Genomic DNA, 123302 nt, shown 5'->3' with positions numbered 1-123302 from the left:
GTGAATGGGTGTATAAGAGACATTAACTTGAAGAACTTTGTAGAAAGGCGCTTTATGAAGTTCAGTCCATTTCCTTGTATTAGTTTACGGGCAGATCTGCCCGAACCAATATGGCGGCGCCGTTTACGTACGATTCAGCGCTCAATGCGGCGTCTATGTATATATGTCTATGGATGAACCCACCAGCAGCATGTGCCTAATCCTGAAAAATTATTTATATAAAGAATTAGCCTGCAATTACACTACATTTCTCTTCCTTACTTCTGGTGTCTACTTTCAAAATAATGGTACAACTGTCTGATGTTATTATTTTATTTTGAAGAAATTTAGTCCAGTATTGTGTCTGCTTTGATTACATTCCCCATTTCCAGTTCTCCTTAGATTCACAACATCTCCAGATATTCAGTTAGCTGTAGTAAAATCAGCAGTAAACAAATGGCTGCTTGTCGTACCTGATAAATGGGATAATAGTAAGAGCAGCGATGAGAACATGGATCAGTTTAAAGAAATAAACAGTGAAAACTAAAAAAACTTGACTGGCCAGAAGAAGATTAGATGTGAAAGTCTTACCTGTAGTCCTGATAGCTTTCTTCTAATCTCTCCATCTGATGTTGCATGTTTTTAAAGGTTGACAAACTTCATATCAGACTGATAAAAGTCTGCCAAAACAAATGTTTTTCTTTGTTTCACAATTGATACACAACCTGTTTCACAGCAAAACAGAGTGAATATAGAAACAGAATGACTTCCCATAAGAACACTAGCGCCAGAGACTGGAAGTCAGGATATCTCAGTATTATTTTTCATTTCAACCCTGTTTCCAAAAAGGTTGGGGCGCTGTGTAAAATGTAAATAGAAACAAAATGAGATCAGGTTCAGAGTTATGTTTACCATTTTCTAATCTGACATTTGGACCCTACTACTATGTGGCCATGCTGTTTTTTCTAATCACAGCTGGAGCCTCACAGTCTCAAACACGTGCAAACAGATTCATGCATATTCCTCGACAGAGACTGTTTTGTTGAAATGATTTACAAATGTATATTTTATGTAAATAGATTTTTCTATAATCACTTATCTATGAGACGAATATAATTTTATTTAACCTTTTTCAAATTGATCTTTGGATTGATTTATTAAATTAACTTTATTTATTGTGTTTATGTATCCCTCTACATGGCTTCAGGTTATGGAAGACCAAGGGTGTCATGAGAATGTTTGCTCTTCATTAGAACCATTAGAATACTTTTCCTTGACCTCAATGGAAAAAATTATGAGGTCAAGGAAAGATATGAAGGAGACTTCACTTAGGATGATAAGTCAGTTGGTATTTTCTTCTTTTGACCATTTGGTACATCCACAGACAAACTTTAAAAAGTTCTAACCTTGTGGTTTCCCCCTCAGGTCCTACTGCAACATAAAAAAAAACCTAATTTGCGTCACTGCTGATGTTGTGAAACTAAACACAGGTCACAGGTTGATTTGCGTATCAACATTTGATTGGAATAACATAATGTGGGTTGAATGTTGCATTTATTTAAACATTATTATTGGTAGAAACACAGATTTTTGTTTAGTTTTACGCAGCTGAAGTAAACCATTGTGAACAGCCTTAAAAGAATCCATGAATAAAGGAAACAATCTATATTTGCACAAACAAATTTATTTGGCCATAATTGTAGACATATTCACAGAGATTCTGTTGTGTTTGACTTACAAATGGAAACAAAGTTTTGCACCTTCCATTAGTGGCCGTAAAAAATACAGTAGACATATTTACAGAAATTCTTGATGACTTTGACTTCAGAAAATACAGTGCTGTTTGTGTAGCTTTTTTTTTATTTATTTAATTTTTTTTACAAACACTGACATAACACTTTCAATATACTAATATTACAAGCATGGAAACAGCTACCCTTCCAAGACTTATGTTAAAAGGCAGATCAACTTGACCGTAAAAATGTATCATAAAACATAAATATGAACAAAGCCAGAAACTAGACCAAAGTAATTACAGGGGTTAAAGTTTAGTGATATTACAGAGCATCAAGCTGCACACTCAAACTTTCAACCTTTAAACTTTTCGAATTATCGAAGTCATGATGCAGTTTCCAGAACACGCCATCACAGTGGTCATATTTATATATATGACCACTGTGGCTGTTCTTGTGCACATTGTAAAGGGGAGATCTGTGGTTATGTTTCTATAATGTTACAGTTCTGGTTTAAGACTCATTCTCAGTTTTCATCATGCAACACATCAACGTGGATCTCGTAGTACACTGGTTACTGAAGGACTTCATTAACAGCTGTGTCAGGCTGCGTCAGAGGAAACTCCAGCTTCTCACACTCCGTCAGCTTCAGGGTTAAGTGCTGGGCGATCTCATTAGGATCGGTGTACAGTGCAGCGGGAACATTCTAAAGGAGAACGTTTAAATGACAATAAATTCAGTACATCGCAGAAAACTTACCATATTAATAATACATAAAATCAATTTCTGTAGTTGTGCTTTGTAGCACTTGTGTTACATGTCACAGCTCACCTTCAGTTCTGCTATTTTGCTTTCCCTCGTGCTGAACTCTCGTAGCATGTAATCCTTTCCAGCCTGGAATCAAACAAACAGATCATTACTCATCGCAGCCTTTACCATGGTGTGGATTAACATTTTAATACTATGGTTTGTTCACTATTAAAAAACATGCATCGCACTTTGTCCTAGCTAGAGGAAACCAACTTGCCTCGTGATACAGTCGTGTGTCATTTATTCTAATCAGCACTCCGTCCACTCGCAGGAAGAAACGCAGCAACAAGAAAAAACTGGTGGGCATCACCCTCTGCATCATCAACGAGACAAAGGGCGACGCGTTCAGAATATTGCAACATTATATAATGACAGACGCTGCCTCAGTAAAATAGTTACTGACTGCTCAAGGGAACTTTGTCTTACTCTTAAAATCTGTAAATCTTTACGTGAACACAGCACTTACAATTTTGACATTGATCATTGAGACTCCGTGGTCATGCAGCTCGTCCTCAAACAGCAGCACCTCATCAAAGAACATGATCTGTTCCCGAGCTTTCAGCTTCTCCAGGTCAATACGTTCTTCTGTCTTAGTCACCTTCAGAGAAACAATAGATTTGAATAAAACACATACGGAAAGCTGGTGATGATTCTGCGCTCCATTCCATTACTGAAAATAACTCACCTTCATCTGAATACCGTCTCCTATCAGAGTCCCTCTATAGTCTGTGGTGTATGTCCAGTCATATGGTCTCACCACCTCTTTGGAGTGTTCAGAGTCAAGTCTGGAAGAAGATCACAGATTCATGTTAACAATGCAGATGACATTCTCTAGGGATAGCTATGGTAGCCATGCTGTGAGCATTGAACTTTTAAAAAAATGTCAACAGTATCACCAGCAATGCAACCCCAGAGCATCACACCTCCTCCTCCATGCTTGAAGGTGGGAACCACACATGCAGATACCATCCATTCACCTTCTCTGTGTCTCACAAAGACACAGTGGTTGGAACAAAAATACTCAAAATTTTCTTTTCTCTTTACTTAGTTGAACACCTCTGAACTGATTTATCATGTATGTATATTTTTCTTATCTCATCTGTGTAATGGGAATGGTTCACTGGTAAGAGATCGATTAACAAGGCACAAAACCACTCATTACCTGGTGACAATCACACAAAGCACATCTGTTAACTGAAAATCATCCAGGTGATGACCTCACGAAGCTGACCGAGAATACAAAAAGTGTGCAAGGCTGTCATCAAAGAAAATGGTTAATACTTTGAAGAATCTAAAAAAAAAAGATAAAAATAAAATTCATCATAAGTTTTGAAGTCTTCAGCGTTAATCTGCAATATATAAAGAAATACAAGTGAATGAGAAATGTGTCCAAACTTTTGACAGGTACTTCTACATCTGTCATGTCATGTATCTGTAATGTCGTCACCCAAGACCTACCAAGGACAATGATGGTGCACTTCAACACCTCGATCATTAAGTCCATCCTCACCATCACCATCTGGTATGCTACAGCCTCTAAGGTCTCTACACCATCGGCCTCAATGTGCTACATTGAAGCACATCTTCTTTTGATAGAATCTGGATTCATTTAAAATGTTCTGCATACTTGTGAACTTGGTCGGCCAGTAATTTTGATAGTTTCAATATATAAAATATTCATTAAATAAACAATCCTCCAGTTGTGGTCTTGTGTAACACACTGTGATGCTTGTCTTGCCTGCTCTCCTGCCATTCCTGAGCACAGGCCACCTTGACGGCATCTTCCATGTTGTTGACTCTCTTAAGGGCATCGATGGCATTAAATTCGATGCCGTAGCCGTCTGTGTGTTGGATGCACAGGACATTGTCCCCAAACAGCATCTCTGGAAGGGAGGGCATGTTCATCTCCTCTGCTAACCTGGAAAGACAAACAGCAAACAGTTGCTTACTGGTGACAGCAAATCAAGCAAAAACTTCTGTATGTGGTTGGTTTTGTCTTAAATTGGTGAGTGTTTGCATCATTTGAGTCTTTTTCCACACAAGATGAGCAAATTTTGTGCAGTCTACATCAGTCAAGATGTATCTGCTGATATTTATACTTCTGTATTAAGTTTACTATTCAAAGAACCCTCAATAACTCAAAGCGGTATGCAACTGTAGCTTCATCACTCTTTTAGCTTATGGATATTATATGCAGTGTATAATTTAAGCATTAATATTATCTGAAGAAAACAGAGAAATAGAGTTTCATATGTTCTGCACCACCAACTGAATGCATGTAGGTTCTTGTGGTAATGGGACACAGCTCAACAGGTTTGCATATGACATATTCCTCAGCTAAATATAGTCAGGAAAATAATTAGTGAAGAAAATAATTACTCTGCCCAAAGCTGGTTAGGTGTGCATTATAAAATTAAAATGTCGATCTACCCAGGTTAAAAGAAAGTTTGTCACATTGCTTCCAAGTACACCCCTTTGGGCATGTGTTATTTTTGTTCTAATTTTAATCAAATATGAATTTTTAATGTTTTGCATATTCACATTTCGTTTCTATACAGCGTGTCAACATTTTTGGAAACAGGGTTGTAAAAAAACAAATGTTTCTCTGACAGACACAGTACAGTGTTTCCCTGATATTTATTCTGCAGTGACAGACCACCACTACAGAATTATGAGTGCTGCTAATATTTCACATTATCATTATTATCAATGGGATACTAATGATTTTCACTCGCCCACTGTCTTAAAACAAAGTGACTGTTCATGCCAGTGAAGTGGAGCAGTAAGTTATCCTGTCAACAATTCTATTTATCTATCTTACTTAAGTAATTAAGTAAATTAGGTGCAACTCTCTCTCTCGTTTTGGGCTGCATCATCTAAGCCAAATGAATTAATGTGGAGAGCATGAAAATAACTAAATGACTCTTTTTCCAGATCTAGGACCCCAGTGGACTTTATTTATTCTTAACCTGCTCTAGCTTTTCCAATATTTTGCACATTTATATAGTAATAATACAAATTAGAAAAATATAAAAATACATACAGTCTTCCACAAACTTCCACAAAAACCCTGAAATTTTAATCCTCTCTGTCACGGCAGTACCATGTTTTTTAACTCCACAACTGTAATCAGAGCATCTTATACACACTTGTGACTAGAATTAAAAATGTTGTTGTCATAGCTAAAAGCTTAACGCACCACAGGGGGGCCAACAAGAATAAGTTAGAAGACAACTGCACATCTGCTACCCACTACAAGAGGAACATCTCACCGTTCAATGTCTTTAGATTTCATGATGTGATTTCTGGCAGCAGTCACTTTCCATGGTCCAAAGGTGAAGTCCTGCTTACTGCTCTTGAAACCATGCGACATCATCGTAGACAGGGTGGTTAACATCAGCTGCAAAGGAGAGCATCAGGAGACTAAAGATTGGACCGACAGACCCAGAAGAACATTTCATCCTCCGGACTACTATGCTTTGTTAATCATTTAAAATATTCTGGTGAACCTTTGCACATTACCTGGCAAATATGTGCACATTCCTGCACAAAACTGGCTAATACCATAATGCCTTATTAATAACATTTTGAGGATGCTTTGCACTACAGAGGACGGCGAGCTTGAATGCCTCCGTGTGTCAAAGCAGCTGCACAGTCAGCAACACCAAACTAATGCAGAGAAGTGCAGGAGATGAACGAATCAGAAACAAACTGGTACAATGAGAAAACAGACGACTGGACGGGACCCCATGTCCCTTCTTATGTGCATCAGCATATTTTAGGTGGTCGGTGTACACTGTCTATGAAAATAAAAAGGTTTGCAGTTCTCCAGCCAGCACCAGCACCCTCCCACGAGCCAGGAGGGTGGCCAAAATGCATGTCTAGTGATGTGATCATATTAGATTTGATAGAATATAATCAAAGTACTATAGCTGATTAGGAAATAAGAGAGAAAAAAATACACTAATATAAGTGATCTATCCACCTGACTACACACACACACACACACACACACACACACACACACACACACACACACACACAATGTGTTAACGTTAGCTGGTTAGCTTGGTTACACCAGCATCCATTCACGTTAAGGCTGTCCAAACGTCTCCAGTGAATTAGTCAGGATAGAAACAGCTGCTTATTTTCCCCACATACAGTCTGTCTGGTCAAATAACTACCAAAAGCAGCTCGACATGTCTAGTTTCTGCAGCATGTGTTGACGCTGGCAGACATAGTAGTAAACTCCTCTCGTGTGATCACATGAATGAACTGCTTTCGCCTTCGCTCCGCCACATTTCTATTGGCCGCCTGGATGCTTAAACATAAAAACACAGCGAAACATAGAAGTCAGTCCAACTGTGCGTTGTGACGGACTTTAACAGAAAGAAAACATCTGTTTACCTTAGTGTTGTTGTGACCCGCTACCTGCCTGTCATGGAAGCTACTTGAGTGCGCCGGTGAAAACAGTCCCGTTAAAAGCTTGCTTACGCTCGAGCTATGGTTCCGCTATTTGTTCACGTGACAGTTTCCCGGGGTTACCGGAGCGAGAGGCTGTGGAACGATTGTCAAGACAACCGATAAAGTACATCAGTGTGTAGTGACGTCATGAAGAAGCAAGGTTTTTTTTTATAATTAACATGCGCTCACGCTCTCTCTGTAGTCTGCATCACGCCTGAATAAATAAATATTAATTAATTAATTGTTTTTTTTTTTATAATTCTTAGTTGTGGTTCAGACCATAGACATATATACATAGACGCCGCATTGAGCGCTGAATCGTTCGGGGACCTAAGCACACTAGACTTTTCGACCGGAGGCGGAGGCCTCGACTCTAAGGGGAGAAGGGGACTTGAGCAGGTTTTTCTCTCGCTCTGTGGTCTCTGAAGTAAATATTGGACTCGTTTTACACACAAGTCGCATGTCTCCTGAACATGTTGGCGCTAATATTTAGTTTCGTTTGGTTTTTTTCAGACGGACTCGTCAGGCAGAAAACAAACTTGTCCGTGACCTGTCTCAGTCTCAGCAGCAGCTGCAGGAAAATATTCTCGCGAGATCTGGCAAAACATAGCTCTTCTCTGTGTTGGTGCTGAATCGTCTGTCTGGTTTCACCCGATGTTATCTAAAACAACTTAATAGAGTAACTTTCTGAACCGTCTCTGATACAACACGAACTGTTCCGTCACACACACGGCGTTCACAAAACGAGAAGAAGGTGGCGAGGAGACCACGCCCACTTAGGGGACAGGAAACGTATTTTTTATTTTTTTTGAATCATATGTCAGTATATCACTGGCGGACCCTGTAGTGTGTTATCTTCTGTTCGAGAGGATCTTTGACCCTTTAGATAAACAAGCTTGCAACGCAGCCGAGGTGACAATAAATAAACAAATAAGAAGAGCCGAGAGGCTGACCAATCAGATATCCCCGTCCCTGACAGCTGGCCAATCACAGAGCGCGCATCGGACTGAAAACTATTCAACATGGAGGCAACAGTTGAAAAGCTCGAAGCGATGGTAAGCAGTGTGAAAGTATTGTATTTTTACGCGTTTTCCTTTTTCTCAGACTGCTCCTGTCATTATTGAACGACTCCAGAGACAGTCTGCGGCTCATGTGTTATCCTTGAGTTATTCATACGGCATTGCCTATCGCAGTGGGAGCAGTCAGGTCTTCGTATCAGCACACAATTCAAATTCCTTTGCGCCATCGAGAGGGCGTCTCTGCGTAACGTTACTGCTGCAACACCAAATATCATCCAGCAAACTGTTACCATGAGAGCAGCGGCCACTGCCTCAGCATGAGACCAGTTCAGACGTAGTGTTTCTAAAAACGGCCTCTGTCTGTCGACACACATTGCTGCAGTTGCGTTTTTCCAAAGCATTTCCGGTAAATGGCATCATAAGATGCGAGCAGCACAGCTAGCCACAGGCTGACATGCAGCTTCTCCTAAAGGAAACAAACGTTATCCCGGACATGTCTGCTTCACACATCTGAATGAAGGCTCATATTCCTTTGTAACAGCGGAGACGTGCTTTGAGAGAATTTATGAATGCTGTAAAATGCCAACAGGGAATGTGAGTGGACAGATGATAAAGAGGGTTCAATAAACAGGTGCAATGTTTGAGTTTCTGATGTGCAAAATATGGTCAGATCATCTTCCAGATTGTAATCATCAGAGCACTGAAATGCTGAGATCAGCGTATTTTGCTGAAGAACGATTGTCTTGGTTAAGCATTCATTTTTTTGAACTTACAAAATTGTCCTGCAAGCAGTAAAATCTAACCTGCCAGCTTATTTTGAGTGTGTGTGGTGCTGAAACAGATGTCTACAAAACGATACCTACAAAACCATTTCCTCCTTTTGAATTTTGCTTATAAACTAAATCAGTGTTTTATTTTAGATCAATTTATATCTTTTCTGTTTATAATCAGTTCAGCAGAGCTGTGGGGGATATATATATATATATATATATATATATATATATATATTACATATAGATATAGATATAGATATATATAAGGGTCGTATATGTACAGGACATACAGAGTATTGAAATTTCGCTTCCCTCTTATCCCGTGCAAACAGCATAAACATGACATATAAAATATAAGTAAAAGATGTAAAAAAAAATATACAAATCTAAAAATATATACAAACTGAAGAATCCGTGTGGCAATATGGCACAGTGTAAAGTAAACAGAATTATCAGTATAAATTACAGTGCAAAGTATGGCAAAAAACTTGCCATACTTTGCACTGCACAGCCAACTCTGACATATTTCTTTTTTTGATTCTGTGAGAGTTGGCTGTGCAGTGCAAAGTATTGCAAGTTTTTTCAAGTTCAGTATATATACTGTGTGACTATACGACCATTAAAAAGTGAATTAATACTTGAAAGTATACTTGTAAGTGCTGATGCCAATAGAAATCCTAATAAACACAATAAAATGCTCACTATATCACAAGTCCAGCCTTTGGCTAAGCTAGTCCACTGTCTGTCCAGTGCCCTTTGACCCTGCGTGAAAAAGGCGTGCATCGTTAAAAAAAAAGGGCATTGACCACAAATAGTTACAAGTGAAGGAAATGCTTCAGCTGTTGGCAGATGCTCTGACTTCATTGCACTACTGTATCAGACAGCTAGCAGTGCAATAGTATTGTCAAAGCATCTGAAAACTGCATAGACCAGGTGCACTGACTACTTTATCGAGTCAAGTGGACATGATAGGTGGACCGTGGCGTGGTCTGACGGGGGTCGGTGAGACTGCACAGGTTGTGGTTCGATTTCCAGCTACTCCAGTCTGCATGTCCAAGTGTCTTCTTGGGCAAGATACTAAACCCCACAAGGCTGTGCCAGCAGTGTGTGAATGTGTACGAATGGTTGGTATAAATGTGAATTACATTGTTTATTTTGCTTGTTCAGAACAGCTTTAAACAATAATTGATAGATTACTATCTAATTGCTCATACTAAGTCATACTTAGTTGGTACAGGATTTCCTAAAAATGAGCCTCATTAAGAAGTAGGTAGGGCTTAACAGCTATTCTCCTTTAATGCATCAGACTTCTGGTAATCTTTAAGCAGATACTTCCTGATTTTTAGCAATCATTTTGCCAGTTTTAGGCTGTTTTATTAGACTGTCTTTGTACAGCTGCTTGTGACGTGATGTAAAACCTCTCTAGAAAAAAAACGAGACCTACTGAGCAGAAGAAAGCAAGGCATGTGTGGCAATGTACTATCAAAGTGTAAAGCTGAGAGTGTTTTTGCAGTTCCTGAAGTCGGAGGCAGACCTGGAATACATCGAGAAGCGGCTGAAGCTGGACTTCATCAACAGCACTGCAGAGAATGGATGTCCCGCTGAGGTAGTAACTCTACACATTTTCACACAGCTAAAGACAGGACCAATTTAACACCATCTGCAGTCTACATGACATTCAGTAGCTACTGTAGTTCAGATGTAGTCTATTATATTATAGTCCAGTATATTACTTTTATTGTTAAGTGCAAAAAATGAAAGCACAAATCATTGTTTGTATAACTGGTCTCCTAATTAATACAGCTGGAAAGATTATACTACTGATACTTCTGATTGCCCTTGAAAGATTTCATCATTCCCAATATTGGAAATTCTATATTTTCTACCTTCTATTTAAGTGAGATCATTTGAGCCTAGTTTTGCAGCAGAGTCCTGTTGCAACTAAAGCCGGATGCTTTATTGTTGAGTCTGTACAGGCTAATGATTGACCCTGTGCCTGCAGGAGAACCCGGCAGTGATGCTGGAGACCCTGAGGTCCATCAAGGCCAAACACACAGCGCTGTGCGCTCAGGTGACGGAGATCGCAGCCGCACAGAAAGAGTCCATGGACTCCATCAGGAACAACCTCGGCAGTGTCATGGGGCTGATCCAACACTTCCAGGAGACTACTGACGTGGAGGTACACTCACAAACCGTACACTCGCTGCTTAAACACCACCTTATGTACTCATATTATATGCTGAGGAAATCACTGTGGGAGTATTCTAAAGCTTTTGAATGTCAGACAGTTGTTTGGTCGACTTTCACTGCAATTATAATGCCCCCCAGACCTGGACATGAACCTTTTTCATACATGCACATGCAACGATTAGACAATTTTACATGTCTGGGTCATATTTCAGTCAGCACAGCAACATTCTGTACGAGGTCAGACCAAAGGATGATTTCTCAGAGGTGGCGACAGCCCCTCAACTTTCTTTTGCTTTGGTCAGTTTACTGTAAACACACAAACCAATTAAAAGTGCAGTTCCAGCAGAAGCAAATAGCTTCCAATGGGGAAAAAATAAATACCCAAAGCATGTACATGTACATTGTGCTTAGAATGACTTTAAACGTTGCACTTAAACACATGACAGAACTTTTACCAAAAAAAATTGTAATTAGGATTTCAACACCAGCGTTCTACAGGCATTCTTCATGTTCATGCTCTGTCTTTGTTGACGTGCTGCAGGTTCAGCCACCGACAGAGTCAGTGCAAGAGTCCGCAGAGCTCCTGGGTTCAGCTTGCATTAAGACCACATCAGAGGTAAGACCCAATCAGCAGCCAGGAACCTTTTATGTTCATTGCTAGACCTTTGCTACACTTCCTTGACTGCCTCACAACAAAAGCCCCCCAGTGGATCAAAGATGGCAAGCTCAAATTCACAGTATGTCTTTGGTAGGCAACAACTTCACAGCTCAGCAGATCTGAGTCCAACAAGGGTACTATTTGTAAGACAAAGGCCACATCAGGAATGTAGGAGTGAAACTAGATCACCAGAGCTGCAGAACTACAGCAAACTACTAACCACTAACAACCTTGGTTTACTGAGGGAAGGTTCACTGAGCAGGCATGCTCTGTCCCGAGAATGCTCAAACATTTTCACTGCAGTTACCAGAAAAAGTGAAGTGGTATCTCTAAGAGAGAGTGGAATATATCACAATCTGCCCACCAGTAAACAATCAGGTGTCAATTCCTGATACTGATACTCAATATGCTAGTTAGAAATGAAATAAATAAATATTGTTACATAGTACATAGAATGCTTCAAATAGCTTCCACTGATCTGTGATCAGCTGCTGTTGTTGGTAGCTAAACCTGTTTTCTTGTTCTTTTTTAGGTGTCTTCTGCGGTTGCAGATTCTTGCCAACAGCAGCCATCGAGTGAGTCTGTTATAGTGCCAAATTATGACAAGTTACATGATGACACACGTCATTTAGACTGTACTTTGTATAGTATTTACAGATTCTGTTTAACTCCATTACTGACGTCTCCATCCGTGTGTCCACAGGCTGCGAGTATGAGGAGCTGAGTGAAGCGACGTTTGAGGGGGTTCCTCTCAGCATACGCTCCAACGTTAAGCTGGATGACCTCAATGTGTTCTACCAGCAGCTGCAGCAGCACTTCAGCAAAGACAGGTTGGAGATGAACTGCAAGAAGCCTGATTTCACACTGTTATACACACAGTTATAAAAGGATTTCATTAGACTCTTATTTGCCTGATGCAACTTGGAACCAGGTTAGAAATGTTGAACAGGACTGATGTTCATGCTTGATGCTCATGTATGCATTTGAGTCCATCTGATTACTGTCAACATGAACAGGGACCCTACTGCATCATTTGATTTAAAGTATTAAAATGATAAGCTATTACATCAGAAGGAATGTTTCTTCTTGTCCTCTGCAGTGGCTCCCTTAGTGCACAGAAGATGAAGCAGTTGAAGATGAAGGTGAGCAATGCCAAGCTCAAGGTCCTGCAGCACCTCTCTTTAGTCAAGATGGACAAGAAAGGCAACATTCGTCTCGCGATGTGAGGTGGATCAACAGCTGGGGAGACTGCTGACGGTTGACTGTGGGTTCTGCTCTACCACCTGTTCCACATGACCTGGAATATGGAAGGTGAACTTACTGAAGGACCAGACTGGAGAGGCTCTGGGGCCATGGTCAGACACATGACATAAGTCAAATTTTCAGTCCGGATGTTGTTGTTTACTGTTGCAGTTTAAATCCACAAGCGATGCATATTTGAACACTATAGGTCATATTTGTCTTATTTATATGTATCTTAACCTTCTGTACCACCTGCCATCTCAATGTGCTTTCGGTAAGGTTCAGTACACACTTGGCAAAGATACAAGGAGAAGATTGATCACCATATTGTTTTTCTAATAAAACTGGATACTCTGGGACATTAAGTCATCTGAAGAGTAACTTAACAGCAGGCTGGAAATCTGAGTGCTGCTGCCCTCTCTAGTTCAAAGTTTCAAGCCGGTTTCACCTCTGACTCTGTTGAATCTAACAACAATACCCAACAGTCACATCACATAGTTCTGTCACAGTAAACAAAAATGATCAGGGTGTGTCAAGTTACTCTTTTACTAGATAAATGATCAAAGTGTGGACCGAAAACGACTGTCATTTGTCTGCCACAGCCCGACTTTGCCCACATTCAAGCTCACATTATTTACTTACTCTTCAAATAGATCTATCCCAAGGAATAAGAAATCATACTTCTATTTTAAACACGGGTATCGGCACAAATTTTCATAAGCCAGCCATAGGTACGTGTTTACTGCGAGTATATTTTCACACAAGTGACGGTTTAGTAACTCTACAACAAATTATTCAAACTGTTTGACTTGATAAATGCATGGACGTCTGGTGCTGTCAATTCTTGATAAATATCTATACAAATTATATTTTGTGTAGTATTTTGGTACTACACAGCTGTTCAGTTGGCGTCGATCAGTCAATGTGCTAGTCAGTTCGATATTGTTAATGGGCATTGACTAATGTAGTTTCTAACAATATTGATTGTTCATGTCCGTATGTTCAGAATGTTCTCGACATGAGACGATAAATGTTGAAGAAGCATTTACCTCTTAAAGAAAGCTCCATGGCTGTCAGAGGAAAGCAAAGTTCTCTAAATGGAGGGATGGACTGCCTGCTTTAAAATCAGATGGTGTCTTTGTATTTCATCCTGAAACAGCACAATGTAAAAATAAAATTGTTTGTGTTTTGTTTGTTCTCATTAAGGCCGTATTCTTCATTATGGTTTTAAAATGAAACAATGACTCGACTGGACTTTTAGCCTGGGTTCTGCCTGCTGCACACAAAATGATCTGTGTACATCAGAATGACTTCAGGACATGTTTAAATAAATGATCTAATAATTCAAATGATTACAGCTCTGACGTTAATCATTAATTCACAGCTTAATTAAAATACAGGAGCTATAATTATTCACCACCTTGTGTAATGACCATGTACAAAAACAACTGCTCTGTTTTCAGTGGTGGCCAGTCATCACTCGAGTGGACTCTGGATGGGATTTTAATTCAAGTCAGTTCAAAACCAGTTCATTGAGTTAGATGTGTCAAACTCAAGGCCTGTGTGTTTTTTTTTTAGAAACAATTACAGTTGGTGGATTACAATCTGCAACATCACTACTAAGTCCTACACACTTTGACCTTTAAAACCGACCCTACTAATACTTTAATTAAGAACGCTCTGTAGACTGAACAAAATTATAAGTTGTGTGCTAATAGAAGTGGAAATAGGAGGGAAACCTGGGTGCTTTCAAAAAGTCCTTGAGTCTTGGCATACAGTCTTTACAGCACAATATAGAAAACAAAGGCAATAACCTGATATAGTTTGATTATTTGATTTATCTAAGTCACACTGCTAAACCCATATTAGCCTTTTCTAACCATTGGGATGCATTTTAACATCCTTTAATGGGAGCTAACACGTTACCCTTTCCAGGCATTTCCAGTTGTATTATGACAGGTAACGTAAGATGGAGGAGGTAAGAGCACCAACCAGGCAGCAGAGGGAGTATTGAGAGTGTAGCATCATCCACTTTGTATACTGTGAGCTGCTGTAACACGTGTGAGATGAATGAAGTCTGTCTTAGCTAGTCTTAGCTTGTGTATTGACATTTTAAATGGTCTTTTTATTTGGCTAGATCATTTTTACATTATGGAGAAAAGACCCTTCTCTTGTGGTACCCTTTAAAAGGTTACAAGCAGTGTTACAATGTTCATAAATATTGCTACTTATACTGCTAGCAGTATATCTTAATATGCAAGCCAACCCGCCACCCGATGTGTCAATGCAAACATTTTTTCCACAATAACGTGTTACATGACAAGAAAACACTGAAAATGAAAGAAATTCAAAAGCACGTATGCATCTCTGCACATCTGAGTAAATACAGCAGTACTGAGATGGTGCAGTGTGTGCTCATTTTGACTTTTTATCCAAATGTTTAGGATAATAAATATCCTCACACATGTACATGAGAAGTTGAAGAACTCAAAGTTTATGAAAATGAAGTTTGTGTGTTAAATTCAAAAAGGCACCCAAACAGCTGAGTATCTGAAAAATAACCAGAAAGGCGAACAAACCTGAACAATTCTTCAAACATTTTTTTTTTTTTTTTGCTCAGCTTGGAAAGAAACACAAGATTTGCCACACATGTTTGGTTTGGCAGGATACCTTTCCCGTGGTATCTTTACTCTCTTTTATATATTTAATGTTGCACCAACAGTATTTACCCAATGCCTCTGATGGCATCTTTGTAACAAGGGAATATATTTATAAAAAGGTAACAACTATTCAACTCAAACTGACTGGTTTACCATGTACACTTCAGTTTCAAGAGTACAAAGCAGAGGTCAGACAGTCTTTGAGATGAACAGCGACCTCAGAAGTGACCAGACAATTATCAAACGAGCAAATTTACAATCTTAAATATCATCACTTGGGGCCAGATTTACAAAACCGTCTGAAGATAAATACTTTATATTAAGAGAATCCAATAAGCTTGAAATACATCCATCTAAAACAACATACAGGTATTAATGTATATCTCCTATATCCTCCTCCTACTTCATTCATGAGATAAAGAAAGTAATCCACTAACATCAATGATGGTAACCTAAGCTCTGATATTTCGGAGTGTGTCTGGTGTCTGTATGCACACACCGACAGGAGTGATGTAACAAACATTTCAAATCAGACTTTACAGTATTTTATGCTTTAGTGTTCTTGTACATTGTGTTACTTTTATTCTCAGAACACCTTTGTGAATACGGTCCCTGCTGTTCAAATGTTCAGAAATAAATTTACTTGTTGATTCTTCTTGAGTCTGAGGCACCAGTTGATGGTACATTTGACGTGTGTATGCAAGTGTAGGGGTAGGAAGGGGTTAATATATAATAGGGTGGATGAAAAATGTTTAGCTAACGGACTTCAGCTTGGTCCACGGGTTTGTGCCGCGCACCTCCAGGGGTGGATTGTTGTAAAAGATGTGGTTGCACAATTCCTCCAGTTGGGGTTCAGGATCTGTGGTGGCGAACTGAGCAGCATCTTCGATTTCTTTCCTAACTTCCACATCAATCTCCTGCAACACAGGTCAGAAAAAGTATAAGTGTGTTTGTTGAGAGCCCAGCTCAACTCACCACAGCACAAATACAAGACCAATTTTTCGGTCTTGTCTCAGTTTCAGATAAAGAGGACTCTGCATTTTAGTTCAAGACCAGTCAAGACCACAACTCTGTGGATATCACTTAATTGCGTGTACATTGATTTATTTGAGAAATACCTTGAGCTCCTCCACGCTGGCCATGTTGTTGCTGAGCATGCGATCCTTCAGCAAGGAGATGGGGTCACTCTTACCACGGACCTCCTGGATCTCTTCACGTGTACGGTAGCTAAAAAGGGAGAGATTGGTGCAGGGATTTACTAATAATTTGTTTTTCTTATGGATTTGAAATTTCTGATCACCAGTTCTACATTATTTCACTATAAACGTGGAGGAAACTGATTTGAAACTGACAGCCATATTAGTGTCTGTATTTAGTCAATTGGTCTGGGTGTTGTAAAGCCACTACAGCAAGAGTGCATGAAGACTACTGTGGGACTGCAGCATAAGAGGATGAGGAGGAGAATATGTGAACATGAGGTTATTAATTTAGAAAAATGACTAATAAATCAATTAAAAAGAGCTTTAAAGACAATCAAGAAAATAGTTACAGTATCTGTAGTAAGTATAGTAAACTTATGCAGTGAATGTGTAAAAATTGTAACAAAAGGTCAGGATGAAGATGTACCTGACGCCAGGATCACTCATACTGTGTCCGTGATAGCGGTAGGTCTGCAGCTCCATGAGAATGGGGCCCTGTTGAAACATTGGCCAAATATAATTTAGCTGAGGAAATGACAGCCACATTTTTTGCTTCATATAATTCAGTGCCTTTAACTCACCTTCCCAGATCGGCAGTGTTCAGCAGCAAACCTGGTTGCTTCCCGAACACACAGAACATCCATCCCATCCACCTGGACACAAAAACAACATCCCAGAGTTCAACGTATGTGTGCATTTATGAATGATTGTACGGTCTCATCAGTGGAAGTAACACAGTTTTTGCTACAGTAAGGGCGTAATATGGCTTTAATAATTGACGTGAGAACTGTACCCGCAAACCGGGAATGAAGTCTCCTCTCTTGTAGTAGTCGGTGCTGGCAGCAGCTCGCTCCACTGACGTTCCCATGCCGTACCTGTTGTTCTCACAGACAAAGATGGCGGGCAGCTTCCAAAGCGCTGCCATGTTGTACGTTTCAAAAATCTGACCCTGTGAAATACACACAGCACACAAAGCTCAGCTACAGGACGTCTGAGACAAAAGTAGAGAAGCAGACTGCTGAACTTATCCAACAATATGTTGCTGGATTTGAACCTCAGTGTTTTCTGTACCATACCTGGTTGGCAGCACCGTCACCATAGAGAGAGACACACAGCTCATTGTTGCCCATATACTTGCAGGCCAGAGCCACACCAGCACCAAGGGGAACCTGTGGACAAGTAAGAGAGATGCCTTAGGTCACATTCTACCAATCTTAATGTACAACGCATTTAAAAAACACGACAAGAAGCAGCTTTATGAAGCACAGAGTCTCATGTGGATACAGAGATCACACATTTTCCACTGGGTTCGTCAGCTGAAGGGTTGTATCTTTCCAATGAGGTTGTAGCTGTTAACATTAGGCAGAGGTAGCACGCTCTCTGTGGAAAGACCAGTGATCCCTGCCAATGTGAGGAGAGGGAGACGAGGATGCAGAGCTGAGTCTAAGCGGCAGGAGCGGAACGGAAAAGCCATTTGTACTGTCTGTTATTGGGGAATGTAAAAATCTCTCCCTAATTAGATGGAGGCACTGACGGCACTAACCAGCCTACAGAGGGAGTATAGAGAGTGTAGCATCACAGCAACATGGCTGAATTAACTCACTTCGGACTTGCTGCTAACTCTGGCCGGCTTTCAACTCGTGAGAGTGGACAGCTGAAGACAGACAGGAAAGGAAACGTCTGTGGACCATAGGCCGGTGTCAAAAATGAGTCGCTGCAGGAAGGACTCAGCCTTTTGGACGTGGGGAGCTCATGCTACCAGCCACCAGGACGCCCTTATTAAATTATTTATTTATGAGTCATTTTCTTATCCACCTTGTATACTGTGAGCTGCAGTAACAAGTGCATTTCCTTGGTGTGGGATCAATGAAGTCTGTCTTATCTTATGTAGATTTGTGTTTACACTAAACCCAACATGTGACAGCACGTGCCAATCTCTCTATCAAGCCTTTCTAAAACAACTAAAAAGAATTCATACACCATGTAGTATGACGAAAAAAACGACTGATTCATTGACCAGGTTTTAAAATTACAGCAGACTGTATCCTGACTATCAGACTTTGGTGATATACCTGAGCTCCGACAATTCCATTTCCTCCATAGAAGTTCTTACAGTACATGTGCATAGAGCCTCCTTTGCCTTTTGCAATACCTCCTCTTCTGCCTGTAAAAAAAAAAAACGTGAGGATTAGAGAGCTAAGGTGAAATAAAAACAAGAAAAATCTATAATGATTGAAAATGATCGACTAGACTCACCAGTGAGCTCAGCCATGATCTCCTTCACGGTCCCTCCTCTGGTGTAAGTGTAGCCGTGAGCGCGGTATGCGGTGATCAGGTGGTCTGACAGATTAATTGCTGCTTCAATACCAACTGCACAGGCCTCCTACAGGGAGAAAACAAACAAGCTTGAGATGAAGTCAAACATTTTTTATGTTTACCTATCAGTAGTAGTGATATTCTTCCTGCAGAATTTGAGTGCACTCCACCTGTCCATCATACAAGTGGCAGAATCCTCGAATGATCTTCTGCTTATACAGCTGATCTGCCTTCAGCTCCATACGCCTCATGGTCTGCATGGTGCGGTAGTACTGCAGACCCTCCTCACGGGTCATGACCACCTCAGTGGCCGGGGCCTCGTCCAGCTTGTGGGTGTCACATTTCTAGGAAGAAAGAATATACCCACAATAACACACACTGTACATGACATACATACATACATCGATCAGCTTGGCAGAAGCTCACCTTTATTTCAAACGAAGCCTGTGCTGTGAAGTCAGCATACGTGCGCGCTGACATGACCGCTGCAACTCCCTGCCATGGGAGAGGAGGAGGTTTAAAAACTCAGCTCAACTGCATTTATTTATATAGCATCTTTCATGCAGAGATGCAACCCAAAGTGCTTCACAGAGCAGAATAAAGACAACACCGAACAGTTCTTTAGGCAACAGAACAGTTGCATAAAAGCTAAAAAAAATACAACAAAAATAAAAAGCATAAATCTACAACAATAAAACAAAGAAAAAGTCAATTAAAAACTAGCTGCATAAAAATGGAAAACCAAAATAACAGACAAAAACGGCAACAATAAAAGAAAGTAAATGTTGATAGGCACAGGAGATGAAAACTAAAACAAGGAATGATCAGGACCTAGAAACTCAGCAGTGAACGGCGAGGGACCTTAAGTAAAAACCAGGCTAAAAAGAGAAGTCTTAAAGGTTCAGTGTGTAGAATTTAGTTGCATCTAGTGGTGTAATCGCTGCATTGCAATCTCCTCACATCACCCTCACCTTCCTGGTATAAAAGAGAAACAACACTTGAAAGGCCCTGTCCAGAGTCAGTATTTAGTTTGTCTGTTCTGGGCTACTGTAGAAACATGCTGTTTCAACATGGCGGCCTCCATGAAAGAGGACCCCCCCTCCCACTGTAGATAAAAAAAAAAAAAGGATAATTTTTCAAGTAACAAATCGACACCTTCTTAAAATAATCGCCTAAGTCATTTTTTTCAGATTTTTCAGGAAACACAAAAAACCGAACCATTTATTAAATATACAATATTTACAAACAATTTTATTCAAAACAACTATAACAACAGATGCTTAACTGAGGATATAGGCAATTTTACCAGAGGTGGCCAGCATCATGAGGAGATGATTTAGGCAAAAAATTGTAAAAAAGTGACTTAGGCGATTATTTTAAGAGGGTGACGAAATATAAAAAGTTTTTTATTTATTTATTTGTTTTCATTTACATGCATAAAAAAAAACATATTGATTATATTCCATGTCTGCCTTATTCTGAAAATTGTACACACTGTACCTTTAAGTTTCTTTTAACCCGTACAGAAATAAAACAGGTTTTTAATTCTGATACAATTTGAAATGTTTCTAACGGAAAGCCAAAATGGCACCTGAGCTTCAGTGTTAAAACCAAAACAGTGCTGATTTTTAAAAATATATATATAAACATGCTATCCGGGCCTAAAAATGTGCTACTATTCTGTCAGATATAATGTTTGAGTGGCCAACAGAGCAGACATGAAGTGACAGACAGTCTTCACTATATAAAGCTCAGGTATGTTTTACAGGAGCGAGTCAGAGCAGTCATGAACACTGTGCAGACTTTAGCTGTGTTAGCTGTAATAGCTGTGTCTCGGCCTCACAAGGTCAGCACAGCGCTGACAGTCTCTGTGTGTGTGTGTGTGTGTGTGTGTGTGTGTGTGCGTGTGTGTGTGTGTGTGTGTGTTAGAAGAAGACCGAGCGCACGTTCACATTAGTGTACTTACATTTCTCTGGACGCCGGCTCTCACCACATTAGAGATATTGGACAGCATCTTTCCTGAGCTAGCTCACTCACAGCACGGCACGGCACGGCACGGCACCGTCCTTCAGTCAGCCTCCGTCCTTCCGGTTCCCTCCGCGCGCTCTTCGTCTTCGCTGGCGTCAGTAACGGCAGCACGCGCGCTGCTGCTGCCGCCCCGTGACAGTTTGTTGCCACTACCTGTCCTCCATGAAAGATTTCCATTCATATTTTCATCTTTTTTACACACAGATGCTGTCATATTTATCCTATCCAGTGGTTAAATTGGCTTTTGTAAGGAGGAGGTCAATATCTCTCTGTATTTACCTCGCACCATGGGTTTAAATGTAAATGTACTTTATTTATACAGCCCTTTACAACAGTCCTTTCGGTGTACCAAAGTGCTTTACAGTAGATAATAAATAACGAGAACAATAGGTAAAAAACAAACAAAATAAAAACAATAAAAACAATAAAATAACACATATTTTTTAAATTTATAAGCTACTTATTTATATCTCACATCAATTCACATATTGGGTAACTTATTTACCCTACATTTCACCATCAATCTACATTGCAATTTGTGAAACGTATTCACAATATAAACCATCAATTCACATATTAACAATACTTATTTACATCCCATCAATTTACACTATAATTTGCATGACTTATTTACATCTCACACAATAGATCTACATCGAATCATCAAATCAGTTGTTTGCTAAACGTTCTTACATGTCACAACATCAAAATATAAACAGTCGCCAGTCGTTACAATTCATTTAACAACTTTCCAAATAGGACTTACAAGCGGATTCAATAATGAAGCTCTGGCACAGCGCTCTGGAAACAGCGATGAGTGAACAGACTGATGTAGTCTACTGATATTTGACATGGTAAAAGAAGGGGCGGTCCAAACTAATGATTAAAAAAAAAGTCGTGTAATGGTAACTACGCCCAGGATCATTCTAAAAACCGAAGCAGAGGGAGCCGAGGTGAGGAGGCGGAGCTGAGCTCCGCCTCAATTTAATCTCTGACCCTATCACACCATGTCTGCAGCTGAGTTATCAAACAGATGTAATGCTTAACTTGTCGTAACAGACTTCTGAAACGTGTATTATACAACGTGTTCAAATGAAAGTCTCACAAAAATATGAAAAAATAAAAATGTTGCTGTGCCAAAAAAGGTGAACATGAAGATATCCTCAGCTGTAACACTGTGTTCTGTGTCCCTTCAGTTTATGTTATGTTATTAGGAATTGATCTCTATAACTAATTTCCCCACTCATGGCAACTGTACTAAGGACTGTACTCTTTTTTTAGCTCACTCATTCAAATTAAATTATACTTAAAAGTCATATGTTGGGCGCTTTGATTGTCAGGTAGGTGCCTTTATAGATGGCTTGTCTGAGCGCCCAGAATACACTGTCCATTTACTTTTTATGTGATCATTTATTGTTTTAACATGTTGTCATAACGTGATCGTTCATTGTTAGAAGGATCAGATGTCTACTTGAATGAACATCTGACATAAAAAGACTGCAGACATTTCCATAAAGGCATAAAGACCCTGACATCTGTGGTCCTTTGGCAGACTGGTGTTGATCCATTGGTGTCCTGTATTTAGGATTTGTGCACAGTTAGGAAACATCGCTGCGGATCCATCACACTTCTCCCCACTTGGAGGCGCTACAGAACGCTGTACACCAAAACAAACAGGTTCTTCCCACAGGCCATCACTGTGAATAACAATTAAAACCAGACACAGTGTCAGGAAGACTCCCTGTGCAATAACCTGCAAATCATAAATGATGTTTTCTGACTGTTTACACGCTGTTGTTGTTCTTTAAATATGTGAATATCACAATGTTCAGCATCCTTTGCACTCTGCACCACTGCCCCATCACATGTAGGATTTATATGCGTTTGTCTTTATGAGTTTGTGTACAAGTATAGCATTCATTTCATTTTATTGTACTCTCATATCTGTGGCATTAATAAAGGGGTTGGTGCAAGCTAGATTTGACTCCGCATTGATTGTGCGTGCTGTCCCTTTGTTTCATCGCATCCAAACCAGCATTAAAGACATGTGACGTGCGGTTTGGACCCGGTGGCACCGCACAAAGGAAATCTCCATCTGCCGGTAATGTGTTAATAGCCTGTGTGTGTGTCGGGACGGGGCTTTACGCTGCGACGCACTGTGCGGTCGATCGATAGGAAATTCGATTGTGCGCGCATCATCATCATCATCATCACCACCACCATCACCGCTCCTTCTCCCAGCATCTCCTCTCCTTTCTATCCACATAACAGCCTCCTGTCCTGACCACCACCTCCCTTTGCCTTCGTGATGACCTCCATGCAGTCGAGTTGACCGGTGCCTGGTTGTTGTTGTTTTTTCTTGGCCAGCTGTGGCTGCGCTTCTCCTCTGCTGCTGTGGAGGGTAAAGGGATAATACCTGAGCTGCATCGGGATCACTGCGGAGTGTTTTCGGTCACGGCGCGTTCATACGGCTATCATGGCGAAAACAGTCCCATCATCCAGCGTTATAACAGGTAAGCTTGGTGTAACGTTTGTTCTGGGCTGCTATCATCACGCCGTCGGCCTCTGTTGTTCTGTTTGAGATTTCAAGCTGACTCATGACTGACGCAACTGACATTTTCACTGCTCCGTGCACCGATGATCCCGCTTCACTTCATTGCTGCGTTTGTGCTGGTTGTTTTCACTCGATGCAGATCTATAGACTCACATGTGATTTACATTTTCTCATAAGGAACATCAGCATTACAGGCGTGATATCACTTCAGTCGGATAAAGGGGTTCAGATGGGTGGAAGGGGGACTGGGTTGACTGGCCCATGGATCACACTGTATAAATGATGAGATTAAATGTGATGACTTTGTGGGTTGAAGGCTGGGTCGGTGTTTACAGCATGATGAAGATGTATTGTACTCTATTTGCCCTCCACGCCCTGTAACGGGAAATCACCCTACAGGTCAATAATGACTCTATATTGAAGAAAAAAAGACTTGTCACTGTAGTTCACTGCTCCAAAGAAGGCAATGTGACTACTGGAGACATTAGTTATGCTGGAACTTTCAAAGCTTTGACACATTATGTACTATTTTCAGCCATAATGCCTGGACAGTGGTTAGTGGTATTGCACTGAAAACCGTAAAGTCTAATGTAAATACACCCCAGGTCATTAGAGGTAGACTACTACACTTGTGGCCACTGAAGAAATCAATCAAATGTTCTCATGGAAAGTGCTAAATGTCACAAGTTAAACATGTTACTTTACAAGTACAGCAATGTGTTCATTTAGGTCCTTTAAGCATAAAAGTTTAGGTCAAGTGAACAAAGTGAAGTGCAGGCAGCTCTCCTGTCTGACTCCAGGCATCACATCACGTTTACACAATAAAAGCCCTGACTGGAAAGAGACTAATTCACTTGATTAAGTGAAGTTGGCAGTTTAGTTTACAATACACACATCGATCAAGTTGAATTTGTGTTGAATTACATTTTTTTAAGCATCCATCCACTTGAGATTTAGTTGTAGTTACTAAAATCAACTCTCCATATTACACACTAGGTTTATCTAATGATTATGTATTTAATTGGTCTATTTCACCAGTTTTCACCAACTATAACTCATAACAAGTTATACAAACACAATGATCAGGCATCACATTTTGAGTGTTTATCCAACACACAAACACTGAGACTCTATAGTTTCTTGCCTGTGTACTGGCACAGTTCTCCGCTCACACCTTTTGCAGCCATTGCGATTTTGTAATATCGATGTGAGAATATGAGCTCGCTGTTCAGATCAATTCTCTGTGCACTATTGTATTTGTTTTGTGCGCCAGGTGAAAAGATGGCAGCACCAACCTTCACTCTACTTCCTGACAAGAGATCTCCGACAAATGGTCATAGCTCTCCGGCCAGAAATGGAAAAACTAGTGAGTAATCATCTCTGGTTCCTGGCATGTAATGCACACTTTCCACTTTCCTTCCAAGTCATTTCATCAGGATGGAAATTACTAACACACTGACGTGAATTTGTGGAGAATTACTAGAGGAACATTATAGAATGCATATTATGAATGTGTAGGCCTGTGCATGTTAGGATGAATGAATAGAAAGAATGTGTTTTAGGGCTGTTATCAGTGAACGCAAGAGCTGCTTACAACAGCAACCCGAGCTCAGCATCAACAATCAAAAGATGCATTCAGCAAGTGTGGAGTGGACTATTAAATCAAAGACAGTTTCCTCCCTTCTCCTGCATAGTGCTGCAGTTTGCCCTTGGCATGGGGCTACATGGTATTTTGCAACGCAACGCATTTAACACAGAGCTGAGGAAATGTTCCCATCTGCTGGTAACAAAGCAGCACTGCAGGTCAGCACTGGCGAGCTGATGTCATTCCTCTTTAGACAAAGCTGCGTGTGCTCTTTGTCCTTCTGATATGATCATCACAGCTCCATGAAAGAAGGAGCCGCACATAAATGGACACACTTGGTAGCTCATGTCAAAAACAAGCATGCAGGAAAACAAAGTAACACTCTGTGTTTGCTTTGTTTACTTTCTATTAAATAGCTTTTCCTCTCTGCTTTGATGTGGCTGCACTGTCACTCATATTTTTCTTATATTTCAGTTGTGGAGAACTACATGAAGACGGATGACAGGATGCGATTAGCCAAAGAGAGACGTGAGGAGAGGGAGAGAAGTCTGGGTAGGTGATGTCCTGCGGGGACAGTTTTATTTATTTATTTATTTAGTCTCTCTACAGTTAAATTGGTTATGGAAAGGCTTTTCTAGCCAGTAGAAGATTAAATTTGAGTTCACTGGACCGTTGATGTGATGGGCTAAGTCACTTCAGAGGAATAGTCTACAAAAGTAGGTCGAACACTCGCAGTTAATCTTGCAGCTCCTGCTAACAAGGATTTCTCTTTTCACGACATTCACATTCACCACCAACACATACAACCTCATGTTATAATGTCAGATTTTGTGTAAGAAAAATAAACACTACTATATATCCTGAAGTCTACATGACCATGTGGATAGTAAAACACCACCAGCAAAACTTCGGCCCATTAACTTGTAATTATTCTTTCATGGAAGCTGTAGCAGAAATGCTCTTGTCTCCTACAGCGGCCAGGGAGCAGCTGATCAGGGAGAAGGAGCACAGAGCTCGGCTACAGTACGAACGCACAGTGGAGGAGCGCTGGAGGCGGCTGGAGGAGCAGAGGCAGAAAGAAGAGCTCCGCAGAGCTGCCGTGGAGGAGAAGAGGAGGCAGCAGCTTGAGGAGGAGAGGGTCAGCTGATCGAATAAAAAGAAATTACAATCCGTCTAAAGAGAATGCACTATTCTAATGTGTTATGTGTGCAAGATACAAAACTAGTGATACATAAACTTCATATACATAAATATGTGACTTATTCTTGGTAGTGTATAAAAGAATTAGAAATATGCAAAGCCAGAAATGAATGACAGTGTTCAAATACAGGTTGTCTCTGCTGTGTTGTGTTCAGGAGAGGCTGGAGGCCCTGATGAAACGTTCTCTGGAGCGAAGCCTTCAGCTGGAGCAGAGGACCAAACGCTGGGGCAGAGGCTGCCCTACAGGACCAGGTAGAGACTTGTGGTTTATACTTATCTATCTACATATAGATATAAATAGAGATTGTTTTTGTATACAAGAGGCATGGATGACAGAAAGATTAAATAGAAAAATAAAAGTGAGAAGCAGAATATTGATAGAATTGTGCTTTGTTGCTGAGAATTGCATCTTGCTGTATTTCTGTAAAACACCATGACACAGTATGCCTTTGTGTGTATGCTATAAGTTTGTTTGTGTGTGTGTGTGTGTGTGTGTGTATGTGTGTGTGTGTGTGTGTGTGTGTGTGTGTGTGTGTGTGTGAGAGAGAGAGAGAGAGAGAGAGAGAGAGAGAGAGAGAGAGAGAGTGTGTGTGTGTGTGTGTGTGTGTGTGTGTGTGTGTGTGGTTTTGTGTGTGTAAAGCTGAGCTGTTCTCTTGATCTGATCATTGCAGTGAGCCTGGCTTCTGAAGTACGCATGAGCAGAGACAGGATAGAGTTGCACATCTGCATCTGCGCATTCTGTGTTGATTGAAATAATGTGAAAATAACACAGAAATCATCTGCACATTTCTGTCATCACAGCCAGAAATGTTCCAATCGAAATCTCGATCTGATCTAGATCTATCTAGATTTAGATCAGATCAAAAAAAAAAAAAGAACAGTTTAGGTCACAACATCCCTGCTGGTATAACTCTGGGTCTCTACAGGTGGATGAGGAATTTCTCAGACAAACTGTTCATAATGCTCTGCTCTGCTCTGCTCTGCTCTGCTCCGCCCGCTGCCTGTAGGTGACAGTGAGAATGTCCCACTCCCTTTCTCTGCTGCCTCCACCTTTTCCCATGGCATTTCCTCCCCCCTTCCTGCTGTCAGCGAATCTGGTAAAGTTAAGCCCCCCCTCGAGCTTCCCAATGTAACTCCCCTCCTGTTCATCTAACAGTTTTTTGTTTGCTTTTGGCCAGGCTGAAGCTTCAACTAAAACTAAAAGCAAATGTCTTCTCCCTGTGATGCATGCGTGTTAAGCTGCCCTGTTGCTGAACCTTTAGTGATGCCCTGTAGTCTGCAAATGTGATGTAATGTACTTCTCTATGTACTCCAGGCTTTGGTGTGTTTGGTGTGTTTGTGCTCTGCTGCAGTGGCTTTTATGTTTGAGTTAGAGACAGTGTGGAGCATATATTGATAATATCATTATGACCTAACCTAATTTCCAGGCAGGGAAATTCATCAGTTATTTCAGAGACCAAATCCACGATCAATTCATTACTCCCAGGCTCGGCCCAGTATTCCTATAGTTATGTTTTCGTGAACATATATTTAGTATATATAACTTTTGCCTTCATTTAACCCTCCACAACTGTTTTATCTCAAGATGGCACTGGGTGGGTGGCAGCCAGTTAAAGCAGCTCTGACCTCTTTCCTGTGTTTTAGTACATTTCTCATCTCCATCAGTTTTGTGTGCATGCATGGATTTCATAACATAATGTGTTTCATTATTACAAAATTTACTATCAATATACATATACCCTTATATACAGTACTTCTCACTTAAATGACACTACGCTGTGCACTTTATTTATTTACACCGTATTTAATTGAACTGCTACTTTTTTATTCTTGTGAAATTTCTGCCACCTTTGTGTATCTTTTGTATATATGTTATGTTACACACTGTGTGTATGCAGCACAAATATTTCTGTGAAATAATCCAACATGCATAGTCATATACTTAAAAAGTGTATATAACTTTTATTTCTTTATATTTTTCTTATTTCCAGTATATCTTTTTTTGTGAGTATTTTTCTTATCCACCTTGTGCATTGTGAGCTACTGTAACATATTATCTTATCTTAATTGAAAGATAAATGAAGATGTCAGAAAAAGTCAGTGACAATACAGTCACATTAAAGCAGAGAGGAAAAGCCTTTTGACAGAAAAAAAACAACTTTGAGCCTTACTTTGTTTACCTGCGTGGTTGTTATTAATATGAGCTGCTAAGTATGAAGAGGACTCACCAACATTAACAACGTTAACATTATATTCCTCAGATGAATCATTTCTCAGGCTAAAGGACACACTAAAGGATTGACTCGATCTCAAACACGACAGGGATTATTTTTTACCATTTGTGGATGCATTTGAGAGTTTGGAATTAAAAGCAGCTACATGTGCTTGACTTCATGACCCTGGGGCAGATGGATTTGGACCAGGAAAAGAAATATGTGCACTAAAATTGATACAGATTCAGGCATCCCACTGGGAGGGCAGTAGTCTTTAGAGATGGTAAGAGATGGACGAGAAGTAACAAGAGATGGTAAGAAGACTGCTTCTAGTGTTAGTTGTTGTTCTCTGTTGAGTGGCATTGTTTTTGTGATTGTGTTTGGTTGCTGCTATTGTTTTGCATGTGGCAAGAACACAAAAGTAGGCTTCTGGATTATTGTTCACAGTCACCATGCTGTCATGTGTCAGGGTACTGTCAAAAAACATCCAGACACTGCAGACATAGTACAATTCCTAAAAGGAATTATATCTACAAATCATGATGATAATGCAGATCATTAGCCGCTTCATACATCTAAATTTGTCTCACATCCCCTTTTGCCCACATCACGTAAACGTTAGGGTCAACAGATGACTATGTTGCATGTTTTGTCTTTCAAGAGAGGATGAATTAGTCTGTGCACACAAACTAGAACTGAACGTTTTTTGAAAAGAAAGGTACCAGAATGAGATAACTATGAATCTAAGACATCACCATTGTCGTCCAGTAATAGCCCAGCAGCGGGGGTAGTTGAGGTCAGCAGAAAGATGAAGAAAAGACAGTATGAAAACAGCTATATGTTGTATTGTTTACTCTTTGCCCCCTCTTCCTCTGTGCCTAATGTGTGGTATGAAATTGTCAAATCAAGTAAAGACACTTGACAACAACTCATCCCTCAGTGAGGATAAAGTGGGCCAAAGTGTTAGAAAAAGCACTGGAGACTAGCTATCTAGTGGCTGAGAGGATAAGAAGCTACACCAAGCACTGTGACAATCATATCAGCAGCATGTACAGCAACTGTAGAGTGCAGAGCATTTGTTTAATATATACATTTTAGACCGGGGTGATTTGAGATTTTGCTGATTTTATGACTGAAAAAAGGCAGAGAAACACTCAGGATTCAGTATTAAATGTGACTAACAAGTAACAAGTAAATACAAACATGTCAACGGTGAATGGCATGTGATGCTGAGAAATATTTTCTAGATTTACGTAAAAGGTTTTCAACTCAAACCAAAAACTGATTACTCAGCAGGACACAGATATCTGGATCCATAATACATTCAGACCAGAAAATGTAAAATTATGGCTTAAAGCAGACGTCAACAGATGTCATATCAATTCTTGTATTGATTTTATTTTGCAGTATCATCTAACTGACTGGCTGCAAAACTGAGTCTGTAAGCTTCAGTTGGGTGTAGCACACACTGTCCTGTCAAGCCCTTCACTGAGCACTGCGTCATTATCCCCTCTCTCACTTGTTATTTGCCACCATCTAATTTCATAAGCATCGTGTTTGTCATCGTGCAGAGCCCTGCAGCCCTCACAGGTCACCTTTCTGCAACTCGCTAAACCCTGGGGATCACAACAGAGCTGGACTTCAGGGAGGCTCCCAGTCCACTCCCAACACCCCCAAGGTCAGACCGTGCGCATACTGTTGCAGCTTGACATACTTACACAACATCTGTAACGATTATTCATTCATTTATACAAGCTGTAATATCTTACAGAAACAGCATCTGCACAGAGACAGAAGAACTGCATCTCCAGGTTGTGGATCCCCTGTGAGAAGATCTAAATCCCCTGCTAATATCACCAAGCATTTGGCTTCCCCTACTACCTCTAAGTAAGAATGATGTTGATTTTAAATAACCTTGTCTGCACGGCAACTATTTTTAAGTTTCTTATCTGTCATAAAACACTTTCTTCACATTCTTAAACCAAATGTCTCTCTTTCTGTGTGCAGGCTGACATCTAAAATGCGCAGCCAGTCTCCTAGCAATCCACATCAGTACCATTACTCTCCTACAAGACATTGTCCCGATGTACAGACAGCAGAAGACAAGAAGGTGGAAAAACACTGCGAAGAATCCAAAGAGGAGACCGCGGTGAAAAAGATTACCAAAAACAACTGCGTGTATCCATCTTCACCAGCAAAGAAGAATGTGGTCAACATTGAAATCAGTAAAAGCAGATCACCTAAAGGTGAAACTTCTGATAAGCATCTCAAAGGCAACACCTCTGAAAAAAATCGATCCCTAGACAAGAAGGACCACATGTATCCTAAAGTGGATTCCTCAGAGAAGAAGATGCAGACGGAGGACAAGAAAAAAGGTTTATACGACTTTATATGAACAACAGTGGAATGTTTGTCACCTTACGCTAAATTAAGTTTTAGTACACTTGGATGATCTTTCACCAGTGCTTCTCTGTATTTGACAGAATCAGCACCATGCACATCCGCGACGAAGGTGGCAGCTGGCACAATAAATGCGGAGGACGCTACCAGGTTGCTGACAGAGCGTAGGCGTCAGGCTCGAGCTCAGAAAGAACTGGAAGATAAAAAACGGGAGCTTGAGAAAGAAGAAGGGTGAGTTCATGAAATACATTCTAAATTAAAGACAGCATCAAATAAGCCTATAAGTCTTTAAATGTGTTTTATACATATATGTATGCAATGATCAGGCAAAGGGAAAAGCAGCTGAGCCAGCAACAGCAGGAGACAAAAGTTATACAGGTGACGGAGAAGAAGCAAAATGAAGAAGATCCTCAGAGGCTGAAACAACACGAGGAAAACAAAGGAAATAATGAGAAACAAGAGAAAGAGCTAGAGACACAGATGGACAAAGAGGTAAGACGTCATTATACTCTGTAGTTGCTGTATTTCTTTTTTCAGATGAATCTTTGGCATATTGTGTAAAATATGTTCTGATACCAGTTTCTCTTTTATTCATTTTAGAAAGAAAAGAACAAAGTCCAGGTTCAAGAGGATGCAGAGCGTCAGCGGCAAGACAGAGAGCTGCAGGCGCAACTGGAAGAGGAAGAGAGGCAACTAAGAAAAAAGGTTAATGTGAAAACCACTCAAAGAAAGACCTGTGCATGCTGCATATTGTACTATTTCAAACTGTATAATGGTCACATTATGATTCAATATTGATATATTCTTTTGCAGAGAATTGAAGAAATCATGAAGAGAACTAGGAAGGGTGAAGCTGATTTAAAGGTACTGTAAGAGAAGCCCTCTGTTCTCATACAGGAGCCCTGCCGCCTTTAGCACCTGCTTGACTTTGTGATCAAGATTTGTATTTTTTGTTTGTTTCTTTGTTGTTATGTTAAATTATTGAAAACTCTTTCTGTTGTAATTATCTTTATTAAATTATATTGTTGGTGATACTTTGGTTTTGTGTCCTGATTCCCCCAATCATTGACTTGATCGTCTCTGTTCTGCATTGAATCAGAAGGAGGAGCAGATGGAGACGAGACCAGTCTCGCCACCAGGTTAGTGTGTTGTTCAGTCGCCCTGCGAATACTTGAGTTTGCTTGCTGCCCCTGCTTACTGTTATGCCTCGCAGCTGTAAAACGCAAACAGGGCATGTATGGTTAATGATGTGATTCATTTATGAGCTTCGAGCATGCACAGCAGCAGTTTGCATTCTTATCAGTTGGCTGGTGTGACTGATCTAAATAGGAGACAGGCACCAATATTTTTCAGCTTTCTTATGATTTAATAATTTGGATGCTTTGGCTTTGGCTATTCAGAAGAATGAACAGCTAGTATCCATGTCTGCACCCTCTAAACCGACTAAGCAAAATTGCTTATGTTAGGTTTTATGTGGTTTAGGCCAAACATTTAAAACCATTTGGTGGGATTTCGGGTACATTCAGACAGGAAGGACAGCCCCTGGGCTACGGTGAATCTCTGCAGGGTTGTCTGGTGTTGTGTGGAGGTGAGGGTCGGCCACTGGGGGTGTGTCTACTTGTGTTTTATGTAACTGCTGTAAAACAATCTGGAAATAACGTTTCTATTTTGATGATTAATTGGCTTTATACAGATCGGCACTCGCTCACTCTCATTCACTGTTTATGGCCTTCAACCCATTGGATACAAACCAAAGGAAACTTCTTTGTATCACCATTGTGCACCGTAAATTGTGAGCCAGACACAGATTTAGAGGCTGGGTACATGAAATAAACAAAGTCAGAACACAGTATCATAGTCTATAGACCTGGATAGCCTCAGCTCAAAGACATTTCAGGCTCATCAGCGTGACATCGGCTGCGTTTTACCCAAAGTTGCATCTGGCTCAACGTCTTTGCTGCAGGTCACTGCATTTTTTTGGCAGACACCCCCTGTGGCTTGCCCTGCTGCAGCCAAAACGCACCGCCCCCATTCAAATAAATGGAAAAACCCACAAATGAATGGAAAAACCCACATTTTCACCGTAGGGCCAGATTGTGTCTGAATGTACCCTTATGCAGTATTTTCTGGAATATGGAGCAGCAGCAAAGGACTTTCCTCTTGGTGCTGAGAAAGTACATTTTACTGTAGTGTAGTGCCACGGGGAGCTGACTGTAAAATTAGCTGCTCTTGAAAATGCCCTTGGAAGATTAAGTGTACTGCACAGTATGAGCTTACACCTTATTGGAACTGTCCGGTGTTCATTCCAGTGGTGTACATTCACTTTAATAATAAATAGTAAAACTATAGTGGTGTTACTATAGGTTAAGCTACTCAGCAGTACAAAAAAAATTTTTTTTACCTCCCCCACACTATCTACAACATTAAGGTGAATGTATAGATAATTTACATTTGATAAATTTACATTTTGATGCTAATACTTTTCTATTTTTACTTAACTAAGATCTTGAATGCAAGACATCATACAAGTATAACACCCTCCATCAGTGGTTACTTCTCAACAATTTTACAGATGTCAGTATTGTCAATATTGGTAATCACTGGTATTGGTAATATTTGACATCCACTGTTAACTCAAGTCAACCCAAATTAAATCATATTAACTGGACAGTCCAAATTAAGTAAAGCCCGCTTTGGTGTTTCTTTATCCTCCACAGGTGAAGAAAAGCCTGTTCTAACTAATGCTAAGGTGATCGAGCAAACAGTCAAAAAGGTTGAGTTTGTGGTTCAAGAGCAGGTCACAGTGCAGGACAGCACGAAGGAATGTGCCCTGGCGAAGAAGGAAGCAGCAGCACAGATGGACAATCAGAAGAGTTTGGTAGTTCAAAACAACACTCATCAAGTGACACCAGTACACAATGTTTCCGACAAGAGACCGGACACCAAACCAGTCAGCGAAGAGCAGGACAACCAACCTAAAGGCACGGAGGGCAGAGCTGAGGGGAAAGGGGTGGAAATAAATGTAAATAAGCAGCAAAGAACAAACATTAAAGCCGTAGACCAAATAAATAAAGAGCCGACAAAGCCGGCAGCAGATACCAAAGTCATCCAAAAGGGGGGCGGTGGTGGTGGTGGTGGTGGTGGTATGATGAATGGAGCAGTGAAGGGTAAGGGAAGTGCCTCGCTTAGCACTCATATAAAGGCTGAGGTAAGCAAACAGTGTGTCTCAACAGCTGATGGGAAGGCTAAAGGAGGGACCCAGGTGGAGGTCATTAAAGCCTCTGTCACACCCGTGCTGGTGAAACACTTATCCCCACCAGTCATCAAGCTGGAGCCCCTAGATGTGAAGGGTTCAGGGTCATGTGATGAGGTGCAGTCCATGGATGTCAGGTGAGTCGATCAGGTCAGGTTTGGTCTTAATGGACACCAAAGATTTTGGACTCCTAATATTGGAAGTAATTGTTTTTATCTTTTTATTACGTTCCAGTCCAGCTTCAAAGGAGGAACTGATTTCAATCCCAGAGTTCTCACCAGTCAACGAAGTCCAGTACAGCAGTCTAAGCAACACCCGGGCTCTTGAAGATTTAATGGACCTGACAGGCAGCATCACCTACCCTAAACTGTCCTCTGAGGGTAACATTGGTGACTGTAACAAGAACCTCATTGAGGGCGTAGTCAGTCCCATGTCAGACTCAAAACACATAGCGATGTCACCCCAGTCCTCCAATAAACTTAGCATTAAGTAGTCGGTTAATCTCTTTCTCGCTTGCCTTCTCTCTCTTCCATCTGTCACACACACACACACGCACACACACACACACACTGTATATACGTTACATGTTAAGTATGTGCCCTTGTGTTGCTATGTTTATGGGAATAGAGCCATAGAGACTGACTTTAAAAACTGTAAACCATGACTTGCAATATAAACATAATATCTCCTATAACTTATCTAATGACCCTGAAAATGTGTCATTTTGTTTAATCTACTTGTTATAAGACGTGTGTGTGTGTGCGTGTGCGTGTGTGTGAGAAAGAGCATGTGGAAGAGGGTCAGGAACAGAAGGACATGTGAGATACTGACAAAAAAAGACAAATATCAGGGTTTTGAACATTGTAAAAATTTAGGAAAAACACAGTATTGCTAATGTACGTTAAGCATCTTTCATTTTCCCTGCACAGATGCCTCACAGGGTCCCAGTTTAATCCCATCACTAAAGTAATGAAGTCTGCACAGAGCATTGATGACTGCATTTGTGGCCCTGCCTTCTCAGCGTTGCTTAAAGGCATAACTGAATTAGTATTTCTTGTCCTTTCTAGGCAGTGTTAGTCTTGCATGTGCTGATGATGATTTAGCTGGAATTGAACGAATTTATCTGGCAAACTAATGTCCAGCAGAACTCTCACACTGTAGTCCTTCACCCTTCCTAACACAGCAAGGTCTCACCATGGGATTGTTCATAATTTCATGGCACTGTAGATGATTTTCTTTATTCTCTAACTGGGACGTTCTAACTGCATGTGAGTGAGGAGGATGACTCCAAAGCTGTCAAACTGAATGTTACGCAGCATCTAAAAACATCATCAGCTCAAATAATGGCACATTACTACATGTGTGTTACATACTGGAGCGAATGACGAACTTGGACTCTGCACAGTAACTGCATTAATACAAGCTTATTTCCCTGGCAGGGCACCCACGTGTTATGAAAATACTGACAGCTGAGCAAAAGTTTTCTGAAGGTGTGCCTTGTGTATGCAAAAGGTTTGCATTAGATGGGTGGATGCATTCATTTACTTATTAGACATTCAGTAACAAAAATTATTTTTGATCAATAGATTTTTAGCTATTGATGACTGAAGTGCACTGGTGCAAGAATCAAGTGTCCATTGTAGCTATAAAGATGCTGTTTTCTCCTTCTCCATCATGCTGTACCTTGTGGTGCTGTGTAGGAATTATCTGCTGGTCTCCTTTATCTTCTTGAGTAATTCAGAAAAATGACAAATAATTGCAGTTTTTTTAATTTTCTGTCATTTATAAATGTAATTTCAGTAGCCATGTCTTATGAGTGACTGATCGACTGCTGTATTTTAGTGTCATGTTTAGTGAATGTTTATCCTTTTCCTTTGGCTTGGATTGTTGCCTGTGACTTGATGAACCTCATCATCTTCACCATGCTGCAAACAATTAAGCCAGCAGTATGCACACAATGTCATATCATGCATAAAGTGTCATTAAGATTTGTTTTCCTCAGACAATAGGTAGCCTGACAGAGGCCTTTGTAATTGACTTAAGTGATGTAGCCATCTAGGATTCGCTGTATATTTTGTAACACTGCTGGCTGAAATGCTACAATTTGGAAAGGTGATTGATTTAAAGGAAAAGCAAATGAGTATACAGAAATGACTTTGAATTCAAGTGTGCTCAGAGCCATATCTCAGAGAAGTCAGCTTAATTCTTTAAATTATGTAATTACTGTAGACATTGTGCATGGTTAGCATGGTCATAACAATGTTACCTGAAACAATAAAATGTAAAACTGGTAATTCGGTCTCTTTGTTTGAATTTGTTTGCATTCATCTGAGGGAAAGTTCACAACGATGAGTGAGGTGAAGAATGAGATGTGCAAAGAAACAAAACACACACGCATTGTTTAGTTGTAGTTCTGTATGTAATATTATTTATATACCTTATTTATGTCACTAGATTATTTTTACAATAACCTCTGTAACGTACGTGGAAATTAATTTTAAACTTTTAAAATCTGAGGGGGAAAGAATAGTTTGGAGGAAAATAACAAAACAGTGTAAGAGACAAAAGGAAGACACTTAGATGAACAAAATAAAGTAGGAAGGGTAAGAAATAATGTAAACAACAGGTAATTATGAGCAGATTAAGAATAGGGGAATAGAAAAGGAGACAATAGAGCATGTGTTCTTCTCATGCAGGAAATGTGACACAGGAGGAAGTGGTATGATTTGTTATAGAGTAGGAAACAGTGGATGAATAAAGACCAGAGGAAGCCAGTAATGCAACTAAAAGGATGCCAGCTGCTGTCACTGTAAAAACCCAAACACAGAGAAGAGGGAGGGGAAGAAGAGGAAGATTCCTCTCATGCCTGGAAAACATTGGGAGCACTGTGAGGGTCATGTTTTTTTTTTGTTTTTTTTTTTTAACTGGTGCTTCCAACACAATACAGCCATCACTGCTGAGGGGGAAACTAGAAGTGGCTGGAGCTGACCACTACCTGGCTGCGTGGACTATCAACAAAGGAGATGGTGGTTAACTTCAGGAAGACGCCTCAGACCACACCAGTGAACATCAAGGGATTGAATATCGAGATGGTGGGAGCATACAAATATCTGGGTGTTCACCTCAACAACAAACTGGACTGGGACGGAATTTAATAGTTAGTAAACATATAGAAAATAATAGAAGTGTTTTATGTGTAATACCATTGAATGGAATGTGTGTATGTTGTAATCTTTGGGATATATGAAAATATATTTGTATTAGAGAACAGAGAATAACACCCTTGATACTTTTCCACACTGTTTCCAAGCAGCATTTCCTTTATTCTTTCAAAATAAAACCATTCTCCTTTTTCTTTAAATATGTTATATCCTGAGTCTGTTGTAATTCACAAGCGCAACAGTAACATCATTTGATTTTATGAATCATATTTTAAGACTTTCCTTTTTGATAGAGCTTATAGTTTTATACCTTATTTTGTTGCATTGCATTGCATTTTATGACATTGCCCTCCGGGGCAGTAGGTGGCGCTCCAGCTTCGGTGTCCTGTGTCTAAACTCTTGAGGGGCGAGGGCCGGGCGCCGAGTGAGTAAGAGCGAGCAGCTCGTCTGTGTCGCACTCGGCTAATTGACGGCGTCGACGGTGTTCGGTAAGCGGTCGTTAAATGACACTTATTCGTCGTTAAGTCGTGATTTTGTGGTTTATTTAATTGTTTTGATGATTCATGTGTTACGTTTTGTGATTGTCATTTTCTGAGAGGTGTTTAAAGCAGCTGTATATCCAGGCCGGCTAACTTGGCCTTAGCAAACTCAGCGCTAGTAGAGCTAGCTCGACTCGTTTGCGTGTCTAAATATAAACGAGGCCGAGGATCCATTGTGCTGTTTTACTTCACGTCTTCGCGTCAGTGCCAGGCTTTCCACCTGGTGTAGGGTTTGTTTTCCCCCTCAGGAAGAATCTAATGACCGAGCCGCTTCGTTTTTTCAGCCAACCAGCCGCTAGTACCAAACATGGAAGCACGATCGTCCTCCAGGATTTAGTGACGACTCCAGGATCGTGTCCAACCTTCAGCCAGCTCACTTATGTTACTGCGTAAATAATACCATGTCATGTAATCTTATTTGGTTATAAATCAGCTGTCTCAATACTGCATACGATTATAAACAAAAACAAGGCCGCACAGTTTATTGAATTATCTCAGCGTGTGATAATCTGCGGCCGGACTAAATCTGTCGTCACATGCGTCAGGAGAAGTTGATCCAAGTAGCGTGAGCATGCGGGGACGTGTTTTTCTCTTATCTCGTGTCCTCTGTGTGCTGGACTGTAGATTAACTCAGACACCGACGAGTACCTGCTGTTATTTTAAGGTGGCAGTTTCGATCTCAGGTTTGCACAACACTGAGGACAGAAACGCTCCATGTGCGGGGAGCAGATTTGATCTGACTTGATTGCCCATTCTTGAGGATTATTATTTTCAGTAAAGCTGAGGAAATGTTTTAAATTCTTGGCTGTTTTTATTTTTATTTTTTTTAAATATGTTTTTGCAGCTGAGAACTTGAATGTTGTCAACTCCATCAGGCTTTCTCTGAGTCACAGAATATCTAAGAAAACGTGAGGGAAATATTTATATTTTTATTTTGTTGTCATAAATTCAATGTTTTATTTACCTGTATGATGTGTGCATTTTAGAAATCATACATATAAACCATTTCGAACTCAACCACAAACAAAACAGAATTTATCTAAATAAATAAAGTAATTACTCTTTTTCTAAAGAGAGAAGACTCAGAAATCACACATGGAAGTGTGTGTGGGTTGGGGGGCTGTTTTTATATCATTTATATTAGATCCTTTTGTTCGGATGACCGCTTTGCACACTCTTTTTCTCAGTCAGCTTTATGAGCTTGCTCACCCGGACTATTTAACCAGCAGCTGTGTCTTGTCAGAAGTTGATTAGTGGGTGGAATTTCTCACCTCTTTATTGCATTTGAGACCATCAGTTGTTGTTCGGAGGTAGTGTGGGCAGAAGATAAATGGCTCTATTCAACTCCTGTAGTAATCCATGTTATGACAAGGCCCACTTAACTAGACAAAGGGAAACATCAGTCCATTATTACTTTATTCATCAACAATGTGTCGTAAATGCAATCATAAAACCATCAAACACTCTAAAGAAACTGGCTCTCATAAGTATCGCCCATTGAAATGAAGATCAAGAGTTACCTCTGCTGTTCATTAGTTACAATTAACAGCACCTCAGATTAGAGTCCATATAAATGCTTCAGTGTTCAAGTAGCTGACACCTTCAATCAAGTCTTAATGGTTACTGCATAGAAACCACTACTGAGGGAGACCAATAAGAAACCAAAAGAATGGATATTAGACCAGTGGAAATTTGAATGGTATCTGCATGTGTGGTTCCCACTGTAAAATATGGAGGAAGAGACAGCTCATCTATCTCTATTTATTTATTTATTTATTTATTTTTTGTCCTTTAGATTATTCATTTCCTTCTAAAGATGGTCCGGCCACATTTTGGACCACCACGTCTGAAGCCAAGGTAATATCTCACATACTTTGGTGTTATGTTCATGATTGTTGAACATAACACCAAAATCTTTTGTTATTGGTACTGATACATGTTTTAAGCTGGCAAACTGATAATATTATCAAATGGGCATTATGTGTTCTAATCCACCAACTTCTGCTTTTTCTTGTCCTTCATTAGACCTTATGGAGATGGTCATGGTATTGGTCCACATGAAGGCAATTACAACCCAAACTCAAAGAATCGTAGAGATGTACAGGGCGACTGCCCAGGAAAGGCCCCTTTTCACTGGAGAGACTCCAGAGGTAGAGGACGACCCCCTATTGTCAGAAGAGTCCCCCTAATGGGAGAGCAGAGAGAGCCACGTTTCAATCATAGGAGGTCCCCGAATCATGATAACTTTCAATCATATCCTCCCAAAATGGAATCACACCACAGCCAGAGGAGGTCTTCACCATCTAGACCAAACCGCCCCCCCCATGTCCAACATCAGTCATCTTCTCGCAGTCCTGCGCAAGGATCCCAGAATCATAGAGGTCCACCTTTCCATGGCCACCCTTCAGGTCACAGATCACCCTCCCCAAGACAGTTTCACAACCACCCAGCTGACAGGAGGCCAGGCTCAGCACCACCCTATCGGGGGTCTTTCAGGGGCCATAAAAGGCAGCCAGGTTTTCAGCATCAGGAGCAACGGAGTCGTGAACCTCGAGGGAATTTCAGCCCCAGAGAAAGGCCCTATGAGCACTCGGGTCATGGCATGAAATGCTGGAATGAGGCTGGATCGTTCTCTCATCCACAAAATGGAGAACACGGACCCTCTGGGGGCCCCAGAGAGATGCATGGGAGAGGCTCGATGCCAGAGAGGTACAGGAGTGAAGCAGCAATCCCAGCTGGGTAAAATTATTAAAGAGGAGGCCTGAAGCTGGCCCAGTCCTCCCAGTCACAGGGGTCGTAATGATTACCTCTACTCTGCCCCAGCTCTTATTTGTTAGAGGGGATTAATGTGGGTCTGATGTAAATGTGGTTTCTCCTGCCATTGAGAGGAGTGTTACATCTGTAATTGCTTTACTTCTCCTACCTGTTTCATTCTGTCATGGCATTATGAAGGGGCCACATTGAGATAAAAGTTAAAAGTTCCGCCTCCCACTTAACATGGCAATGGATCTATCATTGTAATGATTTCTCTATTGTTTGATGGATATGCAGGTGGTCATCTGAGCAAGACTCCAGGCGGCAGCGTGGCCCAGGAGAGAGGCAGGCCAGCAGATCCCACAGTAGAGAGAGGGCACAAGATGTCCTTCACCTGCCCTCTTTCAGATCCCCCTCATGGAAGGGAGGTCCATCACCTTCATCCTCCTACCACAGGAGCCCACAGGAGAGGCAAGTGGCAGGACCCCACAAGAGGAGGATATCCGAGATCAGCATGCCCTCCTCAGACCATTCACTGGAGCTTGGCAATCCAAAACACCCCAGGAGAGGGAGACCCCAGCTGCTCAGTATTCCCAGGCCATTTGGTGGTAAACCTATGTCTTTTAGGGATAAACCTTACCAGGCGAGGAGTGGACAAGTCCAAGCGGAGTCTCTCATGAGACTGAGAATACCCCCATCTGTAAAACCCAGGCCTCGCCTGGGCGACCCTGCATCACGGGGAAATATCAGCTCTGTTCTCGCTATCAGGAAGAAACGCTTCCAGTCAAATTCATCTCCCCTGAAAAAGCTGGAATCAAGGAGTTCAGAACAGTCACCCTCAAGAGAAGAAAGCAGTACCAGCAAGTCTTCAAGAGACTCTGATACAAGCAAAGAACAGGTGGAGTCTCGCCGGTCCTTAAACACTCACAGGTACGGTATTTTCCTTCTAACTGTTCGCAGGGGCTTGATGATGATGATGATGATTAGGAGGTCAAGAAAGAATGTCTCTATGTGAAGGGGGTGCCAGCTGTGGAAAATGGAGATGTCGTGATGAGCTAAATGTGAAAACACTGATTCAGTTCATGAAAAAGTTTTCAAATCCGTCCATGTCTGCGTGCTGCCAATTTTTCAAAATATCTTCCTATGAAGCGGGCTGAAGAGAACGTATCTAAGTTATGCACAATATCAGTCAAGGCAGACTTTTAAAACCTGACAAATATGTTTAACGCCCTTGATGAGGAGTACGGAAAAAATAGTTTATCTGTGCTGTTGAAGAATTCCTTGTTTTTTTTGGCATTGAAAGCTTATGAAGGTGCTCTGCACCATGTAGGAAGACCCCATCGTCCTTGATAGGAAGCTGAAGTTACATGAAGTGTTTCTATAAGTGAAATGAGGACATGAAGAGGACTGCACCTCACATGACCCCATGAAATTGTTGGCAACACATCGGCATACTCTATCCTTGGGGAAAAGCGATGTATCAAATGAACATCCAGTGTTGAATGGTGACCGTCCAGAGCACGACCTAAAACAGCAGGCAGCAAAGTTACAAGTCAAGTGGCATGTTTATCTCATGGGATTTCCAAAAACTGTGCCGTGACACTTGTTTTACTGTGAGTGTAATGACTGTCAAGATGGATGTCGGCGACTATTTTTGACGGACGCCATAAAACGGAGAAGAGTGAGATTTCTGCAGCAGGAGGACACTACTAGCCACCATCAGTTAGTTGACTTTTTTACAGAAATAATTTTTTCTATTCATGACTCCATTGTTTAGGCACATTAAATTACCTATATTTTTTTTATTATAAAGTTCTAAAGTAGTTAGACTTTAAACAACATTTAAAAGAAGTTAAAGTCCAAGCAATTCTTTTGACTTTTGACAGCACACCAGTCCCTGTATTCAGGAATTTGTATCTTCATGCTTTCATCAGACCGGACCTGGAATAATGCCCAATTCATATACACAGAAGTGGAATCTGGAAGTGGAAATTGTGAACGGAAGTGAACGAACGAATGCCAGAGGGATTGGATTATCAAAACAAATGCACAACTCTGCAACACTTGAAGTGTGAAACCGTGTAAATGGAGCTTCATTCCCAAAGAACAAAGAGGAGTCGAACTGCTACTACTTTCAGTCCGCACAATGTATCTGAGCACTGGAATTTTTTTTTGCTAATCATCAGTCACAAGAACATATTCAAATTTCATCGAGCATCAAGAATGTCAAAGTTGGAGAATTCTCTTAAAAGACATGCATCAAGGATGATAACGTCAACTTCTACAGGAGTTGAATCTGCAACCATAGAGCTGCAATACGGCCACCTCTATTTTATTCATAACTACAATGCAGGCACTGAAACATGCCCCAATGTGCCATTTTAAATGGCTGGAATAGATAGTGTATGAAGTGCCCGAGAAAACCACATCAAACTCTAAAATGGACAAGACAAAAACAATGAAACAAGATAGATAATGGATTTAAACTAGACAAAACAAGGTGAAAAGAGATTGCATCAGTGGTCAAACTTCCAACTTGATACTACTTGGGGACCGAAGCAAGATCAGTTTGGTCTTAACATAACATTATCCATGTGAATGCATTTTGGCTGGATCCACCGTCAGCGTGTGCTGTGGTCCGTTATCCCGATATCTAATCTGACGTGTGACCTAAATGTAGACGTGTATCGTCAACCTGAGGAGATCAGAATATTCAGTAGTTGCTTAAAAAGGCTAATGCAACCAAACTCCGTGGTACAAAAAATGTCTTACCCAAACCTGTGCATGTCAACATTGAAGCCATTGAACGTGTGATGGACAAAAGATGTTCTCAATCGGTTCTCCTTAATTCCACTTCAACTTCAAACTACCATACTAAGAAGAAAAGGGAGGACTGTGCTAGCTCCTCGACTGTTTAAAACCAATCAGACGATCATCTCTATTAAATTCCTGTCCCAGATTTTAGGAAGAGCGGGAGATCTTGTGGGCACTGTAAATCTTTGAAGTAACTTTCCTTGGAACGTGGACCTCATAGACAGGCACACTGGATCATCTCTCAAAACTACTGTTGAGCTGTGGAAGCTGTTAAGCTGACGTAATCACCAACTTTGTCATGTTAAGCCATTCACTTCAGCACTACTGTCTCCAAGATTCAAATCTCCATCTGCTCTCTGATGTGCACCTTGTGAAACCATTTGAAAGATTGATTGAAGATAACTGAAGAACAAAACCCGTGCTTCTGAGAGAGGGATGAGAGAAGATTTGGTGATGTGATCTAGACCGATATCTATCTAAAGTTCTCCAAGATTTGCCCATCTAACAATTACTGAGTAAATGAAGAGAGCTCAGATTGAATCAGGGTACAAAATAGGAGTAAAGAAGCATGGACATTCCATGGTTTTTGTAAGTACCCATATGTGAGCTTTCTGATCATTTGTCTGCCTGCTACACACTGCTGTTCATTACTGCTTTATATTGCATTGCTACATTGACTGGGTAAATGTATTTCTTTAAACCCTGATATTTTAAACGATGTGTTAATGTATCCAGGCTATGATGAGCCTCACATAAAGTTTGGATAGGAATGCTGATTAACACTCTCCCCTCACTCATCTTTCGGCAGATCTTCTCCCATAGAGAAACGTGACCTGGTAGTCTTGTCCCACTGGCCACCTGGGCCGAGCACCTCCTCAAAGGACGACTCGTCTCCGAAAGCTTATAGTCCAAAACCAAAGACCGGTAAGTGGATTATTTTTTTTTTTGTCACCTTTGTATTGTAATGGCAGTCCAGGAGCCAGTATCTATCATTTTAGATCACTTTATTTTTCTGTATGTTTTTTAAAATGTTTATTTAGACATTTTAAAGCTTCAGCTATAAAGATTATTACATCTTCTCCCTTTTTTTTTTTTGTAGAACACTGTTCAGATGATGATACTGCAGCAAACAGCAGACTGTCAAGGATGAATGACTCCAGATCATCACCCGAAGACCGAAAACGGGACTATTTGGATAAGAGGATGTTCAGGTACAAGTCTGAGAAAGAAGGTTCTAATCTTTAGAAGTGCAGTTTGATATTTTTGTGCACTATGTCCTCTTTCTGATCTTCTTTTTATTATGTTTTTTTCAGGCCATTTAATAATATGATGCAGGACAACCACAGGCCTTGGAGGCCATTCAGAAGACCAGGACCAGGACCCAGACCTGGACCTGGACCCGGACCCGGACCTATGCAGGTGAGGGAAACATGTACAGCCCAAGAAAGACTGTGCACGACTGAGCTTGTTCATTTCTATCTGGCAATTCATATAAATACAAATGCAAATAGAGTAAATAAGACGTGCTGTCAGAAGAGGTTTGCTGCTGAGTCGTGACATATTTTTTGGGCGGCAGAAAGCTTAACACTCACTTATTGCTCTCAAAAATTGGAGCCATATGATCAGAGTTGAAATATGTACTGTGTCAGTTGTTGCTTGTTTTGGAAGCATGTTTTCTGTACTCAGACTTCACCATTGTTTTACAGAGACCAAGGTTCACTGGTGGTCCGAGGAATATGGCCCCTGATCTGTCTGGAAATGTTAGAAGACCGCTCATGGTATGCATACCCTTTTCAGGAATCGCTTTGTTCCCCTTTTGAAATGTTAAATAATTGTCTCTGCTTTCACAATAACTAATATTTGTATTTCTTGTGTTTAATCAGGAGAGCTTAGTGCCACGTCCCTTTCCAAAGAGACCGGTGTTCAGAAAAACTCATAGCATCATGTCCAAATACCGCACCATGAGAGTGATGCGCCAGCGTCCCCCGTACAACCGAGGACCCAACCAGCCACGCTAGAGATATTCTCTGGTAAGTTATCCACATGGTTTGACTGTTATGGGACAAAATGGCAATTTCTTCATCATGACTATCACAACAAAGCAATGGTTAATTTATTGTTGTGTTCTCTTGATCTCAGCACAGGCCTTGCATTCTGCAGACACAGACTGAAAAATCTCCAGATGTTTGCTGCTGGGTGTACTGCACAAACTCCTTTCACTACAGTCCCAACCTGCCTATATATCGTGAAAGTGCTGTTGCTTAACTTTGTTCTCTACTACAAGTGTTCAGTCGTACCTTTTTGAAGTACTGCAGTGCTTTTTTTTTTTTATATTTGGACATTGTAACATGATCTTAAATTATGCTGTCCTTTTTTTTGTTTGTTTGTTTGTTTTTTTTGTTTTGTTTTTTCACTGCTTGTAATCTTGGCAGTCTTTCTTTTCTTTTTTCTTTTTTAAATTTTTTTTGTCGTTGCAACAGCATTTGATTTTAAGTCCATAAAATGTTTACTTTAATATATCTTTTTTTTTTTTTTTTTTTTTTGTAAAGACTTATCACATGAGGATTTTGATTAGAACCCGCTGCTTGTCGAATGGCGCAACTACTTGTATAATCCTGTTTAGTTTGTTGTTTGAGACTTGAAATAAAACTGGACTTAACAAGCTCTCGTGAGGTGTTTTTGATTGGTCAAAGGACAGAATCATTTCATCAAAAATACTCGTTTTTAGGAATTCTGAACCTATAATTCAGTATGTTTAACATGATCATGCCATCTCTGTTTTATTTATTTATTTTTTTGTAATTTATTTTAAAGATTTATTCCATGACTCCAAGAAGATCATTTAAATGATTCGGAGTTTTTTTTAGACTTGAGTGTGAAACCAGAAGTTAATCTTGACTTCAAACATTCATTAGCATCTTTTCTGAATTTCACTTCTTTTTAACCCCATACCTCCTGTTTGTATGTAAGACTCTTAAATTCGAGCTGAGATTAAAAAAAAAAAAACCCTGATCATGTTATCAGGGTATAATACAACTGATCTCCAAGGCTAAATAATACCATAATTTGAAGCAACTAAAACATGTCAGATGAGTTCAGAAAATGACTAACTTTGAAACAGAGAGATGAATTTCTCTCTCCACTCAGGGTGGCTTCAGTGTGTCATTGAGCCACCCTTTAAGGACCGCCCCAAAAAATCCTGGATGAAAACTGTTTTAACCTCCAACTCCACATTTTAGTAATATATCGTTTGAAGTCTTTTCACATGTTTTCAGCAACTATTTTCCAATATTTTTAATGCATTTTATTGTGTTGGCTTTACACAGACTTTAAGTACTCTATCCAAACTGTTACTGAGTTTTCACAATAGATCCAAATCATCAGCCTTCCTGCCCAGTCTGAACATCAGTTCTTGTATAACCGCACTCCAGTTTAGCTCTTGTAAACACGACACTCGCCCTTCACTCTGTGACTCCCACGCCTCTGCCCCCGGTGATATTTGTGAGCAGAGTGGAGCTCCTCTTTGCCCCTGCTAAACATAGACAGTATCGCTCTTCATCACAACATACTGCGGGTTACAATGGACGGTGTCGTGTTACCACAGATGCTGCTGTATCTCACCAGTGACGCCGACCAAACAAGGTGAGAGTGCACCAGATCCTTGACTGTAACTGACATTAATGTTATTGCTTTATTCTGTTTTCTTCTGGCTGTATGATCTGTCACTGTGATCCTTTCTGTGTGTCGGTTCTGGCATGTGTTGCTCATTTGTTCACTGCTGTGGCATGAGAGACAGCTGCTTCTACTGTACCAGCCAAGTTTAGCTCCTCGCTTTGATAAGGAATTATCTCAGTCTACAAGCTGAAATAGCTGTTGTGTTATGACAGGCACAGGTAATAATTAAACATATAATTACTGTTTTTTTTTCAGTTCCTTAATGGCATGACGTGAGACTGCACTGAGCCTGTTCTTGTTGATTTCTCCTCTACTAATTTGCTCCAATCTGTCATTTGTAGATGACAGATTTTTCTGTCTGTCTGTATGCCTTTCTGTTGTGATGGGCAGCTATAGCTCAGTCCTCATCCCCGGTAAGCCTTGCAGCTATTGCCGTCTGTTGTCTGTCGCATCGTAATTCAAAATACCACTATTACTACTATTCATTCTCCATTTCTTTCAAAGAGACAGAAGAGTTTGATTCAATCGTGTCAATTGCGGAGAAGCTGAATGAGCAGGTAGCTCATGCTTCAGACTCTGGGAAGTATGCACTCTTTATAATAGAATTACGTGTACTACTACTGTTTGAAAAAGAGTGTGTGGTTGGATCTGTTTGTGTCCCATCTGACCTTGGGATAAATTTAACTTGTCTAAGCTGCCTCATACCAACACGGAGAGCAGCAAAAGATATCTACTTAAACTCCTTACTTGAAAGGTTAAAAGAGAGAAATAAAAGTTAGATTTTCTGAAATTTACTGACTTAAATGCCACGTCTTAGGAGACACCAACAAATGTTGACTTTTTCCATCCTTACAATGGATAAAGTATCCTTTAAATGTCTCAAACAAACTTACAGGTAACGCTCATGATGGAGGAGGAAAGAAAAGAAAACCAGCAGGAAGAGCTAAACTCTTTAACACTTGAAGGAAACGGTCAGGAAACAAGTCAAAATGAGTCCGCCGTGCCTGTAAGTGTGAAGGAAAACGCTTCAAATTCAAATGAATATCTCACACTTTTGTTGTGTTGTCAGCCAAGTCATGTTGGATCTCCACAGGCCGCAGTCCCCCAAAGTGTGCCCGCGCAGTCCTTCTCCCATCTCCTACCAAAGGCTCTCTCTGCCGTGCTGCACCCAAAACTGCCATCAGGCCCTGACCTCGACCCCCAGCACAGCAGAGATCCAGCTAAACACACTCGACCGAACCTGGAACAACTGCAGACAGAGCTGAGAGACCTGAGGGACCAGTTTGATCAAATAAAGAGTCAGCACAAGTATGGCTTTGTTAATGTGTTCTCTGTTAAACATGTTTGTACAACCTAGCAGGTGACATCCCCGCCTCACTGCCTCTGTTATACTTTAAATCACGAGAGTCTTTTGCTGCACTAATTTAGCAATTATTTTGTGTTCCAGCAAAGAAATTAAACTGCTGATGAATGAGCTTGATGAGGAGAAAAGGATTCGCTTGACTTTACAGGTGTGGCATGAGTTCTATTTGAAATAATAATATAACAGTTTTTAAACTGAGCAAATGACTTCAAGGTAAGAATATTAGACTGATGCTTTGACTGCTCTGTTTCAGATGGAGATTCAACGTATGAAGAAGCACATGTATAAATGAGTGGAGTAGAGATCCTAATTTGACAAGATGTACACATCTCTGATAAATCATTCATGCTCAAGTTATCATATTATTAGATTTTTCTTACACTTTATATACTTATTTTGTTGGACTGCCAAATGTGCTGGCCAAGTGGACTGAGTCACTGTTGGAAGTGCAAAGGTGAGGCACAGTGGGAGCACACTTACACTGAGAGGACTATCTGTTGACCAGTGGGCAGCCATGTTATACATTCAGTTTGTTTTATGTATTTCTGTAGATGAACTCATCCTGAGGTGGTTTCTAATGTTTTCTTAAGTGTTTCAATGTTCCGAGGTTTGATTTATTATGAATGTTATTAAGATGTTTTGGAGATGTTGGATTCATTTTATTTTTTCTTTAGCCATTAACCTGCAGCCATGGGGGCTCAGCTATTGTTTGTTTGTGCAGGTGTATTTTTCAGTTTGTTACATGGTATGGAAAAAATGACTGACCAAGCTGTCGATTGTTAATTTTAAACTCATTAAAATGTTGGCCATCATTGATAGATTTGACAGATTTAACTGATAATAAGGATTTATATATATATATATATACATACAAATAAATACAGTTATGTAAAAAAAATCTATGTTTCAAATCATTCATTTAGGACTCTACAAAATAATACATCTGGAATAGTCTTACTAAACTGCGAACTTGGCTAAAACTGACATCACTGTTGTCATTTTCAGAACTGAGAGAAGACAAGAAGAATATAAACATCCACTGTTCTTTTAACACCAGCCTCAATGTTGTTGTTGTAGTCACATTACGGAGATTCATCTCAAATGTCTTCATCATCACAGTGTTTGCGATTAATTCATTTCCAAAATGCATCAATAAAAAATGAAATCTTCTTACATTTTTTACAAGTGAAATGTAAAACTTTTCTTTAAAAAAACAACAAAATAGATTCTCATATAAACAGAACACATAATATATCACATATCATTTTTAGGTCACAAATGATCACAATGCTGCCATTATGCTGTTGTCGCAGTGTAAACCACCAGAGGAACTGAAGAGTCAGCTGAATCTCTTCCAGCACGAGTGGTGAAATCTAATTTGGTCTCAGAAGTTGGATTCTTCACAGGGGATGGGCCTGAAGGTGACCTCTTTGCCCTCCTCAAGAATGACATCATAGCGACAGAGAGGCCTGTGAGGGACGAAGACAATATTATTTTAAATCTAAGGGAAAGTAAAAACGATGAGTCAAATAGTTTAAATTGTAAGAGTCTGCGTACCTCTTCTTTCCCTCCAGATGTGTTAGACGGAGTCGGAGAACACGGAGCTTATATTTGGGCTTGAACGCGTTCCCAGTGGAGAATTTAAAGGAGACTTTTTTCACCAACTGGATATCTTTGTCAAACTGGGCAAACAACTTGGTTTCTGTGTAGCTCTTAAACTTCAAAGCTTTGCTGATAAGAAAAAAGAAACACATTACTGAGAGATGAATAACAGACGAACAAAGAGAAGTCATGGGGCAATATGACAAATAAATAACTTACTGGTCAATGGTTGCCACTGCTTCTTTACCATCATCACCATGAAGTTTAACAGTAATGTATCCCCAGCGCTCATCTTTATTCCATATGACCACATCCACCGTGTAGCCTGTCACTGAGAGAGGACATTCACATATTTGTTCAAATACTAGTATAATATGTTGAAATGAAATGATACTGGCTCAAATCATCCTCATGAATGAAATATAAATCAGACGAAGTTGGAATTCATTTTGAATTTTTGTCTTATTTTATACACGTCATTCATCCACATGTGCATTCAGTGAATATGTGCTCCCCAAGATTTACCATAGTGCAGTAGTTATTTGAGAAAATCACTGCAGCCTTGAATTGGTTAGTGTAATCATCCCTCTTCTTCATATAAGTAATAAATAATGCATTTTCAATGCAAGTGGCTGTTTTGGGCAAAAAATGCATTCCAAAATTCACCTGAAGCGAATATGAGGCTTCATCAGACTGAGATACATACATCTAATGTCTGTTTCCCTCTTTGTGTTAGTACATGAAGTCAGCGTTAGCACTGTCACCTCACAGCAAGAGGCTTCGCCGGTACTCTGGCTTCCTGACATGCACTTAACAGGTTGAATTGGTTGTATTTTCTTTTTTCTTTGAATCCACTGACCATAGACAAGTCTTAAACATTTGCATTTTTAACCATCTAAGGGGTAGAAGCTCTCTTTCATATTTTTTTTAGATATTACTAATACATGTCTACATTCCACATTAGGGGAATTTATAATTCACATTGGAATTAAAGCGTCTCACTGTGTGTTTCTGATTATGATTTGTAGTTTTCGGTTACTTACTGCAGAATGGAGAAACGGAATTTGTGGTGAAGAACGTTTTTGTTTGGCCAAGTTTCAGCAGGACATCTCTCCACTTTGTGATATCATAACCTGGATTTGAGTGAAACAACAACATCATATTAACTGCATTGTTCGATTCTTCTTTTTTTTTTTTCTTTTGACAACTAAAAATGAAAATGAAATTGAAAATGAAATTTCATAACTGTCCATCAGCTTGACAAAAGTCTTTGAAGTGAAAACTGAAGCAATGTATGTTCTTTATTACTACGAGATAATTAAAGTACCAACCAAAGACAGGACATCCAGCAGAACCAAATGAGTCGCAGTTCAAACACTTCCCATCTAGAAACTCTTTGTAAGAGGAGCAGGGGAAGGCCTTATGAGTGCAAGTTTGATTCACAGAGTCAAGGTAGAGAAACACTGATCTCTGGTGGTCGCATTTAAAATATTTTGTTCCTGTAAGGGGACAGAAAGGGGACTGTTACCAAACAGTTCCAGTTCTCATTCACTAAGATAAACCACCAGCAATTTGATAGTGGTATTATACACATTTTTCGTATCATTTTAAAGACCTTACCAGAAAGGATGGTCCTTGGGCAGCCAGGTTGGTCTGCTCCTCCATTGGCATAGAAATCAATGTGACCTAAAGGTTCTCTGAAGCCCAGGGCTGTAAACATAGTCAGCACATGACAATAACTGAATTTTACACACACAAATCCTCCCCAAATTTAAAACAATGTCTATGAAGTATTTCAGTTTTACTGACCGTCCATGTCCGTGTGCAGGACATCCACAAACTGGGCATTTGTGGGGTCCAGTCTGTCCTCTTTAGACGTGCCAGTAAACTGTGGCCCAGCAGGATCCAGAGCTGCAAACATCACATCAGTAGAGCTTCACGTTTATTCCCCAATACAACAATAACAAGAAAAACTATTGGGCAGACTGAAATGTTCATCTTATTTGAAAGACTTTGACTTTTTGTCTCAATGATCTTTTATTAAATTTCTTACACAGAGAGATTTATTTTTGTATTTATCTAACGCCTAATGGTGACTCTTTGGCAAAACTTGAACTGTGATATGTTACTGCACCTCAGCCATGACCAAAATGCTTCATACACTCAATCACATTGGCCAAACTCTGTATCATTAGTTACTGAATTTTAGCGATAAAAGTTTATTTAAGTGTCAATGTTATATAATTATTATTGTTAATGATCTAATTACTTGAATTCATGTCAAACTCTTACCTGTAATTCTTCCAATAGACCCATTCAGGTTGGCACCTACAAAGCCTGATATATGAGCACCGAGGCTGACTCCGATCATGTGGATGGAGCTCAGAGAGGAGCCGTGTTCCTGAAAAGATCAGTCATTAACATTGTTACACACAACACAGTCAGTATGGAATTTCTATCCAAAAACAGCAGAGGTGGTCACAGAGAGGTGTTGGATACATCTCCTACCTGCATCTTCTTAATAAAAGCAGTGAGGTTGTCAGCTGCCTTGTGTGTGTTCTCCACTGCCTTAAAATAATTCACATTAGCAGCTCCATAGTTCCAGTCAACTACTATGATGTTAACATCTTCTCTGGCCAGCACCATCTCCGTGATGTTCTGTAACCACATTGGTGGGGATCCAGTGGGCCGATACCCATGAATAATGAATGTGGTTGGTCTGGACAGGTTAAACTGGGGGTGGGCGTGCAGGTTGGTGTGGGACATCAGGGTGCCACAGGTGACATTATCCCTGGTGTACAGCAGCAGCCTAATTTTGAGGCTGGTTCCAATGATTGCATGACTGAGACCTAGATCTGTAAATTCGTCACATCCCTGAGCTGAGAGTAAGGGCGAGGGGGAAAAAAAGGGAGGAACAGAAAGGTGTGGTTAGTAGAGGATGACAAAAAAGATGACTATTTTTAACAAGCATTGCTCAAGAAAGTTCTTTGGAAACCTTTGAATATTCATCATCCAACTTTTCTGCCATCATCAGTGACATAATGCACACAAGACTAAGTGTGGGAGTATTATAAAAATACTAGGTTAAAGCTGTCTACAACTAGAAAGACAAATCATGAGAAAGGTTGACTAAGTCTTACACTGGCAGAAGTTGTAGTCATGACAACCAGTAAGTATGAAAACAGTGACAATGAAAATGAAAACAATGATACGCAAGACAGACTATGGTGTTTCACTTCATTTCGTAATATTAAACAATCTGATCATTAGGCAACAGAAACTTCTACTACTTGACAATTGAGAAAAAAGGGAATTATAGTTAAGACATTAAAAAACAAACACTTATTTCTGTTTCTACTAAGAGTTATAGAAGAGAATGAGGTTGTGTTTACAACAAGATGATGATTTTGATCTGAACTGGCCGTCACACCTAGATCGATTTTTCCCTCTTGCTCTCTTCTTTACATTTTGTAAACATCACACACAGAGTTTTCATCGCCGAATAAAAAAAAAATACAAATGAACAAGCATATTCACACAGTGAATTTCATGTTCTGCTTAGATGGTAGATTTATAGCATCACATTTATGAAATGTCATCAGCTGCTATCAGTGACATTAAACATAGATGTATACATATACAGTCTGTCAGCTGAGAGCCTTGTCAATAGTGCCTTTGTCTTCACAGTGACGGATGTTTAAATATTAGTTTCTCAACTGTTGCTCAACTGTCTTTTTTTTCTCAGTACACTTGCTATACCTGCTACCAAAACTGTGTCTGTGTGGGTGTGTGTATGTGTGTATGTGTGTTTACAGACAGCATATTCACATTTCAGCATATCTTTCTGCGTTTACCTTTGTATATTTGAATAGTTATCAGCAGCTGTAGTGCCAGATAGTAGTGCCACAGGAACATACTTTACACCAGCTCGCGTAAATGATCTGTAAGGACACATATCACAGTGAGACCATAAAACTACACTAGTCAGACAAAAAAAAAAAAAACATAATATAGTACATAACACGGCTGACACAACAAAAGAAGGAAGCTGTCCTAACCCTTCAGTTTCTTTGACACTGAATAACAATGATGAAAATCTCACTGGTCCGAAGCAAAGCAAAGAGATCAGTTACTTATCCACTGAAACTGGTCATGGTTATGGTCATATGGGTAACTTGAAGACTGACAATCTGTTTCTGCCTCCACCCACTTGTTATTACATGTTATTCATGTCAACCAATGACATTGTGTTTGTAAGCGAAACTGAAATCTGCAGAAATCTGGTCGACTAAGTTCTTCTGCTACAGTAGAGTCCTCATGTTATTGTTCAGTGTCTGCCTTAGGTTTAACCTTAACCAATCTGCCAACAGTGAGAAAGTATATTGTGTCTTCATTGTTTTTAGTGTCTTACCTTTGCTGTGGGATATTGTTTTCTGCTCAGTTCCTGTGTGAAAGGTTCAGAATGTTGCACGTTGTCCTGTGTTTGCAGCTCCACATATTTAGGCAGCGTTCAGGAAGTGAGAGGAGGAATACCAAAGCAGTCCTCATTCTCAATCCTCCCGCCCCGCATGTTCTCACCGAGATAACCACACCCCTTGCCCCAGGTCATTGTGTTCACAGGTGAAACATTCCTTTGAAGTCACTCCTGAACCGGTTATGTCTGTTTTATTCATTTCCACTGAACTTGACTTGGATTTGCACAAACAACCTAGTTTCTGTTATTGAACCAATTCGTATTCATATGCAGGAAATCAGAGTGAAAGTGGATGGACTACAGTATAATGTGCACAACCTGTTTGGGCAATGTCATAAACTTTTCAGAGCTTTGGAATTTTTCTCAACAGGAGAGGTTTAACTATGTTTAATCTTTCATTGATCAGATTTATTTTTAGTTAAAATCTGCCCATGTCAGATGGTGATACACAGTTGATTCATCCAATCACCTCGTCTATATTTTTTTTGAAAATGCCTGCCCCTTTCCCAAACATTTTCCATTGAAGACTTCCCAGATGGAGCTGTGTTACAAACCATCTGGACTGTGGGGGGTCACCTGGCACAGTCATGTGGTGTCAGAAGAAAAGTCAATAAGCTGCATCCCCTGGGGACCATGAATGTCAAGTCACGTTTTAGATATTTCAGTTTGAACTAACTACGGTATTTTTAGCAGCTAGTGTGGCTAACAGTTCTTACATTTATACATAAATATTATAACAAAGTGTTTTATGACATGTGTTTCCTGTGTTCAACACTGAATATAATTGGCACTGTGGTACACTGTCCTGGTGTGTGGAGTTTGCATGTTCTCCTCGTGTCCGCATGGGTTTTCTCCGGGTACTCCGGCTTCCTCCCACAGTCCAAAGACATGCACTTAACAGGTTAATTGGTGTGGATGTGAGTGTGAATGGTTGTTTGTATCTATGTGCCCTGTGATAGGCTGGCGACTTGTCCATGGTGTACCCTGCCTCTCACCCAAAGTCAGCTGATAGGCTCCAGCCCCACCATGACCCTGGTGAGGATAACGGTTACAGGTAACTTTTGTGTAAATGTGTTGACAGTACTTGTGTGTATAATTCATATTGTTTGGTCAACCTGCAGCAGTGAGGAGATTAGCCATGGTTTCACTTGAGACAGATATTTTAAAATTGTTGTCATGATAATAGTTCCCATTTTTGACTAAAAGCACCAGTAATCTGATTACATCTTTTTTTCTTGTAACTGTAACAGAATACACCTCTGTTTGTATCCGGATTACATAACATGTAATCCATTACTGCCCACGCCTGCAGGTTCAACTGACATTTCTTCATTTTAATAAACATTTTCTTTGAAAGAAAACTGGCAGCACAGAATTATTTAATGAGCCAATCGGCTGCATGAGGCAATGATTCAACCAAAAAAAATGATGGAATAAAATGGAAAAGATGTATCATAAAGGTTAACCTAAATTAATAATCAGTTAAATACACTGCCAATAAATAAACAAACATTTATGTTCTATGATGCACTTATGTCTGCCTATCACTGCTATATCGCCACATAATGATCATTACATAAAACAAAAACAGCCCATATTCTGTATTGGATTTGTATTGGATATATTAGATTGCTAGACAGCATTGTGTTACTCAGTCTGCATTAAAGTTATCATAATTTATATTAATTGAAGAGGTAAATGTATATTTAAGTTAGATTTTTTTTAAGATAAGATAGACTTCATTGATTCATCGCACATAGGGGAAAATGTACTTGTTATAGTAACTCAAGGTACATAAGATAGAGAAAAATAGCACTCGTAAATAAAAATACAACAGAAAAATCAAAGCTACATTCAAGTAGTGGACTACAAAGTTAGAGGTGTTTAAAGATTTGAATGGGTTGGTCGGGTTCTGGAAGTGTGGTTACAGCAACTGGGCAGGGTTGGTGTGGCCCAATGTGATATCTTATCATCACACGTAAAATCCCTGCCAGTAAGAAAGGAAGCATTGTACCCAAACTATATTGGCAACAGTTATTACATAATAGCATAAGGCTGCTGGGCAACAGCCCTGTGACATGTTGGAACACATGTGTTTGGTTCCAAAGGCTGCCAGTATAACGGTGGGTCAGCACATACTCACTTTATGTATGATTCTATTTAGGTTCCATCAGCATAAAATGTTACACTATCAGCAGCCTCTATTCTTGTGTGAATCCTTTTAAAACAAAAGCATTTTTCACTTGCAGATACTTTGCTAATGTGTGTAACATTGCATACAACATCCTATTGCTACAAGTGTCTGTGTACACGAAGAAACAGAAAGTCCTCACAAGCACTGATAACAAGTGCAATTTACGTTTCTGAATACATTTACCAGGCTGTCTTGAACTTTGATCGTTACATTCTTCCGTCATCAGGGTCAGGCAGGTTGGTGGGATGTACACTTAACAAACACACACGAGCTTAGACATCCCCCATGTGCAGTAGTTAGGCCGGCTGAGAGGAGCAAGAAGCGAGCAAGCAGAACATCCACGATGGCTGGAAGGAGACGAGGTCGAGGCAGCAACCAGCAGCAGCAACAGGCAGCCTCCCAAAGCCAAAAAGGAGGCCCCCGCAGGGTAAATCCTCCTTTGTCAACATGACACATGGCCACCACGGCCATTCTTCACTACACTATATTTCGTATCATATGAAAACTCTGCACTTCTCTTTTCAAACCTTTGTCTTTTGGACATTATTTTGTGGTGACACTGGATGTGAGAACACAAGTGCAATGTATGAGATTGTGTTTTTTTTTTTAAGTGGTTTTGATTAGAAACTTCTCTGGTGTGGGAGTGGAGAGGTAACTGATAAGCTGGGTGAGGCGATGAGGTGACTATGACTCGTGTTTTAAAGGGATAGTTCTGATTTTTTTTAAAGAGGGGTTGTATGAGATACTTATCCAAAGTCAGTGTATTACCTACAATCAGTCAGCGCTCCCAGCTGTGAAAAGCAAACAGTAGTAGAGCAAAGCACTGCTGAAGACAGCAAAATGATGTAGAATGTTTCAGACACATACAAAAATATTCATACTGCATATTCTCACTGTGTTTAGTTACAGCCTTTTATTTTGAAGCACTTCTGTTGTAATCCGTTTTTATTGCTCTAAATGTATCAGGATTTAACACATGCTGGACAAGAACATCGAACATTTATGTCTTGATTATGGAAAAATACGAAGGCTTGCAAAAGTATGTTCCTGCTCAACGGTGTAAAGTGAGAAATCATGACTGACTGTAAATTATAAACATGGTAGCAAACTGAAATTATTAGCACTCACACACAATTTCTGCAATACTATACAATATTATAGTTTAACACAGAACATGAAACATCAGACATTCGAGCAGACTCAAGAGTTCAAAGTACAACTTACAACACAGCAGATAAAGCTGCGTTTATTTATCTGCACAGATAAAAAGCCCATGACATAACGAGATGCTCATTACTATAAAGTGCTGAGATTATTCACATCTGTCTTGAAGATATTATCGAATCTTATCTATATTTGATCATAATTACAGTATATTCAATTAAAGCTTATAACAGCAGTTCTGCTGTAACACTGTTACTGTACCTGCACTGTTTGTTTTCCTCCCATGGATATATGCACGTTAGGTAAATCTGAAAGTTGCTGCGGCATGCTGAGACCCTGAACAGGACACGTGGTTTGGAAGATGGATGAGCTGAATTGGAAAAATGCATCGTTTGATCAAACTCAGCATGTGTTTTTTCTCATCTGGTCTCTTTGCTTTGTCTCTGCATTCAGGCTCTGCGGGAGCCAGCTGCTTTTGCCAAGACGACTGGTTATGAATCAGACATCCTTCATGAAAAGCTGACCATTGCCCAAGCGCGGAGGGGCACACCAGGTCAGCTAGTCAGGTCACCAGACACAGCTAGTGGCAGCAAGAAATAAGGGAAGACTAGTAGGAGGATTACTAACTCATGCATGCTGGTATCAGCTGACATCAACTGTAAAAAGTGATTTGAATATCAGTACAACGTTGTTTTATTGCTAGTTATTTGACTGATTTGGGAGTATGTCACGCCATTTGTTTAAAAAATTAACAAGAATAAAAGTATTTCAGCAAATCTTTATGAATAACAAAACAAAGAATTTGAGGTTTTGTAATGTTATGCTGGTATTGAAAAACATGTTTTCATATTTCTTATCATATTTCTAGCTCATCGTCCTGTGCGAGTCTACGCTGATGGAATCTTTGATCTTTTCCATTCGGGACACGCTCGGGCTCTGATGCAGGCCAAAAATGTATTCCCCAACACACACCTTATAGTAGGAGGTATGAAAACCTGCAGGTGGTTCAAAATGGCCTTTAAAGGACCAAAATTCTTCTTGATTAGTCTGAACAATGTCTGTGTGACAGGTAATCTCTGTCTCTGTGTCCCTAGTCTGCAGTGACGAACTCACCCACAAGTTTAAGGGCTACACAGTGATGACCGAGGATGAACGCTATGATGCCCTGAGACACTGCCGCTATGTTGACGAGGTGGTGCGGGATGCTCCCTGGACTCTTACCACAGAGTTCCTTCAGAAACATAAGGTTAAAGGTCACACAGCTTCTTACAATGTCATACAGCGACGACAGCAAAAATGCCTGGTGTTCGATCTGTGTGAACGCTGTAATATTTTGCTCACAGATTGACTTCGTGGCCCATGATGATATCCCATACACCTCTGCTGGATCAGAGGATGTTTATAAACACATCAAGGAAGCAGGTGAAGATATGAATGTTTATAAAAGTACCCATCAGTTCATCGTCAGAAGTTTAATTATGTAATTTCTCACATCACATGAATTAATCATTTATGTTTTTACATCAGGGATGTTTGTGGCCACTCAGAGGACAGAGGGCATCTCCACATCTGATCTGATCACTCGTATTGTCCGAGATTATGACATCTACGTTCGACGCAACCTGCAAAGAGGCTACACAGCTCGAGAACTGAACGTTGGATTCATTAATGTCTGTGATATTATATTTAATTGATTTTTTTTTTTTTTTATCTCAAATCGTGATGGTCACTTCATTTGTATTTTACTGACAGGAGAAGAAATACCGGCTCCAGAACCAGGTGGACAAGATGAAAGAGACCGTCCGTACGGTGGAGGAAAAGTCCAAACACTTTGTCTACAGAGTGGAGGAGAAGAGTCAAGACCTCATCCACAAGTGGGAGGAGAAGTCACGAGAATTCATTAGCAACTTCCTGGAGCTTTTTGGACCTGAAGGAGCCTGGGCACGTTTACTTTTACATTAATCTAAAAAATCTATCAAAAAAATCTATAAAAATCTTTTGTTGTGTATTTATATTATTTTGATTAATATGTAGAAAATAATTTTTGTGTGTTTTAACATAACCAGTGGCGACTCAAATTGCCCCTTTTTACATATACATTTATACTACATGTTGTTCTGTAAACTACAGAGGTGGTTTCAACTGCAAGGTAACCATTTCCCTTAGTTTTTAATCTTCACACTAAACTAAGCAAAGCAGCTGCTCACTCCAGCTTCAGATAGACATGAGAATAGAAAAAAAGTATTTGAATCAAAGAACTTTCATGCGTGGATCATTATGTAGAAAGAAGAAAAAGAAATAACTTGGTGCTCTCCTCATACACCATGCCTCATGGTCATAACTCAACTCATAATCAAGTAAAACATAGAAACTGACTGGATACTCACAACGTGCACTGTACAGGGACATATCCATAAATATGCTTAAAAAACATCATCATCACTGACTAATCATCACATTTAGAGGTTTTCTTCAGCATCAAAAATGTCATCCATAGTTCAACACAAGAAAATGATAACATTTAATCAGAAATATTTTCTGAAACCATCGTAAGCATAACATGACACCACAGTAAAACTCTTCTGTCTCTGTTTATGTTCAGCATGTGATCCAGGAGCGGAGTGGCCGTATGCTCCAGGCTCTGTCACCTTACTCTTCACCCCGTGGCTCTCCCAGCAGCAGTCCCACCAGAAGACGTTCAGTTTCTCCCGACTCGTCACCAGCGTCTGCCTCTGCCTCCCCCTCCTCTCTCTCCCCTCCTTCCTCTCCATCCTCACCTAAAAGAGAGTCACGCTCTCGTCGCAAAGCTTCCTCCAAACGCAGTGCACAATAATCTCTCATCATGTTTTGGTCATATTTATTGGCCTTACAGACTTTGATTAATCTGGCATTAATCTCGTACATAACAGATCTCAGGGTGCTATTCATTAAGATGAACAAATAAAAAAGAAAAACTGGTTTATTCAAGTGTAACATACAGTGTACGTGATGTTCCTTTGCTGAAAAGAACATTGAAATATTGCTTGGATTTCTTTTGTCTCCTGTCATTTGTTACTCTACTCTTACTGAGGACATACGCATAGTAGGGCAGGATAACAAGACACATTATTATTTGTTATGATTAGATTACTTTGCCTCGAGTGTCCACTTGAGGCTGGTTACAGAACATTTCAATCTCCATAAGCCCCCATGTTAAAAATCCAACACAGCAGAAATAAATGTTTACAGCCTGGTACAAAAAACACTTTGGGTCTCAAAAGGTAATTTCCCAGTTCTTGACAACTGTACTGAGGGTAAATTATTTGTTAACTCACCATTTAAATGATTTGAAGGTAGGTGCCATGCGTCTTCTTACAGCACCCAGGCTTTATTCCCCCTCAGTTCCACTGATGATCCATGTCTTTGCCCATTTTTAGATCAGCTGGGAGGTGGCCAACATGGCGGGGGGCCAGTGGCACAATTTTTTTTAGGTTACGGTTGAATAGTCTGTTTTGTTGATTATTAATCAACCATCTTTTCACATAACTTACTAATATGTTTATATATGAGTGGACAGGAAGATGTGCGTCCGTTTTCACCGTGACAAACACTTTTTTTCATGTTTGTGACAGATGGACAGTACTCCTTTATTATTATTCCAAATCTGATCTCGGTAATGAAGTTATATTTCTCACCGAGCTGTCCACGTTTATTTCTCCTGCGTTAAGGAGCGCACGTGGAGAAATATCTCAGATGCGCGTTTTGTAGTCCATCCTGAACTTTGTAGTTTTATCAGAAACGCGTCGATAACATCCGCCGTCGCGTTATGACGCGTCAGAGCGCTTGCATTCTCTGGACACTGTGGATGTCTTTTTTTTTTTCCTAAGTTCTCGTGAACTCTCCTTCACATCTTTCCTTTGGTCTCATCAATGTCAAGGAAAAGTGTTTAGGAAAGAACATAGGAGTTTTTTTTAATATATTATTATTGTTATTATTCAACCGTAGCTTCAAAACGGCGCTGTGAAAACCTCGTCACTCATGCTGTCCACTCTGTCTTGGTTGCAGGAGTTGCAGGCATTGCGGTTGTGCAGGTGGTTGGAGCGCTGTTTATCCACCTGGATACGTAACGTAACACACGACATAAACAAGTGACATGTTGCGGAGTTACAGTACTGTAATACTGCAACGAGCCACACGAAGGAGGAAGCAGTACCTAACAGATGCACGACATGAATATCATGCTTTATATAAAACTAGACTCATGATGATGAGATGATTTAAATAAAAGTCCGTCTCTGCTTCAAAACGACCGAGCGCTAAAATAATCTTTAAATCACATACGGGACTGCGTAAGAACTACAAACCCCATCTGCGCATGCTCCGCTGTGCCTGTGGCGTGCGCTCCCGGTCCAGTCTTTGGCTCGTTTGTTTTAAAACCCTTTTGGATGTGACGTCTCCGGCAGCTAATGTCTTACACGGATTAAACATGGCTCCTTCTCACGCACTGAGGTGGTGTAAACGGGCTCTGAACTGGGTGCCCGTGCTCTTCATAAACCTGGTTGTAGGTTGGTCTTACTACGCGTACGTCGTGGAGCTCTGTGTCTGTAAGTACTGTGGCTTTCGGAAGGACTCGGCTGCTGCTGACCCGTTTCTCTGTTTGCTTCCATTGATGTGGCTGAAGCTGATTAGATGCGTTTAAAACTATTGCAACATTGTTTAAACATTGACATGCATGTCATAGTGTGCAGTATAACTTATGGGAGAGGAAATCCAATGTCGTGATGCAGAGGTCAACATGACATGACATGAGTTTTTATGTGTTTTATGTTCATAAACTGACAAATCACTTTCACCCAAACATTTGTAATAACAGCGTGCATGCCTGCTGTGGCCATCAAGCTGTAACTGAAGTCATTTGATGCAACAGGAGCTCATAAGAGATGTCAAAGTCCAAAAGCATGGGGACGAATTATTGAATCGGGCGAAGAGACGAGACTGATTATGAAATAATCTGCTTCAAACTGTTCACAGAGCCATCGCCCAGCAGAGGATATGAATTCCTACATGTATGTCATGATCAGATGTGACCATCCAAGCTGAAACCAGTCTGAAAGAAGTTCAGCTCAATGGTCTTAATGTATTGATCAGTTGTGCGTGCCACGTTTCAGCCTGGAACTGATGATACCATTCTCAGCACGTAGAGGGACTGTAGTTAATGCCTGTAAGTCAGAGGCCGTGGTCAGGATCAGGACAGGGACCTCCTTGCTGCTTAAACAAAGCTCTCTGTCATGGGTGGGTCACTGCTGGCCGTGCCAGGCTGCTGCCCGCATGGTGCAAGAAAGGGGTTGGTGTGTGTGTGTGTGTGATGGGGTATGTATAGTAATGCATTCAGGACTTTCCTTACTGCTCACTAATATATTCTTTTTCTTTGTCTCATCTAGATACTATCCCAAATAATGCAGAACGGAGTAAGTGATGCTCTAATTACTCATGTTATTTAATCACACTAAAGCTTATACATAGAAATATAACTGCAAATAAAACTTTTATTTTTCTCAACAGTCAGCTATTTGGTCGTCTTTCATGTTTTCCTCACCATGTTCATATGGTCCTACTGGACAGCGATTGGGTCTAAACCAGCTGGACCCTCAAAAGCAGTAAGTCAGGAGTGTGTGTGTGTGTGTGTGTGGTGTCAGACTCCATGCTTTCCTATGAATATTTCTTACGTTTAAATACATGCATACAAAACTCAACAATTAAATTTCATCCATCACGCATTTGTTTAACTTTCTTCCACTCTTTTTTTCACTCCTCCCGTCAGTTCAGTCTGCCGAGCGCAGAGAAGGAGCTGTACGAGCGAGAGGAGCAAGCTGAGACACAACAAGAGATCTTGAAGAGAGTGGCGAGGAATTTACCCGTGTACACGCGCACGGCAGGCGGAGGTGAGGCCGTCACCGTGGTCCCCTTATTATTATTTTTCACACCCAGTAGTTGCTTTAAAGCGCACCATCAGGGAAAACCCCGTTAAGTAACCGTTTCACTGTTGTCACCTCTTGCACACAAAGAACGGTTGTCGTGGCAACTCGTGTTTGTCATTCATGCACAACCTCAAATAAGCAATGGCAATAAAATTGCGTAAACGCATTGCTACATTTTGCCCTCTTCCCCTTTTGGCTAAAAGTACAACACTGTACGCAAAGTACTCTTCTGCTCTGTGTTTACTGAACTGTGTGTGTTAAGAGGGTTAATTGGACTCAGGTGCACCTTGTTATCTCTACAAGCCACATCTCTGCTCATCAACAATTCTGACCTCATCTCCTTGGTTTCATAGTGACATTTTCACACTTTCTAAAAATAATCCCTTCATTAAATGGACCTAATAATAAATGAGGTAGATGGTCATTTTGTGGTTTAAACATTGAGAAGAGCAGGACTACCAGAGACACACACTGTGATGGTGCTCAGTCTTTCATATAAGAGCACTGTGTGAGTGTGTGTGAGGGGGGCAATAGTTATACACTAGTATTTTAATAATTCTGCTTTCATTTTGTATAAATAGCTATCCGATACTGCGACCACTGCCAGCTGATCAAACCCGACCGCTGCCATCACTGCTCAACCTGTGAGATGTGAGTGTTTTCGCCCTAGATTTAAAACCGTTTCATCATTTTTACTTTTATGTTTTCCAGAAATGACATGTTTTTCTCTCTCAATTCTCACAGCGACTTTGAAAACATAAAAAAAATATATATTAGTTCTAATTTATACATTATTGTGTTATTTCTGACTGTGAGAAAACATGAACTGCAGCTTCTGGTCACTGAAAGCGAAGAAAATAGCGAATGTGTTGTTAACTGCTGATATATGACATAAAAACACATTGACTTTTTAAAATATTGACCTCGTGTTTTCCTTACTCTCACTCTTAAAGGTGTGTGCTGAAAATGGATCATCACTGCCCTTGGTAGGACTTTCTTCAGCTATACATTTAAGCTGATTTTCTTTCAGATTTTCTGGAGAGAAAAAGCATATTTCATTTTCTGCCTCATGTTATCCGTTATGTTTCATTTCAGGGTGAATAACTGTGTTGGATTCTCAAACTACAAGTACTTTATCTTGTTCTTGGCCTATGCCTCACTCTACTGTGTAGTAATTTGTGCTACAGTCATCAAGTATTTCATCAAATTCTGGACCGTAAGTCCCAAAACTTCCTTCCTTTTTCTTTCTTTTTTTTTTTTGTAATTTTAGATCTGCATTCTCAAACGATAAGCCATCAGCAGCTTTGGTTTTAAAAACTTTGAACATGCTTGGTTTTAAAACTATGATACAGCATGTGATCAGCCGCTAGTCTGCATCTTTGTGGCACTGCGGTTCCAAAGAGTGTGATGAGATCAGGTGATCCTGTTCAGCATGCTGCTTTGCATGGGACAATGGCTCCTGTTCATGTGGTCCAACAGTAAAGAAGTATATTGTGTTCAGCAAAAAACCCTAAGACAATAATGGATGGTGCAAAGTTGAACTGTCCATCCCAGTCACTTGTTGGATACAGATGATTTGACATGAGGAGAAGAAATATCTTTTTCCATGATTGACAAGATTTCTGTTCTTTTTTTTCCCCCCCTCTGAAGAAACAACTGCCTGACACGCATGCCAAATTCCACATCTTGTTTCTGTTTTTTGTGGCGGCCCTGTTTTTTATCAGCATCCTGTCACTTCTCAGCTATCATCTGTGGCTTGTGGGAAAGAACAGAACCACTATAGGTAGCTATAAATAAATGTGCCATTTAATTCAACTTGTATCCTTTTAAAGTCACCACTGACTATCTATATTTTTATGTTTTCAGAGGCATTTAGGGCTCCTGTCTTCACGAATGGTCCAGACAAAAGTGGGTTTTCTCTCGGCTTTAGACGTAATGTAGCTGAGGTGTTTGGATCCGAAGCAAAGTACTGGATATTTCCTGTTTTCTCATCGTGAGTCTGCCATGAACTTTTTCTATAACATCAGTTCTTTTAGTGGAGTAGAGAAAATAAGATTAGACAATTAACCCTGAATTCATCCATTCAAACTAATGCCGTCTTTATCTCTACTCTATCAGTCTAGGAGATGGACATTCTTTTGTTACTAGATCGGTGCACATAGATCCTGAACAAGCTAACAGCATCCTCCAGCAAAATGGCAAAAGGTGAATACTGTTTTTTATTTTGTTGTTTCAAATATCAGTTTTGTTTGCTAAGTGTTAATCTCTAATGTGACTTCAGTCAAAGCCCTGCTGATGGGGAGGCCCACCCTGTACACACAGCGGACGACAGCAAAGAAAAGACAGGTTTGTTGTTGATCCTTTTGCTTACATACATCTTACATTCTTATGCCTCTGCACTGGCAATGGCCACGGCTGGAGGTACTATGATTTCAAGATCCATCTGTATGTCCTGTTCTTGTGAACATGATGTCAATTTTTATTTTCTTGGCACAAACGTGCACTTGGACTCGAGGATGAGCTGATTAGTATTCAGTGGTCAAAGGTCGAGAAACACTGTAACCTCACACATTTACACCAATATTCAACACCATAACTCAGATGGGTAAATTTTGTCAGATACTGAATTGGCACCCTAATTTTGGGTTCCCAGTTTGGAACTGTGGTGATTGTATAAACCTTCTGCTCTCAGGTTGAATATGTACATGAACAAATACAATATCTTTTTTATTAAATTCCTTCAAAGTTTCACTCCATACATTTAGATTTTGGACACACATGGATGTTGACTTGGCTGTTTGGCTGAGGTATACAACTGCAGGGCAGAAAGTCTGGTTTTACTTTGCATCACAACTTGTATGTTAAATGTTTTTGAGATGATTTTCCTAAAACTTCTCTTTTGTTTCCCTTCAGACGGAGGCCAGACAGTCTCAGTAACTATGGAGAGTGAGCCTTAGCAGGTTCGTGGACATGACTTGAAACTGTAGACGGTTTGCTGGTTTGTCCTCCTCCTTTGTTTATTTGAACTTTGTTGACTGTTGCTGCAGGTACACCAGCAATGAGCTCATCAGTTATGATGCCTTAAACCAGGAGCTTCAGCACCTCCACAGGAGCCATCCTCCATCTTCACCCTTCATCTAGTGTGCTTTAAATAGCACCGCAACAATTCTGTTATCATGTCATAAGAGACTGTACGGTGACCTCATAGACTGCACCAGTCTGAAGCAGAGGCGATTCATACTTTGTCTTGAGTCAAAGACATTCAGACATTTTGTTATTATTTCATCTAAAAAAACTCTGGGACTGCTTTTTCACCCTTGAGCCAACACATGTCTTCATTGTCTACATACATACGTCACGTACCTACATGGATTAATCACATTTTAAATGTAAAGAATTATTGTTTGTCAGTATTAATCAAGCTTTAATAACTAAGCCTGATCATGTCTGATGAAGAGCAGAGGGAGCCATGCATTAATATAACTCCACAAAATGGTGAAACATTTCAACCCTGTCAACTGTTTGTGCTCAGTATCTTAGTTTCAACTCAGTGCAATTATTAAGAGCAGTACTCAGTTATCAAATGGTTTCATTTTGTTAACATGACATTTAAAAGTCTTTGTGTTTACAATTTTAATATTTATTTTTCACATTATAGATTTACACTCTGGTTAAACATACAGCTTAAAATGTGAGGACCAAATCCAGATTGCATTCAATACAAAGTTATAATCAATGAGATTTTTCATTTTACTATAAATATTTGTAACTTATTTGTTTTCAGGGTTTTATAATTGCATTGTCTTTCAGTGTTTATTGATTTAATTATAGTGGCTTATTTGTTTCAATTTATTTATTTAGCTTTTTAAAAAAAAAAAGCTTGTTTCTTCTCTTCATGAAGTCCACAGAGTGTTTTCACTTTCATGATCAATCCTTTGCTACAGTATGGGTTTGTTTTTCAATTAATCGTGAGTGTTAATGCCAAGGATTCAATCTGGGGTTGTTGTTTTTCCAATTTAATGATGATCCTGATTTGAAAGCTGGAAAGTAACAGCACAAAATAAAACTAGAATAAAACCATGTAACAATATTGCCAGAAAGATCAGTGACGTTTGATCCACTGTGTCCTAAAGCGGCATAGATGAACCAGTGATTAAAGAGTAGGCTAGAGTCCTTTCTGTGCTCCTGTCAGCTGTTTCATGTTCCATGTCACATTCTTTTTAGTGGAAATTATGCACAGCACGGTGTGACATTTGCCTGAGTAATTAGTAGATGATAATAATGTGTAGATATACTGATACTGGCTGAGTGAAAGCACATGTGAATGTACTCACAGTAGTTTAATAACTAACTTCACTGACTGAAATGAGCAGCTACAGCTGCTAATGTGGGAAGTTCTGCTGTTGCGTGATGTGTAACAGTAAATGCGATGTGTGATTCTTCATCTTAAACCCTGTTGCACTGTTTGTAACAAATTAGACAAATTAAAAATGTTTACCTGACTGTAAAATAACGCTTTATGCTTTATGGATTACACAAATTTTCTGATGTTTATCATAAACAGTTTAAGCTGTTACAGATTTGTCCAGATTTCAATCAAATGTGTTTTGATATAAGATCCTCTATGAAGTCTAGGGGGCAGTCCGGCACAGATCTGGCCCTCTTTGACTAGTTTGTTGAGTCTTTACTTGTCCCTCTCCGTGCTCCCCCCTCCCGAGCACACTCCAAATGACCTAATTCTCCTCAGTAAGTGAAGACGACTTTGGCCCTTCTTGTACGGGACGTCTGTGTGTCCGACAAGTCCAGTTTGTTGTTGAGGTTGAACACCCAGGTATTTGTATGCTCCCACATGGAAAGACACCCTGAGACCACACCAGTGGTGTCCAACGATGGCTTAAGAGAGAACTTAAGAAGGTGACAGCTGTCAGTGTTGTGTCTGACTGATGTCTACTGGGTGAAGAGAAAAGGAGAGAGCACCGTACTGGTCTGTTGGTGATGTGGTTGATAGTCCAAGCAGCCGGGTGGCAGTCAACTCCTATGCTTCATTATATTGTTTTATTGTTGGTGCTAAGTGTGATCTGTATTCATGCATTTAAAATAAACTGTGCTGAATTAATTCAATTCAACTCGTATACAGATGACAGGTATTTCTTTGAGCTCCTACTAGAACCTAAAAGAGTACTTGCATGTCTTGGGGAAGGGGGAGTTGTATTGGGTGTCACAGTTCTAGCTATATTGTTAATGATTTGTTAGAACACAGCAACTCATCGCTTTCATCCCATAGTGAGAACAAAACTTGACATAATGTATTTTGTCTTTTTCTTACTTTGAATATATCATATAGATGGTATTTGGCTTTTTACGTAATAATCACTTATGATGCAGCATAGATTATTTTAAATGCATGAAAAAAAGACACTTTCAGAGATTTCTGAAATGTGAGCAGCCATAATACACCTGGAGTTAGAATTCATTTTAAGTCACATCTATAGTATTTTATGTCTATTGATTTAGTGCATGTGTTTATGAGTGTATATTATAAAATATTATAATTATTATTATATAAATATTATTAGAATTCACTATGAATGCCCACATAACACACAATAGGTGGGGTCTTCATGCTAAGTGTTACCCGATACTCTCTCAGTTTTCAATAATGATGGTGTAACTGTTCTTTGAAAATGAACCCAAAAGTTACAACTTCAATCATAGATGCCACAGAATATAACCCCCCGTATAAGCGGTTGTGACACACAGATGTCGTTTTATTCACAGAGATAGTTGTGACACAAGAATGCACGTTGAAGATCATTAAAGGCGCTGATGACATGCTCAATCGAGTGGTTGACGCTTTGTCTGGCATGGGAACAATATAACCAGGGAACAAGATAAGCAGATTAGGTGGGAAGAGGTTGAATAACCTCAGTGTCAATCACCTCTCCATTAAACAGATAAAGTCGGGTGTATCAACCAAGTCTGAACACTCGGAAATAACACACCCTGTCAAAGTTCATCTCTCCTGACACACTCACTGGGTCTAACCATTTTAATGAAAACTCTGACCTTGGAGTTATTTTAATTACTGCGACTTTAGCCTGTGAATGAATGAGCTGCAGTTGCTCTCATAAACGTCTAAACTCTTAACTTGTCATACCACCTTCCCTCCTTAAAGGACACCTAAAGGGTAAAGTACACAGGCTGTTGAATCTACTGCTGGAATGTGCTGGCTGACACTGCGATGTAAAGGAACAACAGACTGATACAGTCACAACCTACTGGTATGGTACTTTACTGAAGTCATTTCTACTGAGAGAGAAAGCTGGGAACAATTAAGATTTTTTAAAACTTTTTTGTGTTCAAACTTTAGTTTTTTAGTCAATTTTTCAAGAGGAAGTGGAAGAGGAATCTCCAAGCAATGGACGAAGCTCCCAACAGCACCATTCATCCAGCTTGTTTACAGGAGCCGCCACTGGCTATTGATGTGATCAAGCGTAAGTAAACTATGTTACCACATCCTGCTAATAATGTTTCCAATGTGTCTGAGCTAATGACATGATGATTACATATATATATTACATATATATTATATATGTACTGTTCTATGTAATAATCCCAACCATTCTCTCTCCCTCTCTTACTGTTTTAAACCAGAGCTAGATGTGTTTGACTTTTGTCTGTACTCCGTTCTGACCCTCATGTCCTGCATCTCCCTGCTGCTGTACCTGGAGCAATGCATCTATATTTATAAAAAACTCCCCTACCCCAAGAAGACAACCATCATTTGGATAAATGGTGCAGCACCAGTAAGCATTCAGACCTGTTTTGTTATTAGAGTGTGTTGCTATTTCTAAAAGCAACACGAAATGTAATTATTTCAACCCCATAAAACATGAAAAGAACATAAAACAAACCATGCCATTTAACATTAGTCATTAGTACTGCTGATACTCTCATTTTGCACACTATTGTATTTTTCTGTTTCAGGTCATTGCCACCATGTCTTGTTTTGGGATGTGGATCCCGAGGGCAGTCATGTTCACGGACATGACATCTAACTGGTGCGTTTTCTCTCAACTCTACTTAAAATGAATACACAGTGCAAAGTATTTAGTCAGTGGGGTTTCTTTCATTGATATTTCTAAAAAGCTGTGCATGATATTGGTATTCATAACTGATAACGAGATAAATTGTCATTTTTGTATGATAAAACTCTCAAATTAACTTGGCCAGAGGATGAAAGCCTGATGGGAGCTCTTGTTAAATGCAAACACACAAATCTTCTCTAGTTTCTGAACATTCATCCTTTTTTCACCTTAAACAATAAAAACTACCACTGTCCAGTGTCTGTTATCTAATAGCTGTAACCAGTAGCTAGATCCCAGTGAACTTATTATCAACTATTATCTTGTTCGGCATATCAGCATCCAGATTATAACAGAAATCCATATCTTCTTTATATTATATATATATGTAATTTTATGTAATTATTTTTAGCTCAACAAACTTTTCCGAGCTGTCATTAGGATAGCTGTAGGATAAATCATCCTAAATCTAAGTTTGCTTCACAACTTAAAAGCTTGGTATGAACTAGCTGAAGATCACTGCTGTCCGACGGTCATGAATCATCAACTGCAATAAAACGAAGGAGGTCTTTATCATTTTTGCCATGTACTTATCAGTACAATTTTATGTGCGTTCTATGTACAAGTACAGTATACAATTAACTGCTGGGTCATTCACCCCCACTATGAAAATACAGTTTATTACTCCATCCTCATCCTGATTTATATCTGCTCTTTATACATACCAGACCATAATAATAATTACTTCTTTTTCTCTTTTTCTCTGTAGTTACTTTGCAGTCGTGGTGTATAAGGTCTTAGTTCTAATGATCGAGGAGTTGGGAGGTAGCAATGCTTTTCTGCAGCGGTTTTCTGGTAAAACCTTCAGGATCAATACAGGACCCTGCTGCTGCTGTTGCCTCTGTTTACCCCGGGTGCCCATGTCGAGGTATTTATATCTATTTATACACTCAGGGTATTCAGTTCTTGTTCAAATAACTCAAGTCTGTGTTCTTTGCTGCTCATAAATTGAGCTTTTTAAGTTAATTCAGTCCTGCTGGGTATATATATATATGTGTGTTTATATATATGTGTGTATATATATATATATATATATATTAAATGCACATTGTCTTGTGACTGTACACATTTCCAATGTGCATATTTTTTTTTTTGATGGGATGATTCAGGCGATTGCTATTCTGGTTAAAGTTGGGTGCTCTTCAGTATGCAATCCTAAAGACGGTGCTCTCTGTCCTCGCCATAGTGCTGTGGACAAATGGCAACTTTGATCTCTCAGATGTAAGTTATCTGAATTGTTCCTTTACATATCTGATTGTGTTGAAAATGAACTGAACATGGCATGAAATTGATTTAAATACTCCTTTGCTTCTTCTTCCAGCTAGAGATCACTGGTACAGCCATTTGGATTAACCCATTCATCGGCGTTCTCACTATCATCTCCCTTTGGCCTGTTGCCATCATCTTCATGAACACAAACAGCTTTCTACGCAGCCTCAAAATAGTACCCAAGTATGCCATGTACCAAGTGAGTCAACACAACCAATATTAAAACAAACTGGATATTTTCTATTTATCCTGCATTGCTTCACCCAACAAGGGAAACTATAAATATATTTTAACATTAAAAATAGCGACACAAGCACTACCAGCTGGTGTGACATCACAGTAGACTAGAGGTAATACACTGACTATGGATAAGCACCTGGTACAACCCCACTTCAAATAATCTACTTGTCCTTTAACTGCATGTAGAAAATACTGTCACTGTCACTGACCAAGTATTGCTTTTCTCTTTAGCTAGTACTTGTATTGAGTCAGCTTCAGACATCAATTATTAACATCCTGGCCTTGGATGGAACCATCGCCTGTGCCCCTCCTTTTTCTTCTCAAGCACGTGGATCCAGTAAGAAACATCTTCCTGCATGCACTACATACACGAGAAGTGAAATAATCCATCTGACACCCTCATTTCTCTCTCTCTCTCTCTCTCTCTCTCTCTGTCCTGCAGTGCTCAGTCAGCAGATGATGATCATGGAGATGTTCATCATCACTCTGGTCAATCGTTTTTTGTTCCGTCGTACATATGAGGCGCTTCCCTCTGAGACAGTTGACAATGACCACAATGCCAAAGCTGAGCTGCAGCCTGCTGTCATGGAGCATGATGTCTAAAAAAATGACACAGTGATCTTTAATTATGTATAAGATATTCTAAGTTAAGAGATCATCATCACATTGTCGAACTTTAGTCTGAACTGTTTTTATTTGATAAATAATAAGGGGAGAGAACATCCCTATTTAGGTAACTATCAAATTTCTTTGTACATTTCACACAGCACTCATTGATATTTGTTGATATCCGTATCCTTCTGTATAGGTGGGTTGGTTTCTGCTTACACAGTGAGGTGTATGGTGTATCCAGAGTAAATAGGACATTGATTCTGGAAAGAGATATTGGCTGTTGAATTGTTGATATGTTTTTTTTACTGCCAGTTTTCGTAGCTTTCATAAACACTTGAAACCGAGAGAAACAGCTAACCTAGCTTTGTCCAAAGGTAACAAAACCCACCTACCAACACCTCTAAAGCTCACTAATTAACACGTCTTATTTGTTTAGTCTATGCAAAAAAGTGTTAAAGTTTTAAAATGACACATTGTGGGTTTACAGGAGAGTTTTGTGCAGGACGTCTTCATAAATTTTGCACATACATGTACAGAACTTACCATACAAATGAGAGTGGTATCAGTCGTCTCATCTTAGTCTCAGTCTGCAAGAAAGCGAATGTGTACTCTCATAACAACAAACTATTCCTTGAAGCTGAACTGGTTTAAAAAAATAAAAAATATATTGGAAACATTTTAGTGATAGCATTTTCTTTTGAAACTATGTCCATCCATCTCTGCTGCAATCATTAATTCTGCCTGCAATAATAGACCAATTTCTTTGTTCCTTTGTGCAACTGCATACCAGTGTGAGCCTGTACCCTTAAACCTCATACTGTGTCTTAACATAGCCTGAAATTAGTTCAAAGATAGCTGACCCACTTACTCAGACTTATTTGGGTGAAAGAATACATGTGGATGAGACAGCAGCTTTATTTTTACAGCCGTCTGCAGCCAAACTCTACCATGTGTTGTTTCTTCAGCAACCACAAGAGGCCATACTTGTTCTATCCCAAACCTTCATTAACCTGGTAATAATGTCTAATTTCTAAAAAAAAAAAATACTTCAGACAAACAAAATGGTTACATATCAAATTCAATCCAAAATCTGTTTTTTTGGATTCAACACTTGCTTATTTTAAAAAAGGAGAAATCATATGCTTGTACATAATATCAAGCAGAAAGTGCATTAAACTGATAACACTTGATGATTGTGCTAAGATGATGCACATGACTGACCTGGCTTTAATTTTTATACCTTTTTATAACTTCGACGAGACAAATAATTGCTAAAATACTGTGTCATCATATTTTCCTAAAATGACATCTAACATTTTACTATTAACACTATGATACTCAAATAGGCATATAGGTTAATATTGTAATTATCTACAAATGGTAAATGTCATAAATGGTTGCACTTTAGTTTAATAGCCTTTATTTCTTTCTTTCTTTTTTAAAAAAAATAAAATCTTATAATTTTTTATACTGGGGTGTCTTACAGTAGTTTCCTGCAACACTGTGAATAAAACAGGTTTATTTAGAATAAAAGCAAATCTGTTCCATTAAAAGATGATTAGGCTGCATATAGAGGTACATTGTATTAATCTGGATGAGCTGGTTATACAAAGCCAGATCATCCAGAATTCAAAATTTGGTCCTATTAATGGGGCATTTGTCTTTGCTGTTTATGTAAACAGTCATCAGACAGACAGCAAGAGAGAGAGGAAGAGAGAGCCGCGTTCATGGTGGGTTGATGACAGCCTCTGGCTCTGCATTGCTGACGAAAGCTGCTTAGCTCCTCAGTTGCTATGGCAACCGGAGAGAGAGCACCCAGACAAAAAAAATGAGGCAAAGGGGAGGGGCTTTCAAGAGAGAAATAGAGGAGAAAGGGCTGGATAGGAAAGAGAGAGAGAGAGAGAGAGAGAGAGAGAGAGAGAGGGATAGACAGCCGATAAAGAAACGCACCAAGAGCAACCGAGGTAAAGCAAGGCTACAAGCAGAGATAAAGATAAGGTCTGGATATAAATGCTTCAACCACTGGTTGGAGAATAGCAACTGTAGCAAGTGACAGAAGGATACAGAGAAAGGGGGAAGCAGAGAGAAGATGGATGTACAAATGGAGAACATGGACCCCTCGCCTTGTGAATCCCAGTCGAGTGGAAAAATCAGAAAAGGATTCAAGCTGTTTGGCAAGCGCAAACCAGGTAACATCTTTTCTATTCGAAGTAAAGGAGATGGAAACAACAAGTCACCTGTTAACAAGAGCAAAACCCAAGATGGATTATCAGAGAGCGCTGCACCAGAATCGGAGCACGAGCCAGACAAAGAGAAGGGACAGGAGGTGAGTCAAGGAGAGATGGAGCAGGCAGAGGAAACGCTTGGTGAAGATGGCGTTCTGGCTGCCTCCCATGCTCGCACCTCCATTTCTTCTGCCAGCTCAGCCAAATCCCTCAGCTTCCTGTCGTTACTGAGGGGTGGTCGGAGAGGAGCAGGGGACCGCCGAGTCCACACCGTGTCCCAGCCAGTCGGTCGGCAACGTCGTGGCCTGAAGGGTCTCTTTGGCAATGTTAAGTTCCGATCAAAGGATAAGGAGGACAAGGAGGAAGCACCTCCGAGCCCACTTCTCATGTCGTCCCGTGCCAACAGTGTGGAAATCATCAAAGAGGACCTCACCCTCACTCCCAGACCCCAGCCTCGTTCGCTGGACAGCCCAGAGACTGAGAGCGGCGAGCCCATCACGAGCTTAACATCACAGGACAGTACAGCCACGACCCCATCAGAGACTGTAACTCCTAAGATGACGGCAGGCAGTGTGAGTAAAACTAACGAGCATGTGCCACCTTTACTCGCTTCTGAACCACCCTTGGTGCCCGGCGATACCAGCCTGAGCTGCTTGCTGGCAGACATCTCCTCTCTCCTGACCTTTGATTCAATCACAGGGGGTGGAGACATCATGGCTGATGTGGAGGCAGAGTGGGGGAAAGCCAGCAGTAGTATCAGTGCTACTATGACTGAAGTCATGCCATCATCCACATCTCTCTTCTCCAAGCCTACCATCTCTTTACCGCTGACTTCTACCTTTGTCAGCATTACTGCTACTCCTGTAGCCATCCCTACAACAAGCTCAACAAAATCCTTCACTCCTCCAACAAAGACAACTTCAGACTTTTCCACTTTCACTGCTCGCTCAGTCAAACTAAGCTCAGACTCTACTCCAGCCTCTGAGCCTTCTACCAGCATTAAAATTCAATCAACTCCTCCAAAACCTTCAACTACTCCTCTAACGATGACAAGCTTTTCGCCTGCAGTAAAGTCTTCTCCTTTGATGACAATTAAATCCACACCAAGCTCCACCTTTGCTACTACCACAGCTCCTCTCAACACCCTGGTCACTACAGTCAAGACTCCCTCAATTAATCCAGCTCTTACCTCTACAGTTAGTAAAATGCCATCAGAGATTGCAGCGCCTCCTCAAATGATTCCTTTAGTAAGTAAACCTAGTCCTGTAGCTACTCCACCTCCTGCACCAGCTAAACCTCCTCCAGTAACCCATAGCCCTCCTACCCCTGTTGCTTTTACCCAACCTCCACCTGCTAAATTGGAGCCAGATAACAATTTGAACCCGCAAACGTTCTCTTCATACAAACCTTCCCAAAGTTCAGCTGCAAGAGAATCTCAAGCCCCAGTAACAGTATCACCAGCTTGTTCTGTTTCAACTAAGACTTCCTCTTCTGCATTCGATATCCCCTCCAAAATGACTACAAACTTGGAATCTGTAGCCCTTTCCAAGTCTATACTAACCCCTAGCCCAATGGACTTAAAACAAACCCCTTCCTCCCTTGTAACTGTTTCACATCCTTGTCCTTCGCCCACCCTGACTGCCACATCGAAAATCCAAACCAGCCCTGCACCTGTCCCAACTCCATTGTCAAATTCTTTAGATAAGATTCCTCCTACAACTAAACCCGCTCCTGCACCAGTCTCTTTAGATAAGATGCCGCCTGCTCCCACAACAGATCCAACCCCTCCCAGTCATGTTGTTCTTTCTCCAGCACCTCATGCTCTGGGTCAGATCCCAGCGTCTAAAGCCCCGATTATTGTATCTAAAGATCTGCCTGTTCCTGTTCAAGTACAAGATTTTCAATCTAAAGCTCCTTCTGCCCCTGCTCAGATCCCAGTTTCTGTGTCAAAAGCTCCCCCCTCTCCTGCTCAGATTCAAGTTTCTCAGTCTAAAGAGCCTCCTGCCCCTGCTCAGATTCAAATTTCTCAGTCTAAAGCTCCTCCTGCCCCTGCTCAGATTCAAGTTTCTGTATCTACTGACCCTCCTGCTCTTGCTGAGATCCCAGTTTCTCAACCTAAAGCCCCTCTTGCACCTACCTCTGCCCTTGCCCCTTGCCCTGTCAGTTCTCTTCCTTCTACTCCTGCACCTTCGACAGGTGAGGCCTCTGCTGAAATGAGAGGAAGCAGACAAGCATCAGGCCAACTGGCTAGTCCGAGTAGCATGGGTGACCAAGGGGCCCAAACAATGTCATCCAAAATGGATGAACGACATAATGAGTCAGGACTGAGCCACCAGGGCCCCTCCAGAGAAAGGAGGATACCACAAGTAAAGGCATCAGGACTTAGTAAAATACCTGTGGTTGGAGGGGGCAGAGCAGGCAGGCTACCTGTCCGGGAAAGTCAACACGTTGATGACGAAGCAAGCAGGGACCAAACTACACCTGTGCTAGAAGAAGAGAGGCGCCATTTCAACTCACATGATGAATGGAGCAAAGATAAAATCAATGATGTTGGGGTTATTGTGCCCACCTCAAAACGCACCCAGGAGGAGAGTCAGCAGCTTCCCCAGATGAAAGCCCTCACCAGTTTACCGCGTGACTCAAAGATCCCTGTGAAGCACGGTGCACAGTCTCACACTGCCTCTCAAATCCCTCAAGCTAAAGAACCCCCTCGCACCAAGATACCCGTGTCCAAGGTTCCTGTCCGCAGGATTGGTAACAAACCTGCAGCTGCAGGTGGCAGCGCCCAGATAAGAAAATAAAACAACGGACTGAATCAATTAACAATACAGAATATGGCTTTGACTGCAACTTTTTTCCAAAACATGGCCACCATTTTTTAATTCATATTTCTATACTGTAATTCTTGGCTTGCCTCTGTCATCTCTTGGCATCACTATACCATAAGCAACAATAACAGAGTCAAGGAGGCTGACAGCACTCAAGCACAAAACATCTCCACAGGGAGCCAAAGTACCAAGCCTGGCTCTGTGGTGCTGAGCCAACTGGACATGCTCTCAGGAAAGGTTCAGGGTCACATCTGAACACACAGCAGCATAGGTAACTAAGGAAAAGCAAGATTAAAGGTCTTCTGGGAACACCACACACACAACATGGGCGAGTGCCTTTTTAAGGGTGCTTTTCCTACAGACTTTCAGAATTTGTTCAATCTTTTCTACAGTACTTTTAACTTTTGTTACCTCCACTTTTTGTAGGCACCGTCAGATCTTTTTGTCTTTCTTTCCAGCGAGTATCTTTGATAATAAGCAGTCTCTTTACGGTTTTATTTATGTCAGGAGAAGAACATCAGGAGCTCTATAAATGAATGCAAAACAACCAAATTTACATTCCACACCTATTTCTGGATGTATGTAGCAGAAAATGTGCCATTAATTTTTGCACAAGATGTTGAACTGTACGGCATCTCTGTGTCTGCCTGCTTATATGTAACATGATCTGATCTCACTGTGAACTATGGGACAGACTGGTTTTGAGGAAGGACAAAAAAACAACAAAACAAAAAAAACACTCCTTCCACCGGACAGTGGACTGAAGCCATTATGAATGGCACCGTGGACATTAGAGTGAGACAGAGAAGATACTGAGATGAGATCTCCAGCTCGTACACTGGCACATCCTTATTCTTACCCTACTTATACCCAGATGAGAACAATATCTATGTGTATAGTCTCATCTATGTTGTTCTGTTTCCTATTTAATCAATAAAACAATATGAGTACTTAGCAAGACGAGATCTGTTAAAGCTGTGAGTCATATCCTGTTTCTGATATTGTGACATTTTAGATTTTCGCTGACAGTGGCTCAGCGTATTACTACAGCCGGGATTCAGTGTCCTCAAAGGAACATGATTCCGACAACATCCATGCTCAAAGCTCACTGACCTGAATAGCAAGCACATGAATGTCAGCAGAGCCCGGCCAATCAGCCGCGAGTGAAAACGCTTGCATGCATACCTTATTATCAGGAAAAGGGTTAGGGAATGTGTCATTGCTATTCTTAGTGTCAAATACAGCCGATGCATTCACTGAATAATGCCTCTCAGGCTGAGTGGATCATTTGATTTGAACCCGAACTAAATGCAGATAATTATTTGAAGGCTTTAAAGAGTATCTAAATATTGCATAAAGGCAGAAAATTCAGGGGGGGAAAAATATTTAAAAGCAACTAACAGCTTCTAGTAGTTTAAGCAAAACCTAAGGTTAAGGATAGGAAGCTGATCTGAGTCATGGGGTAATGTTAAGAGGAGTCTGGTGTTAGGAATAAGAAGTTAAGGACAGAGGCTTATTTTTATTTATTTATTTTTTTACAAATAAAGCATTGCAGAGATGACACAAAAGACCTCTGTTTACTTTAGGAGTCCGGGGGCTGCAAGCTAAGAAGAGAGGACCAACGTTCGCCAGAGAAAAACACGAGGATTTCAGCACATCAGGTGCAGAGGGTAAAACTATCTCCCTGGGAAAAGAATAGTTTCCCCCCGAGGCTCTGACACAACCCAGGTTTGCTTCTCGGCAACGCCTGCAATTTGGAAATAAAGCGTTTTAAAATGGGTTTAAACAGCACGTAGTTTTATAATCAGGCCGGTTAGAGCAGTGATCATGCTGGTTTGGACCCACATCACAGCACAGTGTGATAAATTACATGACATAAAACTGCTGGTGTGTTTCCTGCGGTTTCAAAGAGGAAACAGAAACATAAACATTCAGTGAATGCTGCCTTTTGTCATCATCCATTCACATGATGTTCCCAGTAACGTGGCTTTCATGCTTATACTGTAAGTGATAGCGACAGCCTTGAGTGAAGTACAACAAGAGAGCCCGTTAGAATAAACGTTTGAGCTATATCGCCTGATCTATCTCAAATGTATCTGTTTCAAAGCTGTTTGTGTGTCATTAAAGCTAGCCCTTATGTAGCCCCAAATGTATAATACAGTACCCATAATGACTGCTGAGGCCACCGTAGATTTCTATGTTCTATATGTGTTTTGTCTGCTTCTGCCTCTGCAGAGATAGTGTGCCTCTTAAGGACCTAATTTAGCATGCTTCATTCTGTGTTTCCATGCCAACCCCACTGGGTCAACCAATGAACGGCTGCAGGCGTCAGGAGGAGGGGGTTTAAAAACAAGAGTGCTTTAACGAGAACACAGTAGACATGTTAATGAGATCAGTTATTACTTCAAACACAATTTAGCAGTAAATTGTTAATGTATGTAAATTATGTCTTAAAATTTACAAATTTATGGTAGTTTTTTAAAACAATGAACTGTTATAATTTAATAGCTGCACATCAAACTTACAATCCTACACGCCTAGGATGGAGGCTAAAAGAACTAGTATAGTATTTAATGAATATGCTGTCAAAATGCTCTGAAATGCATTGTGCAGCCACATGTAAGACGTGTGATTCCAATGGTGATAGATAGCATGTGTGTGTGAAAATACTGCTATGACACTAGATATCCATGGGAAAACACCTCTTCCTGTCATGCTGGGATTTGCTGCTCAAACCACATGATGGTTTTTTAACAGCCTGCGAAACATGATAAGAAAATATCATTTCATAGATTTTGATTCATAATCAAAATTATTTATTCTTATTTATATTGAAAAACATCAATTATAAAAAAAACCCTGTAGCATAGTTTCCACTAACATTATAATTGCTTACACACACACAATATATATATATATATATATATATATCTATATATATATATTATATATATATATATCTATATATATTTGTTATTATTATTGTATTTTTTCTATATATATATATATATATAAAACAGAGTTTATTAAAAATGTATATAAATGTAGCCATTTGAAAAGTAATCTGCAATACTGATCTGTAGTCTGTAAACAAACAGCTGGTCCCTTTATGTTACAGTCATCTTTCATTATCAAATACAGTCAGACTGATGCGATTAGTCAAAGAATATACAGATGAAATATATGGATTTTTATAACACACGACAAATAAAATTAAACAAATGATTTTGTGTTCATAATAATTTATGTTTTACTTAAGCTGAAGCTATAAACGTGCTTATATATGCACATGCTTGATGTATAAGCATTACACACACGCACATTAATTTGAGTATGGGCTGACCAGCTGGGGCATTACATCATTTCAGTGCAATAACTGAGCACTGCGGACCTCTGCTGGTGAAAAGACATAACGAAATCCTAAGGACTGTGTGGGTGACACATGAGAACATGTAGCACCACTGCACAACATGGCCTCATCATACCTGTTATACAGAAAGAGGGAGCTTGCTGCACAGCGGTAGGCACAAAATACAGTACCATTGTGATGTGGGCAAATTCTCTACTGTCATGAGTAGACAATGACCAGAAATTACAAAAAAAAAATAATTACAATAAAATGTAAAAAAGTGCCTATAATCATCTCTTTTGCATATGCCAAGAAAAGTCCAAATAAAGACTCATCGGAATAAAAGTGATGCAAACAGAGAGGTTTGAAGGAATACTGATGACGGACATTCAGCCCTGCTTTAAATAAGCAGACAAGACCAGCTTATGCTGGTAATCTGGCAGCAGTAATCAAAATGCCTGAGCTAAAAAATGCAAAATAAGACACACACACACACACACACACACATACCAGTCTTTTTGGATATTAGCAATAATATAGAAATAAAAATGATGTGTACTATTGTAACCACAGATAGAGTGGGGAGGGGGAGAGATCACAAAGAGCTGCTGACCAACTGATACAGCTGACTAAGATATAGAGACAGTGAAAAGGTGGAGTCCAACCAGAAGTAGAGAGGAAAAAGAAACAGAGATGGACCTATGACTTCAACTCCAGTTTGAATATGTGCGTACATTACAGGAGGCTACAGTTTATAGAGAGCTGTTAGACAGATATATTACAGAGAAGCAGCATAGTGTGTGACATAGTGTAGAAGTGTAGCAAATGTTGGGTTTCTGATCAGTAGAAGCTTCCCCTGATCCCTGAAGTTTTAACTGTCAGACATAGCATGGAGAGTGTGAGACAAGCAGAGTCTCGTAAATGTAACAGCTTAAAGATTTAGTCATACTTCAGCCACTCACGGTACATATAAGAAATAAAAAAAATAAGTAAATAGCTTAATTATGGAACTTATATATCATTTTTTTAAACTCTTATACATGGTTAGAATATAAAGTATGCTTTTGAGCATGAGTCATAGGCTACAAATACCACTAATGTAAACAGAAGTCCATTTTTGGTGACCTGATCCATCCATCTCAGCTCCACACAACGTGTTTCTTACATTGCCGCACGCAGACCTCAATAAACCTACACCTGTGAGTGTTTACCAATGAAATCTAGCGTTGGAATCAGTTACACCATGAAATGCATGTGTCCTTCGGCACCTGTAACCATAACATCCATCCAGATACGCATAGCCTCGGGCGACGGAGCCACCATGTAGTACACCCGGTCGTGGGTCTTCACACTGAAGGTCAGTGAGGGGTTGGGGCTCTTGGGGCGTGAAGTTAATGTATTTGAGGAGATAGCAAAGGGGGGTGAGGGTGTGCATGTGTAGGAGGGAGAAAGACAAATGAGGGAGGAGGAAAAGACGTCAACAATATTCAGAGAAAATGTGGAATGTGTAGACAACATGCAGACAGGTAACTGACTTACTTTGTGAGCATTCTTTAAATGGTCGTAGTACACCTCCTCTATGGCTTGGAAGTAAATGACTCCTTTCATCTTGGTCTCGTGTTTATCTGCAGTGGAGAATGTAAACAGGACATGATAAAAGCTTGTTCTTCTCAGTATTCTGGCATGACTCAAACGTGACATCACTGTTGCAGCAGTAACCAAGAGGAAGAGTTCCTCACCAGCATAGTAGGTGAGTGTCCTGCGATTCTGGTCAAAGACGAACCAGCGTTTCTTCCACGTCTTGATCTTGCCGCCCATTTTGACCAGAAAGCCTCGGCAAGTTTTATCAGTGATGGCCAGATGGAAGCACGCATCTGGGTTGTGTCCAGCTGCCTCAATATGGCCGTGAAGATCAAAGTCATCTTTCCTTATGGGGAGGTAACGGGTCAACAGCCGGGACTATGGGAACATTGAAATCAAACAACAGAAGCAAACATTGCACGTTATGTCTTTACATGGGGTTAATGGTGAAAAAAAAAAAACATCAGATTTGAACCTCTTTCCCGAAAATACCTGTGATCTTTGTTTCTCCCTGAGCTTCACCTCTCTCTCTACAAGTCTCTGTCTCCTATTTGTCTCCTCCTGCAGTCGTTTCTCCAGTTCCTCCCTTCTTCTTCGCTCCTCTTCAAGAGCCTGCCTGCGCATCTCCAGCTCATGCTCCTACACAGGCAGCACAGTGTAAATATCTTCCACCATCGAACACACATATCCATATACACAGTAAATTTGGGCATATTACCCGATGCTCGAGGAGCCTCTGCTTTTCAACTCGGGCCTCTTTGAGTAAACGTTCCATCTCCTCGATCTTTGCCATATTGGACATACTGGCACTGATGGGAAACATGAGAAGAACCAGATAAAGAAAAAAAAATAGAACTTGTTTGTACAAATAACAAATCAACATAGGTCTTTAAGTTTTGCTGGAAAAACTCTAAGGACCACCATGAGGTACCACTTCCCTGATAACAAACTTGTACAGTAAGTCCCCCTTTAAACCCGACAATATACAACAATCTCTGCCATAAATTCTGCTTTTATAAGACTTTGTTCAGTTTTTGTTGACACTGTCAGAGATGATGCAGTGCCACCTAAGGGCTTTATCACTTGCATACAGATTTTTTTTTTTGATTCTCTGAATCTTTAATGATGTTATAATCTGTAGAAAATAAAATCCACAGATTCTTGACAATGCTACATTGAGAAATGATTCTGTAATTGTTGCACTATTTACCAGCGCTGTCTTTCAAAGACAAACAAAGACTCGGCCAACTTTTCCAGTCTTTTGTTGACACTGTCCAACTTTTTTCCAAACGTGTTGCTGGCATCGAATTCGAAATGGACATTTTACAAAAACAATCAAATTTCTCAGTTTCAACATTTGTCTCTGTGCTATTTTCAACTAAGTATGGAGTTTGAATTCAGTTCAGTGTATTGTATTGTGTATTGGAAATGGGACTGGAGATACATTTGTCTCTGACAAAAACCTAAACATTGCAGCCTCTTCAAAGGCATTTCCTCTTTCTGCAGCCTTCATGCTCCTACTCTTCTAAACTCCTTTTCTCCTGATTCACACATATTCACTCTGTCTACACTTTTCAAAGTAAACTTTCATCTGCACGTCTCTTACCTAGACATGTTGTCTGGGGAGCAGGCGGAGAAGCTGGTCTCCAGGCTGTCAGAGCTGTCCACACTGACAGTATCTGAGGCCTGGCTGTTGTCCGGATAGGAGGAGTCCAAGAACATGCTGGGCTCAGGGACCATCCTGCTGCAAAAATCACTTCTTCTCTGTCTGTCTTCATTCATATGCGCATGGCTGTTGCTGGCTGACGGAAGAGAATATGAAAGTAACAAAGTGGAAATACTATCATCTTGCATGATCTAATGTTAAAGCACCAAATAAGAGAGTAGTTGGCTGTGTGGGATAGCGTCATGTGACTGGAATTTTGCAAAACGTCGCTCCCTTTGTGCATCACTACATTTCTTGCTCTGATACATGTATAATGCCTGAGTTTCAAAGTCGGTCACACATTATAGAGTTGATTCAAACAAGATGCAACAGTCTAGTATTCTGACTCACTCTTGGGCATGCGTCGAATGTTCAGGTCCCGAGGGGAGAAGCTGAAGCCTTGTGGGATGACACTGCCACAACTGGAACTTTGGGACAGAGGCAGATGGGCCTGAAGGAGTGAACATGCACACATGCTGTTAAGGACCTTTAAACAACTGTAAAACCTCTCTCATTTGCAGCCAACTGCATGAGCTCTATGGGTGTTGCAGGCCAGAGTGAAACTGAGAATTCCTGTTTGGGTGGATCATTCTCTTGGGACAAAAAGTTCCTGGATAAAAATAATGAGGGCAATGAAATCCCCTCGTCTGCACTCCAGTAATGCTGTAGTCAAATAATTCAAGCTTCTAGCTTTTAAAAGCTATTCTTGTTTTAAATAAAAAATAAATGCTGATAGATCAATGGGTCTGTGGAGCAGATCAGAACACTTAATCCCACTGCATCCAACATTTCATGTCTGCCAAGGCGAAAAAAGTAACAACCTTGGGAGGAAGCGTGCGTCCCAGGGATCTGCCATAAGAGGCAAGGAGCTGTTGGCTCCTCTTATGAGGTAGACTGTCTTCTTTGCTGCTTCTTCTCCTTTCCTTCAGAGAGTGTAAGTGCTGCGGATGTCAAAGAAATCGGAGGAATCGCAAAGTTAAAAAACACAACAGGACTTCTCATCAGAAACATTAAGATTCACTGTGTGGTAGTTATGTTAAAAACCAGAGTGCAGGGAGCACTCTGCTGGTGGAAATATGAACTAATATTGTGACTGTAACTGATACCTACCTCTGTGATGGCAACAGGGTTGTTAGTGAAGGTCTGCCCCTCAGACAACTCTGCATATTTTCCTTCCAAAGACACCAGTTTCTCTCTTTCCTGCAGACATCAAAAATGGTGTTCAACTATTTCAAATTATATATTTACGGCATGCATTTCATCAGATTTCATCAGCACGCACAAGATTTTCTTACCTTCTGAAGCATGACGAGTAAATTGTTTTTCTCTCTCTGGAAATTCTCTCTTTCTTGCTGTGCCTGTAAAGTAATCTGTGAAGACTGTTTCTTCAGTGTCATGAGTCTTTCCTGAGGAAAGAAAAGTAGCACGGTTTCACTGCACAAGATCCTACAACTTTATACAACCCAATGTCTAAAAAAGTTGTCAGGCTGGGTTAAATGTAAATAGAATGTTCAATGTTCATCACTACATTTTGTTTCTATTTATATTATAGCGTGACAACTTTTTTGGAAACCAGGTTGTAGGAAGCAACGCAATGCTGTAACATTAGCAGAGGTGTTTTATTATGAAGCAGCAGAGGCGTGAACAAGAGAAAATCCTCATTTTGGGATGGGAAAATTATTATTTTTTGGCTTCTGCAACTACTTCTTGTTTACACATTAATATCCTCGCTCTGTCTGTATTTCTATACAAATAGTATTTCATGCTTACCATTGTTGGTACTGTTGTATCTTGTAATAAGTTCATGCTTTCTGCTTTATTTTCATGCACAACCTGTAGTAAGATTAACAACATATCAACATAAAATTAGGAACTTAAAGTTCCAAACTCTGCAAGCGTTGGTTTTTAAAGTGTAGTGACAGTTGTAACAGGAACAATTCTGTGCGCCTGCTACTTAAATCTAAGAGCAAAAAAGCAGCCTGGGCTTCTGGAGCTATCAAGATAGTGTGTTGGTATGAACGTTCCACACTAACACTAAATATCTATTTTATTTATCGTCATGAATCAGAACACATTTGATTTGATAGCCATGCGTTGCCAGCACTAATTGTTAAACATGCACTACATGCACGCTCACTCTATGACTCACTCGCTGTACCTTGCGCGTGACAGCAAGACGCTGATACTCTGCGATCTCTCGCAGCAGCTCTTGGCTCTGATTCTGTTTTTCCTCGCCCTGATTACTTTCTTTCTCCAACTTCTGAAACTCCGAATCCACCAGACTTTTTGTCTGGTCCTCAGCCTCCTGAGATACAGCACAGACATGGGAAAGTAAAGGAAGGCATCCAGGATTACAGTGAACAAAGGTGATGATAATACCAAAAATACAAAAAGAAACAAATTGAGGAGAAACAAAAAGTTCACAGGTGAAATCAAGAACTGAGGTATTTGGTTTTTCTTTGGCTCTTGGCACTCACTGCTAACATGAGCTAATTCCAGAGAGAACACAATAAGCTGCCGTGTATTGTTCAGTGCACTTCATTTAGGTGTTCTGCATACTGGTTTATCAGAAGAATACTGCAGAGAAAGTCAGCTAACAAATCGAGATGCAGAAGCACAACATAATTTTAATACTTTGGTTGGAGATGCCTTTCAAGCTTCTTTGCAGATCTCATTTGTGATGGAGCCCATTGGTCTGGTATTTCCTCTTGGAAACATAATTTGTTTGTTTTAAAAGGAAATGGAACTGAACCCATTTTAGAGGAAGCTCTGGTTGAACTAAACTGATTGCTGAGAGTTTAAGGATGGGTGTCCACACACTTCCCCTTGTGCACCTCTGCCCACTGTGTGTTGAACTCCTATTGAAGGTGTGTTTTTGTCATGGCTTGACCGTTTTATATATTTCTCACCTGTGACTTCTCAGTGTGGCTCCTCTTCTCACTACTATGAATCTTCTCCTTAAGTTGGTCCAGAAGCTCCTTTTCCCTCTGCAGCTGGGCCATCTCTGACTCCTGCTCCCCATCCAGCAAAGCACACTCCACCTCCATCTGTGTGAATTGAATCTATCAGTAGCAGTTTCAGGAGCAGGACCACAACTCAACCATGTAACGTCCGACATTCCTATGAATACCCCCTCAAACTTTCCATTCCAAAGTCTCCATCAACCCACGCCAGCAGACCCAGCAACATAAACTAAAAACCCTGACTGTCCTGTGCAGAGTAGCATATACCTGCAATAGCGGAGGCTGCATATGCAGGACCACAATCTTGAGTGTGAGTGAAATAACTGAATGTAAATCAAGTTTTATTTGTTTGAATTTGATTGTCTTGAATTGGACAGTAAAGTGAACATTAGCCAAGGTACCACTCATGGTGCTTTTACATTACATATCTCATTCACCCATTTAGACACTGATGGTAGAGCAAGGTGCCAACTGCTCCTTAGAAAGGAGCTAATCATTCATCCACCAATGGCACAGCCTTTAGGTGCAATTTGAGGTTCAGTATCTTACCCAAGGTCACCTCCATAGCAGCTGTGGCTCAGGTCATCCACTGATCAGATGATCAATGATTAGATCCCCGGTGTCCTTGAGTAAGATAATGAACCCCTGATGCCGCGCCATCGGTATGTGAATGTGCATGAAAAGTTACTTCCCAAAAACTGATAAGCAGTTGGCACCTTGCATGGCTTGAATGGTAAACCTGTCATCAAGATGCTAGCATCCCCTGCCGCACATTTCCATCAACCGCTCTAGCCAGGGCTTCTGGCAGTGGGATAGCAAGATCTTCAATCTTCAGCCCCTGCAGCTCATCTTAGCTGGAGTTTTCAGCACTGGGATACATGCTTACCTCTGGTATTCCCTCTCAACCCATTCCAGCTTAGTAAGCAACCAAAAAATCCTCAAAAGACACAAAGGAAGAACACCCACATGTTCCATAGAGCTTACTCTGACAGTTTGCTTATGTTTTCTCTCTCTTGAGAGCACACACCCAAGTTTTATCACCACCGAATCCTTTCAGGAGCAGGGGCTACTCTGGTTCCATCTGGACTTCTGCATGTACCCACTTCTGCACATTATGTACGTACTGTCATTTCCCCTACTAATCAGATCACTCCCTCAGAGCTGTCAATTCAGATTCTTACAGTGGCATCACTGAGCACTTCATGCATCATTGACGGTTAGTCCCCAACAAAGCTTCTACACAATGTAGCAACCCAACAAGGTACTCAGTTCGCCTTCACTGACAATCTTTTCATTGTGTTAATCAATGATTGAAACATATCTTGTTGATTAGCTCGGTCCTTGTTAGTGAAACAGATTATCAGGAAGTCATCATTCAACATCTGACACTCAATAAGAACAAACACCATCAAGGTGCCCAGGCGTTCAGTCGTTGTGCATATATACTGCAGTGTGCTGTCTACCTCTCGGACAGACTCCTCCATCTGGTTGTCCAGGTCTTTGATCTTCTGCTCCAGCTCTTCTATGTTGTTCAGTACTTGAATCCTCTCTTCCTCGATATGGGTAACTTCCTTTTTCAGCTGCATGCTTTCCAAAGCCTGTAATGACAGCAGGAATGCATATCAATGCTTGGCTCCACAGAAGACTTCAAGTTTTATGAATGGCCACACAAGATACATTTAAGAAATGCACAGACATGCTGCCTCTCTTTGTGGTTGTATATTCAAAGCTTCAGAGAGTTTTTATTCCATGAGAAAATGATTCTTTCCATGCATCCAGTATGTCTAATTTTCCCGTCAGTAGATTTGTTTTTTTTCTGAATTAGATGACAGCAGCTGCTGTTTTAACTCAAAGCTCGATCACTGACATCAGGATTCTTTTCCACTTGGTGTAATGGAAATCTATCAGCGCACTCCACTGCCAGCCATGCCTAAGTACTCCCACATCTTTCACCGTCTACCGATATCCTACAAACGTTCACTGATGCTGATAGACACGGGTGAATTTTAGAGATTCTGTATTATCAGGTTTTTTTTTAAATTGGAGTCAGCAGGATTGTTTTTAAGGCCAGAGCCTCATACGGCCAACAGCTCTAGGATTTATAGTTTCCCTGGCTGGTTCTGAGCACTCTTTCTTCCTGCACACACTGCTCTGTGGAATGCAGGAGATGGAAAGGGGTATTTAGAGTCTGTTAAACTCTATCCCAATTGACACATCACAGACATGATGGTCTCAACTTTGGAAATCTTTTCTATGAACTCTAGGTGTGCTTGAAAAGTGTGTCTGGTTGATTATCTGCGTTAACGTGTTAACTTCTTTTTTTTATTTTCACAAGGTCTCTCATCTATTTAGCCTCAGTATATAGTTCACAACATCTGGAAAAACACACGTCTTTGCCATGCATATACATTCTTCCATTCGCACACACCCACCCCACAGTTGTGCATGCGCGCAAACACACGTGCACACACAAATTCTCAGCGGGTTAAAGTCATTTCCTGCCCCCACCTCCCTCCCCCCCACCCTGCAGTAAGAGTTTGAATGGCTGAGTGCTGTAACAAAACTAGGGCCTCTTCATTAAAACCAGACACACCGCTAAGAAGTCGTTACTGCTCTGGAGTGGAAAAAAGCTGCTCTGAGACAGTAACAGAGCGGTACTAGGACTGAGACAATGGACGAGGTGGCCTGCCTTGGAGCTAAAATCACAGTATCTGACACATCTGTCGATTGATTCATATCTAAAAATTAAACGTGTTTATTCATTCCTCAAAATTCTTCCCACTTCAACATGTTCAAAAAGTTGAGAGGAAAGATGAGGTCAAATCTGAGTAACATCAAAGCTATGAAGAGACTTTGTGTAACTGTGATTTCCCTGTTTACATGTCTGGACAACCTCATAAACAGGAAATGTACAAACTGCCAACTGCATGCACTTACGGTACTTCTGACTAAAAGCCCAGTGATGCCGAGGAATCAGTCTCAACCAAAGAGTGGAAAATATAAACCAGCATACGACGGAGGTGTCAGAGTCTGCGCAAGAACTTCATGCTACACATGTTTGCACTTTTCATCTACAGCGTGTATTATTATTCCACTATTCCATTATTCCAGTGTTCTATTTATCCACCCACTGTTTTATTCACATTTACGTCCACATTAATCCTTTCAACCCTGCTGGTTGTCTTTTAAAAACCGGGTGAAATATGGTTGCATCAATATAGACATTTGTAAAACTATAAATCTCTTGAACATTTTATCTCAGGAAATTGTGTAATCTGCACTAGATTTTCAAATCTGTGGAAATGTGGAAAGGGAAATGAGAGCATTTGCCCTGATGTCATTATAACATACATTCCACTGGAGGGGTGTGTCTGCTGATAACTGGATTTGCATTTGTCAAGTGGCAAGAAAAGACTCCAAATGAATGCTAATGTTGCTCTCTATCTGAACAATATGTAACTGTTTGCTAACACACTAGCTAATAGGTTAGCACCGTGGATTTGTTTGCTTATAATGGTCATGTTCTTCTTAACCAAAATGGCCAAAACAATCAAATAATGCAGCTTCAACCACAACTCTGTTACAAAATGCCACTATACATAGTGTATAGATGTAGTATGTCAGTTCATTCATTTATTTAAAATGCAGTGCAATGCATGCAATTGGAGGATTTTGTTTTGTTTTATTCTGATGAAGAGAATTTGTGATTCATAATTTAGTGCTTTATAAATCAGTTTTACGTGATAAATTGTTCTGATACTAACACCAAATTTTAACCACGTTGAATTTTGAAATTTTTTTGTTGAGATATTTGACAGTGACTTGATTTAATTCTCCATTCTCATAATTTGTCAATATTAGGGATGCACCGAAATGAAAATTTTCGGCCGCAACCGAATAAAAATTAAATGGATACCGAATACCGAAACCGAATATGAAATGCGGTTGTAAAATTTTTCACTATTTTTTTTACTATTGCATAAATAGCCTAGAATAAATTTGTAGACATGTTTTTTTCAAAGAAAGTAAATGTTTATTTAATATCCTTCAAATATTCCAGTAGAATTTCCAGTTAGTATAATTATTATTTCATTTATATTGTTGGAAAGCCCATGTTGTTTTAATCACTGTTAATTTGTTCTTGAAAGAAATACTATTTAGTTTTATTATATTTCCGGTGAATTTCCATTTTTTTCCACGTTCATGAACGCATCATAGTCATTCCGACGGTCATTGAACGCACCTCGCATGTGTGAGACGCCGTAGTTTAGAGAGAAGTTTATAGCTCCGCTAAAGAGCAGGGTATGATGTATTTCTTGCCTGTGTTTTCCCTATATCCTGCATCGTGGGTTTATTGTGTGTGAATGAGAAAAGAATCAGCAACCCTGGCCAGATCACCGCGCACGTTGTTTTACTGCATAAATTGCGTCACGCCACTATTCGGCCACTTCACCGAAAACCGAATGTGGCTTTTTTTTTTTTTTGCAATATTCGGCCGAATACTTTCGGTTGCCGAATATTCGGTGCATCCCTAGTCAATATTTTTTTTCACTTCCTCACCAGATGTTGAGATGAAAATCTGCAGTTAAGTATGAATTCAGACAAAACTTACTTTGACCCTGTGGTGCGTCGAGGGCGAAGGGGCACTGCTGTTGAGGCTGATAGCAGGTGAATGGGACCTGGCCTCTCTGTAGCTGCTCTGTTGACGCTGGCTGACCTGCTGCTCCTCAGACAGTTGGAAGTCTCTGGCTTTGACCCCAAAGCAGCTCTCTGGAGCGGTGCTGCTGGGGGAGTCAGAAAACACCGACTCATCGTCTGACACCTGCAGCTTCTCCAACTCCTTATTGATCTTTTGCAGGTCAGAAACAGCTGAGCCAGCTGGCTCTCGCTCCACATGGCCCAACTCCGTGCACAGGTTCAAGATGGTCTCTAGACGCTGGCACTCCTGTAGATAGGTGATCCATATTTGATTATTTTAAATCTTTGTCTTACGTTGACTGTCATGTTTTAAAAAAAAAAGCAGAAATATAAAATTGGATAAATCTGGTGCAAAAAGAAACTCACCAATCTCTGCACTTTCTGCTCCCTGAGTCGTTCATCTCTCTGGTGCTGGTGATAGTCTCTCAGCTCCTCTTTGCCATTCAAAGAGCTAATGCTGCCCACCCTCTGTCCCGGACCCAGCCCACCCTTCCCAAATGATAACCTCCTCTCTCCAAAACCCAGATCTAAACCTGTTGCATCAATGTCTACACCCAAAGAGCTCAGAGAGGCTAGACTGGCCCTCCTTGGAGTGCTGGGCATGCTGGCTGGTACAGTCACATCTGGTGGCTGCTCCAGGGAAGAGAGACTGCGTCGTGGCCCTGCTGAGCCCACTCCTCGGTGGGAACCCACTGAGTGGCGTGATGGTAGCGACAGAGCAGGGGGCTCTCCTGAGTTGTGAAGCCGTGGCAGAGACCGGCTGTGCATCCCCAGGTTATTGAGGGAGCCAGTGGAGTATTTCCTCTGCCGGGAGTCTCCTCCAGCTTTGCCCTGAGAGTAAAGCCTGCGGCCCATGTGAGGGCTGGATGGCACACTGGCTGCTCCACTTTTGACCCTGGGAGAACGAGGTATGGGCTGCTCATAGGAGGAGAGCAGAGAGCTTCCATCCGCCGCATTAGAGAGGAGTAGACTGTCTTGTGATTGGTGACGAGAGTGGGGATGGCGCAGCAAGCCGTTAGAGCTCAGCTGGCGTTCACCTTGGCGAGGTGATGGAGGCACACTGCTGCTTGTCATGTAGGAGAAAGTTCTGGAGGATGATGGGTTGGTATTGCTGAGGACTGATAGTGGCCTTGTGGGCTGGGATCCAGGAGATGAAGGCACACTGAGGTACTTGCGGCTGCATTCAGCTGCCCTCAAGCTAGCTTCCAGGGCACTCTTCCTGCGCTGCAGTGTCTCCATCAGTTCTTGTAGCTCTGCCTTCGAGCGGGAACCCCTCAGCAAAGTCCCACCAACTGAGCCACTGCTGCTGTGCTCAATCTTCACACAGTCTGTAAGAAAGAGAGTTGTCAGGACATGAAATCCTGTCTTTTCTTGCTTAGGTCTTTAATGAGGTTTTATGTGTCCTATGATGTTTAATGTGAACACCAGCTAACCTAGATGCTATCACATTTGAGCTGAGTGAAGGGGGGAATGTCCTGAAGAATGTACACTCACAGTTCAGAGCCCAGTACAATAACACTGGCTCAACCAGCTTCTTCTAAAAATGGAATAAAGCTGGACTGCAAGAGAAATCCGAAGGACAACCTCCACTAACCACCCAAATGTCTGAGCAAGCAAGATGGTGCCCTGAGTCATGTCTGCCTAAACACTGAATCACATCACTCTTTAATTTGAGCTACAGTTCCCAGCGATTTGTGATCATTATTAAATATACAGTAGGCCAGAAGCCTGTTCCAAGTGGAAAGTTTAACAACAACACATAAGCCTTTAAAGTTTTGAGCATGGATTGATGCAAAACAAGTTGTTCCAGGTTCCACATTAACCAAATAACTCAATAAGCCTGCTTCATGAGCATTCGACCAATCATTCTGACCCCAGAAAAACACAAGGGTCAACTCACTTTCATGTAAACAAGGTCTTTTGGCCCTAAATTCCAAATTGAAGTTAAAAAAAGTTGTACTGGAGTAAGACTAAAGGTGTAACGCAGAATTGATTGACAATTTATACTATATGCTTTAAATAACATGTAAAACCAGGTGGGGTCATTTTGACAAAAGGTGTATGGCAACCGGGAAGACATTACGAGGCTTAATTAATCCAGACTTACATGATGTTAGAAAACTAAATTGAGATTTGCTGCTGAACAACCCAGTTAAAATATTTAGATTCTTCTAAACATCAGCAAAACAAAACTTCTCTTGAACGTTGTCTTACCTGAGCCATAGCCCAGAGTGGTGACAGCACTCCTCTGAGGAAGCATGCTGTTCATCACACTGACGGGCTCTTTCCAATTCAGTCTGATGATGGAGACTTCAGCTGTACCTATGTGCTTTGTTTCCAGAGAAAAGGAAATCAATATGATAAACATGATAAAAATGTATAAAACTGATTCATCCCAATCTTACCCACTGGAATACAAATATATATTGTATGTAACACTTTTTAAAGATTTAAAATCACAGGAATCAATGCCTTGTTTCCCCTCAATTCTTCCCCTAAAAGCTCAGCAACAATACCTCAGTTCAGGCAGATATTTCAGATGTGCATATTAAATGGAAAGAAAAAAAAACTTTCCTAAAGACTAAGTAGGAAAACAGATCCAAAGGAAATGTTTTATGCCTGGCTCCATGTTCCCAAAAAAAGCAAGCCTGAAAAGCAGCACCTTAATTGATCTTTTAACCCTAAACTCATGACGAGTCTGCAAAAGTATTCCCTTCAAGCCTCACTTAGACAGCAGCCAAAGGTAGAGGTTCAGGCTGGGTAAATATGGACTGATGTTTTTTGTGGCTTAAAGGTACAGTGTGTAAGATTTAGGAACATCTATTTGCAGGAATGGAATACAATATTCATTAGTGTGTTTTAAGTAATGTATAGTCACCTGAAAATAATAATGTTACAGTTTTGTTGTCTCAAATATGCCCTTATCTACAGTAAGTTATATCTATAGAAAGAGCAGGTCTTCTTCCATGGGGTCTGCCATGTTGAACTGAAAACACCGATCTGGATGTGGCCTTTTGCTTTTTATGTGAATTTCACAGCCAGAGATTTACATTTTCTATATGCTTGGAAGAAGAGGATAAGGAGTGGGAGAGTATTCATTTGGTTGCAATCTGTAATTTCACTGCTAGGTGCTACTAAATCCTACACACTGGACCTTTAAGTTGAAATTGGTAGACTATTGATTGAAAACTAATTACAATTTCAAACAATAACCAACATTTTTCTCATTTATTGTGAAAATAACAACGACTATTTGTAAGTTATTGCTTCCTTGACACATTTGGTATTAAATATTTTTTCATTTTGGGTGAACTTTTTTTGAGAATAATTAATGGAGTCATCATACACATAAGGAATAGATTGGGTAATGATGAAAACAGCCTCAAACCGCAGTTTTTTTTTTCCTGTGAAGATGCTGAGAGACAAAAGAAAGTCTTACTTTCTCCTTTAAGAAAACAAAAGATATTCAGGTCCACACTTCTTAATGTGTTTAAGAACTTAGGGTTAGATTCCAGTGATGCAACAGAGGGATTTTAGACTCCACAGACAGCACACACACACTGCAGAGAAAGGCAGACATAGCTGATCCAAGAGTTTTTGGGTCTTGCTGTCTGGAGAAAAGGCCTACAGGAAGTAGGGTATCCTTTTACACAGTCACACAATCAATCAGCATGAGTTCATTCTCCAGACCTCCTGGAAAAAAAGGGGGGAAAATCCCATCCCCACTTCAGTATTAAGAGTTTTTACTGCATGAGGCAGATTTCAGACCGGCCAGTAGTGTAGATTATAAACACAGAGCGATGTAAACAGTTTGAGGAATGGCCACTGATAACATGTAAGACTTGTAAAGCTCAAACTTGTTATAGTGTTTCTCACTCACTCAGAGCATTAAAATGAATCAGGCCAGTAGCTAACGATTATTTTCATTTACAGTTAATCTTCCAAACATTTTCTTCATAAATCATCACATCTGTAGAGTAGTTTTGATAAACAAAATTGTTTTGCTTTTGTTACTTCTAACTTAAATAATGACTCGATTGTTGCCAGTTCATTTTTTACTGATCAGCTCATCGATTAATCAACTCATCATTTCAGCTCTAAACTCATTGTACTGATTTCACAATATTTTGATTCAACATCAGGCATTAATAACTCACATACTGCGCATACAGACACAGTGGGATGTAGTTTGAAGAGTCACTGATAACCGCTGTTGGCTGTCGTCAACCTTTCTTTTAATTGGCTGTGTCATTTTTCAGTTGTTGAAGATTCCATGACATTAAGTGTGACCCAGCACCTTTCAGACGCTTAAGAAAGCCAGATAACTCTGACAGCTCACTTGACTTTTTGACTTTTTAAGCAACAAAAACATATTTTCTAGCCTTTTAGTGAGTGTATATCATATATATATATCATATGTATATGATAACAGCTCTACATTTGGAAACAACAGTGCATGCAGGAGTATGAGATAAACAACATACTTACTTAAACTTCACTTCAAAGTTAGGTCTGACATAGCCGTATAAATGAGACAAAATGCAGCCATGTGATTTTCCCCAAGCATCACTGTTTGTGTCATCCAGGACATTTAGGAGCTGACTAAAAGCGTAGGAGAAGAAAAAAGAATTTTTCTGCCTCATTCACATAGTTGCAGCTCAGTTTTTTGGTGTGTCTGCTGTTCCTGAAGTTGAAGTCCTCTCTCTCTCCCTCTGTATGAAACAGCAGAGTAAAGTCTTCCCATGACAAAGGATCAGACAGGAGACCCTCTCCCCTCCCACCTCCCACCTCAACTCCCTGCTCAGATTCTCCTCCCCAGGAGAGAGGGAGGGGGGGACGGTGTGTTTACTTTGCAGCATCAGGCTCAGTTGCTGCCCCTGTCCGGTTAGATAGAGAATTTTTCTTATGCAGAGATCCAAAAAAGAGGCAAAAAGGCAGGAATGAAGGAAGCATTATTACCCTGTTACCTTTTATTATAAGTGCATAAAAGGAATCAGTATGTTAAGTCCCTTCTAACTCCAGAGACTCATTTTCTGTCTGTAGCTGATTCTGACCTTTAACCTCGCAATGATCAATAAGCTCCAGTATCATGTTATCATTATGTCATGTTCCAGCACTGACACACTCAGTGAGTTACTGCAAATCTGTTCTTGTCATGTGACATCTAATCTCACGTCTTAAAGCTTTTATAGGCTCTAGTGGCTGCACAATTACAATGGCAACAGTTTTCTTGCTGTCTAGCCAATTTGTTCACACACACACACACAAAAAACACCTCTTCTCAGTTTTCACTCTGCTTGCAATGTGTGTTTTCTGTGGGAGAAAATGTACGCATTGGTGTTGAAAGTTGTAAAAAATAAAATGTTGACTTTTAAATTGTTGTTTCAGCAGTAATGTGGGGGCGGGAGAAGGCCCCATCACTGTGTTTGAAAAGGAGCCAACATCACTCCCCCTCTTGACTGTGCAGACAAGGACTGAAAAGCCCCTCACGGTCAGAAACATCACACATTACGGCAACATGGAGCATATTTAATACCCTGATCAGTTTTTGGTCTAATACATTCATTTCATGATTCAATTTATCAACCTTTGGGTGTAAAGCAAATGATACAATTGTAGCGGATAAAGCAGAAAGTTTCAGAGAGTAGAATGAATGGAAAAAAATCCCACTGAATCCCACTGAAATCTTGAACCATCATGCAAAAAAACTCCAATTACATCATAGGGAGGGGGTGGTGGAGTGCAGCCTGGACGAGATGATTACTTCCAGACACAGAGCTGGGGTCTTTGTCATAAAAACATACACACACACACACACACACACACATGCACACGCACACACTCACACAGATGTCTGTCTGCCTTTCTCTTTGTCTCTCTTAAAGTAACCACACAACATTTGCTGTAACTGTTCTGTGTGTGTGTTTGTGTGTGTGTGTGTGTGTGTGCGCATGTGTGCGTATGCATTTTTTAAAACTATTGTTGATGTTTCTGACGAAATCAGCCAGTCCCAAAGCAATTTTGGGGAGTTACCCCAGAGTTTTCTCCATAAATCTTTGAGTCACAATGAAGAAAGCTAGTTGATTGTTGAATCCCATTCCCAGGATGTCAAATATCAGTGCAAATGGGAAACAAAGTCACTTGAGCATTAGTTTGGTCTTTCTTATAATATATTTTGTTGGTGTATTCATGGTGGTGAGTATCTTGCTTTAGTTTGTGGCAAACTAAATCACTCTGCAAGACAATGCCACTCAATATCTAGAGACACAATGTGACTACAAAACAAAACAAAGTTAACCAGCATCCTAGGAAGGTCCATCACATAACAAAGACTGCACTGGGTGAGAAAACAGACCACAATTCGTTGAGCAATGCTGACGCATATGTTTTTGTAATTGATTAATAACAATATTTCAGTCACAGACTGACCTACATCAAGCTAAACAGCCATATCATGCTAGTTATAAATGATTCAGGGGCCACAGCAAATTGTGTCAATGAAGCAAGTTTTGAGATGCCACGCCCACAACGCCCACCTCATGGTAATGGCATATATACAGTGAGCAGGTAAGACAGTGAGACAGAGTGTAGACCATGTCTCTGATCAACATGTCGTTGTTTTACTGGCGCATACTACCCAGCAGAAACATTACAATGGCAGTGAGGAGTAAAGGAACAGACACACAAAGACTCAACATGGACACCAGTTGAGGTGAAAGACAGACAAGTGGACAAGCAGAGAGAATCTAAGTGGGCTAACACAAGAACAATGGCGGTCATCACATCATGGCAGTAAACACCCATTTCTGATTGGTTTCACCTGGCTTGATCAATAAATATAATAGGGTATCATCGGCGAAACGATGAAAGTTAAAGGAGTGATTTCGAATTTTCCAAGCACAGAACCTTGTAGAACTCTGTGACCAACTTCAGTGTGCATGGAGGTGTCTTCAATGACATGTACAAACGATTGATTGATCTAATAAATAGGACTGAAACCAGCTTAATGAGGTTCCTTTAATGGCAATTGGATGTTCAAGTCTTTGTAATAGGATTTGACCAATCTTGGAAGAAGTGATGTTCTTGATTCCTGATTTTGACAGTTCTGATGAGGAATTCAGTGTCCACTTGTATTTATTAAAGCTGGAGTATATTGATAAGACAAAATATTGAAGAGCCAATGAGGAGGGAGAAAGAGAGGCAACGGGCCGAACAGGTGAACCAGTCGCTACAAGTTACCTTTTAATCATGTCCTCAAAATCAAACTTATTTGAATTCTGCTTGGACTGGTACAGTAAGTTTCCACATGCTGATGACGATGGTAATGTAATAAATGACTGAGCTGAATTTCTCTTCCTCGCTCATCCTCCAGAAAAAAGATGACAAATGCTGAGCCAAGTGTTGCTCTCTGTAGGAACAAATCAAACTAAAACAAACAAAACAGCCATAAGTTTCTTTTCATTTTTTTTATTTTAAAGGCAGGAAAACAAGTTCACCCAGTGTTAATAATAGTTTTTCTAAGTAATCTTTAGAGAATCCCATTTCTAATGTTGGATGGATGAAACATGAATATTCCAATGCTTTGTCCTTCCAGTGCTTCCAAATCCCCCCCTCTCTAGACTCTACTGAACTGCAGCCCATCATTTCCTTCCAGGTGGTCCTACTGGTTTTTCTTCCTGTTCTATTTTAGTACCTGGTTGTAAATCCACACTACACTCCTCTGCTGTGAGTTTGATGTCTGCCAGTTCACCCTGTGCTTCGATTTGTAGTTGTCTGTTGCATTCAACTTCATGTTGTCCGTTTATGTATGAAGGTGTGGCATTTAGATCTTTGTGAAGCCCGCCTCCAACAAAAGCTGCTCCATTGTATCTGTGTGATGCAGTTCTGGCCTCCATTGCTGTACCAGTAAGAGAAAGTCAAAATGTCAGTCAAACAGTCAAAACAGTAACAGTAGAAAGACGCAGATATTGGATGTGAGACTCCCAGACACAGACTTGGCCTCTCTGAGTTGCTAGCTCACAGAGAAACCCAGTGATTGTCAAAGCTGTTTGTGTGCAGCGTGGACACATAGAGCCTGACAGCAGATGCTCATGACTGATAGGTTTGGTTACCTCTGACTACTGGCAGCTGTATTCACACTGAGCTACACTGACCAGTGGTTAGTCCAGTGGTTCTTAACCTGGGTTCGATCGAACCCTAGGGGTTCGGTGAGTCGGTCTCAGGGGTTCGGTGGAGCCTCCGCCCTGGAATTTTTTATACCATTTGTTACAACATATCTTTGTGAGCAAACGTTTTTTGAGGATGCTGGACATAAAAACTAAGAAAAGGAACAGACTTTGCTGTGAAAATGACATGAGACTGGCACTTGCCAAGGTGAAGCCACGCATATCTGAACTGGTCTCTCAAAGGCAACAGCAGAAGTCACACTGAGGTAAGTTGTTGTGAGTTCATGCACTGTGTTGGTTTTGTTATTTGAACAAGGTGATGTTAATGCACGGTTCATTTTGTGCACCAGTAAAAAAAATCATATTTTATTTTTTACTAAAGAAGGGTTCGGTGAATGAGCATATGAAACTGGTGGGGTTTGGTACCTCCAACAAGGTTAAGAACCACTGGGTTAGTCTATCACTCTGATTGGTGTTACCTCCTACGTCACAGAGACTGTCCTCTGCTGTATTTTTTAAAATTTGCTGGGAGAGAGGGGGCTAGCAAAATTTGGTGCACTTTATTTTAACTCATAACTAGACTGTGGTGCATAAAACCTTTTCTAACCATATACATTTTCTACCATTGCGAGTTGTCCTGCAAAATGATATGCTATACAGCAAAAGTATCCATTCTAATAACAACTTTCCAGTTATTAGACAACCCACTCTACCACCTGTCACAGAACTACATGCCCAAAAGGCTTGAATAGACTGAAAATCTTACATACCTCTTAGCTTTATGCATTGAGGGAGAGCTACGATGATGGTGAACAAGAAAAAAGCTGCAGAAGCTGCAGTGCTCCACCATGACCTCTGCACACTCTGCTCATCCACACCTGTAAAGCAGACATGCCATATTTCTTTTAGCAAATTGTTTCTGTTTTCACTTTCTGGAGATTGTACACTTCACATCTCTACAGAAGAATACTCACTTATTGATGAAATCGTTATGTTTATGTTGGTCTCAACAATGTATCTGCTCTGCAGGCCTGAGAATGTGCAAGTATACATCCCAGAGTGTTCCTCAATGTCTGGCTTTTGAAGCAGAAGAGATCCATCTCCCATAAGAAGCAGGTCCTGGTCCAGTTCAGCTTGACCTTCCCACAGGTTAAAGGTGTGTCTGGTTTTTGTGTCATATCTAAAGATGACTGTGGGCTCATTGGACGAGGTGAAGGTCCAGGTGAAGGAGAAATTCTGGAGACTGTGTGGGGCGATGCATGGGATGGACAGCGCAAGACCCTCTTCATGTGTTATATCTGAAATATATCATATACGTTTATTTGTCAGAAATCTTCCTCTTCATGAAATCTGTCATTATGTAACCAAAACTCACCTTGTTTTTTCCGAGACGCAGTCCACACCTGGGTCTTGTCAGCTGATATAAAAGAGCAGAAGTACGTGTAGTTGGAGAAATTACCAAGAATCTTCAGCATGCTCGTCACAGTGAACAGACCCTTGTGGTCTGTGGTTTTGATGGTTGAGTTTTCCAGAGCTTCCTGGGCAGACGGCGGGTCTGTGGCCCATGTCACCTGAGGGACAGGGTAGATGTTGTGAGAGGAGCAGGTGACCATCTCGTCAGTCATCTCCATAATCACTGAGTGGATGAGAGCTAGAAGAGAAGCAGGCAGACAAGACAACACAATGAGGATCTGGTTCTATTGTTGCAGTGACTAGCTGCTCTTTCAAACAAATCTCCCGCAGATGGTGCATCAGCTGCACTTCAGTGCACATCCTGTCCTCGGGCTATACTGCTCTACAATGCAAAATGGCATAACTTTGTAAAAAAAAAATGTGTAATTTATTTGAAAGCAGTGTTTTACATTTACAATAACTACAAAACTGAAATCTGCACTTTGATTGTGTAGCGCACTTTGGTTTTGGAGGGATGGCCACAGTTAGCCACAAAAAGAAGAAGCTAATTTTAGTTATTGATTTTCCTCTAGTTGCTATCTATAAATTAAAAATATCCATTTCAATGAAAGAACATTTTAGTTCATTTTTTTGTATTGTATTTATTTATTATGTTTTTCTGAATGACAATTAACCATCAAATAGTTTAGCTCCTGTCTGCTCTCCGAATGCTTTTCTATTAACATACAAGCAAGAGCCTGTCTGCGGGGCTGGAGTGGAAAAATAGTGCCAAGTGTTCCACCTTGTTGTCACGTCCTCAAGGGTAATTCATGAATGCAGACGCTTCAGCATTCAAATCTTCATCAGTGCCGAAGTCATCAGTTGTAGACCAGGGAAGAAAGCCAAAAACAAATGTAATGCTGTGTACTTGAACTGACCTTTCACCTCCAAGTTGACAAAGATCTCCTGGTTGCCCTTTCGTGTGCTCGTGTAACACTTGTATCGGCCCTTGTCTTGAACTTTGACCCTCTTGAGGAGCAGGGAGGCATTGCCATGAGGGATGTGGGAGTTGAACAAGCAAGTCCTTCCGCTGAAGTGTTTGTTCTGTAGTCCAAACTGGTCCTTGTTGTAGTAGTAGCTGTGAACAGGGATTTGCTGCTTGTACCAGTGGATCACCACAGTGCCAGTGGGTTTGAAGCTACAGGGCAGGATGCAGTCGTCAAAGATGATACAGGTGACATTGGTATCTGGTAAAAAGACTTTGAGATGATTAATCCTCTGTCAGAATTCAAGAGCATATTGTTCATATAAATAATTGCCATTGTACATTAAACACATTGTACATTAGTATTTCTACATCTGTGCCAGTTTCATTGCCATTTTCTTTATCATCTTATTTCTGTGTGTTTAGTAGTCTAATAAACAGTCTGAGCTGTTTGTTTTACTAGAATCTCTGTCACACTTCAACCCTAATATGTGCTCAGTGCTTTCCCACAGATGTGTGCAGCTGTTACAGCTGGTTAACCCTCTCAGTGCTCCGAGGACAGTGCAGCTGAGTTTACTGCTGCACTGTAAATGAGAATCAGAATCAGTTTAATGCCAAGTAGAATTCCACATATAAGGAATTTGCCCTGGTGTTTGGGTCCATAACATGCGTAATAAGTGGAAGAAATGAAAAAAGTAGTACTATTATCAAATCAAGAAGCATACAGAGCTTGCCTGGCCCTTAAATATTACATACTAGTAAAAAAAATAACTGTATAGCGTTAATAGTGGTATCATAGCTTTGTGCTTTCTACAGTTAAATGCATTTCTGTGTCCAAAAGTGTGTGTACTCTGCAAAAAAAGAAGTCTCACCATCATCTGACTGAATTTGCAAAGTAAAAACATTGATGTATCATAATGATACCAAAATACATGAAATTTACCACAACAGCTAAGCATTTTCCTACATACTGCATAAAGATCATATAGCGAATCTATATAATTCTCTTTGTTCAGAAACAATGACTCTTGTGAATTGTAGGATCAGATGTTGAGTATTACGATACCTTTTGAGTTTGTCAGTAACAATTTCTCTGAGAAAATAAGCAGCATAATCAAAAGTCCACGAGTCTCTGCCATGTCAGGCAGTCTGCCCCGAGTTGTTGATCCTGTAATAGTATTTGGCATGCGTGTGTGTGAAACACAGTGGTGTGCAGTGAACTGTTTCTGTGTGATTCCACTTTACATCCTTCTTAACACTCATGAAACACTGACTAATTAACCAGGCAGGTAAAAGTTTAACCAACCTCCTTGTGAATGCTTCACAACACCTCTACTGAAACAGTTCAGTAACATGCATCTTCTTTTAGATTCACAAATCTCACAGCTATTGGAAAAAACAAACGTTTTTTCAGTCATTTTATGCTGAAAGATTCAGCAATTTGCTCAGCATAAAAGTACCGAAATGCCAATGTATTTTGCCAATAGCTTCAAATATTTCTAGTTAAAATTAGATCAAAAAATTCTGTGTGAAAGACAAATGTAGTTTTCATCAACCTGATGAAAGGGTTTTCATAGTTGGTAACTCTACTATTAACAATTAACTACTACTAACTCTAACTATTATATCTAAACATCTATCTAATTTATGTCCTCTCTTACAATACACCTCTGCAAGAATCTTTCTGCATGTATGAATCAGCTGGTAATCTTCTTGTGGGTTGTGGAATGGGGAGTAATGGGGAAAAGTATCCTTTGATGGGTTGTTAACCAGTTAATCCATCAAGGAATGATAACAGGCACTCAGCATTATATTTTCCAGTTAGGAGTTGCAGTAGGCCTATGCAGTTTTATTTTATTTGTTTTATTTGTTTTTTGATGTAGATGTAGTAGATGTACCTCCGGGAGCAGCCCCGGGGAAGACCCGGGACACGCTGGAGGGACTATGTCTCTCGGCTGGCCTAGGGGTCTCCCTGGGAGAGCTGGAAGAAGTGGCCGGGGAGAGGGAATTCTGGGCTTCCCTGCTGAAGCTGCTGCCCCCGCGACCCGAATCCGGATAAAGCGGAAGAAATCGAACGAACGAATGTAGCAGAATATTGCAAAATGTAGTAATCTTAATTTATGTTGTTTTGTGTGTGTTTAAGTGGTGACCTTACACCTTTTACAGTTTAGTATAGAAAATGGATGGACATATGCAATGACATTAGTGATTTCAATGTAGCTCAAAATCTAGTTCAGTAATGGTAGAGGTAAAATGCTTTCATTTTTATATGCTGGCATAAACACAACGTGTGCTGCTTAAATGTGGCTGTTCATGAATAAAAAATCTTGACATTGGTTCTTAACATATTTTGACAGATGATGACCTCTAGAGGCCACAGATGAGATATCACTTCCACATGTGAATGGCAGCTTTCTGTCCAGCAGCTGTGGGATCACATGTACAAGAGAACTAAGGTCCACGTGCATGATTCTTTAAGATGCCACTGCTCATGTCTGTCCTCAATCAACTTTAATCCCAGATTAAAGGGACCATGCCACTAGAGTGGAGTCATGCTGTCCATGTTTTGATTTCTCATCAAGTTTTTCTTTCTCAGTTCCAGGTTTTCATTCCATCCTTGATTTAATACAGCATCATTAAATATGCTTGTTTCTAAAGGTCTATTGTATTCCACATGTTGCTAAGACGTTCCATTGCCTCACTGGCACATCTCACATAAGGTTAGAATCTAACCTAGTCGCAGTCAATCCACTTCACTTGCTTGCTTCCATGGGTGCAGCACACAGCCATGTGTTTGCGCCAAAGTGGGCAACATCACACAGGATGTTCCGGACAGGAATACAAGTTTCAAAAGGAGAACATGCTGGCTTTAGTATTATATATCATTATCGACATCATTGTGAATATTAAAATTGCCTATAATAAGTTCTTTATTTGTTTTAGGGATTAAACCTGATAAAGATTTGTCTCTCTTACTCTAACCCTAGATCAGCAGTGGGATTTAAAAACTGACCTGAAAGAACTCTGAAGAAGAGAAGTGGCTTGTGATCAGATCATTTTAAATCTCCAACCTGCAAAAGTCTACGTGGGGAAAATGGAAGCTTTCCCATTTCTCATTAACTGCTGAGAATCTGCTTAGGTCAGAACAAAATGACTTTGGGTGCATCTGAAATTAGTGTGGGTGAACTAGTAGCTACACTGAGAATGAAAAATAGTGTAGGTGTTAATGGGTCCTGAGAATGGTCCCCAATTAAGATAATGCTGGAACACAGCTGGTCAAAAGTTGACAATAGTAAGTGAATACAGCATACTTTTCAGCAACAGTTTACTTTAGTTATAATGGTTCCTCAGAAGCATCATATTTATTCCAGTTACATATAATGATATACTGAGTTCTCTTTTAATTTTTTTGGATCAAAATAAAGTTTGTTTTACTACTGCTCAGAGTCCATTGAGCTTGATATACTAATGAACAATTACAGATATAGATACACATCAGTTTTATTCACTATGACCACTGTTTTCTTATTAAAAACACATTATATAAGCATTCCTTTTGCCTTTTATACTTGCCTGTATACTTGACAGGCATATCACTTAGAAGGGACAAAGTGATAGGAGTGAGGCTGTTTTCATCATTACCCAATCTATTCCTTTTCATTGGTATTTTCACAATAAATGTGAAAAATGTTGGTTTTTGTTTGAAATTGTAATTAGTTTTCAATCAATGGACTACCAATTCCAACTAAAAGGTGAAAGTGTGTAGGATTTAGTGGCACCTAGTGGTGAAATTGCAGATTGTCACACACTCTTCTTTTAGGCATGTAGGAAAAACCCTGGCTGCAAAATTCACTACAATTTCAGTGTTTAGTTTGTCTGTTCTGGGCTACTGTAGAAATTGGGGGGGTTCAACATGGCAGACTCCATGGAAGAGGACCCGCTCTCACTGTAGAAATAAAGGGCTCATTATAAGTCAACAAAAACCCAACGATTCTTATTTTCTGGCTATTATACACTAATGAAAACCTACTAATGAATGTTTAAAAAGTAAAAGTATAAATACTCCTTACGTACTGGACCTTTAAAAAAAATGCTACTTTTGAGAAATCTGTATTTTGTCATTGGAATGCATTTTACTGCAAAGCATTGCTTTTATCTATTGTCCAAAATGTACGCGGTCTGAGGTCTAAACCACAGTGCTGGATCACAAAGAAAGCTTTCATGTCTAAGTGTATGAGCTGATGATCATGTTACATTTATACAAACAAAACAAACACTGACTTTAATCGTTTCCCTTTTTTTCTGATGTCTGGTAAGGGTAAGTCATTGCCATTGAAGAATCACATCCTCTGTATGATATCTGCTCAAAAGCTGTAAGCTGCTGACATATGGTTGCATCTGTCTCTCCTCGATGGGATCTTTTGCATCCTCCCACCACCACAGTCTGCAACTTAAGGGAAAATCCTGTGATGCATAAAAGTAGGCTACAGGCGTTTTATTTTTATCTGGCCAGAATGATGAAACTGCCAGTTGTATTATCCCCCACCCCCCCAACCCCACCCGCTGCTGACTCCAGTTTGTAGGTTACAGAAAGATTTCACCAACCACAGATAAGAAGATTAGAGAGGAATTAATGGTAGGCCTATTCCTTTGTCATTATAGGAATAAATTGATATTTGGTTTTAAATCAGCGGGTGGGGACAGTGGGGAGTTGGAGCAACATGTTTTGTCAGGAGATGTAAGCAGAGGGATGTCACAGTGACAAGCAAACTCAACCAGGGGGGATGCCTGTGCACTGGAGCTAAACACTGGATATCTCAGACTGATGTTCATCATGTTGCAGGAGATGAAAGAGCACGATAATGAAGACGTAGCTGAGTGGATGCATGGTGGGGCATAATGAGTGCTGCTGGGACATGGACTTGCCAGTAGAGGACGGGGACAGCCGTGGCATTCCCTGGGTGAGACGCTGACACACAGGGAGGAACATTTCGGTTCCTCTCGCCTTTCTAGTCCCAGCTTAATCATGAGAGTAGTCCTCCTGGCCTTAAGACTGATGTGCTTGGCCTGGTTGTGGCCTGTCACACAGCTCAACAGCAGCAACTTCCCGAACAAGAGGAGACACAAGGAACTGTATGTCGGAGAGAACACCAAACAAAAGCATGGCGGGTGAGCCAAAGTGGAATTTTTCCTATGACATATAATTGTGGAGATGCTTCTGCTGTTAAGAGAGCTATATTTTATTGCTTTAGGCAATCTATGCTATTTTACAATGCCATCACAGATGTGGTTAGAAAGCTAAGAGCAGGTGATTGGATCATATCAAAAATAAATAAATCTGTGCATTTGACTGACTTTCTCTTTTATGATGATTTATAATATTCAGACTTTTTAAGTACACATTTATTTTGAAAAAAGTGGTAATTTACATGACATAACAACTAAAGTCTTGGTTCATATTAAGCACTTCATTAAGATTTCTAGGAAGACAGAAGACAGATGGGCCTCTAAGAGCAAAAAAAACAATTCTGGTATCAACTTATGCATGACCTAGTTTACCCTGTTAGATCACTGTCGATACCCTAAAGTTCCAAGAACTTTCATTTCATTTAGACCAATGCCTTCTGAGTATGAAAGTCCAATCAACCATCACTTGCCCGCTTGAGCAGCTGTCAATTCTGTTTCCAGTGTGTGTCTCTGGAAAGAGAAAGATGGTGACAGAGTAAAAGTTCCCACAAATGCTGTTATTTGTTCTCTTTGCTTGTCAGACGAGTGGATCTTAAGTTAAAAAAGATGGACAGCACCAAGTCTATGTTAATCAAATCTGAGCAGCTGCTTCGGATTGAAGAGCATGACTTTGCAATGAGGCCAGGCTTTGGAGGTAAGACAAACATCTAATATATCTTATCAATTTAATTTGAATTCTTCTTCTTTCTCTATCTTTTCTTTGTTATTCTGGATAACCATGTGCTTTCCAGGCAACCTAGTAAGGTTAATGTAGGTTACTGTGCTGTCTTTGGTATTACGCCTCCCAAAAAAACCTTTAGTGACCCAGATTGTCTGCCATCTGAGACAATGACTGCAGCCGGTAGTACAGATAAAATAATCTGAACTACATACCCAATTCTGGCCGGGATGTGCTTTAGCTTTTTTTTTTTAGTTTGCAAACACTGCATGTTAACCATAAAAATCCTTTCCATTATTATAAGTGCCAAATTATAACATTATCTCATGATACTTTAATATAGGCCATACTCATTAAAATATTATTTACAGAGACCCAACAATTTGCACTATGAGCAAGCATTTGGCCATGGTGGCGGTGCGGTACTATTATTGTGTATACCATATGACAGAGCAAACATGTGTTGTACTAAGATCATTACATAAAACATCTACCAGCATACATTGTGGGGGTGGAGTTGCCTGTAGCAGACTTCCTGTATGGCTGTGTCACACAGTGTCAACTCTTCATTGTGGTATTGTATATTTTGTCAAATGCTTTTTTGTTTCTGTCCAGGTATGTGTATGGTTGGATAGTTTCACAATGTCTTGAATCTTGTAGCTAATCTGTTTCCTCTAGATATGTATTTACAGTCTTGTACCTTTGACTTTTTATCAGATACTTTACTCTTCGTTGATACTGGAGTTTCAAACAATAGTTGATAGAGCCCCAGTGACCTAACAAAAACAGGCCTTCCACGACCCTACTTACCCAATATAATCCCTCTCATTTCACAACTCTATTGTTATTGTAGACTGATGGTTTTGAGGGCTTACCTTCATTAGATAATGGCATATAGAGTTTGTAGGTACACATTGTACATTTACAACATTCTGCCACTGGACGATGACATAAGGAATGGTAGATGGTAAATAGATTATACTTACATAGCGCCTTTCTAGTCTTCCAACCACTCGAGGTGCTTTTATACTACACATTCTCATTCACCCATTCACCCATACATATGTTCACAGTTGCTCATCAGTTTTTTGGAACTAACCATTCATGCACAATGGCACCCAAATCTTGCTCAAGGACAGACTGGAAGAGCCAGGAATCTAACCTCTGTTTATCTAATTAGTGGAGCTCTCTTTCCTGAGCGCCAGCCGCCCCTAGGAACATTTCACTTTTCACGAATACATTACATTGTTATATCATGATCTTGATTGATGGAGCAGAGGTTTGAGTTTATCTATGCAGACTGCTGCACTGGCATATGTGCTTGCAGTCAAAGTTGAACCTCTTTGTTACAATAATTCATGATGGGTTCTTTTTTTAAATTTTTTTTATCATCAATCTAAACACAGCTACGTGTAGCAAGAAAAGCCCTCTCTTTATTTCCTGCCTCTTAGACCTTCTGTACATTTTCTCACAATCTTTGAGTGGGTCAGGTCATGTGAACTGAAATACTCACTGATAGGATTGTTAGTGTCAGTGACTGCATGCTGGGATAGACTTCAGACTCTTATCGAAATAGGCAGTTAGACAAACATGATCTAATGAATAAACGAGTGTTCACATAGGGTGTGAAATAAGTAGCACAAAGAAAACTGTTTCCTTGTATGCTGTTGTGTTGAGCCAGAGTTATTCCCACAGTCCAGATTTCACAAATACAAAATCAACTTTACCTGTCTGATACAGTCTAATTCTGAAAGAACCTGTTAGTGTTTTGTCAATGTTACACAACTCTTCTCAATCTATACGGTTTGACCTTTCTTAGGTTCAGCTATTCCTGTCGGAATTGATGTGCAGGTGGAGAGCATTGACAGCATATCTGAAGTAAACATGGTACGTGCTTCTAAGGTTACTTATGTATAGTGTCTGACCACTACACAGTGGGTGCATCCCCAGTCTTTTAAATTGCATCCACATTCCATCAACACGTCTTTTTCTTGCATCTTCCCTGTGTCCCTGCAACAAGAGAAGAACATGTTGTTGTTAACCTCAATTTAACACAGATTTTTTTCAATGGTGAAGAAAGCAAAATATAAAAATTGTCAGCCTTAATCTGTAATCTGTTGTTTGAAAACCAGTTATGCTGTTATACATCAGATCGGTCCGATTGGCTACAGTGTCCAATCAGTAACTGACATAAGGGGGCATGTCGGGATTTTAAAGGTTTCTCTGAATGCTGCTCTCATGTATCCTTGCTCATGCCACCTCAGAGAACCCTCCATCAAATAAGAGACCTAGGATGCATTTAAGTCTCCTTTTCATTGCTAGGCTTTAGTACTTATGTTGGTTCTGTTTTCCAGGACTTCACCATGACTTTGTACCTGAGGCATTACTGGCAGGATGATCGTCTGGCCTTCCCCTCCAGCAGCAACAAGAGTCGTACCTTCGATGCACGTCTGGTGAAGAAGATTTGGGTTCCTGACGTGTTCTTTGTCCACTCTAAGCGTTCTTTTATACATGACACAACCATGGAGAACATCATGCTGAGGGTTTATCCTGATGGCAATATCCTCTACAGTGTCAGGTAAAAAAATATGTTACTTATAAAGAAATTACTATCATCAATCTAGAAATAAATGAACAAGAATGACATCTTACTAGTTGGTTGTCTGATATTAATCTATGCAGCCACACTCTTGAAGTCAGCTATTACATGTTTTTGTGAACACAGTTGCTTATGTTGAATGATTGCTTGAGTTATGTGGGTGATTCTTTAACTGTAAACTTTGTTTTAGGATCACCGTGACGGCACTTTGCTCAATGGACTTCAGTAGTTTTCCTCTGGACACACAGAATTGCTCTCTGGAGCTAGAGAGCTGTGAGTATCAAACTTGCAACATTGCTATCTGTGAATGCCTGGTCCAAAGCAGATTTTTTTAATGTTAATTTTGTTACATTAAATTTGTAAAACTAAATACACTTCACATAAGCTGCTTGCTTGACATGTTTCGCTGAAAAACATGTTATGCAACCTTTGTATTGATTTATAATTTAAAGGCACTGGCTAGTGATACTGTTGTGGTCACTGAATTATTAAACACCATCTATGTTGCTGTCGAAAACACACCGCAGTCAAAAACACTATTTGATATATTATGTAGAGATGGGATAGACATACACGATAAAGTTCACAGTGAATTGCAGACAATATTGCCATCTTCGTTCAGTATGGAGTAAACAAGTCACAATCATCAACCAGATCACTTAAATTACAGTCTTTCTGTCTTTTTTCATTCAGTTCTACTCTGAACTTTGTAATTACTGACGATAGAGTCCTGTTTACTTTTGTGTATTCTGAGGTTTTTGTCTTTTTTACCCTGCTTCTCTTGGACTGCTAATCTTATAAAGCTTAGATGTTGATCTCAGAGGAGAGTTGGGAGCTCCATTTCAGTGCTCTCTCCTCTCCTCAGAGAAAAACGACTAGCCAACATGTGAAGTTGTCATCTCCCTCTCCTTCTTACCCCCAATTCTCTCCTCTCTCGAAGATGCTTACAATGAGAACGACCTAATGCTCTACTGGAAGAACGGGAACGATTCATTAAGGACTGACGAGATTGTGCTCTCTCAGTTTTTTATTGAAGACTTCCAGCCTTCCTTTGGGCTTGCCTTCTACAGCAGCACTGGTATGTGAGGTTGGAGCTTCGGGGGCCCTGTGAGCTGTACACAGTTTGAGAACAATCACAGAGTTCCTGACGTTACCAGAAGCCACTACTTTATAGTAGTAGTTACTTTCAGTAAAAGTATCAGTCACACTCGAGGCCACTCTCATATCTCTCAGTATGAAGCTAAAGCAGTGTAGCAGTGGAAGCAGGGAGAAAACAGCTGGTCTGGTTCTGTCCAAAGGTTTCAAAACTAACAGCATCTCTGAAGCTCACTAATTAACAGGTTCATTTGTTACATTGGAACAGAGACAGACTGTTCCCCTCTGTTTCAAGTCTTGGTCGAGGTGACGGCTTCAATTTCTGATGGATTAACTGCAGTAATAGCCAGGAGAAATGCTTTACAAGGACAGTACATGTAGAAGAACTGGAGGACCAGGCATGGGGGAACTGGAGTCTATGAAGTTGTTGCTGGCCTCTTTGAGCTGTAGGGTATGGTAAATTGTCCTATCTAGCGCTCCGTGTTGTGGGGTTAGAGTAGTCAGGACAATGGCGAGAGACATGAGTTGACCTCAGAGGCCATGGAGCCTTTCCTTAAACTGTCCTTTGTTTCTCTTTGTGAAGACTGAGGTGAGCTGGGAGACACAACTGATCCAACAGGTGAATTAAAGTTGCCTTGCATATTGAGGAGAGATAAACCGAGCAGGATACAGACCACAGAAGAGATGTATGTAATAATGTAGAGGCTTGCTAGACTCTTCCTGGAAAGCATTTGGATTACAGAAAACGGGGCCTCAGGTACAGAGGAGGTGTAGTTTTCAGCTTCTGTTGCTGGGTCTGCTGAGTTAGGTTGATGAAAACTTTTAACATGGTCGTTTTCATTTATCCAAATAATAATTGTCTGATGGAGATAGTGAGATGAAGTTCATATACGAGATGAGGTGTGTGGATGGATGAAGTTGCTCATAGGATGAATTGCTAGCTCACTTTTCTGAGTGTGCTCGAGGCGATGTTTTGTGGTTCCAGTTCTAGGACATACGAGAGCAAACAGGAGGTTAGGAGTTACAGAAGGTTACAAGGTTAGGAGGGTCTAAGATTCTCAAAGTGGCATAATTGAGGTGTGGATTTACTCAAGAAACTCTGCTGATAGCTTCAGTAAAAGGACAGATATGAGAGCGGTATCAATATACTGATTAAATCCTTAGCAAGAAAAAGAACAAGGTCAGTTCCCCAAATATCCCGGTAAATACATCATAGGAGCAGTAAAAGAAATTATTACTTTCTCACTGGAGTTCTAGGTTCCATTTCAACGTTCTCTGTGATTGTCTTGTTTTCTGTCTCAGTTTACTGTTATTCTGTCGTAGTCCCCACCCTGCTTGCCCCACCTGCACTTTATATCTGTTTACTTCTGTTTCAGGTTGGTACAATCGTCTCTACATAAACTTCATTCTCAGGAGGCATATCTTCTTCTTCATGCTTCAGACTTACTTTCCCACCATGCTGATGGTGATGCTATCCTGGGTGTCTTTTTGGATAGACAGGAGGGCGGTACCTGCCCGTGTCTCTCTGGGTACTGAGACCACATGTCAATATGACCATTACTACACGTAGTACATACTGTACACAGACATGCAAGAAGTAAATAGACATCTTCATTGAAATTCAAACTAAAGGCGTCTATTTACTTCTTGCATGTCTGTGTATAGTATCCAACAAAATACACACATTTTGTGCACAAAATGTGAAATTAAAAATGTATTTTCATTAAAAAAAATGATACAGAAATATAACTACAACTAGTATTTATAGTTTTTATAATTTATTTAGTTTTAGTAAATACTGTATGCTCATTTACTTTCTTAAAGAGATGTATGTACTAAATATTATGAGGCAGCCAATTAGCTTAGCTTTAGCATTATGGAGACTGAAAACAGGAAAACACAGATTTCTGCACTCTCCAAAGGTAGCAAAAACTGCCAACCAGAACCTCTAAATCACTCACTAATCACTAATGAATTAATGTATTATATCTCTTTAGTCTGTACTGAAATTGCAGTGTAAGAATTACTGTTAGTGGTTTATGGGCAGGACTATTTCTTGGCCTGATGCAGTGATTTTCCTTCTTGTCATCATAGTGAGGTTACTAAACGACCAGTAAATTATTATGTCTCCTTTAACTCTCCTTTAGATTTAGGAACTTTTCTAAACCCTGTTAGCAACTTTATTTCTAAAAAGTGACTAATGACTTATTCAGACCAATAATATTATATACAAATTCCAGAGAGTTGGCAACACTGATTTAGCTTCACATTAATTAACAGACATGAGTGGTAATGATCTTTTCATATACATAAGAAAGACAATCAGCATATTTTCCAAAATAATGTGCTATCCTTTAAGATCTTTGACGGTTTAAGATAGGTTTGTTAGACATTAAATATCAAATTCATCTGTATTTTTTTTCAGGAGACAAACAGCTTAAAGGTCTGAAAGATATTTAAAACACACAATTCCACAAAATATAATATTCATGTGGTGTTTTTACCATGCTGTGCCTATTGGTTACCAATCTACCAACTATTGTGGTGGTGTTTCTGAGGATTTGCGTTACTACTAGTATAGTACACCCATACAATAAATGTTATTTATGAGTCAACATAATTAATACTCATGATGTGTTGTACTGGTGCTCTCTGTATCCAGGTATCACCACGGTTTTGACAATGTCCACCATCATCACTGGCGTCTCAGCCTCTATGCCACAGGTGTCTTACGTCAAAGCCGTAGACATCTACTTGTGGGCGAGCTTCCTGTTTGTCTTTCTGTCAGTCATCGAGTATGCTGCTGTCAACTATTTCACCACAGTGGAGGAGATGAAGAAGCTCAAGGCAGCAAAGGTGTGGCCTCAAATGTCTACTTTAAAGGTCATGGTTGACCCACAGAAAATAACTTCTCACCCTCTGGGGCTCGCTGACCTCACAGCCTAACTCTCCTCTCTTCCGTCTGTTACCACAGATCCCCAGCTATAATGCTGCCCAAGCTATGGCGTTCGATGGCTGTTTCCATGACAATGAAATGGACTTGACTTCTTTTCCAGAGGTCTCCAGCTCCCCAAACACAGAGGGGAACCCCCAGTCTCGAAACTCTACTGTCTCTCCACCCACAGAAGGAACCAGGCTACGCCAAAAGCATCCTTTAAAACAAAACCTCAGCTTCATAATGAGCAACAGCTACATGATCGACTCCTACTCCAGAGTCATATTTCCCCTGGCTTACCTGCTCTTCAACATCATTTACTGGAGTTTGTATGCATAGTATGCAGAGGAATAAACAGGATTCATTTTGACTATCATTTACCATTTTATCAGTGTAACACCCACAGGCTGTAACAAGCTCTAGTTTATGGGCATGGATATCTTACATTATGTCTTCTTCTCAGTCATAACTTGGAGAAAATCAGTTCTTTGATTGAATGGCTTTGTTTTTGCAGATGTTTATGTGTGTTTTTGGCATGCCTGTTTTATAAAAGAACAAATATAATCAAACAAATATATTCACATTTTTATGATTTATTTTATTGCTTGATTGGACACAAAACATTATGTGATTACTGTACAATGTCTTGAAAAATAAATGTAGGCTCTTAAAGACATGTGTGAAGCTAAACATTTTCTGATAAGATAAGAAATTACTCATAAATATGAAATATATAGAAAAAAGTAAATGCTGAAGAAAGCCATTAAGAAAGTCATGCTGGTGTTAAAGAGGACCTCTGTGTTGTCCAATCAGTCCAGTTTGTTGTTGAGATGAACACCTAGGTATTTGTATGCTCCCACCATCTCATATCCAAGTTCACCAGAGGTGTCTTCCTCCTGAAGTAGATCACCATCACCTTCATCTTGTTGGTGTTGATGTGAAGGTTGTTATTACACAAGTTCACAAAGTCTGTGATGACCCCTGTCTACTCTTGCCCCTTTCCTTCTGTCCAAAGATGGCTGTGTCTCTTGTGTCTGAAGTCTGATGTGTAGAGTCTAAGAGAAAAAGAAACCACAAGAGACCACATCAGACGTGCAGTCATAAAGCCTCACATACTGTGGTCTGTTGGTGTTGTAGTTGATAGTGCACACAGCCAGGTCAACTCCAGCCACTTCTGTCTTCCCCATTAGCAGTGGCTAATGGCTGTATTGTGTTGAAAGCACTTGAAAGGTCCACCCATCCATTATCTGTAACCACTAGGGCTGAAACCTATCCCAGCTGACTTTAGGCAAGAGGCGGGGTACACCCTGGACAAGTCGCCAGCTTATCACAGGGCGCATAGATGCATGTTTTGGACTGTGGGTATACCCAAAGAGAACCTACGCAGACACAGGGAGAACATGTACCCGTCTCAGCTCTTCATTGTCCCCAAGGAAGCCCTCTTAAACTGCGTAAAAATATTAATAATTAAATTAGTTCAACCATAGTGCATACGTCAAATGCAGCATTGTATGTAATTGTATGTAATAGTATGCTATACTGTGCAATAATACATACACTAATTTACGTAAGATAGTAAGTCATACATGAGGATTGGAGAGCAGGTGCAAATATGGAGAGAGGGGATTACATGTCAGTTATACTTGGTTACATAAGCTTGTGCTGTGGTATATGAAGTCATTCATCAGAGGTGATTGATGGATAATGTGATGAATAACTACAATGTAAAAGTGATGAAACATGCCCTGTTCAAAAGGCTCAGAAAGGGACATCACAGGATCAAAACAAGGCTAAAAGTGACTATTATGTATTCAAACATTCAAGCTTGAACTTTGTGCACCAATTATTGTGTATCTGCCTGTGCCTTCTGTTTTGTTGTTTCTTTTTAGAGAAGCACTGATTCTTTCACATTGTCTTTACAATTCTAGGCCATTTTAAGGGGTAGTTACATATTTTGAGATCAATGTTCAACTGATTTCCTGGAAACCTCCTGCTGTCAATAGTATTGTCTTTTTTATATTTTGGTTATTGTGCAGATTAAACATGTTATTTATAAGCTGTAGTGGTGCTGGGGGGCAGATTTCAGCTGTTTCCACATGTTTCAAGTTTTTATTCTAAACTAAGATAAACTGTCTTCTGGATCCATCAGGTAAGGTATGACCATTCTTACACAGCTGCTTTTAGAACAGCCTAGTATTATGGATTAAAAACAAATCTCTGTGTGTATTAGAAATTAGCTGGGGACAGGTCCAGCCCTAGGCATTTAGTGACCCTAAGCAAGATTTTGTTTGTGGCCCCAAAAAACTCCTAGAGATGGACAAATCATTCAGCATCAAATCTCTTACTGTATTTCAGGGTTGGCAACTAGCTACAGACAGAAACATTATGTGAACAGTTAACACAAATTGTTCAAAGATCGTGGATGCTGCAGGATTATTTTTGTCCAGATAACAAAGAAACTAGTTGTTATTAAACAAGACTAACAAATGAGACCATTTGAAAATATTTTAAAGTCCGTGTACAGACAATTCTGAGATTTCTTTCCAAATACATGAAATATGCTGGAAAATAGTTGCTGAAAACATGTGAAAAGACTGGATGATATATTACTGGAATGTGGAGTCAGAGGTTAAAACTGTTTTTCACCAGTTTTCAGTCCAGGATTTTGTGGGCGGTCCTAAAGAGTGCCTCATTTTTACCGGATTTTGACACCTAATTTCATAAACTTGTCGATATTTTTAATGATTCAAATTCACCTAATTTCATAAACTTGTCGATATTTTTAATGATTCAAATTTGGCTGGGTGTTTAATAACACGTTCTTCTTTGGTCTGCCAAACTCAGAACACATATTTATTATTACTTTACATGGACTTTCAATAAATCAATAAATTAATTGTATAAAATAAATTAATATTAATAATAAAAAAAGAGACTGAAAGAGTTGTGTTTTGTTAAATTCATTTAACTACAGAACTTTCCACAATGCCATGTGTGTCTCTTATACAAGTCAGACTAACAATGGACCCTTTTATAATATATAAAGGCTGTGACTGCACTCAGTGATCTCCTTGGGTAAAGCTGCACATGCTGCTGTATGTGACTAAAACATCATGCCCAGTGATCAGCAGACATTCAACGGATAGATTCTCACACATGAGAAGTGGATCAGTGTAGCTGATCTTGAAAGAAATGTGTCCGTCACCACTGTGTCTCTCAACCCTATAATTATCTTGAGCACTGTGCAACCCTCTGGTGTCCAGATACAGAATTACACCTTTTGGTCTTCTGTTTTTTTTTTGCAGCTTTTTATACTGATTCAAGTTTTATGTTCATCAAATCATGAGTTCTTATCAAAAAGCTGTTATAATATATAAATAACAACACTTGTTTATGTCCTCTGTCAGCATAGTTAGTCTTGGTTTTTGGACAATTCTTTAATGACAGTTCAACCACTGACCTAGAATATTTTCTATGACAGTGTACTCACTTTCTGTTCGTACTGCCTCTGTGATATAACCTTTGTCTCTGTGTTAAGTCATCCACAAACACTCCCGAGTGAGTGTGTGTGAACTCGTCAGGGTGCAACCGCGTTAAATATGGTATTTGCAATGTTAAAGAACCACAACAAGGTGCGTGACAGACAATACACTCCCATAAAACCCTGAAAAGCAGGACTGGTGTGCTGCAGGTGTATGACTTCTGACGTAAGAGTTAATGCCTCAGTGCCAGGACTCTTTTAGCTCTGTAGCGTTACCCTGGAAATACTTGTTCGCAGTCATGTCTATTCTCACAGGGTTAGGACACACCCTGAGGCACAGCTTTACTGCCAAAAATAGAAAAAGATAAATCTCTTCCCTTCAAAACAACATCTGGGAAATTGGTGGAGGAAGGAATTGTTCTTAATGATAGTACAGTACAGTAATTTCCTATTCAGTAGGGTGAGACTTATGCAGTTGAGTGAGACTTGCCCATGCTAAAGTGAATGTATGAAATGTTCACCTGTCCAGGTTGACGTTTCAGGGGCGTGCCACATGTATCACCTATTGATCCTGTGTGAAAAGCACACACTTAGAAAACTTCCACAGCAGCAACAATAACAACAGTGTTAGTTAAGAGAAGAGAATGCACGTCTAGTGTGTGTAGTTCAGCTTTGCTTTTCAAGTTTGGATTTAAACCACAGGAAGTTATGTTCCATGAAAATGAGAAAGAAAAAGACAAAGTCATGAAAGCTTGTCGTCGTTCGTGTGTTGGCTCTGATGGATCATGGTGTCGGCACATGTTTGTCCCCTTTGACAGGTAAAGTTGGAGTGATGGTGTGTCTCAATTTGCCTAATTAGAATCACACGTTCATTATTCAGAATTACTTATTAGGCTTAGTTCCTGTTTGTTGTTTTTGTTTCTTTTCTTTTTTTTGTCATTTTATGTTTATATTTCTGTAATTTTGTGGCTCTGTTTGTGAATATACCACTTAATCTTACTAACGTCAAGTATTAAATGATAACCTGTCTAAGAATATAAGGATGCACATATTGATATGCAGATCATACAGTATTTAAGGGCTGAACAGAAACTTTCTAAGGATCATCCATAGATTTGTGCTTTGGAAAATCCTTCATCTATCTACATCTTCTTGTTCTTGTTCTTGTCAGGACTGACCTCAGCTGTCGTTTGATCATCTCACTGCCTAAAATTTTCACTCCCTGAGCAGTATTTTTTTTTTTTTATTCACTCTATTCTCCCTCTTTCTCTGTCACCACAAACATATCTCACCATTATCTTCTGGACAAGGTGTCAAAAATCCTATACCCAGTACTATATGTACTAATCAAATCAAATCAAATCAAATTTTATTTGTATAGCCCAAAGTCACAAAGTACATTTGCCTCAGAGGGCTTTACAATCTGTACAGGGAGTGACACCCTCTGTCCTTAGACCCTCGGTTCGAGTGAGGAAAAACTTGCCCACACTGTTTGCAATTGTTTCCGAAAGATTTTTTTAAAGGAATGTGTTTGTTCTGTTGTATTGTACTACTATTGTAGATTCACACAAAGGTGTGTCTGAACATGAATGCATTCAGTTGTTTACTGAATGATCAGAAGCAAAGATAAAACCTTTCAGACACAGTACAGTACAGTAAAGGCTAATGCAACCATTCATTAGCATGGGTGTGAAAGGAAAATGTTTGCATATGACTCACTCTTTCACCATTTTGGACTGTTGTTCAACAGTATCAGAGGTGTCACTGCAATGGAGATTAAATCGACTTATTAATAACCATGATTGTTTTTGTTACATTACAGAATGAGGAAGCCAGCCTCCTGTGTCAAACATTTACGTTGGTTGCACATACAGCTCCTGGTCGTCCTATTGGCAGGTATGGCATCTGACGTCAGCAATGACGCCTTAGAATAGAGCAACAGTTTCTATCACCTAATCTGGACCAACAACTCTGCACTTCTATTTATAAACCGTCTGGTATTTCTGACATGCTAGTCAGTCTGCATTCACCATGTAACATGTGCACACACTCCAATGTGTAATTTTTCCCTCCTAATTTACACAGTAGCCCATTATTTTAGCCTAATAGCTGTCTGTTGTTGCTGTCTGGATGAAAAAAATATCTTCAGTAGGTTTTTTACTGCTGTAATCAGACAAAACTCTGTAGTGTTGTAGCTTCTTTGTAGAACTAAAACTACAACAAATACCTCTCTCTCCATTTTTAAGGATGAAAGATTCAAAATGATTGCATAGGTTGCATCTTATCTACACTGTTGTGATATATTATTATTATTATTATATTATTATATATTATTAAGTTCAGTTGAAGTTTGAATTTCCTCTGGATAGAATTAATTCTGTGGAAACTGAAAATAATTATTCTTTGCCCCCCATCAGGTCAGGCTTCTTCTCAGACTACTGCTGCTCCTTCCACTCTTTCTGCTACAACAAATGCACAGACTTCAGGTAAAGTTGCAAAAGCTGACAGTATCATCCTTTCTTTTCATCACTGCATTGCTGCTGCTGCTGGTGTTCTCACCCATCTGATATAATGTGACGCTAGTTGAAAATGAAAACAAGCCTGTTCAACCAAAACCTTCCATTGTCTATTCTAGTATTCAGTAACAGATAAACACTGATGACAGAAATCGGACAAAATATGTCACACAGATAAATGATTGTCACTGGAATGTGGAATATAGGAGCAGTGGAGAAGAAGTCATTTGGACACTCACTAATTAACAGGTTATATCTTGTGTTTAAAAAACAACTAGGCTGTTTCTCCCTGTTTGTCTTCCTGCAGTTCCTTTAGGTAAAAGAAGTAGTACTATTCCTTACACGTCACATTCAAAACGTATTCAAGTAAAACTACTACTGCTGTTACAGTAGCAAGATATGCTACAGAGAGTAAAAAACATAGCCCTTACCGACGCAGGATAGCCCTCTGGGTCAAAGAGGTGGATGAAACCGTTGCTTCCAGTGGTAACGGAGATTTGCACCTCTGCTTCACATGGAGTCCAACACTGGTGAACTTTTACCAGGGAAGGTCAAAATCCTGAGGACCTGGATGGTTTGTTCAGACATGCCTGGTCTGGCTACAGTGGATGCTGCATCGATGCAAAAGGAATAGCTAGAATAGGATTATGAACACATGCCTGAGATACACAGGACTTTGTGTCAATGTTTCTGGAACCATGATTCCTGTTTTACTGAGGGAGGAGTGGGTGTTGCGGTGACCTTGTTGGCATACCTGTAGCTGATGTATTTGGTCAGTGGCTTATATGGGCTGAGGTGTTAAGGCAAAAAATATATAGATGGGCAAGAAAACTGTTTGCTAATCTGTCTTTCTCCATCTGAGCATAAATGTAAGAGAGTTATAAATTGGATGGAAATGTCAGATAAACTTGGATGATGAGCCAGTTCATATGCCGATAAAGTTTGAGCGCCTCAGGAAAATAAGGAAAGTGAGCAAGAATATGGATTGTACATTTAGTTCGACTGTGGGGAATAGGTAGCTGGAAGATGAATATGAATATGAATGCAAAAACTGAGAAGGCTGGAAGTGAGTGGCAAGCGTTTCGTAAGAGCAGGTTCCTGGCTTTGCAAGCCTTTAATTAACATTGTTACATGACAATGGGAGATAGACAGACAATGGTGGCTAGTTTAATACAAAAACGAATACAATGAGTCACTGCTAAATATGTCTGAATGGTGGAGGAGATGCATCCGTTGGGTCTTGCGAAAGGGAGGGGGTGGGTAGGTTTGGGGCGAGGGTCATACCAATTGGAAATGGAGAAGGCGAGTCACCAACTTGATTACCCTGTTCTGGGTCATTGAGTCGCGCATGGGGCTCTTTAGCTGTTGTGTTAGTTATGAAAGAAAGGGGAGCCATGTTAAAGGAAGGGTAGAGAAAGGGATGATGGGATGAAATCATGTATGGATGGATGGAAATGCCATCATTATCTTTAACGATCATGCGTTTTATACATGTTGTCTGTCCCTGAGAAAACTGAGACAAACAGGGCCAGAAGGGTAAGCCAGGTATAAGTAGCTTGACAGGTGAATAGAGGTGTCTTTAATCTAGCTGGTAGTGGAGTATGGCAATTTTTTCCCCTGAAATTGTAGAGTAGGAATATA

The 123302-nt window shown here is 40.2% G+C and overlaps 14 protein-coding genes across 26 annotated transcripts in view; 10 read left to right on the top strand and 4 right to left on the bottom strand.

The window, feature by feature from the left end:
• Positions 1–1643: 1643 nt before the first annotated feature.
• On the bottom strand, positions 1644–7134 carry tiprl (TIP41, TOR signaling pathway regulator-like (S. cerevisiae)). 2 transcript variants are annotated; one of them, XM_010737971.3, is made up of 8 exons: positions 6930–7134; positions 5795–5922; positions 4261–4440; positions 3208–3307; positions 2989–3120; positions 2740–2835; positions 2544–2606; positions 2287–2418 (listed from the first exon to the last, which is right to left on the bottom strand). In XM_010737971.3, the coding sequence occupies exons 2-8, from the start codon at positions 5917–5919 to the stop codon at positions 2287–2289; spliced, it is 828 nt and encodes a 275-aa protein (XP_010736273.2). In that variant the 5' UTR covers positions 5920–5922; positions 6930–7134. The 2 variants fall into 2 exon arrangements, with proteins under 2 accessions (XP_027129758.1, XP_010736273.2); XM_027273957.1 differs by lacking the exon at positions 6930–7134 and having other exon boundaries at positions 1644–2418; positions 5795–5919.
• Positions 7135–7308: 174 nt separating this feature from the next.
• On the top strand, positions 7309–14221 carry ska2 (spindle and kinetochore associated complex subunit 2). Its single transcript, XM_010737973.3, has 8 exons — positions 7309–7413; positions 7500–8041; positions 10292–10384; positions 10781–10957; positions 11510–11584; positions 12159–12201; positions 12330–12456; positions 12726–14221. Exons 2-8 carry the CDS (start codon positions 8009–8011, stop codon positions 12850–12852), a joined length of 675 nt encoding a protein of 224 aa, XP_010736275.1. The 5' UTR covers positions 7309–7413; positions 7500–8008; the 3' UTR covers positions 12853–14221.
• A 1297-nt stretch (positions 14222–15518) lies between these two features.
• On the bottom strand, positions 15519–21176 carry pdha1a (pyruvate dehydrogenase E1 subunit alpha 1a). Its single transcript, XM_010737974.3, has 11 exons — positions 21010–21176; positions 19470–19538; positions 19214–19387; positions 18984–19110; positions 18800–18891; positions 17804–17896; positions 17521–17676; positions 17309–17380; positions 17155–17222; positions 16647–16755; positions 15519–16445 (listed from the first exon to the last, which is right to left on the bottom strand). The coding sequence occupies exons 1-11, from the start codon at positions 21055–21057 to the stop codon at positions 16281–16283; spliced, it is 1173 nt and encodes a 390-aa protein (XP_010736276.2). The 5' UTR covers positions 21058–21176; the 3' UTR covers positions 15519–16280.
• A 1750-nt stretch (positions 21177–22926) lies between these two features.
• map7d2a (MAP7 domain containing 2a) lies at positions 22927–35853 on the top strand. 4 transcript variants are annotated; one of them, XM_019253174.2, is made up of 17 exons: positions 22997–23172; positions 23343–23584; positions 24899–24991; positions 25685–25762; positions 26185–26348; positions 26566–26662; positions 27418–27507; positions 30195–30301; positions 30395–30510; positions 30631–30998; positions 31107–31254; positions 31350–31515; positions 31624–31728; positions 31837–31887; positions 32123–32162; positions 33741–34413; positions 34511–35853. In XM_019253174.2, the coding sequence occupies exons 2-17, from the start codon at positions 23548–23550 to the stop codon at positions 34767–34769; spliced, it is 2592 nt and encodes an 863-aa protein (XP_019108719.2). In that variant the 5' UTR covers positions 22997–23172; positions 23343–23547; the 3' UTR covers positions 34770–35853. The 4 variants fall into 4 exon arrangements, with proteins under 4 accessions (XP_019108720.2, XP_010736310.3, XP_019108719.2 ...); XM_019253175.2 differs by having other exon boundaries at positions 22927–23584; positions 30401–30510; XM_010738008.3 differs by having other exon boundaries at positions 22995–23584; positions 32126–32162.
• Positions 35854–37817: 1964 nt separating this feature from the next.
• LOC104924584 (serine/arginine repetitive matrix protein 1) lies at positions 37818–46208 on the top strand. 2 transcript variants are annotated; one of them, XM_019253181.2, is made up of 10 exons: positions 37818–37925; positions 39772–39833; positions 40002–40685; positions 41028–41660; positions 44353–44468; positions 44644–44755; positions 44858–44963; positions 45251–45322; positions 45428–45574; positions 45689–46208. In XM_019253181.2, exons 2-9 carry the CDS (start codon positions 39793–39795, stop codon positions 45560–45562), a joined length of 1899 nt encoding a protein of 632 aa, XP_019108726.2. In that variant the 5' UTR covers positions 37818–37925; positions 39772–39792; the 3' UTR covers positions 45563–45574; positions 45689–46208. The 2 variants fall into 2 exon arrangements, with proteins under 2 accessions (XP_019108726.2, XP_010736280.2); XM_010737978.3 differs by having other exon boundaries at positions 45684–46208.
• A 108-nt stretch (positions 46209–46316) lies between these two features.
• On the top strand, positions 46317–49362 carry si:dkey-71d15.2 (SH3 domain-containing kinase-binding protein 1). 2 transcript variants are annotated; one of them, XM_010737979.3, is made up of 7 exons: positions 46317–47186; positions 47561–47632; positions 47724–47776; positions 48115–48225; positions 48313–48527; positions 48667–48730; positions 48836–49359. In XM_010737979.3, exons 2-7 carry the CDS (start codon positions 47602–47604, stop codon positions 48872–48874), a joined length of 513 nt encoding a protein of 170 aa, XP_010736281.3. In that variant the 5' UTR covers positions 46317–47186; positions 47561–47601; the 3' UTR covers positions 48875–49359. The 2 variants fall into 2 exon arrangements, with proteins under 2 accessions (XP_010736281.3, XP_019108727.2); XM_019253182.2 differs by lacking the exon at positions 46317–47186 and adding an exon at positions 47193–47437 and having other exon boundaries at positions 48836–49362.
• A 36-nt stretch (positions 49363–49398) lies between these two features.
• lipia (lipase, member Ia) lies at positions 49399–54750 on the bottom strand. 2 transcript variants are annotated; one of them, XM_010737981.3, is made up of 11 exons: positions 54596–54750; positions 54039–54125; positions 52693–53063; positions 52477–52585; positions 51994–52095; positions 51805–51894; positions 51516–51683; positions 51228–51317; positions 50404–50515; positions 50140–50313; positions 49399–50051 (listed from the first exon to the last, which is right to left on the bottom strand). In XM_010737981.3, exons 2-11 carry the CDS (start codon positions 54097–54099, stop codon positions 49967–49969), a joined length of 1362 nt encoding a protein of 453 aa, XP_010736283.2. In that variant the 5' UTR covers positions 54100–54125; positions 54596–54750; the 3' UTR covers positions 49399–49966. The 2 variants fall into 2 exon arrangements, with proteins under 2 accessions (XP_010736283.2, XP_010736284.2); XM_010737982.3 differs by lacking the exon at positions 54596–54750 and adding an exon at positions 54243–54399.
• Positions 54751–56988: 2238 nt separating this feature from the next.
• Positions 56989–61047, top strand: LOC104924588 (choline-phosphate cytidylyltransferase B-like). The gene is made up of 8 exons (XM_010737983.3): positions 56989–57279; positions 58470–58569; positions 58885–59001; positions 59111–59262; positions 59360–59438; positions 59544–59686; positions 59769–59957; positions 60619–61047. The coding sequence occupies exons 1-8, from the start codon at positions 57196–57198 to the stop codon at positions 60847–60849; spliced, it is 1095 nt and encodes a 364-aa protein (XP_010736285.2). The 5' UTR covers positions 56989–57195; the 3' UTR covers positions 60850–61047.
• A 225-nt stretch (positions 61048–61272) lies between these two features.
• On the top strand, positions 61273–68545 carry LOC104924590 (palmitoyltransferase ZDHHC20-like). Of its 2 annotated transcripts, XM_010737984.3 has the most exons (13): positions 61332–62599; positions 63437–63463; positions 63558–63652; positions 63817–63937; positions 64555–64624; positions 64927–64959; positions 65069–65189; positions 65624–65756; positions 65840–65966; positions 66092–66178; positions 66255–66319; positions 66887–66933; positions 67021–68545. In XM_010737984.3, the coding sequence occupies exons 1-12, from the start codon at positions 62371–62373 to the stop codon at positions 66928–66930; spliced, it is 1152 nt and encodes a 383-aa protein (XP_010736286.2). In that variant the 5' UTR covers positions 61332–62370; the 3' UTR covers positions 66931–66933; positions 67021–68545. The 2 variants fall into 2 exon arrangements, with proteins under 2 accessions (XP_027129505.1, XP_010736286.2); XM_027273704.1 differs by lacking the exon at positions 65069–65189 and having other exon boundaries at positions 61273–62599; positions 65623–65756.
• Positions 68546–69519: 974 nt separating this feature from the next.
• LOC104924591 (organic solute transporter subunit alpha-like) lies at positions 69520–74217 on the top strand. 2 transcript variants are annotated; one of them, XM_010737985.3, is made up of 9 exons: positions 69520–70254; positions 70344–70467; positions 70628–70779; positions 70961–71034; positions 71828–71986; positions 72228–72339; positions 72440–72586; positions 72859–72964; positions 73070–74217. In XM_010737985.3, exons 2-9 carry the CDS (start codon positions 70392–70394, stop codon positions 73228–73230), a joined length of 987 nt encoding a protein of 328 aa, XP_010736287.2. In that variant the 5' UTR covers positions 69520–70254; positions 70344–70391; the 3' UTR covers positions 73231–74217. The 2 variants fall into 2 exon arrangements, with proteins under 2 accessions (XP_010736287.2, XP_027129111.1); XM_027273310.1 differs by having other exon boundaries at positions 69520–70467.
• An 898-nt stretch (positions 74218–75115) lies between these two features.
• LOC113744296 (APC membrane recruitment protein 2-like) lies at positions 75116–80546 on the top strand. The gene has a single exon (XM_027273226.1). The coding sequence runs from the start codon at positions 75329–75331 to the stop codon at positions 78263–78265; it is 2937 nt and encodes a 978-aa protein (XP_027129027.1). The 5' UTR covers positions 75116–75328; the 3' UTR covers positions 78266–80546.
• Positions 80547–81318: 772 nt separating this feature from the next.
• Positions 81319–97317, bottom strand: phldb2a (pleckstrin homology-like domain, family B, member 2a). 2 transcript variants are annotated; one of them, XM_027273233.1, is made up of 18 exons: positions 97077–97317; positions 94803–94917; positions 92955–93916; positions 92503–92835; positions 89354–89488; positions 87837–87974; positions 87086–87232; positions 86698–86760; positions 86223–86333; positions 86038–86127; positions 85749–85868; positions 85279–85378; positions 84829–85024; positions 83941–84031; positions 83715–83861; positions 83381–83600; positions 83181–83266; positions 81319–83018 (listed from the first exon to the last, which is right to left on the bottom strand). In XM_027273233.1, the coding sequence occupies exons 2-18, from the start codon at positions 94855–94857 to the stop codon at positions 82878–82880; spliced, it is 3135 nt and encodes a 1044-aa protein (XP_027129034.1). In that variant the 5' UTR covers positions 94858–94917; positions 97077–97317; the 3' UTR covers positions 81319–82877. The 2 variants fall into 2 exon arrangements, with proteins under 2 accessions (XP_027129034.1, XP_010736311.1); XM_010738009.3 differs by lacking the exon at positions 86698–86760.
• Positions 97318–108152: 10835 nt separating this feature from the next.
• gabrr3a (gamma-aminobutyric acid type A receptor subunit rho3a) lies at positions 108153–116108 on the top strand. Its single transcript, XM_019253151.2, has 9 exons — positions 108153–108299; positions 108899–109011; positions 110855–110922; positions 111390–111613; positions 111825–111907; positions 112575–112712; positions 114106–114258; positions 115392–115585; positions 115704–116108. The coding sequence occupies exons 1-9, from the start codon at positions 108157–108159 to the stop codon at positions 116001–116003; spliced, it is 1416 nt and encodes a 471-aa protein (XP_019108696.1). The 5' UTR covers positions 108153–108156; the 3' UTR covers positions 116004–116108.
• Positions 116109–119766: 3658 nt separating this feature from the next.
• The window catches only part of LOC104924593 (adhesion G-protein coupled receptor G2), a 15038-nt gene continuing 11502 nt past the window's right edge, over positions 119767–123302 (top strand). For all 3 annotated transcript variants that reach the window (XM_019253211.2, XM_010737988.3, XM_019253210.2), the window contains exons 1-3: positions 119767–119963; positions 120968–121041; positions 121563–121631. In XM_019253211.2, the coding sequence (XP_019108756.2) occupies positions 119854–119963; positions 120968–121041; positions 121563–121631 (253 nt within the window). In that variant the 5' untranslated portion in view covers positions 119767–119853. The remainder of the gene's footprint in view (positions 119964–120967; positions 121042–121562; positions 121632–123302) is intronic.

Source organism: Larimichthys crocea, chromosome XXII (assembly GCF_000972845.2).
Source record: "Larimichthys crocea isolate SSNF chromosome XXII, L_crocea_2.0, whole genome shotgun sequence".
In the NCBI taxonomy this organism is placed as follows: Eukaryota; Metazoa; Chordata; class Actinopteri; family Sciaenidae; genus Larimichthys; species Larimichthys crocea.
This window is presented reverse-complemented; position numbering and strand designations above follow the sequence as displayed.

Bases quoted from the DNA above. Each gene is read 5' to 3' on its own strand.
- map7d2a (XM_019253174.2), top strand. From the start codon at position 23,548: ATGGCGAAAACAGTCCCATCATCCAGCGTTATAACAG. The intron at 30,511-30,630 runs GTAAGAATGATG...TTCTGTGTGCAG, and splicing joins GCTTCCCCTACTACCTCTAA to GCTGACATCTAAAATGCGCA. The intron at 31,255-31,349 runs GTGAGTTCATGA...TGCAATGATCAG, and splicing joins GAGCTTGAGAAAGAAGAAGG to GCAAAGGGAAAAGCAGCTGA.
- tiprl (XM_010737971.3), bottom strand. From the start codon at position 5,919: ATGTTAACCACCCTGTCTACGATGATGTCGCATGGTTTCAAGAGCAGT. The intron at 4,441-5,794 runs GTGAGATGTTCC...TTGTCTTTCCAG, and splicing joins AAATCTAAAGACATTGAACG to GTTAGCAGAGGAGATGAACA. The intron at 3,121-3,207 runs GTGAGTTATTTT...GTTTCTCTGAAG, and splicing joins GAGACGGTATTCAGATGAAG to GTGACTAAGACAGAAGAACG.
- pdha1a (XM_010737974.3), bottom strand. From the start codon at position 21,057: ATGCTGTCCAATATCTCTAATGTGGTGAGAGCCGGCGTCCAGAGAAAT. The intron at 19,388-19,469 runs GTGAGCTTCTGC...CTTTCTTCCTAG, and splicing joins AGGCTTCGTTTGAAATAAAG to AAATGTGACACCCACAAGCT. The intron at 17,677-17,803 runs GTATGGTACAGA...TGTATTTCACAG, and splicing joins GTGACGGTGCTGCCAACCAG to GGTCAGATTTTTGAAACGTA.
- phldb2a (XM_027273233.1), bottom strand. From the start codon at position 94,857: ATGAACAGCATGCTTCCTCAGAGGAGTGCTGTCACCACTCTGGGCTAT. The intron at 89,489-92,502 runs GTAAGTTTTGTC...CTGTCATTACAG, and splicing joins CGACGCACCACAGGGTCAAA to GCTTTGGAAAGCATGCAGCT. The intron at 87,233-87,836 runs GTGAGAAATATA...GCTGTATCTCAG, and splicing joins GCCACACTGAGAAGTCACAG to GAGGCTGAGGACCAGACAAA.
- LOC113744296 (XM_027273226.1), top strand. From the start codon at position 75,329: ATGGATGTACAAATGGAGAACATGGACCCCTCGCCTTGTGAATCCCAG.
- LOC104924588 (XM_010737983.3), top strand. From the start codon at position 57,196: ATGGCTGGAAGGAGACGAGGTCGAGGCAGCAACCAGCAGCAGCAACAG. The intron at 58,570-58,884 runs GTCAGCTAGTCA...TCATATTTCTAG, and splicing joins AGCGCGGAGGGGCACACCAG to CTCATCGTCCTGTGCGAGTC. The intron at 59,958-60,618 runs GCACGTTTACTT...GTTTATGTTCAG, and splicing joins TTGGACCTGAAGGAGCCTGG to CATGTGATCCAGGAGCGGAG.
- LOC104924591 (XM_010737985.3), top strand. From the start codon at position 70,392: ATGGACGAAGCTCCCAACAGCACCATTCATCCAGCTTGTTTACAGGAG. The intron at 70,468-70,627 runs GTAAGTAAACTA...GTTTTAAACCAG, and splicing joins GGCTATTGATGTGATCAAGC to AGCTAGATGTGTTTGACTTT. The intron at 71,987-72,227 runs GTATTTATATCT...GGGATGATTCAG, and splicing joins CCCCGGGTGCCCATGTCGAG to GCGATTGCTATTCTGGTTAA.
- gabrr3a (XM_019253151.2), top strand. From the start codon at position 108,157: ATGAGAGTAGTCCTCCTGGCCTTAAGACTGATGTGCTTGGCCTGGTTG. The intron at 110,923-111,389 runs GTACGTGCTTCT...TCTGTTTTCCAG, and splicing joins GCATATCTGAAGTAAACATG to GACTTCACCATGACTTTGTA. The intron at 114,259-115,391 runs GTACTGAGACCA...CTCTGTATCCAG, and splicing joins ACCTGCCCGTGTCTCTCTGG to GTATCACCACGGTTTTGACA.
- LOC104924590 (XM_010737984.3), top strand. From the start codon at position 62,371: ATGCTCCGCTGTGCCTGTGGCGTGCGCTCCCGGTCCAGTCTTTGGCTC. The intron at 63,653-63,816 runs GTAAGTCAGGAG...TCCTCCCGTCAG, and splicing joins CAGCTGGACCCTCAAAAGCA to TTCAGTCTGCCGAGCGCAGA. The intron at 66,179-66,254 runs GTGAATACTGTT...ATGTGACTTCAG, and splicing joins CTCCAGCAAAATGGCAAAAG to TCAAAGCCCTGCTGATGGGG.
- si:dkey-71d15.2 (XM_019253182.2), top strand. The intron at 48,226-48,312 runs GTAAGTGTGAAG...GGATCTCCACAG, and splicing joins AAAATGAGTCCGCCGTGCCT to GCCGCAGTCCCCCAAAGTGT. The intron at 48,731-48,835 runs GTGTGGCATGAG...GCTCTGTTTCAG, and splicing joins GGATTCGCTTGACTTTACAG to ATGGAGATTCAACGTATGAA.
- LOC104924584 (XM_019253181.2), top strand. From the start codon at position 39,793: ATGGTCCGGCCACATTTTGGACCACCACGTCTGAAGCCAAG. The intron at 39,834-40,001 runs GTAATATCTCAC...GTCCTTCATTAG, and splicing joins CCACCACGTCTGAAGCCAAG to ACCTTATGGAGATGGTCATG. The intron at 44,964-45,250 runs GTGAGGGAAACA...ATTGTTTTACAG, and splicing joins CCGGACCCGGACCTATGCAG to AGACCAAGGTTCACTGGTGG.
- lipia (XM_010737981.3), bottom strand. From the start codon at position 54,099: ATGTTCCTGTGGCACTACTATCTGGCACTACAGCTGCTGATAACTATT. The intron at 51,318-51,515 runs GTTGGTACTTTA...ACTCAAATCCAG, and splicing joins TGCTGGATGTCCTGTCTTTG to GTTATGATATCACAAAGTGG. The intron at 50,516-51,227 runs GTAAGTAACCGA...GTCCTCTCTCAG, and splicing joins TTCCGTTTCTCCATTCTGCA to TGACAGGCTACACGGTGGAT.
- ska2 (XM_010737973.3), top strand. From the start codon at position 8,009: ATGGAGGCAACAGTTGAAAAGCTCGAAGCGATG. The intron at 10,385-10,780 runs GTAGTAACTCTA...CTGTGCCTGCAG, and splicing joins AGAATGGATGTCCCGCTGAG to GAGAACCCGGCAGTGATGCT. The intron at 12,202-12,329 runs GTGAGTCTGTTA...GTGTGTCCACAG, and splicing joins TTGCCAACAGCAGCCATCGA to GCTGCGAGTATGAGGAGCTG.